This window comes from Onychomys torridus, chromosome 2, assembly GCF_903995425.1.
Source record: "Onychomys torridus chromosome 2, mOncTor1.1, whole genome shotgun sequence".
Classification (NCBI taxonomy): Eukaryota; Metazoa; Chordata; class Mammalia; order Rodentia; family Cricetidae; genus Onychomys; species Onychomys torridus.
Window position 1 is genome coordinate 159,504,271 of NC_050444.1, and position 135,280 is coordinate 159,639,550.

The 135,280-nt window shown below is 50.0% G+C and overlaps 2 protein-coding genes across 5 annotated transcripts; one reads left to right on the top strand and one right to left on the bottom strand.

Annotated features, from left to right (window-relative positions):
- Positions 1-3,118: 3,118 nt before the first annotated feature.
- On the bottom strand, positions 3,119-53,573 carry Disp3 (dispatched RND transporter family member 3). 2 transcript variants are annotated; one of them, XM_036177586.1, is made up of 21 exons: positions 53,175-53,573; positions 35,978-36,953; positions 34,762-34,981; positions 25,757-25,893; positions 24,860-24,994; positions 24,145-24,305; positions 22,933-23,072; positions 22,285-22,433; positions 21,956-22,117; positions 20,675-20,836; positions 18,997-19,110; positions 17,903-18,039; positions 16,547-16,731; positions 14,699-14,829; positions 14,435-14,607; positions 13,519-13,645; positions 12,937-13,082; positions 7,611-7,770; positions 6,886-6,999; positions 6,250-6,416; positions 3,119-5,206 (listed from the first exon to the last, which is right to left on the bottom strand). In XM_036177586.1, the coding sequence occupies exons 2-21, from the start codon at positions 36,948-36,950 to the stop codon at positions 4,844-4,846; spliced, it is 4,056 nt and encodes a 1,351-aa protein (XP_036033479.1). In that variant the 5' UTR covers positions 36,951-36,953; positions 53,175-53,573; the 3' UTR covers positions 3,119-4,843. The 2 variants fall into 2 exon arrangements, with proteins under 2 accessions (XP_036033479.1, XP_036033480.1); XM_036177587.1 differs by lacking the exon at positions 53,175-53,573 and adding an exon at positions 52,640-52,660.
- LOC118577426 lies at positions 52,595-74,057 on the top strand. Of its 3 annotated transcripts, none has more exons than XR_004944196.1 (5): positions 52,595-53,351; positions 54,096-54,213; positions 60,570-60,677; positions 71,044-71,148; positions 72,851-74,057. XR_004944196.1 is itself a non-coding variant. In XM_036177588.1 (5 exons), the coding sequence occupies exons 2-5, from the start codon at positions 54,185-54,187 to the stop codon at positions 73,255-73,257; spliced, it is 768 nt and encodes a 255-aa protein (XP_036033481.1). In that variant the 5' UTR covers positions 53,746-54,005; positions 54,096-54,184; the 3' UTR covers positions 73,258-74,057. The 3 variants fall into 3 exon arrangements, 2 of the variants coding, with proteins under 2 accessions (XP_036033481.1, XP_036033482.1); XM_036177588.1 differs by lacking the exon at positions 52,595-53,351 and adding an exon at positions 53,746-54,005 and having other exon boundaries at positions 72,732-74,057; XM_036177589.1 differs by lacking the exon at positions 52,595-53,351 and adding an exon at positions 53,746-54,005.
- Positions 74,058-135,280: the final 61,223 nt, after the last annotated feature.

Sequence of the window (135,280 nt, forward strand, 5' to 3'; positions counted from 1 at the left end):
CACAGCCAGGCTTACCGTCGGGAGGGAAAGAAAGCATATTCCACCCCAGTCAGAAGGGTGGGAAGGAATAGCTCCTGCCTTCTGAAGAGTTTTGGAATGCTGAACACATCCATCTACTCAGGGTTGGGAGAGACCCGTCTGAAAAGAGAGACAACAGGGAAGATGGCAGGATAGGTATTACTGTGGCCACGGCCTGGGCAAACATCATCTTATTAAAACACAAAGGCCACGCTCAGTGGGTATTATTCTATTTAACGGATGAGCAAGCAGGTAAAGACGGAGTGTGTGACTTGCCTAGACTCAAGGCCAGCTGAAGCGGAATGAAGGCGCTATTGTGAGAGCATGGCGCAATGAGCCGAGATCTGACCTCCTGCTTCCCAAGGCAGCCCGTTCTGAGCACTTTCACTGCTCATTCATCCACACCTGGGTGTGGGGGGCATCAGGGCCACCACTGCTTTGATCACCCCAGTCTCTCTACCTCCAACCCTGTCCTTGTTTGGTGAAGGTGGCAGGTGGGCACCTGGCATTGCCACCAGCAGCTCCTGGAAGGGCATCAGATGCCACAAATGTCAGCTCATGTTTGTTGAAGTCTGTGGTGGGACCCCTCTCCCTCCTGCTGCTGGGGTGAGCTTCTCAAGAAGCCAGTGTCAGCCACCCCTCTCTTTATAAGAAAATCATCCACATGATCGATTCCCGCAGTCAGAACACCGAGTGCACAAAGATTTATGGTCGGAGGCTCCTCCATGGCTCTCTGCCTCAGAGTAGCGTTCCCACCCCGGCACACACAGGTAACCACTGTTTCGGTTTCTCCTTGTATTGTTCTCCAGAATTATTTAATGCACATGCAAACAAAAAACAAGTACAGCTTCTCACCTGCTTGGGTATTGTTCAAACACATAAGCTAGTGTACCCACAGTTTTACAACCTCCTCTCTCATTTAATCTCCCTTGGCAATTTTCCATCCCAGCACTGAGGAAGCTCCCTCTTAATTTTCAGTTGCAGAGCACAGACCTATGGAATTCACTTCCCCTGTCACAGTGCTGATGGATGTGGTGGGCTCTGGTACTTTGATAAGCCAGACTAATCTTCAGTGCATACCTTCTGCACTCGGCAAGGGTTAAGTTCACCTGCAAGATCAATTCGCAGGGGCAGGGGTGATGAATCCAAAGAGTGGCATGGTTATAATTCTGCTACTGACAAACAGGCCTGCATGGTTGAGCAGATTACGCTCTCCAACAGGAGATCCCCGAGAACCTGCTTCCCCATAGCCTCATCACCAAACTTATATCTACCAGACAGACAGAGAGCAGGCTTCTGTTTGGAAAGACTGTCATTGTGCCCCCCCCCCCCCCATGAAACACATCATCCTCTGGCAGATGCAGATGGGGGTGGTGGGCACAGTCCTATCCATTCTCAAAGCTTTGGTCAACTAGAGAAGAGGACAGGGACACATCTCTGTCTGCAGCTTCCTTAATGGGACAAGGCAAAGGCACTTTCTTGGGGCACAGGATTCTCAAGGGACAGGGAACAACCTTTAAAAGCAGAGTAGGTACCCCTTAAAAGCAGCTGGCATTGACAACTGGTCTTGATGGATAAATGGGGCCACGGGGCCTTTGGTGGGTGAAGGGATTTCACTCCCTCAGACCCCCTCATGCCCTTGGCCCCTCCTCCACACAGAGGATTGTCACCTTGGCACACTGATGCCTGCACATCCTGGGGCCCCCCAGGCTGGTTGCTGAGCTCAAGTGAACAAAGATCTCATTAAGCTCAGCAAAGCTCATTAAGGTTGCAGCCCACATTGGCGTCAAAGGAAGGTCAAGCCTCTGTTCATGGGAACTGGTGCCTCTGGGACCTGGTGGTGCCAGCAGTCACAGAGAAGATGAAGGGGATCAAAGAGGCAGACAGCTGCGTGGCCCAAGTTCCCTAAAGCACCCACACTGTCACCACCTCCTTCTCCCATGTCTGCCCCTCCCGGGGGAGAGCCAGGTGGGAACTGGGTCTATCAGTCACTACACAGGGCCTCCAGGGAGGAAGGCAGGGAAGTATGGCTGAGAAGCTACAATTGGATGTTGAGATTGCCATCCTTGGAGGAGACAGCAAGCCTGGTCAGAAACCAGTGTGCCATAGGCACTTACCCTCTCTGATAACCAAACTGCTCATCTGTAAATCAGAGGCTGATTTACAGGAGTCCCAAGGGTCACAGAGTTGCCCTGAGGCTAGGGAGCCTGAGCCACAGTTTCCTCCATCCTTGGCCCACCTATCCAGCATCCCCACAGCCCTCTGAAAAGGTAGAGGTCCAGAGAAGAATGAGCTATTCCATTAAAGTAATGGGCCAGGCAGGGCTCTCCTCAAGTGAGCAAGCGTCATGTGGACAGAATATAAATGACTCAGCTCTACATTAAACTGGGTTATTGGGAAGATACCAGGACAAGGTCTTGGGGACATCAGTCCTTCTGGGATATGCTATCAGACTCTCTTGACATACCATTAGCACCACACTCCATGTTGTGGTCAGCTAGATGGACCCTGTATGGCTTCCACACAGCGGGCTCCAGAAGCCCTGAGTCAGAACCAGCCTGTTCTCTGAGACCTTTCTCCCAGCGACAGGCCTCCCAGGGCTCCAGCTTTACCAAGACGAGAGTGTGTTAAGCAGATCCAAGAACTTGCTTCAGGAGTTCAAGAACAGGCCCCTTGATCTGACTGTAGCCTCTAACCTCCTACTAATATAGTCTGCCTTTGTAAGAGGTTATGTGCCTTGATGGTTGATGATGCACTTTGGGGACATACTTAGGCTCATGAGCCAGGAAAACCCATCTCTCATGCATTGGCTCCCTTGAATGCATCACCTACACCTGATGATTAGAAAAAGAGCGGACTCCTGCTGGGCATGGTAGTGCATGCCTTTAGTTCCAAGCACTCAGGAGGCAGAGGAAGGTGGCCCTCTGAGTTCAAGGCCAGCCTGTTCTACAGAGTGAATTCCAGGACAGCCAGGCTACATGGTGAAACCCTGTCTTGAACTCCCCAACCCCCCCTTCCCTGCAAGAAAAAAGAAAGAAAAAAGAAAAAGACCAGACTCGTGTGTGACAGCCCTGCTCCCATGTATGCTATGGCCCTAATGTCTAGTCCTCATGGACAGGAGTTTATTAGGGGTGGGGTCTCTGAAGCCAACAAGGTTAAGATGGAGTCATCAGGGTGAGGCCAACTCCGGCATGACAGATGTCCCTCTTAGACAGGGACAAGGACATAAAATGACAGGCACATGGAGGCCAGCAGATCCCCAGCAGCCAAGGGGAGGGGTGCTGGACCAGATTCCCTCTTTGGATTCCCAGAGGGAACAGCCCGACTGTCACAGCCGAGGATCCTCTTCTGTGCAGACATCTGTGGTGCCATCATGGCCCCTCAGGAAACAAACACCAACTCCAAGAAGAGCATCTGTTGTGTTACATGCCAGCCCATACCAGTGATCATTTCATTCCTCCACTGTGGACGGTGGGTCCAAAGGTTTGATACTCCCTCAACAAACACTGGGCACCAACCCATGCCAGATGTACGCTAGACAAGCACACAGTGGTATCGGCCTTGCACCCCAGCTCTCCCTTCAGTATCTACTAGTGACCAGGTGAGCTGGTATGTAGACCACCCTGGATTCCTTTCTTCCCATCAGGGATCTGTCCCAGCTCAAGCTGTGTCCAGCTTTGTAGAACCCAAGGGCCACCATGTCTATTCCCAGGAAGGTCAGTGGCTGTCACAATGCCAGGATTTCAGAGATGCCCAACTGTGGACTGGATGGGCCCCATAAAGTCAGAGGTATCTTCTGAGCCCCACCTCCCACTGGGAGGCCCCAGCCTCCCACTGAGCCCAGAGTGCCCCATCTCTGGGCTGGACACCCTCATCCACTTGTGTCTGTCCAGGTCCGGCACCACCCCGTGCCAGGCTGTGTGTGAACACTTAGTTATTTCAATTCTAAGAACATGACGGAGGCAGCGAGGCTGAAAATGTGTGTGTTAATAGCAGCGGTCTGCAGTTTCGTCGCACTTTAATAGGGACCATCTGCTGTGAGCAGGCGGCTGGTGCAGCCAGCTCCTCCCCGTGCGTGCACGAAGCACCTCACCACACACGAGTCATCCATTCTCAGTCAGGTGAGGGAGACGAGGTTTGGGATCCATGGGGGTGGCTGAGTCAGAACTCCAGGGAGGGATTTTAAGGCTCCCTGGAGGCTGAGGCTGGGGCTAGGACATGCATGACCCCAGGAAGTGCCTCTGTCTGTGCGGGCCTGGACACAGGCCTGGCGAGGATCTCAGGGTCATCAAGCACTGGCTGCATAAAGCTGAGGGGGTGTGGTTCAGGAGTTGTGCACCCCCTGGATCCACTGTGCTCTTCCTGCAAAGGCCCAGGGAGGCCTGTGCTCTGAGGCAACTCTGGCTCTGCCCTGATCCAGCCACAGGGCAGTCTCTGCCTCCTGGTGCCTCAGTTTCCACATCTGTAGAGTGGGAGTCCTGAAATGCCCAAGCAGGTCATGACACTGAAGCAGTGTGAGAGGAGACCCTGGTAGGAAGCCACCTGCTTGGTGGTGAATAGGTATGGAAGGAGGGCCAGTGTCCTCTACTGCTAGGCAGACCTCAATGTGGGGGCTATAGCCCAGACAGTATGGGGTTGTCTGACTTCACACCCAGTGTGAGCTGTGATGAAGGTGGTAGACCCACACAGCTCTGGGTCCCAGTTCCATGAAGCCTGTGAGCGGAACTAGTTGGAACTGGGCAAGAAAACAAAGAGCCTCCGAGTCTCAGATCCTCTCATCCTCAGCTTCGGGGTGAGATGCATGAGTCAGGATGTGAACACAGGGCTATAGCATGGCCCCGCTGGGCAGGGGGATCTTGTAGCCGCTGCGCAAGAGCACAAGACAGGCACCCAGCCCTAAGGCTCCTGCCAGCAGCACGGCACCCAGGGCCTTGAGGAAGGAAGTCCTGGTCCGGGTGAAGGAGCCGGGGGCCATGATACCCAGCAGGGCGGTGCTGACGGTGAGTGTGTAGAGGATGGACACGCCTGTGTTGAGTGCCACAATCTTCCCGAACTTGGCAAATGGGGCGATAATGCAGAAAAAGAGGGGGACCGTAGCGATGACAGTGGTGAGGGCGCTGGACACGATAGCCACGCCCACATGCCGAACAGCCTCCAGTGTCCTCCACTGGCGCTGAGAGCTGGCATCCTGAGGCAGTGGAGAGAGAGTGGGGGTTGGGGGCTGAGCACCCACTGTGGGCAGCACACCTGGGGCCTGACTTTGGAACAGGGGAGCATACACTGCTGCCCCAGGTGACTCCCACCCCTGTAAGAAGGACAGTGATGGAGGGTCACAGGCACAAGCGTGCTGACAGGATTTAGGATGGGAGGCTATGCATGGTGGGTCCTTGAAAATGCGAGTTCTGACTGGAGTTATTCCATTCTTCTAACAATGAAGTGATGAAAAGTGGAGCTGACTTAATTTTGTCAGTGTCTCCACATCAAACCCAGGACAGTTAGCGTTAGTTGTCTACTTGACACAACCTAGAATCACCTGGGGGAAGAGTCTCAGTGAGGGGTCGTCTACTTCGGGTCGGGTTGTTGGGGGATGGTTAAAAGATGTGGGAAGACGCAGCCTACCGTGGGTGGAACCATTCCCCAAGCAGGGGGGCGGGGGGAGGGTGTCCTGAACTGTATAATAGTGGATAAGTCAAGGTGAGCACAAGCACGCAAGCGAGCAAGCAAGAGGGCACGTGAGCAAGAGAGCGTGTGAGCAAGAGAGCATGTGAGCAAGAGAGCACACATTCGATTTTTTCTCTGCTCTAGACTGAAGAAGTATGTAACTAGATGTCTGAAGTTTTTGCCCTGACCCATCTATAATGTTGGACCATAAAGTAGAATTTTAGGCCAAACAAACCTTTCTTCCTCTATGTTGATTTTTGTTGGGGGTATTATATCATAGCAACAGACATTTAACTAGAACCACCCCTCCCCCAGCCCCTTCCTTAGGTCCACAGCAAGCTTTGGCTGTTACTACATCATCAGAGGGCTGCAGGGAAGAGGGCTGTGCTCTCATGGCTGGAAAGACACCCCATGCACTCAGGGCTGTGGATTGAGACACTGCAGTCTTGGGAACAGCTCCTAGGACACAGCTTGCCTAGGGGTGGAGTATGGGATGTCCATCTGTCCTTCCCTCCCACTGCCCCAAGGTGGGAGCTGAGTCAGGGGTCAGGCATACACAGGACTACTTACCTCGGCCTGGTGGGGGGGTAGGTTCTCCCCAGCTAGCAGGTAACCTTCTACCAGGTGGACACAGTAATCCACAGAGGAGCCAACCAGGATGGAGAGGGAGATGGCCTCCACAGCACCCATCTCCCAGCCACTCCAGTACATGATGGTCACCACGAGGCAGACAATGCCTGTAAGACGGGGCAGCAAAGACCCACTTAGACCTTCTCCTATCTGGAGGGTCCCTGGGAAACAGGGACATCTAGAGTCAAGAGGGATGGTGGTCAATGCCAGAGAGAAGGGAAGGAGTGGGGGAGGGGATAGGTGCAGCAATGTGTCACTCACCTAAACAATGCCACAGAGAGACACCTGGCTCCACTCAGGGAACACAGACATGTTCACTATGTGTCACTGTCACTGAATGCCAAGCTGAGGGTCTTTGGGTATGGGTGAGAATGCCAACAAGGGCTTTGCTAGGACTGGGTGGCCAGAGGTTCCGAGAAACTTGCTGCCTTGAGGTCCAGAAGACCCCGCCCTGGTCCCAGTCTCTTCAGCCTGGCCCACTGTCGCACCAAGCACATGCCCGAACCTGGCCTGTTGTCTCCCGCATGTACCCTGGCGGAGCTCATCCCCAGCGCACGTCACCCTTGGCACACATACCCAGGATACTAAGGAGCACAGGCAGCAGGAGGAGGACGTGGGTGGTGAACACGGCCACCGCAGCCACACAGATGAGCAGCGAGAGGACCAGGCCGTACAGGGCACTCTGTACCCCTGCAAGGTAGGAGAGAAGGGGACTCAGGGGCTGCAGGGCGAAGAGACAGAGGTTATACCAGTGTTGTACAGCTTCACTACCCAGAGCCTCTCTAGGAGAAGCAAGGTCTGTCCACAGGTCAATTTTATTTGGAATTCAAGGAGTTAAACAGGCCCCTGAAGTGGGGTGGCCCCTAGGAAGGGCCATGACCTACTTTTAAAATTATTATTGTATGTGTGTGCACATGTGACCCAGCACACATGTCCAGATCAGAGGACTTAGTGGAGTCAGTTCTCCCCTTCCACTGTGGGATTTGGGGATTGACTCAGATCATCAGGCCTGCATAGCAAGCGCTTTTATCCACTGAGGCATCTCATTGGCCTGAATGTTAGTTTCCAGGTGGCCAAATTCAAGATCACACATGGCCAGATGCCACCAGCAGGAGACGACCCACACTCTGGCCTCTCAACAGTCAGTAGCTTGGCAGCCGCACCACACTTTCACTGGGTTCTGAGCCAGGACTCAGGACAACAGAAGAGTGGCACAGACCGCACCATGCCTTCGATGTGGGTAGTGGCCCGTGTGTGACTGCCCACCACCCAGCCTGGGGCAGGGCTGGACTCACACCCACCTATGATCTCCATGAAGATCTGCTTCCAGTGCTCACAGGTCTGGAAGCCTCGGCGCAGGGCTGAGCCCTCGGGGAAGGTCTGCAGCTGCTGCCGGAGGAAGCTCTCCCATCGCAGGTAGTCCGAGTAGGTCTGGAAGGAGGACTTGCCCTTGAATGTGGTCTGCAGGGGACATGGGCCGGTGAGACTAGTGAGTCTGCTTGCATTTCCTAGGGACAGCTACTCTGTGGTCACCAGTGGAGGGGGTCATGTGGGTGCTGAGCCACCCCCCCATGTGCTGCCACTAGCTCTGGACCAACATAATACTTAGAATCCTCCACGCTCCGTGTGCCACCCTCTGCCTCTCCAGGAAGCCCCTTCACACGACCTTAAGACTGCCTGGGGTCCATGCCCTCTGAGAAGTTTTCCTTTTGTTCATGGTGTGCTTCCTCTGGGCTCTCAAGCACTGGCCCCTCTCCCCAGGACTTCCTCACGGTTCTCAGCACATCTGGGCAGATGCTTGTTTCTTGGCCGAGGATGCAAGTTCACAAGGCCTTGGGAAGTCTGCTAGCTTACAGTGCACAGTCCTAAAAGGAATCTAGGACCTTCTTCTGTGTTGCCTCACTGACCCAGTTCTACTCTTGCTATGATTTAGTCTTAGCATGTCTATGCACAGATGTGTGTGTGTGTGTGTGTATGAGCATGCATACATGTGAGTGAGTGCTGCTGAGGGTCAGCTTGGAAGAGGATGCCCTGGTGGGTGACTGAGATGATCAAGGGCATTGCCAGTTTTAAGGTGGTTGTGGCATCAGCCTGAAAAAAAAAAAATGAAGGCAGTCCAACTACATGCTACAATGTGGATGGATCTTGAAGGACATGCTGCCCATTAAAAGGACAAATCTGTGGTTCCATTTATATGATACATTAAGTGTAGTTTAACACAGACAGAAAGCAGAGTGGAGGCTGCCAAGGTCTGGGAGGAAGGGCAGGAACTTTTTGATTAATGGGGGCAAAGTTGCGAAGATGGCTGGTATCAATGGCAGTACAACAGTGACAATGTATTTTCCTTTCTGAGACAGGGTCTCACCATGAGGCCCTAGCTGGCTAGGAATTCACTATATAGACCATGATGGCCTAGAACTCACAGAAATCTACTTGCCTCTGCCTTCTAAGTGCTGGGATTAAAGGTGGATGATACCATGCCCAGTTGCCAATGTCACAAAAAATTTTATGGCTAAAATGGTGGGATGGCAAGTCTTCATAGTCAACTTGGTAAGAATTAGAATGACTGAGGATCTGATGAAATATACCTCTGATATGTATACTGAAGGTATTTCCAGAGAGTTAGAGTAATTGAGAGGAAAAATCCACTCTGGATGTCAGTGGCACTGTCCCATGGCCTGGGGACATAAATTGAATAAAATATTAAGAAAATGCTTTGAGAATACCAACATTCTTTCTCTGCTTCCTGGCACACCATGACAGAAATACTGTTCCTCCACACTGTTTCAGCCATGATGGACTAAACTCTTCCCTACTCGGTAGTTTAGATCACAGTAATAGAATAGTAACAATATAGGAATTGGTACCAGGAGTGGGATTGTTACTGTAACTAAGCCTGACCATGTAGTTCTTATGCCCCTAGAGGTTTGTAGAAGGGATTGGAAACGTTTGGCTCTGTGGGCTAGAACTACTCTAGAATGCTCTACCCAGAGCTTACTGGGCCATTTCGGTGGGAGTTTGGAAGGCCAGAATGCAGACAGGAGTTTGGAGAGTAATGACATTGTGCTTGAGGTTCCAGATGGGAGCAAGGACTCTATTGGGAATTAGAATGGAGTCCCTTCTGTTACAGTCTGGTAAAAACACTGTCTACATATTATCTATGTCCCTGTCATGGATAATTTTAATTGTTGATTTGAAATATCTACAATGACTTGAGAAGGAACTCCCAGTGAGGAGCTATCTAGGTCAAGTGAACCTGAGGGCATGTCTGTTTGTGGTGGTATCTTGATTATATTAATTGAAAGGAGAAGACCTTCTCACTGAAGGTGGCACCATTATCTGAGTAAGGAAGCTTGGACTGCATAAGACGTAAAGCTAAGGAGCTGGAGAGATGGCTCAGTGGTTAAGAACACTGGTTGTCCTTGCAGGGGAGCTGGATTTGATTCGCAGCACCTACATACTGGTTCACATCCACCTGTTAAATCTAGTTCCAGGACATCTCATGTGTTCTTCTGGCCTCTAAAGGCACTGAATACATGTGCTATACAGACATACATGCAGGCAAAACAGCAATACACTAGTAATAATAATAACAACAACAATAATATTTTAAGCCGGGCAGTGGTGGCACACACCTTTAATCCCAGTATTTGGGAGGCAGAAGCAGGCAGATCTCTGTGAGTTCGAGGCCAGTCTGGTCTACAGAGCTTGATCCAGGACAGGTACCAAAGCTACACAGAAAAACCCTGGCTTGAAAAACAAAAACAAAAACAACAACAACAAAAAATTCTTTTTTATTTTTAAAGAGTAGAGCTGAGCTCACACATGCAAGCACATTACTTTCTGCTTCCTGACTATGACTGCAGTGAGACCAGATATCTCAAGCTCCCGTCACTGTGACTTATTGTGATGGACTGGAACCTGGAACTGTGAACTAAAATAAATCCTTCTCCTTTGAGTTGCTTTTGTCAGGGTGTTTTCTAACAGTGTGCTGAATAGTTTTGTGTCAACTGGACACAAGCTAGCGTCATCTGAGAGGGAATCCCAATTGAGAAAATGCCTCTTTAAGATTAGGCTGTAGGCAGGCCTATAGGTCATTTTTAAAATTAGTGATTGATGGGGGAGGGCCCAGCCTATTGCAGGTGGGGCCATCTCTAGGCAGGTGGTTCTGGCTCCTATAAGAAAGCAGGCTGAGGAAGCCATGGAGCAAGCCAGTAAGCAGCACCCCTTCATGGCTTCTGCATTAGCTCCTGCCTCCAGTTTCCTGTCCTGTTTGAGTCCCTGTCCTGACTTCTTTCAATGAACAATGATATGGCAGTGTACGCCAAATCAACCCTTTCCTCCCCAACTTGCTTTTGGTCATGGTGTTTCACCACAGCAATAAAAACCCTGACTAAAACAAATAGCAACTGGAAAAATATTAAGACAGTCGCCAAACATTGTGAGAGGATACATTTGAAGGGGACAGATTAATTAATTTGGCCGAGGAAGTTTCAAAACAGTGTGATGTCGAGGCTGTGGCATAGTTAATGATACCCACTTTAAGCCAGATTTATAGTAAAAAAAATAAGCATTCAAAACCGCAAATGAATAGAGGGGTTTGAAAAGCATGCAGTCTGCTCACAAAGGGAACCAGCTGGAAGCTGCAGAAGGATTGTTGCACAGATTAGCACTGTTAAGGAAAGCCCAAGCATTTCGAACTAGTGCAACAGGAAAGACCTTAAGCGCATCGCAGGAATTAGAGTCCAGTGTGTAAAAATGATAACTCATCTGAAAGATTTTTTTTTTCTTAAAGGGCTATCTAAGGAAGTGTTTTCCTGAGTTCAGCTACCTGGGCACTTATAGGCTATTGAAGCCATGGTCCAAAGGGTCCCATAGACTGTTCAAGTTGGTGTCAGACCTTGGTATCATCCATATGGTGCTGGTTTGCAGGTATGCAGGATGCAAGAGGCCACGGCGCTTTACAGGGGCTCACATCTGAGAGCTTGCCCTGAGTCTCAGAGGAGACTCTGAAGTCAAGACTTTTGAAAAATGTCAGAACTGTTAAGAATACATTTTTTCATTTTGAGATGGACACGAGCCTTAGAGGGGACCAGGGGTGGAAGATTAGTGCTTAAATGGATACATTTAGGTGTTAGGTTGACAAGGCGTGGGCTCATAACAAATTATCTTTATTGTTAATATCATGATATTCAGAAACACCTAAGAGACGGTGAGGAAAACTTGGAGGTTTCTACAGAGCATTGAGTGAGGGAGAAAAAAACTCACCTTGGATGTGGGCAGCGCCACCCACAGGCTGGGGTCCCAGGTGTAGTGAGAGAGAGGCTAGGGAGTGCCAGCAGTGGAGTGCCAGGAGTCTCATTTCCTTACCGTGTCCTGGCCTACTGAGTGTGCCCGCTATTCTCGGCTACATCTTCCTTACCACGGTGAACTGAACTCTGAAACCCTGAGCCAGAATACATCCTTTCATAAGTTTTTCTTTTCTCCTTCCTTCCTTCCTTCCTTCCTTCCTTCCTTCCTTCCTTCCTTCCTTCCTTCCTTCCTTCCTTCCTTTTGGGGGGGAGGTAGTATCAGCAACAAAAAGCCAACTAATTCAGACACTAAGTTTTACAGTATGTTTTACACACACACACACACAGAGAGAGAGAGAGAGAGAGAGAGAGAGAGAGAGAGAGAGAGAGAGAGAGAGAGAGAGAGAGAGAGAGAGACAAGAAAAAGGAAAAGGCTGTCTGGAGCTTTGATTCAGACCTTGCATCAGCCTGGGACTACGCACACCAGGTTAGGGTCACTAGTGCCCCTTGATCCATCAGTGGCTTCATGGTCTGCACCACAAGTAACAGTGACCATGGGAGAGTGCATGAGGGGCTGGAGGACAGGCACTCCCTCCCACCTGGGCTCTATTTCTGTGGGCCTGTGTCTCCATAACAGCCAGACTGGTCTTGGCAGAGGAAGGCTGGCTTTTTGTTTGTTTGTTTGTTTGTTTGTTGTTTTCTTTTTGGTTTTTCAAGACAAGGTCTCTCTGTGTAGCCCTGGCTGTCCTGGAACTTGTTCTGTAGACCAGGCTGGCCTTGAACTCACAGAGATCCACCTGCCTCTGCCTCCCGAGTGCTGGGATTAAAGGCATGCACCACCACTGCTACGTTAGGGAACGGCTTTTTAACCCTGCTTTGTAGGTGGAGAATTAGAGGACAGAGGGAACTGGGGATCTTATCCACAATGTCATTCATACCAGGACAGGTAGAGGCTGGATCTCTGGTCTCCACATGGAGGCAGCAGGACACCAAATGAAGCCTGAGAGACTGAAGTGCCAGGTCTCAGGGAGGCCAGGCCTGGTGATATGACTGTGTGCATGTGTGTGTACACATATTCCTGTACCTCCCTTGGCAGAGCCTAGGGAACATAAAGAAGACAGTGGGGAGTGTCCTAGACTCCCTTTACTCCCACAGATTTTTAGTCTATGTGGCAGAAAGGATGAAACGGTATAGTCAGATGGGGTAGTGCTTGTCACTGACAAATGCCAGCTGTGTACCTCAGGCCAAAGCCTGGGTGTCTTTCTCTGGGCTGAGGGGTAGGAGTGGAGAGGAATATGTTCAGGACAACCACACTGCTCAGTGCCCCCAGGCTCACCGACTCAAAGGCCATGGAGATCCACTGCACACGGCCTTCCTTGACACCCACCGCCCCGTGGGAGAGCTGCCCTGGCAACAGGTTGGGCTCAGGCAGCCCCTTGCACTCTGGGTGCAACATCTGCAGGAAGGAGGAGATGCTGTACCCTGTAGGAAGAAGCAAGAGGAGGTTGTGGCAGCAAGAGGAGCCAATCCCACACAGTACACCTGGGTGCACACTCGCCTGCCTCTCAAGCTTCCAATGTGTTTGTAAACATTGGGCAGTGTCATTGAGAGACCTACAGACCACACTGGCCACCTCAGTGGCAAGTCATATTTTGGATCACCTCAGCCAGGTAGCTACTCGCCTAGCTCTCAATTCTGGAAGTGCTTCCCCTTGAGGTATGCTTAAACATTACACCAGCACACCCTTGGGCGTTCCCATTCACTTAAAAGCCTGTGTGTATCTGGAAAATGTTTGTACAGAACTGTGAGCGCTGTGCAGGCACACTCCAGCACAGACATCCAAACACTAGGCATGCATTATCCAGCTGTATCATGTGAACCATGACTTCACAGCTTCCCCAGCCATGACCACACGTACCTGAGGGCAAGCACTGGGCCCCGCCTGGCTTCACCAACTCCGAGTTGCCCGCGATGGCCTTGCAGAGGTGACACAGGTGTCCGATTTCTTTGAAGAGGTCAAAGCTGCTGTCATAGATGACGCTGCCCTTTCCCAAGGAGACACACCGGCCCGGGCACTCAGTGAGTTGTGGACTCAGTCTCGGGCTCCCTTTCCCACCTTGAATTCAGACTCTTCAGCAGCTCCCTTTTACTTTGTTATCACCAGGCCACACCCTCATGTGGATACCCACAGTTCCCTTTGCTCGGCCCCTTTGGCACCTCTGTTCCAGTAATAGCTCCCGCTGCAGTGCCCTGATCTCACTTCTGTTCCCTCTCTCTCAACTGGACTTTTAATGCTTTTCTCCCTCGCTTCCAGCCAGCTCTAGCTTGCATGCCTGCCTGTCCCCTGCCCAGGCTCCCACTCCTACGCTGAATGTGGACAGAATCCATCTGGGCTGGAAAGACAGAGCTCATCTTCTTCCTTTTGTTACTGGAGAGGCTGTGCCTGCCGTGCTGTGCCCAACCCAATTATGACCTCTAGTGACATGTTAAGTACACCTGCCAGGCCTTACCATCACACACGGTCAGTGATGTCACACAGACCCCATCCCAGAGAAGAACAGGTTTCACACATGGCTCCTCTCATCTCTATCCCATCCCCTAATGGAGACAGCCAGCCAGTGTGGGTCCCCAAATGTGCCCATATTCCTGAGTAACTCTCAATCAGTTCTGCTCAGTTCCCCCAGGGGCCTGTGGAGGTCCCGTGTGGGCTGGAAGAGCCTTGTGGGTGTCAGGATTGTATGTGAAGGGCTAGGCTGGCAGACCATGCACAGGTGCCAGTTTGCAAGGTTGCTGCTGCAGCTGGGCCTTTCTACACCTGCCCAAAGTGACCGTACCGGGTCCCCGATAACGTGGTTGTCCATCTGCTGGGTGCGGTTGATGCCAATGATACCAAAGACCACGAAGACCATGGCCCCGGTATCCACCAGTGGCCGCACTGCTGGCTTCCCACAGCCTGTGTTCACACAAGGGTTGAAGCCAAAGGTGGCAGAGATGCGGGCCTTGGGCACTGCAGGAGAGAGTCAAAGCCACTACTGAGGGTGGGGCCCAGGCTTCTGAGGCCCTCCTTGGTCCCCCCAGGGATGTGCCCCCACAAGTACCTTTGTCACTAGGCACATAGAAGAAGCCTTTGGTGGGCCCATCAGGGCTGGAGCTGAGCAAGCACCCAGGTGGTGCCACACACAGGCGCCCGTGGAAGGGGGGCTTGTGAGACTGAGCAAAGTACAGCTTCCTGTGGAGGCAGGGAGGCCAGGCTGAGTCAGGAAGGCCAAGAAAACTCAAAGGATGTAAGGTAAGATGGCCTGGCCGGTCTAGGCAGTCCAGGAAAGGTCGGGAGGTGAGGCAAGGAAACCGTTTCAGGGGCCAGGGACGGTAGGGACTAAGCTGGGCTCCCCCAGCACAGGGAAAGAGGGTGCCCGGGGCTGGGGATCTGGTGGCTTGCTTTAGGCCTGCCTCTGCCAAGACCAACCTCCGATCAAAGCTCTTCCCTCTGGCTCTCGGTCTCCCACACTGGCACCAGAGTTGAGGGAGCACAGTGTCCAGTCTTAAAACTGTCCTCCAGGTTCAGGAAGGATCTAGGGCCAGCATGAGTGTCCCACCTCTGTAGACTACTGACCCATCGAAACCACAGGAGTCAAGGAGCCTTGAGTTTGTAACTGGCTTCTAGTTTCTTCTAGAAAGTTTATCCAGGGAGCTGCCAGGCTTCAGTCCACAGCTGTGCATATAAAGCAAGCCCAGCCCTGGGCTCAGGAGCGGACAGTCCACCCTGAGACAAGGAATGTTTAAGTGGAAAGGACCCAGCTAGAGCCACCTTAATACCTGCTGCCTCCTGAATTCACCTCTCTACTCCAAGAGGAGTCAGCCTGTGGGGATGGGGGTTGAAGCCTGAAGCCAGCTCCTTGTCAGACCGCAGTCCCCAGGTAGCACACTCAGTGTACGCCTGGCATTGAGATGCCCTCCTGGAACGGGGGCTGAGCTGCTCCTGAGTGTGAATCCTAGTCTGCCAGGGTCCTGCTGTCACTTGGCAGCTGCCTGTCTCCCAGAGAGGTGCTCCCTACCCCATCCTGCCCATAACATGATGACTCACAGCCCACATACAGTATCTGTAAAATTAATGGCTAGATATTTATGCCAAGACAGCTTTACCTGATAAATAAGGCTGTGTTCATAACACGAGGGTATAAAGCCTGGGACAAGACTGCCCTGGGTGCTTGGGACCCCATAAGGTGGAAAATGTAGCTCTTATTTAGCAAGAATTAGGCACCTGCTGCATGCCAGAGCGTGGAGATCGAGTGTAAAGTAGAAAGTACAACAGATACAATCTATGCCATTCCCCAGCAGCATAGGAGAGGGTGCAGGAAACCAGCTGCTTATCACAAGTGGGTGAGAGCCTTGGATAGGAAGTGTGTCACTTACTCATCCAGCCAGCAGGAACATACTGAGTGCCTATCTTATGCCAGACACCACACAAAGTACGGGATACAGCTGGAACAATCTCTCAGAGTGCCTTGAAGAACACATTCCTGGGGCTGGACAGGTCACATGCCAGACCAGTGTGACTGTAGATGGTGGCTGGGCCAGAAACAGCAGCAGGTGCTGCGTGGAGAGTCTGAGTGGGGTGATGTTGGATGGGGCGGGGGGGGGTCCCTGTACAGGGCCAGCCTCCCCCAGGGGGCGGCATTAGGCTAGGAACTTGAATCTGGAGGAGTAAAGCTCAGGACATGAGTAGAACGTTCTGGGTACAGGGGATAGCGAATGCCAAGATCCTGAGGTGGATTCAAGAGATGGCCATGGTGACCCTGCAGAGCTGACAGGAAAAGTGGGAGACTGGGTTGGGGGGGACTGTGGGCCAGAAGTCTTTGCTAACATCCTCACTCCTAGAAAGCATAAGAAGAGAGGCGAAGCAGTGGTCTGGGCAGTGTACACAGGCCCGTCTGCATGGCTCTTACCGGGTGTGCTGCTGCTCCTTGGTGGCCACGTAAAAGCTGAAGTCAAACTTCCAGCCCCGCTTGGCATCACAGGCCAAGGCCGTCACCATCCACTTGCGGGAGGGGCTCGCCGCCTGGAGCAGCCCTACTGTAGACATACAAGCGGTCAGCTTCTTGGTGAAGTCACCAAAAGGCGCTCTATACACCTAAGCAGTGGGTTGACAGAGACAAGACACGTGACTCGGGAAGGCTGCCTCGGCCTGCCCGGCCTCAAGGTCTGTCCCCTCCCTCCTTGGGCTACTCCCCACCCTGTGCTGGTCCCCAGAGCTCAGAGGCATAGGCTTGAACTTGTAAGGTGGGCAACTCCTCCTCTCTCCCTTTGCCCCCCTTCTCTCTGAACCTCATCTCTCTCTACCAAGAACTCACTGGGCTAGCCTTCATTGTTGACTTGACACAATCAAAAGTCACTTGGGAACAGGCTCTCAGTGGAGGACTGTCTACACTGGGTTGGTCAGTGGGAGACGTCTCAGTTAAGCTAACAGTCCATTGTGGGCGGCACCATCCCCTAGACAGGGAGTCCTGAACTGTTTATGAGTGGAGAGACAGAGCCGAGCATAAGCAAGCGAGCAAGCATGCATTATTTCCCTGTTCTTGACTGTAGATTTGGTGTGACTAGCTGAAGTTATTGCCTTGATTTCCCCACAATGACAGGCTGTAATTTAGAACTGTAAGCTGAGATAAACCCCGCTCTCCCCTAAGTTGCTTTGCATCAGGGTATTTTATCACAGCAAGAGAAATGAAACTGGGAGAGTAGGTGTCTTCTTGGGTAGGTTCTGTGCCTGGATCTAAGGACTGAGCCTGGGCAGGATGGGCAAGGCCCCGCCCTTGTGGAGTTGGCAGTGGGGATGGAATCAGATTCCAGCTGGGCCAGACTCAGTCAGACAGGACCATCAGGTGAGAGAAGTGGCCGGGGAGAAGGGAGGTCAGGCAGGGCTGGGGAGGGTGGGGTGGCATTTGTGGTGGGTGCCAGTGTGGACAGTTACTGCATTTCAGCTCTCAGGTGGTTACCAGCTCTTGTTTCCTGTACATCCAACAATGTCTTTTATATCCCCATTTCATAGATGAGGAAACAGAGGCTCAGAGCAACTGAGTCACCTGCCCAACAACATGCAAGTTACACATGCCAGAGCTAGGACTCAAACCCAGGTCTGCCTGGTTGTAGGCCCCATAACACATCTGACTGCTATGACCTGGCCCTCATGTCCTTGGAGCAGCTGAATCCTCAAGGGCCCTGCTCCCTACCTACATGACCAGTATTCACCAGTATGGCACCAATGGCCCCTCCTCAGTACCTATTTCATGACAGCCGAGGCTTACCTGGAAGGATGGCACCTCTCCATCTCCAGGGGACACGGCTTGCCAGGGGGCTGGTAGGCTGGCGTTGAGGGAAAGCCTGTAGACAGCCGGGCGGCCTTTGCTCTTCACTTTGGAGATGTACACAGTGCTCATGGACTCTGAGAATAAGCAAGGGATGGAAGAGGAGGGGACCGTGACCTTAACAGCTTCAGGATGTGACAGAGGCCCACCTTAGCTCTGTTGGCTGAGGAGCTGAGCAGTGATCTTGGGTTCATCCTCAAGCACTGACAAGGATCCATGGCAATGATGGCGGGAGGTGATGGTCATGGGATGAGGTGGTGGTGGTGGTAGGTGAAGGTCATGGAATGGGATAGTAGTGGTGACGGTGATGGTGGAGGTGGTGATGGGGTGGTGACAGTGATGGTGGAGGTGGTGATGGGGTGGTGACAGTGATGGTGGAGGTGGTGATGGGGTGGTGACAGTGATGGTGGAGGTGGTGATGGGGTGGTGACAGTGATGGTGGAGGTGGTGATGGGGTGGTGACAGTGATGGTGGAGGTGGTGATGGGGTGGTGACAGTGATGGTGGAGGTGGTGATGGGGTGGTGACGGTGATGGTGGCGGTGGTAGCAGTCACAGACAGTCACACCAATGACGGAGGGAGACACCGGTGATGAAGTAGGGTAGTGTTGCCATCCATGGGACCCAGAGTGAGAGCTGGGTCTGCAATGACAATGGCGTGACAACAACACCATGGTGACGGGACAAACGTAATTGTCCACTAGAGTTACTTCCCCTTGTCCCAGCACTCCTTCTGGGGACCCAAGGAGAGACTGTCAAGGCTCAGGACATGTAGACTGACACTCAGGATGACTTTGGTGAGCAGGGCAGGCTCATGGGGGCTGCGGTTGGCAGAAGAAGCCTTAAGTTCTTGAGCTCTGAGGGCTGCTGAGATGGTGGATGAGGACTCCGAATTTTCCAATATGCTGTCCCTTAAATGACCCAAGGACACAAGTTCTTGTTCCCATAGGAGCATCATCTCTAGATGTGATCTGCTCTCCACGTGGAGTCAGACAGAGGAGCACCAGGGTGCATCTACAGACCCCACCCCACTTACCCTGTGCAGTGGCCTCAGGACGGTTGGCCCAGGAAGCCGCAGAACCTCGCTTCTTCTTCTCCAGGGATGTCCTGACATTGTTCTGCAGGCTGTGGGGCTTCTCCTGAAACAGACCTGCCCTCCCCACACACACACTGAGTCAGGGACATGGGAGTCTCTCTGGCCATGCCTGGTGGGCAAGGAGGACAGATCAGGATCTGCAAAGAGCCCAGAGGCTGGAGGAAGTGGATATCAGTGGTTTGAGGGAGACTCAACAGAACCAAGGAAAACATCAAATGTTTATTATGTACCCATCTGGAGGAAGACACGCTGGTGATGCCCCCACATGCCTGCTCTGTGCCTCGCTTTGCCAGTTTTCAGGTGAGGGTAAGGCTGGGCAATGGCCCGCTTTGTCACAGTGCTAAAGTGTTTGTTTAATTGAGAGATACATCACACATTAAAATAGCAGCCCTCACAGCCACCCCAAGGTTAGGGTTATTAACCTCATTGGCAGAGGAGAGAGCCATAGTTTTGGGGATCAGGGACTGCATAGGAAGTGAGGGGAGCCCAGGGGAGGCTGCTCTTTGTAAACCTGTAGCCCTCTTTGCTGCCACACCAAGGGGGTTCAGAGTGGTTACAGGTACGGGGGTTGAGGTGGCCCTCCTTCAGATGGCTGCTCAGGTGTCTGTCCAGCTGGGAAGTGGAGGGGGTGGGGGACAGGTAGGGGGTGCCTGGGAGTGTGCACTGTGACCGTGGAGAGCAGTTCTGAGGCCTAGTGGGGACCTGGGGGCTGAGCTGGGGCTGACTGTGAGATGCAAGGCTCTGGGTACCCATCAGAGCTCCAGTCTGCTATCATGCATTCAGCTCATGCCAGGACTAAGGGGGAAAGCTGGGTTAATGGGAACAACGCCCTAATTAAGTGAAGGCAATTACAGCAGTGGCAGCCGGGCTCCTCTCCCGAGCTGCGGGCACTCAGCTCAGTTAAGCACTCTCTCATTGTGCTTCTGCCTACCCGGGCAGGGTGGTTTGACACTCGCCGACCTCTGCCCTACCCCCAACCCCCCTGCCCTAAGTAAGAGCCTAGACCAGACACGTGGAAGCCACTCCTCCCAATTGCTCACCTCGACACATCTACAGGTATCAAATCACTCCTAAAACAGTGACTCGCTAGCTCCTCCGTGTCTCCTCCAGAGACCGTGCCAGCCTCCTGCCCTCCTCCACCTGCCACCAACCCAACTCCACCCCCCATTCTGCTCCTCCTGTCCACACACGGACCAGTGTCAGCTCCTGCAGCCACCCCTCAGACTTGGCTCCTCCATTCCCCATCATCACCACTGCCCTCAGCCTAGAGCCCTTTCCTTGCCTCTGCCCACCTGGCCTGACTGGCCTTCTCCTTTGGCCTAGCCCATTCCTTCCCTCCCCAGCTCTATTAGCTTGATGGATCTCATTCTTTAAGTATCTGCTTAGACACCACCTTGGGCAGCCTTCCAGGATATTCATGCCTACAAAACACCCTCTTCTTCTTCCACAAAGGTTCCCATCTGCTATTGTAACAGCTTGTCCCTGACTTGGTAATGTGGGCCCTGAGCCCGGGATGTCTGTCCTTCCTGCTTGCTGTACCTCTGCAACATCTCATCTCTCAGGCCAACAGTGGGCTTAGGCACCACAGGAAGTGAGCTCAGCCAGCGGGGATCCTCACCTGAGCAGGTGATGCAGGATATGCCCTCGGCACTCAGGTTGTACTTGAGGTCCAACAGCACCTGGATGTTGGTGTCAGGCCGGAAGAGCAGTGGGGCCCGGCTGGCGGGGCGGAGCCGGCTGGCGAACACCAGGGACAGGATGAGGATGGAGACGAAGAGTCCTGTGAGGAAAATGCCACGCGAGATGGCGCCCCATGAAAGGTCTGAGGCTGGCACCCCACCCTGGCAGAATCACTGTCAGTGTGGAGAGCGGGGCAGGGGAGAAGGATAGTCCCACAAGAGGCAGGGATAGCCATTGTGTTTGTGCAGTGGCTGGGGCCTGGCTGTAAGCTACAAGCTGACACACCTCCACAAGGGCTAGTGTGGTAGTCTGAATGTAATTGGTCCCTATAAACTCATAGGGAGCGGCACTAATAGGAGGTGTGGCTTTGTTGGAGTAGGTGTGGTCTTGTTGGAGGAAGTGTGTCACTGTGAGGGTGGGCTTTGAGGTCTCCTATGCTCACACTACATCCAGTGCACACAGCTCACTTCCTGTCACCTGCAGATCAAGATGTCGATCTCTCAGCTCCTTCTCCAGCACCATGTCTGCCCGCGTGCTTCCATGTCCCCTGCATGCTGCCATGTCCCCTGCATGCTGCCATGTCATGCCATGATGATAATAATGGAGTAAACTTCTGAAACTCTAAGCCACCCCAATTAAATGTTTTCCTTTATAAGAGTTGCCACGGCCATGGTGTCTCTTCACAGCAATTGAAACCCTAACTAAGACAGCTAGCTAGTGTCTCAGAGCATCTGACAGTCTCCAGAGAGCTGGTTCTGCAGCAGCTCTGATGGACCATTGAAGATGGTGATGGTGCATCATTCATACACTGAGCACTGGGCATGCGTGTGCCCGGCTAAGACCTTTATAAATACATCACACTCCTTACAGCTGCCTTACTAGACCCAGGCCCAGAACATGCATTCTACCACTGAGCTACGCCCTAGACCCTAGGCACTGTTACTGCCCTCATTTCCAAAAGAACTCAAGTGTTAGACTGGCAGGGACAGCCGAGGTCACAAAGGGCAGAACCAGGGTTCAAACTCAGCCAGGTTAGTCTCTTCCAGGGCCAAGCATGAGGTTCAGGTGCAGCCTGTGCAGGATGAGGAGGAGGCAGAGATGAGGTGTTCGTTATCTCTTTTTGTTGTTGTTTGTTTGTTTGTTTTTGGTGGGGGTATGTCTACCTTCATGCCAGTGTGGCATGAAGTGAGGAGGCAGGAAGGAAGCTGCTCATACTCACCTACAATCACCCAGCGGCTCTTGACAGCTGCCCATAGGACCCAATGGTGTAACAGCTCTTGCAGCTGGCCGAGGAGCTGGCCCCTGCTGTTCCCATCGGGGGCAGGTTGCAGACCCTCACAGGGCACAGATACCAGCGACACATCTCCCAGCTCTAGAGACACTGCCAGGCAGAGTGGTAGCCAGTCAAAGTCTGGGCCTCAACCTGCTCTAGCCCACACCTGCACTGGGAAAGGCCACATGCTGGGCAGGGTCCCCACTGGCCATCTGGCCTGGCTCCCTTGGGACCAGCCTATCTTTTGAATGTCCCTGACTGGGGCTGGCTCTTACCTGGCTCATCCTCGACATTCAGCAAGGGGATGTCATCATCCAGGTAGGGTAGGGGGCCCTGGGCAGGGCCACCCCCAGCCCGCTCTGGAGCTGCAAACAGGTCCCCGGGGAAATGCAAGGAGTTCTTGCGGCCGCACTTCTGGTGACAGCTGTGGAGGGCAGTGGGCAGGCATGAGGCTAGGAGTCGAGGCCCCCAGAGAGGATGGCGCAAGGTCAGGACATCGCATGAGCCCAGGCAGCACATGGCTGCTCCTGCCTCTCAGGAAAGGTACCACTAACAAGCCAGTGCTGAATTCCTTCTGAAGTAAGCCATCTACCCTCAGCTGTCACTCTTCCTCTGGGGACACAAAGGGTCACAGCAGGTGAGAAAGCTGCCCTGATACCCTATGCCCTAGGTTAGGGTCCTCATTTGCATAAAAGGCACAGTAAGTGGACACAGGTCCTTGGGTCCTTGAGGGGAATGGTGGTTAAAGATGTACATGAGTATGCCCAGCTCCTGTTCACACGACCACGAACTGATGCTAGATGGCAGCTGCTCCTTCCCTGTCCCCACCTAGCCTAGGACTGAGCACACAGAAACCCAGAGGGTTTGGAAAGAGAGGCAGGGTGTTGTGGCTACTCAGGGTGTGAAGGGTGCAGGCCACTCACCTGCTCTGACAGGAACTTTCCAGAGGTGCCATGTAGAGGCTCCAGAGGCCCAGGGCTGCAGGCATGGTGAACAGCACAGCCAGCCAGCAGCAGGTCACAATGAGAGACATGAACAAGCCGAAGTCATGCACAGCTGGGATCTGCAGCCAGGACGAATGGAGAAGAGGACGATGGTCAGGCTTGGCTGTCTCCATAGCCAGAGGCAACCAGAAAGCTGGGTCTGTCCAGGCTGAAGTAGGAACAGTTTGGCTGCAGGATGGTAGCACTGGGCCTGGAGGATGCTAGAAACTGGGAGCTCTGCTGGACACAGCAGCAGAGGGAGAGCTTGCTTCACCTGAGGGCAGAGGCTCTGGTCTACCCGCAGCCAGCTGGGAACAGCACCTGACCCAGAGTAAGCATCTGGTAGTGGCCATTACCCAAGTTAAGACACATCCCTCAAAAACAGATTGATGAGGAGGAAGGGAAGATTGGTACCCAACAGTGGAAGCAGGAGACAGGAGTCTCAGAAACCCCACAGGGACCTGTCCAGGGCTGTGGTGATTGGAGGAAACCTTCACCAATCAGCAGGCAGATCTGAAGTTTGTGAAACCACCTTACCACCAGCTCATTTCAGCTCCAGAATAATCCACTGAGGAACTGAGGCCCCGAGAGGTTTACATGAGCTATGGGGCCAGGTCACGAAGATGTGCTCCTATGTACACATAGCCACTCAGGAATATGGGAGTGGGATGGGGATAGGAGGGGAGAGAAGAGAGAAGAGGAAAGAGAGGGAGGGAGACAGACAGACCGACTGTACAAGAGATCAAAATGGGGCATGCAGTGACAGGGAGAGAGAGCTCAGGCGGGCGAGGAGTCTGCATTGGGGTCACCATTTACCAGCTGTGTGGCCATGAGTCACTTTACCTTTCTGGGCCCTGGTTTCTGCACTAGGAAAACAGAGATGGTGACCGTACTTATTTTATCTTGTAAAGGTCAGATGGTAAAGAACTTCAGAAAATGCCAGTTTCCCCAGGGCTTCGGCGGAGTGCCTCTTCCCGGGCATCAATGACTAACTACTGTGGTAACTGTCCCACTTGTTGGTTAGGGGATGGGTTGTTAGTCACAGAAAGGGACTGCAGAGTCACAGCAAGGGCTTTGAGATAAAGGTGCTGGGGTCAGGAGTGTCTGGACGGATGGGAAGCCAGGACAGGGACTTCGGAGCAGGCTTCCCACCTGGGAGAAGACGTTGGCGGCATAGGCAGCGGCAGTGGTCAGCGAGGTGAAGAAGGTGGCCTTGCCTGCCGTCTGGATGGTGTGGATCATCCTCAGTTGGGGGTCTTCCAGGTGGGTGGCCTGGCGGTAGGTGTTGATGAACACAAAGACATCATCCACACCTGCAGGAGAGGCCCAGCCAGAGGGCAGCTCAGCTCAGGCCCCACTTGTGTGCCTGCGGTCAGATGCAGGACAGTCGGGCAGCTCAGCACTGGCCTATCTGACGGACTCCATCCTGAGGATAAGCCCCACCCACCAGACTCCTTGGCCCCACCCAATGTCTCCAAGCCCCACCCACTAAGTCTCCAAGCCCCACCCACTAAGTCTCCAAGCCCCACCCACTGAGTCTCCAAGCCCCACCCACTGAGTCTCCAAGCCCCACCCACTAAGTCTCCAAGCCCCACCCACCAAGTCTCCAAGCCCCACCCACTGAGTCTCCAAGCCCCACCCACTGAGTCTCCAAGCCCCACCCACTGTGACGGAGCATCGCCTACCGTGTTCCTTGGCCCCACTCGCTGTCTCCAAGCCCCATCCATCATGCTTCCTGGCCCCACCCACCCCTCTTCCAAAACTCGGGCATCCTCTCACCACCCTCATGGTCACCCAGAACACCTTCTTGGGGAAGGGGCAGAGTTCTCAAGTGGGAGTCCTCTGCCGTGGGTGGGAGACAACTTACCGATGCCCACAATCACAAAGGCAGCCACTCCATTGAGGATGCCCAAGTACTGGATGCCAAAGACCACATGGTAGAGGAAGAGTGCCACCAGGCAGCTGAGACCGATGCTGGCAATCCCGAAGAAGGACAGGAACACTGGGCAGGGGAGGGGCAGGAGGGTCGAGAGGGCCCCCCCAGAACACAGACCCCCTTCAGTAACCCTGACCTCAGCCCCTCATCCTGGGCCCCCTGCACCACCCTGTCTGCTCCCAGCCAGGTGCAGGGACAATGTGCAGAATTTGAAGCCCTTCATTCCCAGAGAAGCGGCTGGGCAGAAGGCCTGTGGGGCAGATGAAACCATCTGGGGTCAGGCTACCTACAGGACCTCTTCCAGACACCCTTACATACAAGGAGAGAACTGTGAGTGTTTTATATTGTGTGTCACCTGAGGAGATTAGAGGTTCCACTCTGCAGGACCTCTGTCTGGTTCACCACTGGATCCTGATGAGTCAGAACACTGGGCATATATCTAGCGCCCAACTAGTATTTGCTGCCTGGATGACTGCATGCCTTGTCTAGTTTTCTGTCTCTGCCCATTTGGGCAAGAGCACGTGCTTACTGTATACAAGTGGCAGTTAGAGGCAGCTAGTACATGTGAGGGAGGAGGTGGTGGCGGTGGGGAGGTAAGTTGTAGGCAAAAGGGCTGCTGATATGGAACACAGAGCAGGCTCTTGAATAATCAAGAACAGTCTAAAAATGTCCCAGATGCCCCTACACAAAGTTGTCATGGTGTCTGAGCACCATTTGGCCCAGCACTGACAAGCTGGATTCAAGGCTATCCTGGTACCCTTGAACAGGTTGGCGCATGCTGCAGGGAGAGAGGGCACTGGCTTACATGACCCTTCTGGGATGCCATACCTGAGCAGGAAGTGAGGATGTAGACAAGGGCAGCGATGCAGCTGCTGCTGATGAAGGCGAGGAGCATGTCATTATTGAAAGTCCTGCGCACCTCATAGTCGAAGAGGTCCGTCCCCCCATAGAGGACCTGGACTTTGCTGGGGGAGGCCGAGGAGAAAGGAGAGACAAGAAGGGGATTGAAGATGACTGTGGACACTTGAGAGCCAGAGCTGTGCCCTTCATCAGTGGCTCTTTACCTTGGCTGCTCATTAAAATTACTTGAGCTTCCAAAAGTCCTGACATCTAGGCCGGATGCCAAGCAAATTAAATCATAATTTCTTGGGTGGAGCTGAATCAAGTGTTTTTTTTCCCCCAAATCTCCCAGGTGATTCAACGTACAGCTGAGGTTGAGATCCACCATTCCACACAGATAATAATCAGTGACAATCAGCTCCTCCTATGTAACTTTCCAGTTCTCAATGGTCCACAGCAGAATCTAAAGTCAAACTGACTCCAGATAATCCCGTTTTACACTGCTGTTCAGTGTGTGCTCACTACAAGTCATTTTCCAAAAGAAAACCAGCCAGGATGATCAAACTGTTTTCTCCCGTGTGGATGTACCTGTGGTTTGTAAATGCCTGTTCACGTGTGTGTGTGTGTGTGTGTGTGTGTGTGTGTGTGTGTGTGTGTGTGCAGGTGCGGGTGTGCATCTGTGCGGGTGTGGAAACCCAATGTTGATGCAGAAACTCTTCCTTGATCGTTCTCTGCCATATTCCTCGCAGCAGAGTTTTCAACTGAACCCAGAGTTCTCTGACACCGCTCGTCTGGCTAGCCAGATTGCTCTGGGGATCCATCTCAACTTTATAAGATTTAGAATTACAGGTAGGCATTTATGTGGGTTCTGGGGACCCAAACTCTGATCCTCACACTCAAGCAACAAATACTTTAACCACTGAGCAATCTCCCCAACCCCAAACTACATTTATTTATTTATTTATTTATTCATTTATTTATTTATTTACTTACTTACTTACTTATTTATTTTTATTTTTATGAGGCAGTCTCACTATGTATCCCTGGATGGCTAGGAGGTGTTATGTATAACAAGCTAGACTTGATTTCACAGAAGTCTATCTAATCCTGCCTCGTGAATATTGGAACTAAAGGTACATCACCTTACCCAGTCATCCCCAACTATATTTTTAAGATTTATTTTTATTTTATTTGTGTGTGTATTTCTCTGTGTGTGCTATGTATGTGTGAGTACCCACAGAGGCTCAAGGAAGGCCTCAGATCCCCTGGACCTGGAATTACAGGTGATTGTGAGCAGTCTGCTGTCACCTGGAAGAGTCCTACAGGCCCTTAACCACTGAGAAATCTCTCTGGCACCCAAACCGCTTTAAAATGCAACCAAGAGTGATGTTTCCAGCATCGATGGAGCAGCAGTTGACATCTGGACTGGCCTTATCACTGCAACCACAAAAATATAAGGAAAAAGGGCTGGAGAGATGGCTGAATGGTTAAGAGCACCCACATGGTGGCTCACAACCATCCATAACCCCAGTTACAGGGGCTCCAACAAGCACTCACATGGTGCACCATCTATGCACGCAGGTAAAACATGCATGCACATAAAATAAAAACAAATCAATCTAAAAATAAACTTAAATGATGAGAAAACTCATGAAATGGGACTCTGGACACCAGACCACAGAGGACCGTGATCCTTTGAGATAAGAAAGTAGGCCCACCCAGGGGAGTCTTTGCCCTGGAGGAGATGGGAATGGGGGGTGGGCTTGGGGGAAGGTGGGGCGGGAGGGGGAGGACAGGGGAACCCATGGCTGATATGTAAAATTAAATTAAATTATAAAATTAAAAAACAAAAGAAATAAAGTAGGCACCGTGGTTTCCAGGGCTGATGCCTCAACAGCGCTGCTGTACTGAGAACAGCTTCACCGATCAGTTACTAGATTCTCAAGGAGCCAGAAACTTCCTCAGACTTGATGGAAACTGTGAACCTGTTGATCCAAGAAGCTTGAACCATGAACTCCAAAGACCAAACAACTCAATGGCCAACAATGCACGTCCCAACTGAACCGCTCGGCACTCTCGTCGGGAGGCAATGGACAAGTGGCATACCGTAGAAGAAGACGAAGAGCCATGGCAGATTTCTAGTCAGGTGAGAGTCAGAAAGCAGCCGAGCAGCATCCCCAGTCACTCAGGGGAAACCCAACCCAGAATTCTACACCCAGCAAAAATACATTTCAAAAGCAAAGGCAAAACCAAAAACCTCTGTCAGACACACAGACTGAGGTTACCTCTGGTACACCCACATTGCTAAAGGAGCTGAGGCCTCAGGCAGAGGAGGATGAGAGTGCGGGAAGGAGCATCCGCACTGAGGGGAAACTGCACTGTAAACGGAAATGTCACAAGTAAGAAATGCCGCGTTTTCGTTATCTCCACCAAAGAAAAACTGGCCGCTTAAAAATAATAGGGTTGTGTGGGGTTCACACCGCACAGAACATGGTCCACAGCGTAGGAGGCCACGGAAGAGCAGAGGGCTGTGACTATGACGTAGGACCATCTCAAGACCTACTGTGATATCTAAGGAGGCGTACTACAAATCCTAAAGCAGCCACTAAGAGTTGCTGCTGAAAAGATGAGTTAAAAATAAAAGCATACGAAATAGTTTATCCAGAAGAAACAAAAACTCCCCTCCATCTATTCAGCACTAGGTTCTGATGGTGTTAGCCAGTGCAATCAGGCAAGAAAGTGAGAAATAAAATGCATCTCTCTTAGAAAAGCAGATGTAGCTTAATCAGTATAACACCAGCTTATCTGTGTGGAAAATAAACCTAAAAAACAAGCAGCAACAACAAAACCCTAGGTTTACACACGAAAGACACTATACATTTAAAGTATAAATTAACAGCTGGAGAATACATTTTAAAATTATATTACCATAGGAGCATGAAAATAGCAGCTGCTTAGAGATAAAATGAAAAATGACACTAGACATACCATGTTCACGGGTCTTCTTCGTCTCCTGGCTCTTCATATTTGAACCCAGGGCTTCCTTCACACTTGCTAAGCATACTCTCTACCTCTGAACTATAACCCCAGATATTTCTAATTTATTTCTTTAAATCTGAGGCAGAGTCTTGCTACATTATCCAGGTTGTACTTGAACACACTCTGCCGCACAGGCTGAACCGTCATCCTCCTGTCTCAGGATCCAGCTCAGGGGTGGAGTCCTTGCCTAGCCTGTGAAACACCCTGGGCTCAACCCGTAGCACTGAGAGGAAGACAAAACAAACATAAAACCCAAACACAAACCTTGGTACGAAGCTATGCTAACCATGACTGTGTAGTTCTAAAGTGCAGATCCACGGACGAGAAGAGAAGGTTCAAAAACAGACACCAGGCCGGGCGGTGGTGGCGCACGCTTGTGATCACAGCCCTCGGGAGGCAGAGGCAGGCGGATCTCTGCGAGTTCGAGGCCAGCCTGGGCTACAAAGCAAGTTCCAGGACAGGCTCCAAAGCTACAGAGAAACGCTGTCTCGAAAAACGAAAACAAAACAAAAAACAGACACACACGTACACAGTAAGTTTTTGTCCAAGGTACAAAGGCAATTCAATAAAGAAAATGGGCTCTTCCAACAAATGACACTGAGATAACCAGATGCCCATGTAAAAATAATAAACCTCAATCTGTATCTTGTTCCATGCTCAAAAGTGAACTCAAAATGAATGTCATAATATGTTGTTGGTGTGTTGTGTTGGTGGTGGTGGTAGATATGGGAGGAGTTAGGGGAGGTGTGGGAGGAGAATGCGATCAAAACACATTATATACATGTCTGAAATTCTCAAAGAATACAAATGTTTTAAAATGGGCACAAGATCTGCATCAATAGTTCACCAAAGAAATGAGATGCCTCATGAGCCCCGGTTCAGCACAGCGAGGTGAGCAGTTTCTCCTGCTGTGTGTTTCCAGCACAAAGCTCTGACACTCCACAGGCCCAAACCAACAGGAACAAAAAAAGCCGAAGACTGAGCCGAATACATCCTTCCTCCTTCAGAAAGATAAGGACAGAAGTCCAACATCATCGCTCATTAGAAAAATGCAAACCAGGGCCATCAGGATTGCTGCCACATGCCTAAGAACAGCCTGCCCATCTTTCCTTCCTTCCTTCCTTCCTCTTTTCCTTCCTTCCTTCCTTTCTTCCTTCCTTCCTCCTATCCTTCCTTCCTTCCTCCTTTCCTTCCTTCCTTCTTTCCTTCCTTCCTTCCTTTCCCTCCTTCCTTCCTCCCTCCCTCCCTACCCTCCGTCCTTCCTTCCATTCTTTCTAAATTAAGATAGTTTTTAAATGGCACTATCTATATGTACTGGTTTATTTTTGCCAACCTGACACACCAGAGTCAAAGGAAACCTCAGCTGAGGAAATTTCTCTATCAGATTGCCCTATATGCAAGTCCGTGGGGTGTTTCCTTGACTATTGGTGTGGAAGGGTCCAGTGTGGGCAGTGTCAGCCCTGGGCAGGTGGTCTTGGAAGATACAAGAAAAGTAGCTGAATGTGAGCCTGAGAGCAACTCAGTAAGCTGTGTTCCTCCATGGCCCCTGCTTCAGTTCCTGCCTCCAGTTTCTTGGGCTCCCTCCATGGTGGATTGCCACTTGGAAGAGAAAGATCCAGCAAACCCTTTCCTCCCCATGTTGGTTAGGGGTGCTGTTTATCACAGTGACAGAGGGGCAAATGAGAACCCCACAGCAAGTGTTGGCGGGGATGTGGGAGAACTGAAATTCTCACACACCACTGGTGGAAACAAAGTGGTACAACCAATTTGGAAAACTCTGGAAGTCTCTTAAGTTAAACATATGTCCACCATTATTGCTCAGTCATTTTACTATGAGGCTTTTCTCTAAGGCAAAAAGGTTTTGTCCCTACAAAGACTTATACACTAACACTCACTGGAACTTTATCTGTAATGGTTAAACCTCGAAGCAATACAAACACCAATGAGTGAACAGACGAACAAAATATGATCTCCATACAACGGAATACTATTACATGTTCAACAATAAACTGTTCTAACATGGTAAAACATGGGTACAATTTAAATTAGCTAGAAGGAATGAATGAGTCCCATCAAAAGAGAACATAGGATACCACGTATACAAAATCCCAGAAAAAGAATGTCTATAATATGATGGTAGAAAGCAGAAAGTGGGGGCTGGAGATACGGCTCAGCAGTTAAAATCACAGCCTCCTCTACCAGAGGACCTGGGTTCAAATCCCAGCACCCACTAGACAGCTGGCTATTATCCAGTCTGATGCCCCTTTCTGACCTCTTAGAGCTCTGTATGCATGTGGTGTATTTAAATACAGGCAGGCAAATGCTCATACACATAAAATTATATAAAACAAACAAACAAAAAAAAACCATAAAGTGATTGTTAGGGTTGGGGCTAGGAAGCAGCTTGGAAGCAGGATGCAGGATGAGATGGTTTGGGGCTGGGAAGCAGCTTGGAAGCAGGATGCAGGATGAGATGGTTGTCAGTGGACATAAGGAAACTGGGAAATTCGAAATCTTGACAGTAGATGTGTTAAGACTAAAATGTAAGTATATACAGTTGGCCGTGTGCCAATTACACTTCAACAAGTTTTTTTTTTTATTTCCTTAGCCTCACACATAATAGCCAAGAAGAAAAGATCTTTGGCTTTCTTACTTTGATGAATTAGATACTTTTTCTTTGAGTAAAAAAAGCTGAAAGTTGCCGGGCGGTGGTGGCGCACGCCTGTAATCACAGCACTCGGGAGGCAGAGGCAAGTGGATCTCTGTGAGTTCGAGACCAGCCTGGTCTACAAAGAGAGTTCCAGGACAGCCTCCAAAGCTACAGAGAAACCCTGTCTCGAAAAACCAAAAAACAAAACAAAACAAAACAAAAAGCAGAAAGTTAAATCAGTCATTTACTGTATCTACACAAATTTATACAGCATTTACAGAGTGTCTTATGGGGAAGGATGCTGGAGGGATAGTTAAGAGCACTTGCTGCTCCTACAGAGGACCTGGGTTCAGTTCCTAGCACTCAGTTGGTGATACAAAACACACACAAATGCATATAGGCAACACACAATAAAGTAAAAATAAATAAGCCTTTAAAAATAAACAAATTAAAAGGAAAGGAAAAACGGTCATTTTAAGAGAGCAACAATGGACAGGCAAGATGGCTCAGTGGGTAAAGGAGCTTGCTGCCAAGCCTGACAACATGAGTTCTGGAACCCATATACTTGGAAGAAGAGAACAAATTCTTGTAAGTTGTCCTCTGGCTTCCACATGCACATGTACACATGCCCACACATGTACACATACAAAATAAATGAACAAGCATAATAAAAATTGTAATAAACTAATGGTGGAACAAGGAAGATTTACAGCTGACTTTTCTCCAGAGAACGATGGAAGCCGTGAGACAATGGAATGACATCTTTAAAATAGTGCAAAAACACAGCTGCCAGTTTGGAACACCACCCAAGTGAAGTAGATTGGAAAAATGAAAGTAAAACAAAGATATTCTCCAGACAAACAAAACAGAGGTCACCACCAGCAAACCTGCACTTGGAAAATAAGAAAAACAGTTCTTCAGACACAAGGAAAGTGGTCCCAGAGAAAGCAGGAAACCACAGAAAGTAATGAGGAGCAACAGGAAAGGTAAACATGAAGATAAACAGAAATGATCAGGTTCTGCAAGACAGAATGGGCTGTGGGGTTTAAAATGTATATACAATTAAAACACACACAACAAAGCCACAGAGACTGTTCTCAGTTGCTGGTGTCATCAATGAAGCCATAAAAGTGACGATTCCTGTAATTCTGTGTTAAGTCAAGGTGTGTTTTCCTCTTGAGTCACCAACAATACAACAAATAAAAGGATTTTGTGAATCTGAAAGAAGGCATTACAATCAAGTCCTTGGGGCCTGGCTGTCACTTCCTGTTGGGAAGTGCCAGGACAAGGACTTGAACTTAGCAGGTAAACATTTCAGCAGCGGTAACTTTTGCTATCTGAAGTGCCCTCCACAGTCAGCTCCTCTCAGCTGCCTTCCTTGAGGTACCTCATACATCTATCAATCATCCATCTATCCAACCATCCACCTATCATCCATCCATCCATCCATCCATCCATCCATCCATCCAACCATCCATTCATCATCCATCAACCATCCATCCATCCATCCACCTATCATCCATCCATCCATCCATCCACCATCCATCCATCAACCATCTATCCATCCATTCATCATCCATCATCAGCCATCCATCCATTATCCACCCACTCATTCATTCTGTAGACTAATCTTTACCAAGTGATTCCAGGGACCTTGTTGGGGCTAAGCTTACAGAAGTGAGCCAGAAACAAGCCCATCTCCAAACCAGATCTTTCTTAAACATGTGTATGTGTGGAGGGGGTGGTATATGTGCATATTATGGTGTGTACATGGATGGAGTTCAGAAGAAAACTTGTGGGAGTCAGCTCTCTCTTCTATCATACTGGTTCCAAGGACATGACTCAGTTCATCAGGCTTGGTTGCAGGCTCTAGTGAGCCATCTTGCTGGCCTCTTAAATGTGTGTGTGTGTGTGTCTGTGTGTGTGTGTGTGTGTGTCTGTGTGTCTACCTGCAAGTGCACATGTGTATGCTCTGGTGCATGTGTGTGCAGAGAACAAAGGTCAGAGATCAACCTTGAGTGTCTTCCTGGTATTTTCTACCTTTTAAAAAGATATTTTGTTTTTTCATCTATGTGCATGTGTGTGTGTGTTTGTGAGCATGATTGCAAGTAACCTCAGAGGCCAGAAAAGGGCAGTGAATCTCCTGCAGCTGCAGTTACTGTCATTGTGAGCCGCCTGATGTGAGTTCTGGAAACAGACATCCTCCGGAAGAGCAGCAAGTACTCTCTACCACCAAGCCCCGCCCCATCTTATTTTTTGAGACAGACTTTCAACCTAGAGTTCACCAATTTGTCTAGGCTGGCCAGCCAGTGAGCTCTAGGGATTCTCCCTGACTCCAGGCCTCTCCAGCACTGGGGTTACACCTGGCTTTTCTAACATGGGTCTGGGGATTGGACTCAGGTCCTTGTACTTACATGACAAGCACTTCACCAAGTGAGCCGCCTCCCCAGTCCCCACTTCCTAAAGCTTTACACTGCACACAAATCCCCCGGAAACGCCACAGGTCTGAGAGACGGCCTGCGAGCCTGCAGTTGTAACATCCTACTACTGGGATTATATACCGGGGTTTTATGTGGGTTCTAAGGTCTGAACTCCGACTTTCATGCCTGCACAGCAAAGCACTTTACTCACTGAGCCAGTCTCCCCAGGCCTAGCTCATTTCCTCTTCTTTTAAAAAATATTTATTGTATTTTATATGTATGAGTCTTGCCTGTGTGTATGTGCACGCACCATGCACATGCCATATGCCTGCAGAAGCTGGAAGAGGATGTAGGACCCCCTGAAATTGTAATTACAGATGGCTGCGAGCTACCACAGACAGAGGTGCTGAGAGCCGAGTCCAGGTCTTTGGCAATGGCAGCGGGTGCTCTTATCTACCAAACCACCTCTCCAGCCCTGCTCTCCTCTCTTCTTAATGACCACAGTAATAGGAACCGCAGCCTCATCTTACAAATAGGGATACTCAGGCCCAGAGAAAGGAAGCGATTTTGCCCACTGACTCCTTGGATATTAGAGGCAGAAAGGAACTGCTCTTCGGGCTGGTCATCCCCAAGCCCTCCAGAACAAGAGTTCTGGAATTGTCTCCCTCCCTCCAAGCTGTCATGTGTACTAACCCTTAGCACCACTCAAGAAAAGAGGTCATTCAGGGGACCAGACGAGGCACCCAACTCTGCTCAGGTTTGGGGATAAAGACTTCCTGGGGTTAAGGCTGTGAGGAAAGAGATTTGGAACACAAGAGGTACCCTGTTACCTACTACATACAGGTGCAAAGGCAGGCACACAGGTGTGGAGCTGGACTTCCTACCTAGTAGACTGCTTGGCTAGCATGGCCACATAGGTGACCACAAAGCTCTGAAACTTGGCCCTCTGTTCCTCCCAGCGATCGTCCACTGAGTAGTAATTGGGGAGCGGTGCTCCAAACAGGATCTCACTGCGCAGGAGGGAGCTCTTCAGATTATCCACCGAGAGGCCTTCATCAACGTACCAATAGAACTCAGGGTGAGTCATGGCCAGCTCTAGGGAGCCTGCAGGGGCAGGGAAATCCAAAGAGCTCAGTGCACTGCTCCCACCAGCACCCCCACCCACCCACACACACACTACAACATCTGGACAGATGCATGACTTGGAGAATCTACAGCTTCCCGAGTATGAGCCTCCTTTGCCTGAGCAGGCAGCTCCCACTAGGTTTGTGCTTTGATTCCAGTTTGAACCCCACCTAATTCCAAGGCTCAGTCTGTGATCCTGTAACTCCATCTGCTAAAGCCCTACCATACCTGTGCCCTCCCCCGCTCCAAAGCTCTATTATCTAGCACTGTCCCATACTTCCTCAAGCCCCACCCCAAGATACCTTAAATCTCATGTTCCTTTTTGTCCTGGTTAGTTTTTTAGGTTTTTTTTGTTTTTGTTTTTGTCAATTTGACACAAGCTAATGTTATCTGGGAAGAGGAACCTTAACTGAGAAAACACCTCTATCAGATTAATTGTAGGCAAACCTGTGGGAACATTTTCTTGATTGTTAATTGACAGAAGAGAACCCAGCCACTGGGGTCGGTGCTAATCTTGGGTAGGTGGTCCTAGGGTGTTTAAGGAAGAAAACTGAGCAAGCAAGCCAGTAAGCAGCGGCCTTCCATGGCCTCTGCTTCAGTTCCTGCCTCTAGGTTCCTGCCTGGAGTTCCTGCCCTGACTTCCTTCTATGATGCACTGTGATGCGGAAATGCAAGAGGAAATAAACCCTTTGCTCTCTAAGTTGCTTTTGGTCACAGTGTTTTATCACAGCAATGGAAACCTAACTAAGATATACTTCCTTCCACGCCCTCTCTAAACAACCCCACTCCCAAGTCTCTCTCCATGCTTTCTCTCTCTGGACTCAACCTAACGCCCAATGTCCCACAATCCCAGTGGGCACCCTATTCTGTCGCTTTCTCTCCCTCTCCCTCTTCATATCCAATCCCAGCTGCACATCCCATTGGCACCTCGCCCTCTGGCCATGCCCAAGCTCAGCATAATCCCTTGTTGCTCACCTCGGATATCTGCCAGGTCCTGGCCCATGCCATCATAGTAGATTTTGCCGCCCCTCTCGGTGGGAAAGAAGTAAGTCATGAGCGAGCTGGGCGGGGAGCAGTAGGAATAGGAGCCGAGAGGCAGGTCCTTGAGCACCTCATGCGGCTTCCAGCAGAACTCCCGGAAGCCCGGGTGGTCCATGATCTTTCGCTCGATCTCGTGGATCGTGACCAAGCGCTCGCTTGTGAAAATGTTGCGCTCCGCGTCTCCCCGCGCCAGGAAGATGAGCTCGATGCGCCAGTGCGCGTGCGTCTGGGTGTTGGCGCTCACGTAGGTGCGCGAGTAATCCCAACGGGAGGCGCCTCGACGGGCTCGACTCTGATTGGCTACCTGGTCCGTCAGGGGCGGGGCCTGGCGTCGAGGTCGCTCACTCGGAATGGCTGCTGATCTCTGAGTGGCAGGGGTGACCCTCGGAGCTGAGCGAGGGGTCCGGGATGCCTGTCGCGAATGATTCCCCAGGTGCAGCTGCTGCAGCTGCTCCGAGATGAGGCGCTGCAGCGTTTCCGAGGTGAAGTCCGCCAAGTCCCGCCTGTTGCGCCCCCAAGATCCAAATTGGGACTTGAGGGCCAAGGCCAGAGCGTCAAAGCGCTGTGACGCCTCGTGGTTGCGGATTTCGAAGGCATTGTAGGAGATGTCGATGTCCAAGGGCGGGTAGTAGAGAAACATGAAGGCGGACAGCACCATGGGGATGCTGCAACCGAGGAACAGCACCAGACCTGCGCAGCATGGGTTGGTGAAGGCCCAGCCCAGGGTGCTCCAGAACCCTGAGGCTGGGGGCCGGGAGGGCAGTGTCCAGCGTCGCCAGTAGCCCTGTGCTCCAGAGGGCAGCCCTGGCCCAGAGACACCTCTGCAGGCCTCGCCCAAGGTCTCCTCTTCCTGTGGTTCCTCTTCTAGCCACACATCCTGCAGCAGGGGGTCATCCTCCGAGTCCATAGCCTAGGGGAAAAGGATGGGTCAACAGCCTTGAGAAGGGAGGCTTCACCCAGCCTGGGTACCACAAGCAGACCGCCAGTTCCACCGTGGGATTGGATCATGTGCTCACTAGGCGCTAAGGCACCAAAGCACATGTGCACCTAAACCAGTAAGAACACATTATTCTTTCCCATCACTCCCAGCAAGATGATCTTGGCTTTCAAGACCAAAAAAAAAAAAAAAAAGTGTGTGGGGGAGGGAGAACAGGGGCTGGAGATACAGTTCAGTGAATAATAGCATTGGCTGCTCTTGCAGAGGACCCGGGTTCAGTTCCCAGCACTCTCATGGCATCTCACAACAGCCTGTAGCTCTAGTTGCAGCAGATCTGAATCTAAAGGGCACCAGGCACACATGTATGCACATGCATACATGCAGATGAAATAGCCATGTGCACAAAAATACAAGAAAGAGAGAGAGAGAGAGAGAGAGAGAGAGAGAGAGAGAGAGAGAGATCTGTAAGCCAATTGCAACAGAAAAGACATTTTTTTTTTCTGGTGTGAAATGGCCAGCCAAGACTTCTGGCTACATGTGATGTTTCAGTTTTTGCTGCGTTCTCTGTCCAACTTCAGAACTCAAGGCCAATGTAAGATGTGGCTCCATAGCAACTACTTGTGTATAATGAGCAACTGTAAGGCACCTTCAGAGTTTGTCAGGGTAGAAGGAGAGAAAAATGATCTCTGGAATCAGACAGGCCCTGGTTTGGGTCCTGGCAACTGGAACATTGGCAAGGCTTGGAGCCACCCTGAACATTACCACCTATAAAATGAAGGGAGCTGTTCCTGTCTCAAAAGACTGTGGGGTCAGAGGTGGAAGTACTTTGCAGTCTGTCAGGCAATCACATTCCTTTGTTCCCCTTTGGAGATTGTGACATTCCAGTCATTCCCTGGGGGACTGTGCCAAGACTAGGTGTCTGCCCCAGAGCCCTCAGTATATCCCCACCCCCTCCCAGAACGCTGCAGCTGCAGCCACTGTTTGTCAGACTTAGGCCACTTAATATGCAGCTCCAGCAAACGGCAGCCCTCTGAGCACGGGCAGGAGCTAGGCATCTCTCAGAGATGTGAGGATTCCCACGGGGTGGCCCAGAGGCCACTTCCAGTGTCACTGGGATGGAGGGAGACTCCTGATCCAGATAGACATCAGGTAGAGGGAAGAGGCAGCGGGGCTGAGCATGCCGCTTTTCCCACTGGCATTCTCTGGCGCATTCTGCTTCAATTAGCTGGTCAACCCAGGAGGAAGAGAATGCTGTCAGTCCAGAACAAGTAAGGAAGGGGGAGGAGGAGAGGACTAAAGCAACAGACACATGAGGAGAGCAAGGAAAGAGAGTGGAATAATGGGAGGTGGGTTGGAGGAGAGACGGATGCAATAGAGAGAATGACTGAGGGGACCCTTTGGGTCCAAGACTTGAAAGAAGGAAAAATCAAGAGAATGACCCCTTAATTGGGAGCAAAGAGAAAAGATGTACCCAGTTCTCTTCCTCCTTCCTTCCCCCTCTCCCGTACTGCCTTTTAAATTACATTCTATTCTCTCCCCTCCCCCACCTTGTATAGGTGTGCATATATGCATCCACAGTGTTGTGCATATGGCATTCGGAGGACAGCCTGGTGGAAGTCAGCCCTCCCTTTCCAACATGTGTGTTGCAGAGATTGAACTCAGCTCACAGGCTTGCCTTCACCTCCTAAACCATCTTGCCAACACACTTCCTGTGTGTATTTATGTCAGCATGTGTGAGCTTATGTGCATCATGTGTGTGCAAATGCCCACAGAGGTCAAATGGCATTGGAGTCTCTGGAACTCAAGTGACAGGCAGTTGTGAGATTCTGATGTGGGTGCTGGGAACTGAACCCAGATCCTCTCAAGAGCAGTAAGTGCTCTTAACCACTGAGCCATCTCTCTAGTTCTGCCTGTGTGGTTTTTGACACTGGGTCTCATGTAACTTAGGCTTGCCTCAAACTCTCTATATAGCTGTGGATGCCCTTGAACTCCTGATCTTCCTGCTTCTACCTTCAAAGTGCTGGAATGCCATTCATGAACTGCCATGCCTGTCTGGCTGATGCAACCAGTTTCAAGGCTAATCTTGCTGAGACTCAAAGTCATATCCAAAGCAAAATCCCACTTTTATAGTCAGGGGTGTGGTGGGGAAGGAATCTCATATGTTTTTTAGATATAACCCATTGAGAATGACTCTCACTGTTTGAGAAGATTATGGATGATTTTTATTTTCTCTTTTATGCTTGTCTGTTTCCAAATTTTCTGCAATGATCAAGTATAGCCTTACTTTTAGAATCAGAAATAAATGCTATTTAAAAATTGTGTGTGTGTGTGTGTGTGTGTGTGTGTGTGTGTGTGTGTTTACTCACGTGTGTATTTTACCAGCTGTCTTTACCTCTTCAAAGAGTCGTGGTAATGTGCATGGGGTGGGGTGGAGGGGGGGTGCTGGCCCTTAAGAAGCAAATCAAGGGAGCTCCAGTGGCGCAATCGGTTAGTACGTGGTACTTATAAGAAGCAAATCAAGGAGAGTGGGCACAGGATACACAGGACACAGTAAGAAAGTGCAACACTGGCTTGGGGGGAAAGGAGTATGGACACTCCCAGTCCCTTGAGACAGAAAGAGCAGTCTTGAAAGGAAAGGGAAGTAAATCACAGCACATGAAACCCTAACAAAGGGAACCGTGGTGGCTCAGTTATAGAGAGCTTGCCTAGCATTCTCAGATCCCCTGCTTCCATGCCCAGCATCCATAAACCACATACGGTGGCATATACACCTCTAATCCCAGCACTCAGGAGATGCAGGCTGGAAGATCAGGAGTTTAAAGGTCATTCTCAGCTCCACTGCAAATCTGAGACCAGCTTCGGCTGAATAAAAATCATGTCTCAAAAAAACAACAAAATATATCACATACAACACTTCCATTGCACACACGGGAAAACTGAGACCCAGTGAGCAGAGTTGCAACACCCAAGGTCATTCTAGCAGTGGTGGGGCTGGGGTTCTTGACTGGAAGTTTTCTATTTTGCTACCAGATTCTAGGGTCATTTTTCAGCAGCCCCAGGGGAAAGCAGGTCTGGAGATGATAGGCATATCCAAAACAGAGAAGCTGTGTTTAAAGTCTGCAAGACAGGGACCTGTGGTGGGAAGAGGTGTGGACTCTAGTCTGGACCCCACTTATCCTCATCTAGCACCCAGGCAGGAGGTCCAAGCCAAAGCTCTCTGTTTACAACTTCCCTCCTTCTAGCCAGGGATGACAGACCCTTTCCTCCTTCATTCCCTCATCCCAGCCAGACTATTAAAATGTAATCAAAAACTCACATTAGACATGCAGATTCTACTTAAAATACATATATGTATATATCTAATTTAACAGCAATTAGGAGGTAATCAGCTTTTTCTCCCTGACTGGGTGTGTTTTGCTTCCTTGGTTCAGCCCTGGTCCATGAACAGCTCAGAGCCCTTAGAATCCCTCACTTTTGGCTTGAGAGATTTGGGCAGAAGTTCAAACCGAGATATTTTGAGTTAAGTAGTTCCACTCCGCTGCTGTGGTAGAGGGAGGACACCGTGTCTCTCCTGCTTGTGGGTCTGCGTGTCTCACAGCCCAGCTCATGGAAAGAGAAGGAAGCAAAGAGGTTACAGACACTCCTAGGTATCCCTGTCTCCAGTCTTGGTTGTACCCTCTCGATGCTCCCACCACATGCCTGTTGCCCAGCATCCCCAGACCTTTCCAGTGAGCTGAACTCTCCATTCCAAGCTAGGAGACTGGTGACAGCTTAAACACTCCAAGGGGCAAAATCACACACATGGGGTGAAGGCAAAGCCCAGAGAGCTTAGCTGGAATCTCTGACAGTCATTAAGATAATTATAGCGTTATAATTAGTTCTGCATCCACCCTGCCACCAGGATTTTTCATCCATCTTCCATTGGCCTAGCACCAGCCTTGCAACAGAGGCATGTGAACAGCCCCATTTCACAGAAGAAAAAAATGCAGAGAGCATTGCTATCTCTATATATCCAGTGGCTCTGTTTCACTAGAGACTCTAGTACAAGGGGTCAAGGAGCAGAGAAAAGTGGGGTTGATGCAGGGAGCCCTACCATAGCAACTAGATATTTGGACAGTTCCAGAATTTTCTCCCAAGAAACCCGGTCCTAGGCTGGAGATGTAGCTCAGCAGGAGGGTGCTTGCTTAGACTGTGTAAGGCCCCAATTCAAACCCCAGTAACAGAAAAAACTTCCAGATCCTAGCTGGGGAATGCCCCCAGACCTCTAGACGAAGGCAGATGGTACTTCTCAGAGTCCTTCATCCTTTCTCCAGCAAGACCCACTTAGATCTCTCTGCTCATCCCTAGGGGCAAGCTGGCTGTGCCCAGTTGAGGTAGATGCCTAGATTTCCTGAGAGGATGTGCTCCCAGGAAGCTCCAGTCTGTTGGCTAAGAGGGATCTGGACTTACTGATTAGGAGCCACGGTGGGGTGGAAGAGGAAAGGGGAGGGGCTGCGGTAAGCGTGCCCAAGCCCCTCATTTCTCAGAGAAGGGCAGGCTGCTGAGATGGAGCAGATGAAGGACGGCTGTCCTCCCAGGCTGACAGCTGGTGAGGAAACTGGGCACTGACTCGTAAACCCAACAGCTCAATATATATCAGGCAAACAAGCTTTGCTCTGGGCAGTATATCAGCCAGGGTACTGTCCCATAATCCCCAGAGAAACTTCACAATCATGGCCTAGAAGCTGCTGTTTGTTCTGGCATTCTGTGGATTCCCTCTGGTGGGCTCAGTGGGACAGGACTGGTCCCCCTGTGTAGTGGGTAGCCATTCCAGCCTTAGCCTGGAAGTTCCAACCCCCATTGAGGCTTCGGTAAATGGTCACACCTTCAAGGCAAGGCTGAGAGGATGATGAAGACCCAGGATCCAAATGAGAAGGAGCTCTTGATTCCCGGAGCCTGGACGCTGGAGGTAGACCAAGCAGAGTTCTCCAGAGAATACCGCTGGACTGCGCCATACCTTTGCCAGACCTTACAACCTACCTATCCCTTCATTTGTAAGTTACCCCACAAAATAAACCTCCCTTTTAACTATGTGGAGTGGCCTTAATAATTTCACCAATACCCCTGGCAACAAGAGGTTATCAGAGACTTGAAAGAACCATAGCTTGATTCCAGGGGTGAAGCGTAAGCTGAGCGGCATAGACTGTGTAGATAGATCTGGGTTCAAATCCTGACACCGCCACTAGCTGGGTGTGTGGGGCAGGAATGTTTCTCCCTCAATGAAATGGTGAGAGGCTTTCAGCTGGGCCCTACTATGTGGCCAGCACACATTATGTGTTTTTTAAAAATTACATTTGTTCATTGTGTGCGTGTGTGTGTGTGTGTGTGTGTGTGTGTGTGTGTGAGGTATGTGAGGAGGTCAGGCACACCTTCTCAGAGTTAGTACCTTCTTTTCATCATGTGAGTGCTAGGGCTCAAACTCAGGTTGTCAGGCGTGGAGGCAAGTGTCTTTAGTTGCCGAGCCATCTCACTAGCCCTGCTCTTCTAATTTCTGCTGTTTCTCCTCTGCCCTCAGCTCACAAGGCAGCCAGCTGCCTGCAGGGTAGGGTTGGATTGAGTTCCTGCAGGCTGGAGGCAGAGGTCATCCTTTTAGCCACCCTGTTGGGCTGCGAAGGGACTCCACCCACTGATCTCTCCTCCTCACTCCTTTCCTCCTCTCCTCTCCTACCTGTGCAGCTCAGGCCTCTTCCCAGACCCATCAATCAGCCCAGACTCTGGAGCTCTTAAAGCAGCCTCGGAATAAGACAATGAAAGCTTAATGTAACCAGCAGCATGAATAGAAAACGGAAATTAGAACACTCTCCCAGGTATTCCTGGTGGGAGGGTCAGAAGGTTCCAGAAACCCCACTCTGTCACCCCTTCCCATCATATCCTGGCCACTGCCTGGAATGCCATGTGGGGCTCTAGAGAATGGGACCCCTGGGGCTCAGCAGTCTCTGCAGTTCCCCAGCCCCTAGAAGATTGGGTTAATAAGAAAAGAGAAAGAGCCCACAATGGAGGGTGAATAACCAGGGCTATAAAAGCCAAATTGGATTCCTTCCTGGCTGATGAGCTCAGGGCTCCTATCTCTCAAAGACCCGATTAGCAAATATGTAAAACCATTCTTGCTTCCCTGGTTCCAGGCAGCTCCTCCTGGAGCTTACTCAGGGGCCAGGGAGGTGAAGGAAACAGTGATGGGCACCTGCGGCAGCAGACTGGGCTAGGGGCTGGAGGAGGGTCCTTGCGTGCCACGGAGCTGCTGTGGGACCTAGAACGAGTCATCTACCATCTCTGGGCCCGCAGTTCCCCAGACAGCGAGAGGGAAGAGTTGCCTTAATTTAAGCGGGGGAAACAGTGGAAAGGGAACTGAGTGCTGGGGGAGGTCGGTCCCTTCTCCTGATCACAAGCTACTGTGTAATGGGGCAGGGGAGTTGGCACTCAAGGACAATGCGTTAACATCACACTGTAGCACAGACAGCGAATAGCCAGTAGCTGTGTGTTGGGTGCCATGGGCTTCCCTGAGACACAACACAGCAGGTGGTCACTTTACAGCACTAGTTCTGGGGAAGGTCTCAGATACACCCAGACCCCACCCACCAGCCCCAGCAGGCAGCAACACTCTTCTTCGGGGCCAAAGACCTCTCAGGGAGAAGAAGCTGGAGGGGATAGAGAAGCTGTAGGATAAGCAGGAGCCTAAAGCAGGCTCCAGCCTTGGGGGAGCATTGTGGCTGGTTCTGGGTGGGAAGGAGATGAGATCTCTAGGGCAGAGCCCCTCTCCTTGAGAACTTGGGGTTCCTGACTCTCAGACTTATAAAGCACAAAGGAGACCAGTGCCGGAAGAGCGAGTCGGGGGAACGGTAGAGGCCACCCAGAACCCATGTACCCGAGCCAGAGCCATTTTCTGCACATCCTTGATCTGCTCAACCTAGGGGACTCGGACACTGCTGCTCTGCAGCAACTTCTAGCTCACAGACCATTTGGTATTGTGTTTTCTACCCCGAGGAATGATTTCCAATTTGCAAAGCAGAAAACTGCATCTTTTAAAGGTCTACAGGGGCTCATTTGAGCCTGAACTTCTCACTGTTAGGTTTTACTTGAGTTTGACATATTTGAAAATGCTGGGCTCTAAAATCAGCCCTCCTGACCCTCACTGGTGTGCACATTCACATGCATACACTGTAGTCTGGCTGGTGTGCATACTCAGCGTCTACCCCTGAGTCATTCTAGAGATAGTTTAGGCCAAGCCCCAGCTGGGACAGCAGGACAGTGTGGCCCCAGGAGAGAGGTGAATGAAAATTTCAACCTTGGAGATGGACACCTTGTTTTGCATTGAGGGTGTTCAGATGAATTCTCCTTTCCGTTCCCAAGTCAGTGGCTTTCACCCACGACTACTGATTGACAGTTCTGGCATCCATGGAGGAAGTGTGGTCAATGCTGGAGGAAAGCCTAGTATTCCTCCTTTCTTGAGATTGGCTCAGAGCCCACAGCAGGCTAGGAGTCTGGCACTGCTCTGGTCCTCAGCCCACCCCATGATGATACCACGGTCTATTGAGACAGGCCGGAGTGGGTCTGAGCTGAGCAGCTAGGACCGAAGGCTCTGGGTGGAGAATGGAGCCTTGAGAGCCCACCCTCAACTCTGCAATTTTCATCATAAAAGCACTGGGGAGATTCAGGGCCCCAGGGTTAAGGTCTGGAGAGACCCACTAAGGCCACTTGGTCCCTCCTCCAGCACCCATCCCTCCTGTTCACACCGAGATATCACCAAGTCCCATTCTTGTCTCCTATTTGTACTTCTGTCAAACTGGCTGAATCCAATGAGCTTCAAAGAACCCAGTTCTGTCTTCCAGAGTCTCCAAAGGGACAGGATGTAGAAGGCAACAGAAGAGATGGAGCTAGCTGGGAAGGGGACTATTGATTCCCTGAGATCTTAGGGTCATGCCATCTCTTAGTGTTGTGCCCTCCTAGATAGATTCACAGGGGCCAGGGAAATCCCATAACTGAGGGTCCTTCAGAATGGGGTGGAGCAGGAGATAGAGTGAGAGAATGAGACTCATAGGATCAGATAATCTGTCCCTGTCCTGAGCCTGAGCCAATGGTATTGCAGGCCCCACATTACCACAGGGCAAGGAGAGCTATGAGGTGGGAGTCTAGGCATGTTTTGATGGAGGGCAGCAGAGGGAGATGCAATCCATTTGGGCTTCTGGGCAGGTGAGGGTGGCAGACAAACTGAACTGATTCTTATTCAAATGCTGCCCCTGGCTAAATTGGCAGTGGTAGGAAAACAGCTGCTCCTCACCCCACACTGGCGGGCCCTGCCACGATCCTAGACTCGGACTTAGCTTCATCTACCGTACATCCCTCCAGGAGAGGAATTTGTTAGGGTCTCTAATCCAGAGCCAAAGATCCCTCCCTGGGCTTCCCAGATTCAGAAACATTCTCCAGTAACAGGGCAACTCTTCCTGGAGCAAGGGAAGTTCTTTAAAGATGATGACAGGGACATAGGCCCTTCCAATTGTACCTGGGGCCTGGCTCTGCCAAATCAAAGTCCTATTTACCAAAGTCCATCAGTTCCATCCATCATCCATCCCTCCATCCATCCATCCATCCATCCATCCATCCATCCATCCATCCATCCATCCATCCATTTGTCTATACATCTATCCATGCAGCCACCTCTCCAGCATCCATGAATGTGTACATTCATCTATCATCTAACTACCCAGCCATGCTTGCATCTAACCACCCATTCATCCATGCATGCATGCATCTATGTAGACAGCCATCCATCCATCCATCCATTCATCCATCCATCCATCCATCCATCCATCCATCCATCCATCCATCCATTTGTCTATACATCTATCATGCAGCCACCTCTCCAGCATCCATGAATGTGTACATTTATCCATCATCTAACTACCCAGCCATGCTTTCATCTAACCACCCATTCATCCATGCATGCATGCATCTATGTAGACAGCCATCCATCCATCCATCCATTCATCCATCCATCCATCCATCCATCCACCTAACTATCCATGCATTCACCCATCCATGCATGCATAAATTCATCCATCCATCCCATGCATCCATCCATCTATCTATCCACCCATCAATATATGCATCCACCCACCCACTCATCTACCCATGCATTCATCCATCCATCCATGCATCAACCCACCCACCTACTTATCCATACAGGCATGAAACCATCCATGTACCCATTCATCCATGCATCCATACCACCTTATTGGTCCTTTCTATATAAAAGGACTGTTATTTTGTTAAATCATCCTAGTCTTGACTTTTGGATGCCTGAAATTCTTCTTCCCAAAGGATACATGAACCTTCTCACCCTAGATCCATTCTCAAGCTCACAGATGCCCACCCAAGAATATCTCTCGACTCTGACATGTGCCTGCTTATTGCAGATTCCAGCTCTGTTACTTTGGATGGTCTGCTCCAATCCTCTGTTAGACCTACTAGGGCAATCGAGCTGCCTTGCAGGTAGCATGCAGCAGCTACTACTGCAGTGCTTGCCCCAGCCAGACCAGAAGGGTTGCATCTGGTGGCTGATGCTTTTCCAAAACCTGATTTCTTTCTGGCTTAATTTCTCTCAGGTCTGGATTGCAGGCAAGAACCAAAACCAGCATTCTATTTTTGTGAAACTGCACAACGAAGTTTTCAAACCAGGAAAGGCTTTTCAGCCAGGAATCCTCAGATGCTACTATATCCAGAGGGACCTAGGACCCAACTGTATCTATGAGGGATGGAAAGTGGGAACCATCTAGATAAAAAGCCAGAGGATGTCCTTTCAGTTGGCCACATCTGGACATCTGGAAAGTGATCTTTTTGGCTGCTTGGCAATCAGGACTGAAAACGGCCAGTCCACATCCAGAGCCAGACATACAAACTACCCGGATCACTGAGGATCAATGATGTTAGCAAAGGCCAAGCTGTGGACTTCGTCCTCACATAGTGGTCTGTCATCAGCTTGCCTGGATTCAATCAAGCCCTGTCCCTGTTGTTTCCCACTTCACCTCTCTGTGCTCCCCATTTCTCACCCTTATGATGGACATAGTAAGTGCCACCTGTTGCCAGGTGAGCATGAGGACAAAATCGACAGAATGTAGCCTGAGTAGCAAACATTCAAAGTATGCTGCCTAGGACTGGAGAGATGGCTCAACAGTTAGGAGCACTTGTCCTTGCCAAGGACCAGCACCCACATGGTGGCTCACAACTATCCATAACTCCAGTTCCAGGGTATCCAACGACCTCTTCTGACCTCTCTGGGCACTAGGCACACATGTGGTTCACATATATACATGCAAACAAAATACTCATGCATAGTTGGGCAGTGGTGGTGCACGCCTTTAATCCCACCACTCAGGAGGCAGAGACAGGAAGATCTCTGTGAGCTTGAGGCCAGCCTGGTCTACAGAGCGAGTTCCAGGAATGTCAGGGTTTCACAGAGAAACCCTGCCTCAAAAAACAAACAAACAAAACATCACTCATACACATAAATACAAATTTAAAATCTCAAAGTATGCTGCCTATTTTTGGAGTCATCCTTCCCACTGGGGTGACTACTCTGCAGCTTGACCCCAGTAAGACTCATAAGAAAACCTCCATGATAGTAACAAGGTCAGGACTTGGAAAATGATGAAAACATTACTTCCCAGGACTCCAGCATTCCAATTTAGCATCATCTTATCTTTCTGTCCTTGAACTCCATGTAAGCTACCTTCCTAAGTCAGGAAAGTCACCACCTCTCCTTCAGGACAGGACTGGCTGCCCGTCACCAATCACGTTTCCTTTCTTACTGACCAGGTGACATACTTGTGCTGGATGTCAGGACTAGATATCAGCTGGGAAGAACCGGCCCTATGGTGCCTCCCACCACAGCCACCAAGGCAGAAAACTAAGTAGCATGCCTAGTTATTATAGCATCCATCCAAACTTTCTCCCTGACCTGAAGAAGACCACTTGCTTGGATCAGATCCGTAGTACCAGAAAATACCTGGTCCTCTTTCTGTTTCTGGTGGGGACACAAGAGAGCCATCTTTCCTCACCCATTACCTTTGCTCTCAAGGCAGCTGGAGTCCGGGGTGGGTTAGGGGACTCCACGGTATTACAAGGATAGAGCTAGATCTTTCCATTTCTGAATGCCCAGTGCCTGACACACCATGGGGCTGAGCAGGCAGATGCTTAGCACTGCGGGGGATTAAAAAGACCTTTTCCAGGAGGCTTAAGGCTCTGATACTGTCTCCTAGGACACCTCTCTCTGTAGGGACCCGGATGGCACAGGCTGGAATCAAAACCCATACAGATCTTTCCATTGTCCCTGCCTCCTAGTTCCCAATACACTGAGACCTGAGCCTGTCACCAGGCTCCAAACTTCCCCAGTCCCCAGGTTGGCTCCCTCAGAGAAAGACATTAAAAAGAGGAAGTGGGATGTCAGAACCCAGAGCACATGGGGCCCGACATGCCATGACTCCCCCTCTAGCTACTTGACCTGGAGTTTAAGGTAAAATGTTCCCACCCCTACACTCCAGTGATATCCTCCAGCAGCTGGTTCCAGATGCTGCTCTGGGTTTCTTCCTTCCAGGGACTGGCAGTGACACAGGAGCCACCAGTACCAGCAATCGTGACAAGGCTGGAGAGGTGTCATATAAATAGCCCGGGGCTGCCCATCGGCTCCACCTTCTCCTGGCTCTGGTCCCAAACCTTCCCTTTCCTCACCCTCGCAGTGAACTTGTTAGCAGGGGCTCTGCTGGACTCCATCTGCTCCTTAACTAGCTGTGTGACCTTGGGCAAGTGATCAACCTCTTTAGTCTCACTTGCTTCCTTCTGTTGTGAAATGGAACAAGAATGCCTGTCTTTAAGGTAGTTGTAAGGATTAGAATATAAAGGACAGTTAGCACCATGCCTGACAGTCTATGTGTCTTAGTACGGGTCACGGTAGGCCTGGTAGGACAGTGGTTCAGACTGATGTAAATGGGGACACAGAGATGGCTTGAACATTAACCACAGGAGTGTCATCTCTGCCCTCGAGGGGACACTGTTGGGCTCACTGCCACATCAGTTCAGTCCCCTTGGTCCAGCTGGACAGCTCCAGAAGAAACTTCTGTGGATGAGGAGACTCCAGTTCTGGCACCAGAATGCTGTGTGATGCTGGGGGACTCACTTGCCTTATCTGGTCACTTCCCTGTCTTCAAAGCCTCTTGGGCACTAATCTCTTCTGAATTAAGTTATTTTTCATAGCCCGAGTTTTACAGTGGTGCTCCACCTCTCGGGAAGCTACCTGGGCTTCCAAAGTTGGAGACAGTCTAAGATGCAGACCTGAGGCATTCAGACCCAACCTCAGCCTCATCATGGATCAGAAACCCTGGGTATCCAGTCCAGGGTCCCTGCTCAGGTCACTGGGAGACATGTTTGTGACAATGCTAACTTAACCACCCACACAGAGAAATTTATATTCTCTGAAAACAATTGCAGAGGTGGGTCTGGTCTTTTGTCTTATTTGTTTTTTGAGACAGGGTTCCATTACATCATCCACTAGCCTTGAATTTACTAGTCTCTCCAATATTGAGATTACAGCATGCACTACTATGTTAAGCATACGTGGTTTTCTTGACAAAACATTAAATAAACAAGAAACAGATAACTACAAAAATGCAGAATCCTGGGCAAAATGGAGACTTGTTTCATTCAAATAAAAATTTGGTCCTGCCTGGTGTGATGGTGCACCTTTATTCCCAGCACTCAGGAGACATAGGCAGGAGGAGCTCTATGAGTTCGAGGCCAGCCTGGTCTACTGAGGGTATTCCAGGACAGCCAGGGATACACAGAAAAACTCTGTCATGAAAAACAAAACAAGCAAACAAAAATTCAGTGCCAACCTGGACTCTTCGGGTTGTGTGGCTTCAGACTAGTCTCTTTACTTCTTGGAGCCCTGTTTTCCCATGAATTCCTTGAGGATAGCAACCCCCCTGCCATGAGAAGATCTCAAAGCTTAAATATGATTGCATGTGTATGTATTTAGTGCCTGGCACACAGCAGGCATCCGACTACTGGCAGCTGCTGTTACGGGTACTGCCATTGCCAGCCTCTCATTGTAAGCAGGGGACCTGAGGCCATCAGCCTTGCATGTCCCTTCCCCAAGATCAGGTGACTAGCCCACAGGAACATACTAACTGCCATTCACCTTCTGACACCTTCCAGTTAGGGCAGCCAGGAGTGTGGCCCTATGGTCTCCTAATGTGGGAGCAAGCTCTCTGGTTCTGCTGGCTCCCCTGGACTGGTACCAGCAGCATCCCTGCCTCTGGCCTTTGTTGAGCAGCTGGAGCGCATGCTGCACTGTCTGCCCGTGAAATTCGACTCGTGGAAAACATGCATATTTGTGACTGGGTGCGTGTTTCTATTTCGGGCTGACACTGCTCTCTTTATTTATTTTCCCCGGGATATTGGTGCTTTGGAATCTAGCTTTGGAGGGTGTTTTGACAGACTTTGAAGCCTCTCCCGCTCCATGGGCAGAAACAGGCTTCAGTGCTGGGGAGGGTGGGCAATGAGAGAGGGGGTTTCCAATGACAAGCCCCTCCCTCGGCTAAGACAAGGGACAGTGACTCTCACTGCCCACACCTGAGCATGCAGGAAAGGGAACATAGAGGGACACGGGTGAGGAAATAATTTCAAAGAGGGGAGAAGGGGCCCTATCACTAATCACCGAGCTTCTGATTGAGATTCTGTTCCTGTCAGTTATCCATGCCAAGACTATTACTATCAGCTTCCATGACATCGCCACGGCCATCAGTTTGGGGTGCTTATATTTACAACCCTTAGGGAGTCCACCCTGTCTCTTGGCACCACACTTTGCAGTCCCCAAATCAAGAGGCTGTGAGAAACAGCTTAGCCAAATGGTGGTGAGGCCTGCCTTCCCTCCCTGAACAGACCTGACTGCCCATGAGCAGGCTGCTTGGTTGAGTCCTAGAGGTTTGAGGCGGGCAGTCAAGATAATAGTGACTAGTGAGATATCTTGGCCAGTCCCTTCTATGAGGTCATGTGTCTGGAGACAAGGATCTTCAACCCAGCCACCCATCTGTCTTTGACTGGCCAGGTATGCTGGGTGGTCAGGGAAGTCCTTTCTACCAGAAAAAAAAAGGCTTGGACCTTCATGGCTTGATACAGTGGACACACAGACAACCATATCAGTGCCTGCCTTCATGGAGACTAGACCCGAGCAGGGAGACCTTAAGAAAATTACTTGGCATCTCTGGTCCCATTAAGAAAATCAATGGGTAGTCCTCGCTCAGGAGCAGGGTGACTTTACCAGTAGTGAGGAGCTCTGAGGAAGTGGGGAGACACCACTGAGCGTTACAACCATGATTTTCAATCCCACCCAAGCCAAGTCACTCTCTAGAGAGTCAGTGCTCTTCATAATCAAGTCCAAAAAGGGACCCTGTGGGCAGCGCTGCCCTTTTCCAGTGGAGAGCTGAGACTATGGAGGGAGACTGTCCAGGGAGCACGGTACCTGTGACAGCATGGGTATCAGAGTGCAGCCTGGATCAGACTCAAGTGAAGGAAAGTCCGAAAAGGAATGCAGGTAGCCTGGAGGGATGATGGACAGGAAAGACCAAAGGGCGTGCATTTGAAAGATAACCCTGGGACGGAGCAGAACAGTGAACAAAGACACAAGCAACGACTGCAGACCCTTGAGGGAGAAGATATGCCAGGAAGAGGCTTGAGTAGGCATGGGGGTGGAGAGTAGGAAATGGACACTGAGCTTCAGACCAAGACAGTGAGGCGCCTGCCTGGCTGGCTGGGCTGCTGCCCGGACCTTCCTTTGAGCCTAAGGCTGCTTCGCTCCTTCTGGCAGATACTCTGATTCCGGGGAGGTCTGCAGTAGAAGGAGAGAGGGGCTGTTTGAGCTTGTGTGTTTGTGTGTATGCACACCAGTGTCTGTGCCCCACAGCCTGAGCCCCTGTGTGTCCTTAAGCATCAGCGGAGTCCTGTGCGGTGGTCTCCAGAGTCTGGGGTTTTAAGCATCCTCTAGCTAGAGCATGGAGTGGGATGTATCCTGGTCCACAAACTGGGGCTTGTGGAAAGATTATGCTTGTCCACGTGGGTGTGAATCCTAGGTCTGTATGTGCGTTGTGTGTGCCTATTAGCCACAAAAGGAGTATATTTATCAGAATGGAGTGTGAATTTGCGCATGGAGTGTTTGCGAGTGATCTATGCATAGTGTGGGCGCGCGTGCTTCGTTCGTGCGTGTGGAGCATGGTGCTGTAGGGCTCCTGTGCGCTGTCCGCGGTACTGACCGAGGGTGCGGACAGACCAGGACCCGGCACCCACACTCAGGAAGCATAGCGCCTAGATGGCACCCTCCGTGGAGCAGACAAAGGTCCAGCAGAGGAAACCTCCAAGGGGACTTCTCCCCCAGGGAGTTGGGAAAAGTTCTCCCAGCGGCAGAGTTGGCTCTCGGGACTCGCTGCCACTAGCGCTGGGAATCTTCCCCTGACTCTGGGCTACACGGCTGCTCAGATGCCCACCCCATCACAGTCCTCACTGGCGTTCTGGGCCGAGCCAGGGACCCACTAGCGCTAGGCTTCCATCGCCTGCGGGAGCTCCAAAGGTTCACTCACCCAAGCGGGTTAACCGCGGCCCAGGACTCGAAGAACGTCCCGCTGAGCGCGCGAGTGCTCTCAAGTAGGGGGTGGCTGTAGAGGCCATCGATCACCTTTTCCTGTCCCCTCCCTCCTCTGAAGCACGGCGGACAGCGGGTTGGGGATGGCTTCAGGCTGACGCTCAACTTTTATGGACCCAGACAGACACCCACTGAGACAAGCAGGGGTACGGAGGTCGGGATCCAGGTTGGACGTTAAACTCGCTTGGGCAGACCGAAGCTGCTGCGGCTCCCCAGCGCCTTGATGTGAGCCTGGGATCCAGCCTCAGAAGCATGGAGACAAGCTCTGAGATCTGAACTCCGTCCTCATCAGCCGGCTTTCTTGGGACGCCGAGGCCCTCACCCGAGGTGGCCTGAGAGCGGAAGAACTTTCCGCACTCCCATCCCCTCCAGCCCCCCGCGCAGGCCCGGGCGCGTGTGGCGCGTTAGCCCCTTCCCTTCCTGGGAGCAGCGCATCCTCAGCCCCGATGGCGCCCAGCGGCCGTCCCACTCACCTCACTGGCCGAGCTAAGCTAGGCTGAAACACACTGGTGCCGCAGGGAATGGGGGCTTCGGCCACCCCGCCGCGAAGATTTGTCCCTTGTCGGGAGTCTCAGTGGGGAAGGTCCTCGGAGCTGCAGGAGCCCAGCGTCCCCCCCAGCTTCGCTCCCGGGCGTGCAGACCGCGGGCAGGTCAGTAACAACTGCGTCCCCAGAGCGCACCCAGAGCACTCGCGGCCGCCGCCGCCTTTTATCTGCCGCCCGCCTTTGTTTGGGTCCCGGTTCCTACCACGGGGTGCGGGGGTGTCCGGGGTAGGCTCTGGAGTCGCGCCGCGCCACAGCCACTGGCGCCTCCAGCCTCAGTGCCTGCGGGCTCTGCGTCACCGTCCGGCGAGGGCTTGCGCTCCGCGGCGCGCTGCTTTCCCCCGATCCCGCCGCCAGGCGCCGCCCTGGCTGCCGCTCCCCCTGCGGGAACCGCGCGGTGGTACAGCCAGACTCCCGGCGTCGGCGAGCAGGGGCTGCGCATAGCGCAGCGACCCCTGGGGGTCAGTCCCAGTCTCTGCAAACGGCCCTGGCCATGCCCCCTACCGGCCCCCGAGGTTTCTGGGCTCCCAGGTCTTTCCCAGGCGTGCGCTCCTGCTGGCGGCTCTCAGCCACATCTGCCCATATTTGGCACCTCACCAGCCTGCTGGACACTCGAGGGCATCCCCGTATGCCCTCCGGAGATGGTTGCCAAGCCCAGGCGCCTGGCATCATCCCTCCCTCCCTCCTCTATTCACCTCTCTGGCAGCAGAGTCCAGAGCCCTGCCAGCCCCGGACCAGGCACTCGTCCAGCAGCAGCACAAGGTCTGCCTGAAATCCCCTGTCTAATGGGTGGTCAAAGAGGAAGGATCCCAGAAATCAAGACTATCCCCCTCATTCATTTCTCTCTTTCAGTGCTCCAAAGACATTGGCCTTGATGTCACCCAAGGAAAGGCAAGGAGACCCTCAAGAGGACCTGGTTCCAGCCTCTCGCTGCAGGAGAGATGCCACTGCCCTCTGAGAGGCCACTCAGGTGATTATGATGCAAAATCAGAATGTGAACTTCTGGAGAACCAGGAAGATAGAGAAATATGTCAGCTGAAACCTTTGCTTTCTTTCTTTAAAAAAAAAAAAAATGTTTGTTTATTTATTATGTTTACAGAAGAGGGTGCCAGATCTCATTGCAGATGGTTGTGAGCCACCATGTGGTTGCTGGGAATTGAACTCAGGACCTTTGGAAGAGCAGTCGGTGCTCTTAACCTCTGAGCCATCTCTCCAGTCCCCAACATTTGCTTTCTTGAAGGCTCTGTTTTATATAAGAGAACACAGGAGCAAATGAAAAATATCAAAAGTCCCACACCTGGCTCTATGCTGTGTAACCCATGCCCCCGTCCGCCCATCTGTATTTTTGAAAGAGGAAAGCTAGGGGCCTAGGTGTTTGCTGCCAAACCTGACAACCTGAGTTTGATCCCCAGGGCAAACCCACTCCTTTGAGCTGTCCTCTGACCTCCACTCACGCACTGTGGTACACGTGCACATCCCCTCCAAACACTATAACTAATGAATAAATAAGTAATAAATAAATAAAATGTCAATAGAAAAGAGACAACTTAGGAGTTCTCTGAACCCCTCTGACTTTGAGGTCCTACAGTAAAGTCCTATCGTCACTCACCTGCAGCACCTGTTCAGCTTTCCTGGATGCAGTCCCCTGGGGACAGCACTCACTGGCTGGCTGCCAGGTGAATGTATGGGCATTTATGATCCTGGGTGCCCCAGGGCTCATCTGCACAGAAGCAAATGACCAGAGCCAATGTTTCCATCCTGGCATTTGCCTCCCCTCACCACGTGCTTGGAAGGATTTTTAGGGGACCCACTGGACAGCCACCAAATCTGTCAGGAGATCTGCAGTGAATTCGTGCCATCCTGAAGACATTAGGGTTAGGGACTACTCCTGGCAAGAAGGAGAGAGAGAGAGAGAGAAAGAGAGAGAGAGAGAGAGAGAGAGAGAGAGAGAGAGAGAGAGAGGAGACAGACAGACAGACAGAGGGAGACAGAGAGAGACACAGAGAGAACTAAGGCCTAAAATGAAGTATGTGTGTATATTGCCACCACAAGTGCAAAGGCCAAATGTGAAATTCTAGGCAGAAGAGCCCAGCAGTGCTTTGCAAACACCCAGCTCCCCCTAACATATCCCAGGGAGGCAGAGAAAGAGGAGCCCCCCCGGGGGGGGGGGAGAGAGAACCCAGGAAATACTTGTTTCTAAGGGAGTAATGGGAGACACAGAGTGTGTTCCCAAGCCCAGCTGAGAGCAGAGGTTTGCTTTTCTGGGTGAATGACTTAATTCTTTTCAGTTTGTTTTTAAGACTGTTTCTAAGAGCCTTCCTAAAGTTCTCCAAAGCTTCTATGCTGCTCCCTGCAGTCTGTTGCCCCCAGGGTGCTGTGCCTCTCACCAACCCATGCTTATGGATTTGGCCCTCATTCTCCCAGGAACTAGATTTGATAAGGCCCGATGACCTTCTCCCACTTTCATTAGAGCCCTTCCTCTCCCCTCTAGAGCTCCGGTTAAGAAATCTCCAGAGGGCCAGGGCTTGCTCTGCCTTTGGTAAGGGATCCTCTTCAAAGGGAATATACAGAGGCAGGGGACTTGACCATGGCACGCGTGCGTGTGCGTGTGCATGTGTGTGTGTGTGTGTGTGTGTGTGTGTGTGTGTGTGTGTGTGCACGCGTGTTGCAAGGGTGATACTCAGAAATCCTGAAAGGATATGATTTTCCCAGGCCATCAGCAGGGTTTTAAAAATGCAAATGGAACCAGGCCTTTGAAATAGGTCCGCTGTAAGGGCGCCTGTGGTGGCAGTGGAACAGGCAAGTAAGGAAAGCAGTGAGCATCTTGCTCCAGGGCTATTAGCCCTCTCTCTCTCTCCCTAGCTACCCCCTAGACTGGATCATTGTGGCACCTCCCTGAACCCCACCTCTTACCTCCAGGAGCTCCCCAGAGATGACTCCAGTGGCCCCATGACGTGCCCAGCTCTGAGGCAGCAAAGAATGCGATTCCCCATCTTCCCATAGTCTCTGAATTCCAGTGCTTTCTGCCGGAAATGCTTCCTGGGTCTGATTTAAATGCCTCTTGGTGCCCAGGAGCCGCTTCCCCATACTCTGTCTTCCCGACTAATTGAAAAGCCTTCTTTTAAAAGGGCTAGGAGTCATAAAGAGCCACTTTGTCCTCAGTTCCCATCCCTCTAATGCCCTTTCTGTCTGGTCTCCAGCTATGAAAAGCAGGGCCTCTAGCTAAGCCTTGCAGTCCAGCACTCTCAGGGGAGCTGTTCTCCTGTTCCACCCGCTACCAGCTGCTGTGTGACCTTGGGAAAGTCACTTCACCTTGCTGAGGTCCCCTCCCAGCTCCATTTATAAAATGGAGACAATGGAAGTACCTGTCTCATGGCAATGGCTATCAAGATTTGCCAGATAAGAACATCCCTATGGAAAAGCAGCATTTGACACATTTGCATGTCATGGATTAAGATTTGGGTAAATGTCAGTGTCGTCTTCACACTCCTGGTGCCCACTCACCAAGAGCCAGGACACTAGTTCCTCCTGTTTCTTTCCTCCACTGGTGAGGAAGACTGTACACCAAACCAGTTATTTCACCAGACGGCTGAGCAGCTGAAGGTTAAGCATATGGGGGGGGGGGGGTTGGAAGTGTTTATCTTTAAAAATATGGTACGTAAGACATTGTCCCAGCATAGTGGAAGGGAATAAATACTTTTTGAAATAGTTCCCCTTTTACTCTGCTAACACTCTTGACTTTGGGGGAAGCTGGAGTTGGTGTGTGTGTGTATGTGTGTGTGTGTGTGTGTGTGTGTGTGTGTGTGTGTGTTGTAGTAACTGTGTGAACTTGGGTGAGTCAGCTCACTTCACTGACTCAGTTTACTCATCTGAAAAATGGGGTTAAGGAGGACCTCCACTGCTCCTACACTTGCAGTGAGTTTTATGGCAGATGCAGACTCGTTTCTAGGCAACTGTTCAATAGTCACTTATATAGTTTAATTCAGTGTAGTCAGAAAGATAAATGATAGAATGATTGGTTGTGTTTCAGCAATTGTCAGGTTGCTTAGGAAAGGGCATGGTAAACTTGCCCAGGTTCGCTTTGAGTAAATTATCCTCTTGAGGTCACACAAGTTAGTGGGTGAACTTGGGTGGGAGTTCTGGCTCTAGGCCCCCAGCCTGCAGTTCCTCTGAAATACTTTCTCTCCTCTGCCCAGCCTCCTCTTCCCTAAAGCTCCATTTCGGAGTTTGGACTTACAGAACTCCCATAAGGAGAGAATAGATGAGCTGATCATTTAGGAGAAGAAACAGCTTTGGGGGAGGCAAAAGAGCCAGCTCCAGGCTGGGTTGCTCTGAACAGGGCTGGGGGGGTTGGCAGATGGGTAGCATTCTTCTTCCTCCTCCAGCGTTCTGCAAGCAGCCAGGCCTAGCCCTCCTTTCCCAGCCTCACTTGCCTCCTCCAAGGAAGCAGACAGCCTGCGCCAGAGTGAACACAATCCAAGTTATTAATTGCCTGCAACAATTAGCCCCGGTGCCTGGGCCTGCAGACGCCCAGGCTCTGAAAGAGGGAGCCAATTACAGCTTCATCAATATTCACGGTGCTGCATAATCTTCTCCTGACAAGAGGCCCCCAGCCCCCACCCGTGTTTCTAGGGGCCTTTGCGCTAACCCCCAACAGAGCCAATATTGCTGAAGCCTTTGAGAGTGAACATCTCTCAAGGCCAGACCCAGAGGGACATTTCACATCGTGGAGTCATGGCACCGGGGGAAAAGACAAGGACCATGCTCAAGACCTAAAGGAGTGGCTTCATCCAGGATGGTCACATCTTGGGAAAAACATTAGTTTCTAGGTTGTAGGTATAAGTAGATTCCTTGCTGCTCTTGTTGCTAGAATGGCTTGGGAAGGGGAGGTAAAAGACACCCCCTAAAAGTTCTAGGGCTTTTTGTCATGTGTGTTTATGTGTGTGTGCATGGGTTTGTGCACTTGTGCAGACCATACGTCGACGTCAGGGTCTTTATTACTCTCTATCTTATTTTCTGAGCTATTTTCTCTCACTGGATTGGAGCTCACTGATTCAGCTAGATTGCCTGGCCAGCAAGCTCCTGGGTTCCTCCTGTCTCTTCTCTAGGGCTGGAATTACAGGCATGTGCTATCACTCCTGGTTCAGTCCATGGGTATCTGAACTCAGGCCCTCAGGCTTGCATGGCAAGTACTTTGCTAACTAAACTATCTCCCCAGACCAAGTTCTAGTCTTAATTCCAGCTCTGTCACATACCTGCTTTGTGGTCTGGCAAAAGTCACTTCTCATTTCTGGGCTTATGTCCTTACCTGCTCCCTTCCACATGAGGGAAGGGCTAAGAGAGTTCACAGTGAGGGGCACACAATGAGCTAGAAATAAAGACAGTGCTTCTGTTCTGTCTATGAAAAAAAAAAAAGATCTGAAAGGAGAGACCATGACCCCCAGGAAAGAGTGGAGTGATGGGGATGAGGCTGACAGGCAGTTAGAAGAGCTGAGTGCTGGCCCTAGACTTGCTGTAACTAATTCCTTTCCCTCAGTGTCCTTTGGTACCCAGTCTCTTGTTCCTACTTGCCAAATGAGGATAACAAAATAGATGTGCTTCCAGAGGTGCCCTGGTGGAGTCTTCCAGGAAAGTGTGGGAGGCACGACCAATGTGCAATGGGTACACAGCATCAGAGGACTCGGAAAGCCCTGATTTTCAAAGGACAAGTGGCAGGGGTAGTTAAGGAAAGTGAAATGGCCCAGAGAACCTGAGACTAAGCACAGAACTCGCTCAACTTAAGGCAAGCACCCGTGTTTTCTATAACAGCAAAAGAAGCAACATACTTTAAAAATCAAGATAGAAAATAACAATTATCTCCTAGTACAGAACTCCTGAGAGAGGCTGGTGGGAATCAGACTGAGCCTAGTGCCCCTTCCTGGGGGTGGGGGTGGGGTGTGGTTCAGCACCATGGACAGTGACTGGTGCACTCAAGGGCCTGGTGAGGGTTCATGGGCTTTACAACTGCCGAGTTCAAACCTTGGAGGTGGTACAAGGCTTGGAGCGAGTGATGTCAAGCAGCGCTCAGGTTCAAATGTAAGCTTGTGTTGCTTGGCTTTTGAGTGCTCAGTTAGGCTGCCCAAACCTTGACAGGGCAGAGATCTTATTCATAATCTGTCTTTCTGCTTCTCCAGAGATACTCAAGGCTCAGCATGAAACCTCAGGCTGGTTCCCCATCCTGCCCTTTGTCTGTCTGTCTTCCTGGTACAAGTTGGCCAGCATCTTGTACTCCACCCAGCTCTACTGGCCCACTGGCACCAGGATACAGGCTAGCTTTAACCCTGGCCACCAGGACCCATCAGAGCTTTGCAGTGACAGCAAGAAAGAGCTTTCCTGGCATCTCCCCAGTCAGGAATCTGTGTGGCTCTGATGGACTGCCCCCCAGTGTCAGCTTCTATTCCTGCACATCTCATGTGGGCAGGGTGCAGAGCACTCTATTCCAAAAACACAGTGGTAGAGCACTGAGTGGAGTGGAGGGCTGGTGGACAAATCTGCATTTTATCAGGTCAGATGCCCTTTAGGCAACAAGAATGCTGCTAACCACATCTGTCCTGATCCTAACCAATGGCTGCCATAGATTGGGTGCCAGGTCCTGTATACATATGTCTTCACTCAAGACCTCTCCCTCCCAGGAAGTGAATCCTCTTGTTAATCTGTTTTCAGAGGAGGAGTAACTAGTGGCTTCAGGTCACCAAGCAGATAAATTGAGGAGTCAAAGTCAGGGAATTTAATTCTGTAGCCCAGGTTCATTTTCACATTCCCATTTTACAGGTGTGAAGACTGAGGATCAGAGATGGCACTCATAAGGACAGAGATGATAGTGCAGCAGGTTTGAACTGAGGTCTGCCACTGTCACCTCTGTCCTCCTATGGTGAGCACATGTTGGGCACCCTGTCTTTCTGCTCTGGTATGTGGACCTCACCCAAGGTCTTGAACACAGCTACTGTAATATCTCTGCACATGTGTTTTAGGAAAGTCATTGCCAAGAGAGTTGCTCTAAGACAAAGTTCATATTCTACTTTATTGAACATCAGATTGTCTGAGTTGAATATGGCCTGCCTCAGGAAACTACAGGGACCAGCCCCAAGGAGGGAGAGTCACACCTAGTCTTCCTGGGGCAGGATTAGTGGCTTCAGACACACCATAGCCCTGGCATCCTCTGGGCCAGGTCGCCAGGTCATCTAGCCTCTTCCGGCAACAGCAAGACTGAGGCACGGGCAGGGGAGCCCACGACTGTGGTTACTTCCCAGTACAGCTGTTCTTTTGACCTCTTCTGTGTCCTTCCAGCCATCTCCAGGTCCTCATTTTGCAGCTGGGCACATCAGGGGACAGCTGCTCTTGTTGGCAATCCAAGCCACATCTGGCAGATGTGTCAGCAGGATGCAGAAGGAATGTGTGAGTAGTCTTAATATGTATATGGGGGAGCAGCCTTGGGCAGAGCTGTGCCTGAGGGTCGGCTTGATGGCCTCCCCTTCTTGCCTCTCTCCCTGCCTCTCTTCCTCTTTCTCTTCTTCTTTTTTGTCTCTTCCCAAACTCCCACACTCCCTGACCTCATCCTTTACCCATACCTCTTCCTTTTATACTGGTCCCAGTAATTCACCACCATCTTCCTTCCCATGACCGAGGGGCATAGTTATTTCCCTTCTATAGACAGGAAAAATGTAGAAGTCAAGATTTGTAAGGCCCAGTGAGTTCAAGCCCAGCCCCTGGGCCTCTGCTCTCCCAAGCGTTGAGGGAACACAGCATCTCAGCCCTGTGGGACAGGAAGGGCAGAGCTGGCGAGCCATGCTCTTGCTCTCAGGTGGGTTGCTGAGAGGATGTGTCTCCCTTGAAGCTGAGCTGGTCTCATCACCCAGCCTAGACTGTGAGTCTCTGAGCCCCAGCTTAAATCTTCTCCCTGCCCAGGGTCAATGAAGTTTATCAGATTCAAAACCAGAGAAACAGAAGTAGAGTCAGACCAGGCCGTTCCAGAGGGACCCAGGCACAGAGGACTTCTATCCCTGGAGATTCTGCGACTGTTGTTTCTACACTGGGATGTAGTGCTTGGTGCTAGGTGGACTTGAGTGCTTTGTACTGCTTGCTGGAGTATGTTGTCTATATCTCATCTCTGAACTCACCTTCCAGCTACCTAATGAAGTGACTGTAGCTGGGCTTCACAGCCATGACTGTGATGCCAGCACTCAGGAGGCTGAGGCAGGAAGATCTTAAGTTCTAGGCCAGCTTGGACTATGTATTAAGATAATGTATTTTAAAATAACAAACATGCCAGGCAGTGGTGCACACCTTTAATTCCAGCACAGAGGAAGCAGAGGGAGACGGATGTCTGTGAGTTCCAGGCCAGCTTGGTCTACAGAGTGAATTCCAGGACAGCCAGGGCTACACAGATAGACCCTGTCTCGAAAACACCAAAACAAACAAACAAACAAATAAATAAATACAACAAACACACTAGTGATTGCTAAAGTCAAGTGAGACGACCTGTTCTGTATGTTCGGTGCATGGCAGACCCCAGGCAATGTCATTCTTGTCTCACGGGTGCTGGGATACCTCCTCAGTGCCTGTTCCACAGACAGCTGCTTATTCTCAGTGTTTGTTTGTTTAGTGGGGTTTAGATAACAAGGCCACAGCAGGCAGATTGTGATACATAAGCTGCCACATCATCTCATAGAGGGTGTGCAAGTTCAGCACACAAGCCCTGGAGTCAGATGATTTGGGTTCAAATCTCAGTCCGTCCAGTGGCTGACAAGTCACTGTGTGACTTTGGGAAAGTCACTAGACCACTCTATGCATTGATTATCCCATCTGTAAAGGGGGCTTATAGTGGTGCCTGATGACTGAGGCTGTGCAGAGGAAGCAAGGGATGTGGGAGATAGAAACAAGGTGAGTAAATGTTGGCTAGCATTATATTTAATTTTAGCAACCCCAGAAGGTTTTATAGAAGAGGTAACAGAGCCAGACATGGGACCTGTGAATCACAGGACTCGGGTAATAGAGGTGGGAAGATCAGAGGTTCAAGATCATCCATGGCTACATAGCAAGTTTTTGGCCAGTCTGGGCTACATTCGACCTTGTCTCAAAAGATAAACTACCATTACCATCATCAACAAAGCAAAAAGAGTTAATGATGAGCCTGAGTCATCAGTCCAAGGTCACACAGTAAATAAATGGCTTAACTATTGGAATGCAGGATTTGAATCCAGGTCTGATTGGTTCCCAGGCCCATGCCTTTTACACAACAACCACATACCCAGAAGTTGAGCAGGATGGGGTCCATGTGCTCCTCTAGGGGTGAGCCAGCTCCTTGCTTTCAGTGACTCAGAGGAGCTCTCCTTCACACCTGCCTGCCTGCTCTCCCAGTCACCCTTTATACTGGCAGCTCGACCTTCCCACTGTGTCGTTCATTTACACTACACTCCTTCCCACTTAACTGCACCAGCTCCCTAGGGTCCTCCCACCTGCCAAGACTGCTTACCTTGCAGGTCCCAGGGGACCTACAGAACCCCGAGCCCAAGGCTTGTTCTGGATCTGGGCCTGATAAGAGGAGCTGGGAGAGCTAGGTGAACTCCCTTCCCCTTGCCCCCTAATGGTGAGAGGGACCTCCAGGACTCTCTCTTCCTCCATGACCTCCCTCTAGCCCTACAACCTGCCATTGACTTGGCTTCTGAAGCTCCTGCTGGGCCTCTGTCCTAACATAGGCTGATCAGGCTCCTGTGTGCCCCAGCCAGGCTCATATTCCTGCCCCAACCTGAAATGCCCTTCTCCTCCCTCATCCATCCCAGGGCCAGCTCATCTTGTCATCAGAGGAGCCACCCCCATCCTCCCCACCCCTTTTTTCTCGAGTGCCACCCCGCCCCCTCCAGTTCCCAGAACAAATTCACACATCTATTTCTGCACTTATCCCAGCCTGACTTGTGTGTTCTATATGGAGGTTGTTGACTAAGTGTGAGGGCTCCTGAATCTCTGCAGGGGGCCACTTCCCAGGCGAGATCTCCAGCATGGTTCAGGGGGACCCACTTCCCAGACAAGGGCTCCAGCATGGTTCAGGGGGACCCACTTCCCCGACAAGGGCTCCAGCATGGTTCAGGGGGACCCACTTCCCCGACAAGGGCTCCAGCATGGTTCAGGGGGACCCACTTCCCCAACAAGGGCTCCAGCATGGTTCAGGGGGACCCACTTCCCAGACAAGGGCTCCAGCATGGTTCAAGGGGACAAACTTCCCAGACAAGGGCTCTAGCAAGATTGAGGAGGACCTTGGTAGCAAATCCTGGAGCTATGGGTCTATCAGGCTCCCGCAGTCAGGTTAGACACAGACTCTGCTGTCCTCATTTCAGAGATGAGACAATGGACATTTTTTTTGATGATATGACTGTCCTGTGATCACATGAACTTATGGGGTACTGCAGACCTGGACCTCTGCTGCCTCATCCTACAAGGCCCCTAAACCCTGGTGCAGTGCTGGGCTGGGTCACATCAGGGGCTCCAGTTCTTGCTGAGAGTGAGCACAGCAGCAATGCTATGTTTGAATTACTCCAGTCATCGAAAAAGAGGTTTCTATTTGGCTCACAGATCAAAGACTGGTCAGGAGCTCTGCTGTGGGCCATGAGTGAAGCCACCTCTGCTCTGGAGGTCCTGGAAGGGTTCAAGGCTACTCTGACTGTTCCTCGTCTTGCTAAGCTAGGGGAAAACAACAGGCTAATTGTGACCCATAAATATGTCCCAGTCTAGGGGCTAGAGAGATGGTTCAGAGGTTAAGAGCACCTGCTGCAGTTGCCAAAGACTAAAGTTAAGCTCCCGGTGCCCATACCTAGCAGCTCACAACCACTTGTAACTGCCCGAGGTAGGGTAGACTCCAGCTGTGGCCTTGATAAGGGTGTAAGTGTAAAATATCAGTTCAGGAGACCCAAGAATGGAGATCAGGAATGTAATCTTTTATGCTATATTTGTGCCTCTCTTCCCATTTGTAGATGGAACTGATAACTAGATGTTCCTCCAAAGCCTCTAGATGAGTTCCCCATTTTTCCCCTTGGAGCTACTACCTACAGAGTCTTGGCTCATTCTCACTTTCTCCAATGGAAGCTAACCCGAGCTGGCTGCAGATCAGCAGAAAAGAGCCCGGGAAAGAGGATGCCCTATCCTGAGCGGTGTGGCCTTGAGGGAGGGCACAGGGGGCCTGGCTTGCTCAGCTCTGCAAAGGCAGAGAGCTGGGACCATGTGCCTCTACCACATTGTCTTCTGGCACCATCTGCTGTCCAAATTTGGGGAGTTTTGAGGACCTTTCAAAGGTCCTTTGAGTTGGGCTGATAAGATGACTTAGCAGGTAAAGGCACTTGCTGCCAAGCTCAAAGATGTGAGTTCTATTTCTGGGACCCAAGTGGTGAAAGAAAGAACTGAGCCTCACAAGTTGTCCTATGACCTCCTCATGTGCAATGTGTGTGCACGTGCACTCACGTGTGTACACACACACACACACACACACACACATGAAATCTGACCATTAAAAAAAGCTTTGCATGAGGTTTTCATAGTATCATTGCTCAGCACAGCCTGAGAAACTGTGTGGGGATTTTATTTTTACCTTCCTATATCTGTTCACCCTCTGTTTAAAAAACATTTATTTTTATTTTTAATTATGTGTTTGTGTATGTTTCTGTGTGGGTTTGTGTACACGAATCCAGGTGCCCAGAAAAGGCAGAGAAGTTGAATCTCCTGGAACTTGAATTGTAGGTAGCTGTGACCCTTCTGATACAGGTTCTGGGAACCGAACTTAGGGATCCTCTGGAAGAATAGCAAGTACTCTTAACCACGGAGCCATCTCGCCAACCTCATGTCCATCCACTTTTGATAGCAAATGACTGCCACCCCTTTCGCAGGATTTCTAATCACCTTTTCCTTTCCAGCCTTTTGACTTGGATGGAGACAAGACTTGGGAGTCAGGTTAAGCCAATCAGAGTAGTCCGTTATCCCCTTGGCCTCTGTGTTTGGTTTGTGGCCATGATGGCCTGGTAGCGGATCCAGTTCAGTAATCAATCTTAATGTTTTTGTCACGTTGCTTGGCAGGAGACCCTCATGTGACAGGGCACACAGATTGTTCGTCACTAGCAACTATCTTACCATAGTATGTGTTCTAGGAATAAAGGTACCATGACCTGGGGGGCGGGTCACAGAGAGATGCAGTTTGAGGTGCTGGATCAAGCAATGCCTGGAGTCTTGGCTCTCTTTTGAGCTTTTCTCTGGCCAAGCAGAGCAGGGTTTTTGTCACTTAGAATTGAAAGAGTCTGATTAAATAGACCTGAAATCCCGTTTCTTGTGTCAACTTACCTTGGGGAGACATGAGCAAATGTCAGTTCACTCCAGAGGGAGCACCAATGACAGCAGACCAGAGAGATGACTCCATCCAAGTCTGGGCTAGTGAACCAGTGAGCTTATTGGGCTGACTTATAGAAGCTCAGGTGAGAAGTTACTTATAAAATTGTGGCCGATTCCAAACCAGCCTCATCTCCAAAAAGTCTTACCCAGCATGGATGACAATTTCCCCATAGCTGCCCAGATGGAGCGCTTCCATCTTGAGGGTTTCCCACAGGGAGTGTCTGCCATCCCTGGAGGACACAACAGCATGGTGGTATCATCATAAAATTTTCAACACCCAGAACTGAGAAAGAGTGCTTAGAATCATAAGTTTGGTATGGCAGAGATGAAGCCCATAGTGATTAAACCTGTCTGGGGGAACATGGGAAGAGCTTTAGCTGTGGGTGTAGAGAACCAGTCTCTCCATACTGCAGCTGTTGCTGGGGCAGATTATCATCCACTTGCACACAGTTGGTGCTCAGTAAGTGCATGGATTGACTGACATACCCGTTAGGCAACTTGAGCAGGAGGAATCTTAGGCAGAGTGACGGCGGATTTGGGGAAGCAGCAGGAGAAAGTGGGATGCCAATTTCCAGCCTGGAGACTGGCTTTACAAGCAACAAATTGAAAGAGCAGACTGGAGATGAAGGCAGTGAGCAGTGGCGGCTGTGCTGGGTTCCTGCTGCAGAGGCATCTGGGGCCCTTGGGGACTGTGCTTGGGGGTGTGCTCCAGAGGGCTCCCTGCATTCCCTGCTCAGGGTTCATGGGGAGAATGTGCCAGGGACTCTGGAAGTTCCACCTGGCTTGCAAACACTGACATTGGCAGGGAACTCTACGTGCAGTATCTTAAAATATGCCAGCCTGGTGTTACGTGGCAGCCTCTTTCTCTCCTCCGGACCTTGTTTCTCAAAGTGCAGTCCATGAAGCAGAAGCACCAGCAACTTGGAGGCATTTGTTAAAAATGTGAGGGCTGGGGAGATGGCTCAGTTGGTAAAGTACTTGCCACTCAAGCATGAGGATGTGAGTCCCATTCCTGGCACCTTTGTAAAAAGTGTGGTGGTGCTCGCTTGTAATTCAAGGATGGGGGAAGCGGAGACAGGTGGATTCCTAAAGCTTGTTGGCCAGTCAGCCTAGCCTGATTGATGAGCCCCAGGTCCAATAAGAGACCCTGTCTCCAAAAAGAAGGTGGACAGCTCCTAGGAACACATCCAAGGTAGTCCTCTAGCATCCCTGCATAATCGAGTGTATGTTATAACGTTCTCTCTCTCTCTCTCTCTCTCTCTCTCTCTCTCTCTCTCTCTCTCCCTCCCTCCCCCTCTCCCTCTCCCTCTCCCTCTCCCTCCCCCTCTCCCTCTCCCTCTCCCTCTCCCTCTCCCTCTCCCCCATGCACACACACAAGAACACTGAAGACTCCTGACCCCACACCATGCCAGCTGATTGCAACTACATTTTAAACTAGATTCTTCCATTGTCTTTCAAGCTGGTTAGAATAATCCAATCATATTTAGAAAACATTGCTGGCTGGATTCCCCTATCCTCAAGGTTCTGACTCAGTTGCTATGGGGTGCAACCTGGGCATTGGAACCTCTAAAAGTCTCACAGGTGCATGTGCAACTTAGGTTGAAGGCCAAAGCTTGAACTTTATGGGATATGCTCCCAAACATGGGTGTAAGGGAGGAGTAGCTCAGCACCCCCTTGCTGCAGCCCTGACAGCCCAGGAGGGTGTGACTAGCTCCAGAAAAATAAACTCAGGTTTTCTATGGGTGAGTGTAGAGTACCAGGTCCCAAAGTGAAGTCCCCGTGCCAGCAGTAAAGCTACCATGGGGCTTACTAGAGGTGAATCCCGTAACTTGGGGCCAGGGGCCGGCCAGCATTTGTGCTTTAACAGGCCTCACAGATAGTTCTGGTGCAGTAAGAAAAGTCCTAGGTTAGTAGAGAAGGTCAGGCTCGAACAGCCCACTCTGAGTCTGAGAGAATTACCCTCTTTTGAAGAAATAAGATGTGTGTGTGTGTGTGTGTGTGTGTGTGTGTGTGTGTGTGTGTGTGTGTATGAGAGAGAGAGAGAGAGAGAGAGAGAGAGAGAGAGAGAGAGAGAGAGAGAATCTATGTGGTCCACATGTGTGCAGATGCAATGGAAACCATTGATGTCAGATCCTCTGGAACTGGAGTCACAGGTGAGTCACTCAGTGCAAGTGCTGGGAACAGAACCCAGGTCCTCTAGAAGAGCAACAATTTTCCTTAACCACTGAGCCATCTCTCCAGCACCTACTGATCCTCTGTGGGCTTCTGTTTCCATGTGTGTAACATAAGGGAAGGGTGGAGACCACCTCAGAGCTGCCTTGCTCCTTGCTGTTCTCATGGCAGACATGGCTAGTCCATCATAGAACCCTGGATTTCTCCCAAGAACTTTCTCAGCACTCTCCGTCCCTGTAGATGCAGACATCTGGAGTAGTTAGGTTGGTACTGGAGTGGATGCTTCAGGCTGTGGTTGACCTCTGAGATCAGGTGCAGTCTTTGGAACCTATGCTCTGTCCCCACCCTCCTCTTCCTTTTACCCTAAGGAATGAAGAAGCTGGTGCATCTGTGTGGGAAAGGTTGTGACATGCCCTTCCACACACCTCATATCTGCTCTTCACTTTGGCAGAGGCTGATCCCTGCCTACTGGGCTTTTCTTCATCTCCTCCTCTAGAGTGATCTGCAGCCTTCAAGGCCTAGCTCAAAGGCGAGTTCTGGTTGGGGATTTAGCTCAGTGGTAGAGAGCTTGCCTAGTAAGCGCAAGGCCCCGGGTTCGATCCTCAGTTAAAAAAATAAGTATTTCCATCAAAGGCAAGTTCCATAGGGAACTGTCCTGATGCCTGTGACAGGGACCACCCAGCAGCTTCCTGCCTGCCTGGTGCACAGTGCACTGTGGCCCGGGGAGCATCACACCCTGAGCAAGGACTGAGGCCAATGCTTAAGACAGGCAGAATGATTTGAATGACTGGATGGAGGGGGTGGTAGTGGAAGGTAGAGGAAGGTTTCCTCTGGTCATGGCATCTCCCACACTTCACTTGATTGATGGTTGGCGAATTCCTACCTATCAATCCTCACTGGAGTCTGGAGGCCACCAGGATGCTCTGCACAGCCTGGTGGGCTTGCTCCTTCTCAAGGAGATGATACTGAGGAGAGTGAGGCAGGAAGCTGCAGCAGGTCCACGGCCATCGACAGGAAGCTAACAAGCAGGTGAGTGAGGCATTAACTTTAGTCAGACAACAAACCCTGAAGGCGGGGTAGTCAGACCAGGACTGTAATCATGCTTCACATCAGGCTAAGTTCAAGGACAGAAAGAGGCTGCCTCTCTTCTCCCCTTCATACCCTCACCCCCTGTGCTCAGTCCAGCTGGAGAAGAGGGTGGGAGAATTCCTGCCACATTTACTGTGCCCCTACTGTGTGTTCAACCACCAGATGCCTTGGGGTCCTAAAGAGGTGCAGATCCTGTTCCCAAGGGAATGGACAGGGGAAAAGACACATCTGTGTGGAAACCAAGAACACACCCAGTCCTGTGTGAGGCAACCAAACACTTAGCACTTACCATGTGACCATTGAGTGACAGGAGTGTATGTCAAGCACCTACTATGTGCAGGTCCCCAGAAAATATGTATGGGGCACCTACTGTGTGCAGGCCCCTAGGGTCCCATACTGGGCCCCAAGAATGGAGAATGAGGATGGAGGTACAGTGTACACTGAGCCCTAGGTGAGACGTTCATATCATGGAAAACATCCACAGGCCTTTCAGAAGCATGGCTATTCCTTGGCCTCCCTCCACTCCAGGAACCCACTTCCTCTTCTGCCAAGACCCAGTTCCTAGGGTGTGCTGTCTCCACACAGAGCCTGGCTTCTGCCTGGGCTTGCCCTCTGCTTTCCCACAGCAGAACGTTCAGGCAGCTCTGATGCTTCTGTGGATATACCTCTCATTGCAGAGATGGTGCTGCCCAGCGGGAGCTTTCTCTTTCCTAACACTGTAGAGAGGGCTGCCACTCATTTTATAGTTCAGGAAACTAAGGTTCTAAGCGGCCTATGGGTCCCACCTGAAGTCATATAGCCAGCCAGTTCAGAGAGCTGGAGTATGGCCAGAAGCTCAGCTGTCCCAAGGGACACTGAGTGAGTGACCTTGATTAACTGCTGGTTCCTGATCATGCCAGTACACAGAGATGACCTGATGGCCATTCTGCCAACCATAGCTGAGTCTTGTTCCCAAGTGGGCTCTCATCTCCCCATTATCCCCCAGATGTCTGCCCAGGAGCTCAGAAGGCCTGGAGGTGTTTCATTCCCAAGTGGTGACACATGAAGACATTTCTGAGTGAGAGACTGGCAGTCTTGAGGGGTGGGGCTTCCCCCTCCCTCTGGGATTTTGCAGGCTGCATTTACCCACCAGGTTCTCCCGCCCACTAATAGCTACTGAACAGCTTGCCTGGGAAGGAGAATTCCTGGATTATGGAGCCATGATTCTAAATGGCTTTTTATCTGTGTTTTCTTTCATTTCTTAGGCAAAATTGTTAAAATTTAAGTGAGTGAGTTAAATGCAGAGGAGATAAAAGCTGTGCACATCACAGTATGGGGGATGTATTGGACACCTTGGGAGGAGGAGACAGGAGAGAGACATAATGGCCACCACTGCCTGCTGGCTTTCTGGTCTTGTTCCCTATTTGCCCAGCACAGCCTCCTTCTCTTCTTCCCCATCATACACACAGGAAGAAGAGGGCCCAAAGAGTTCAAGTTACTGGATCAAGTTTGCACAGCCAATACGGAGCCTTGTTACAATCAAAGCCAGGTGTTCTGTCTCCAAGGTCAGGTTCCTAACTCCTGGCCATGACAGGTTGGATCACTGCCCACTGTGAGCTTCACTGAGAGGCTGACCCAGAATGATGCCCTCATCACATGGTTGGTGGGCCACAGAACCAGGGTTAGAACCCAGGCTCCACCCGATGTGGGCATGGCTCTGACAGAATCCCACAGGGAGAGGCAGGGAATTTATCCTTATCCACCACATACTTCAGTCCCTGGCAGCCACAGTATGGACACTCTAGCACAGTGGTTCTCAACCTTCTTAATGCTGCGACCCTTTAATACGATTCCTCATGTTGTGGTGACCCCCAACCATAAAATTACTTCATTGATACTTCACAACTATAATTTTGCTATGTTATGAATTGCAATGTAAATATCTGCTGTGCTGGATAGCTGATATGCAACCCACAAAGTGGTCACAACCCACTGGGTGAGAACCACTGCTAGAGTCTATCAGCTCCTTGGACCCTGGGTACCACCAGGTCCTGGAGGCTAGGAAGGTACTGTCCCTTGCTGTTCAACAATGCTTTAAGGGATTATTCACACTGCCTGATTTGAGTCTCAGCCTCTCCTGCTTGTCCATCATCAGATCTGCAGCCCAAGTTCACTTCCAGATCTGGATGAACACCAGCACCTGCCATATAGGTTTATTGGAGATGTATGAGGCTCAGAACAATGCCTGCCAGCACACAGGGTAAGTGCTCAGTAAAAACTTCCTTCATTCAGCCATGTTCTCATTGAGTGCTTATGTGTCCATACTGGAGATGCAGACACAGATTCCAATCACTCCAGCTTAAGCTCACAGCCTGGCAGGAGTGGGAAGGGGTCAAACTGAGGGGTGGTTGGTGAGTGGCAACTTAGGTAAGCACAGGGTACTCAGCAAGCTTAGACAGAAGTCAGTGAAGACCATGGCAAAGAGACAATTGCGCTTCATTCTGATGGTGGGGGAGTCTTTCACCTCCTGGACAGTCACGTAGGACAAGTGAACAGGGAGCCACAGGCCAGGCATCTGGAGGAAGGAACGGCCCAAGAAGGAAGACTGCCCCATAGAGGCCTGTGAATTCCCAGGGTGGCCAGACATGAGCTATAACTTGGGGGGTCAGCAGAGATTATAGGTTGGGCTGTCAGGAGTCTTGGAAAGTGTTGGAGGCTAAGATATGAACCCCAAGTCACCATGATGAGGTAAGTTGGTAGGGCTGTAATCCTAGTGTTGGGAGATGGAGACTGGCGGATCCCTGGGGCTTATTGGCCAGCCAGTAACTTGATAAGTGAGCTCTAGGTTCAGTGAAAGACCCTGTCTCAAAACTAAGGTATATAAGCCAGGGTGGTGGTGCACACCTTTAAACCCAGCACTCGGGAGGTGGAAGCAGGCGGATCTCTGTCAGTTTAAGGCCAGTCTGGTCTACAGGACAGCCAGGCTACACAGAGAAACCCTGCCTTGAAAAAAAAAAAAAAAAAGGTATACAGTGATTAAGAAAGACCTCTCACCTCCCCCACTCCCCCCCCCCACATACACACATGTGCCCTCGTGTGTGCCCCGCCCCAGAGAGAGAGAGAGAGAGAGAGAGAGAGAGAGAGAGAGAGAAGAGATCCTAGAGCCTAGTGCCTATGAATGGGACATTATTTGGAATAGAATTGTCACAGATGTAATTGGTGAAAAGGAGGTCACGATGCCATAGAGTGGCCCTTAGCCTAATGGGATCAGTGTTCTTAGAAGAAGAGAGAGAGCCAGGAGGGTCAGACTTGGTGAAGACCAAGACACACAGGGGTAAAGGCCATTCAAGGGCCAAGGCAGAGGCCAGGAGAAGCACCAGGAGTGTCTGCCCCTCAACCAGAAGCTAGAAGGGCCCAGAAAGGTTTCAGACTGCAAGACCCTGTGACAGCTGGGGCTTGGACTTCAGTCACCACGAGAGGGAAGCGACTCCTTGTGTTTGAAGCACTCATTTGCCCCCCTGCTCTGACAAGCCTGCCTAGGCACTGAGCTGTCACCAGTGTTCTTCGAGGGGTAACCTAGAAGGCTCTCCCCATAGCTTCTTCTCTGAGGTTCCCATGATACCTAGCACTCAGTGGCACCTCATGGACATGGCACCAGGCCACCTGCCTGGGCTGACCAAATCCCTTCTACCTGTGTACCATTTCCTGAGGGGCCCAGATTCCTGGGTCCACCTCAGGGACATAACTTTTGCAGTGACCCGGGTTCACTGCTGAGAAATACAGCTGGCCTTGGGCAGTGGCAGGGCCAGCCGGGTTGGCATGAATCATGTTTATTGAAAACAGGAAACAAAGGGAAGAAGAGAAGAAAGCCCAGGAAGGGGAGGCGGCAGGCAGAGGCGGAGCGTGCGTGTGGTGGGGGCAGCCTGAGAAAAGACCCATTCATTTCCTGATATTTGCTCCAGGACACCGCAGACCAGCACGCTGGCAAGGTTATCTGCTGGCTTCAGCTGTGGAGTTCACTGTGTGCCAGCAGCTTGGATGCTTCAGAGACTTACCAGCCCAGGAGGGGTCGAGGAGGCCCCCCAGAGCAGCTTCCGGTCCATCTTTCGGCCAGCGGAGGCCTGGCTTTCAGCGCTGTCCAAGGGTGAAATTGTGTTACATTCTGCCTGGTAATGAGGTGTTGCAGGTCTTGGCCCCCAGCCAGCAGAAGCAGCTTTGGCCAACAGCCCTGGCCCAGCCACCATCCAGCCAAGGACCGGACTGGCTAGAAGAGCTAGGGAGGAGGGTGAGTGGAGTATTTGAGACAGGGACAGGGAAGTTCAGGGGCAGAGGGTCAACACCAGGAAATGAAGCGAGGGGATCTTTCTGAGAACCACAGAGTGCTGAACACCTCATACCCAGCACCTTGTACCCAGTACTTTGTCCTCAGTACCTCATATCCAGCATCTTGTACCCAGAACTTTGTACTCAGTACTTCATATCCAGCACCTTGTACCCAGCCCTTCACAGCTGGTACCTGGCAACTTGCTCAGTCGTGCCACCTTCTTCACACAACAGGTCTCTGGTACCCCAGGGCTGCTACAGTAAATGGGCAGGAGCAGGAGACACTGTCACCTTCTGTGGTGCTGGTCCTAAGCCTGGGTGTTGACAGGTCACACCGTTTTGAGCCCCTGGGGTGGGTCTATTCCACACTTCTTCTCCTTCAGTGCCCCAGCTGGTACAGTCCCCGGGCTGCCACTCCAATTTCTGTCTCCATCTCCATACAGTGCTCTCTACATGTCTGTGTTTGAGACCAAATTTCCCTCCTCCTAGGGCGCTAGATTAAGACCACACTAATCCTGTATGACATCATCTTAACCCCATTTTCACATCTAGTCCCATTCCCAGTATTAGAGATTTAGGACACTTAAAATTCAACCCACAACCAAGAACTGTTTAATACTGACTGACAGGACACTGCTGTCCACCCTACACTCTGCTAGGAGCTTCTGTGACAGGTAGTGTTACATACCCATCTTATTGATGAGAAAATTGAGGCTCAGAGCACACACACACACACACACACACACACACACACACACACACACACTATGGCTACAGCTGGGAGTAAGGAGCAGAGCAGTGGTGGAGCCGGGCGGTGGTGGGGCATGCCTTTAATCCCAGCACTCGGGAGGCTGAGCCAGGTGGATCTCTATGAGTTCAAGGCCAGCCTGGGCTACACAGTGAGTTCCAGGAAAGGCTCAAAGCTACACAGAGAAACCCTGACTCGAAAACAAACAAACAAACAAACAAAAAAGGTCAGTGGTAGATCTCTTGTCTACTCTGCACAAGCTGCCTATTCTATTCACAGTTATACAAACAGAATAGAGACCTGTGGCTAATATGTGATGAGTTTAGCCATTGATTCAATAAGGTAAGATACAGTCGCGTGGTGGGTGGAACATTTTAGCAAGATGTGGGAATGTGGAGGTAGTGAGAGCATTCGGGGTAGGAGTGGGGACCAAAGAGGCTTCCTGGAGGAGCGATACAATCAAAGAAGGGCGGCCAGGCTCGGGGCCGGTGGTCAGAGTCAGGTGTGGCAGGCTGAGGTGTGGCCTTGCTGGAGGAAGTATGTCACTGGGGGTGGGTTTTGAAGTTTCAAAGCCATGCACCATTCCTGGTGTGCTCTCTCTGCATTGTGCTTGCTGTTGGCAATGTGAGCTCTCAGCTTCCCACTCCAGCCACCATGCTGCTACTCTGCCATCATGGCCTCTGACCCTCTGGAGGCCTGACCCCACTTCTGTGAGCTGCCTTGGTCACATTGTTTTATCCCAGCAACAGAAAAGCAGCTAATACCCAGGTCTTTGATGTCTCTGCTTCTGCCTCTCCTTCCCCGTGAAGGGCTCATGATCTGAGCCCTCAGATCTGATCCCTGGCCATCTTGGCCACTCTTTCAAAAGACCCTAGAAGGACACTATGGCAGGGACAGCAACCAACTATGACATTTCTCAGCTATGTATCTTTGAGCGCATTTTCAACTCTCTGGGCCACCAACTGCAACAACAACTAAAGAAGACCAAATAATGTGACCTCAGCGAAGGTGACTTGAAGACTAAAGGCTCTGGGGACCTGTCATCACTCCTTTGTAACAGGTGACACCTGATGAAAAGCAGGTTCTTCTCTCCACTCTGCAGTACGCCCCACTGTACCACCCACCTGACATCCTTTGAACACACTCCTTCACACCTCTCAACCTTTGCAGAGGCCTCACCCCACCCCTGGAGCACCCACCCCATCACTGTGCAAGCTCTGTGATCCAGCATGCCAGGCTGTGTTGGTGTTGTGAATTTCATCTCCAGACCTCAGTTTCTGTAACACGGAAAATGCACACAGCCTCTCCGCGGGGCTGCTGTGAGAATTAAAAAGAGAAGATGCCTAAAGCATTGAGCATGGTAGCTGATTCATTTATCACAGGAGATGGAAGGGTTACTGCTTGGGTGTCTGGGAGGGCACTGGTGGCCCCCCAGCCCCACAGACAGGCACCAGGGAGTGGAGAAGGAAGGGACAGGCATGGGAGGAGAGGTGAGATATAGGAGTTAATTACAGAGGCTAGAGCTTAGAATATGAGGCTCCTTGATTCCTGAGAGTCCCTGCTACCTGGAGTCTCTGCCTCCTGAGGGTCCCTGCCTCCCAAGGACACCATCCATTTAGTTTCCCAACCCCAGTCCCACACTGTTTCAATCTTAGCTGCCCCAGTTCATCTGGCCATTTCCAGGGACCCTATTTAAGTTGTCCTGGGGACTCATCTTGGTCATGCCCTTTTCTATGGGGACTATTTGGACCCCATGTGATTCCTTCCTCTTCTTACCTACTTCTTAAACCTGTACTCCTGTGAGGCAGCCCTGAACTCACCTCTGACCTTGGGGCACAGCAAAGGTTTGTCTACTTCTCCAAGAATCAGTGGACAACTGCGTGGGAGATGCAAGGGGTTACCAGTCCCGCCAGCCCTATCCCTGGTGCCCTCCCCTTGCCAGCTGCCCCTGCCTCTGCCTTCCGCCCCATGGACACCAGTCTTTCTCTGTGCAGAGGAAGGAACCCTGACTGCATTGTTATCACCTGCAGTAAAGACTGTCCCCGAATGTCCCCGGCACTCTGCCACCTTCACCTCCTCTTCCTGCATTCCCAGTGAGTTTGCCACTGGGGAGGAGACACGGACAGTCAGAGAGAGTGGTAGTTAAGCTCTCAGGCCTGGGGAAGGGGTGCAGCTTTCCCACCCTGGCCCTGCCCCGGACACACATGTGTCCTCTCCTGCTGGGCAAGCCACTCCATCTTCCACAGCTCCCCCCACCCCATATTAAAGGAAATTAAGGTCAGGTCTGGCTGCTAAATATTTGTCTAAGCAGAACAGAAAATGGTGCCAAAGAAGGCCTTCAATTTTATGAGCAAATAAATCGTCTGAAGGAGATGAGCTGGGGAGAGAGAGGCAGGCAGGGCCTCAATTATTTAGAGCAGAAAGTGCCTCCTGAAGTCTAGGGGAGCTGTCCAAGTCTCCCTTTTTGAAAGCACACTCTTTCTCTTTCGCTTTGCTGTGTGGGTTGAGGTTGGGGAAGGTCATTTACAGGCTCTTGCCTTCCTCCATTGGATCCCCAGCAAGGAGTTCCAGGTTCCCCTTCCTGGATGGATGCATCTTGTCCCCAGGGCAACTGAGCAGAGGAGCTTGGCCTCTGTGTTCCACTGGACCTGCACCTGCCTCCCAGTGGCAACCGCCCAAGCTCAGCTTCCCCACCTGTATGGTGGATGGTGCAGCTTCTTGGAGTTGCTGTGGGCATAAAGCAGGGAATTCTTGCCAGTGTGGGACCCACAGTGAGGTCCCCGAAAAATATCCACATCCTAAGCCCCCAAACGTGTGGATATTGTGCTGTATGTCACAGGGTGAGAGGTGGTACGGGGGAATCAAGGCTGCAAATGGGATTAAGGTTGCCGATCAATTAGCCTTTGGATAACTGGGTGGGTGGATATCTGGGAGGAGGAGGAGGAGCAGAGTTTGTACTGGATATTAGACTTCACCAGCCTTGCTGACTCTGAACTTGGAAGGGACCATGAGCCAAGGAATAAAAGTGGCCTCTAGAAGCTGGAACAGGCACAGAAAAGGATCCCTCCTTAGAGTCCCCAGGAGCTCAGGTTTACCCACACTTTGGTGTCAGCTCAACAAGACCTGTTTGGGACTACTGACCCCCAGAGCTGCCAGACAATGCTTTGTGCTGTTGATTCATTTTATTTTGGAGGGAATGCTTGTGCATGCATGCATATGTGTGTGCATTCAGGAGTTGGTGCTCGCCTTGTGCCTTATTGTGCTGCACACCCCCAGGCTAGCTGGCATGGAGCCCCCAGGCTACTGTCCTGTATCTGCCCCCCATCTCAGCAAGAGTGCTGGAACTGCAGACGCTACTGTATCTGGCTTTTTTGAGGGTTCTCTGGCTCTGATGTCTTCAGTCTTCCACGCTCTTGTCTCCTGCTCCGTCTTCTTGGCATAGGGCATTAGTTTTTTTAGACAAGGCCTTCTGTATCTCAGCTGGTGTCAAACTTGCTATGTAGCTGAGGCTAGCCCCAAACTCCTGTTCCTCCTGCTCTTTCATGAGTGCGGGGATGACGGTGGTGTGCTACCGTGCCAAGCTTCACCTGTGCTGCTTTGAAACCACTCTGCTTATAGTAGTTGGTTACAACAGCCAGCAGAACCTAGTCCAGTACCCAGTGAACAGGAAGTGCCAGTCCGGTCCCTGTGGGGCTGCGCAATGCAGCCAGCTCCCCCACCGCTCTCTAAACATCACGTCTTCTTTATAAACAGAAGAGCATAGATTATGAAATGAAAGTTTTCTTGTTGTAATTGTCCCCCTAAAAGATCATTGCAGCCCATCCAGCCCCCTCCACGCCCCTTCTTCCCCCTGCAATCTGTTCCCGGCTCCCAGCAGGGTCTGGGCTGGGACCTGTGGTGCCTGCAGCCCCTGGAGGAGACAGTTAATAAAAGCGGGAGGAGGAGAATCAATGTGTGCTGACATCCCTATGACAGATCAGCAAGGGAGACAGATTTAATATCCTGCCGTTTCCCTTCCTCAGCCCGGGGGCCGGAATTGATTAAATAAATTAAAGCTATGTAGTTGCAATGTCTGGGTAAGGTCGTCTGGTCCCCCTGCTGTCACTGTCCAGCCACATGGCTTACCCTGTTCCTGGGGTCCCAAGCAGCCCTCTGAGGATGGAGTCCTCTAAGTGAGGACATCCTCCCTTTGTCTGGACCTCCTCCCTACATGCAGAAGACCCCGGGAAGATGAGGAATGTGGCGGGGATGGCGAGAGAGGGTAGGATGGAGAATTCGGAGCAAAGGTAGCTGGGACGCTGCTGAGTTCCATACAAGGGACTGCAGCAGTAAGCTAGCCTGGCAGGTGCCCACTACATGCCCAGGTTTGGGCTCCAGAGGAAGGTAGTAGAAGGAGCCCTCAGTGGAGGCTCGGGATAGCAGAGTCCAGTCCTTCAGACTGGAGCTTGATCCCACATCCTCTCTCCCCACCTAATAATCCCCATCCCTTGCATATCAGGTGGGTTTGAGCTTATGAGCAGATCTTCCGCCCTGTACCCTGCTCCATGACCAGTTCAGGGAGGGCAGGCACTGAGCCTGCAGGATGTAGGGTAACTCTGGCCAGAGTTACTTGGGAGGCGGAGGCAGAGTGCCTGGAAGGCTGAGATTGCCTAGGAGAAACTGTCAACAACAGCAACAGTGGCCAGGAGAATGACAGTAAAAGCATCTTCAGCCTCAGCAAAAGTAACTGGACATCTGAAGACCTGTTTGTGCACTCCCCTCCCCAAGCACAGGTTCTCCTGCAGTCAAGGCCTTTACCGAGGGTCCCACTCCTGCCCATTGCCGATGCATAGCCACGGCTTTGAGCCTCTCAGACCTTCACAACTGCTAGACCCCATGAGCCTCTGGCGATTTTCCTTCCAAAGCACTCAACATTATTATCCTAGCTGAGCTGAGGACACAATCCCCATTTTACAGATAAGGGAAGTGAGGTCAGAGAAAGGTCGCCCAAGTTCACAGCTGCAACAGAGCCAACAATGCCTGATGTGCCCCACACCAAAGTTTGTTCCATTTCACAGGAAACACCAGAGCTTCCAGGGTCTGGACAAGGCAGGAGCGATGTGTCAGCAAGGCTGGATTTGGTCAGGCTGAGGACACAGTGATGAGTGTGGGCTCTGGACTCAGGGGCAGAGTTAGAGCACAGGGACACAGGGATGCTCGTCACCTTCGGCCTCTTTCTGCAGCTTCCTCCACCCTGGGTCGACAGGGCCATGGTTGACCAATCGACCAGCCTCTAGGGTTGGAATAAGTCCCAGCCCTCAAGCAAGCCACCAGCTTCTCACAGCCCTTCAGTTTCCCTGTCCGTAAAATGTTAACGATGAGGTCATCAACTCCACACAAAATGGACCCTCCAGGGTTTTACAACAGGTGACACAGCCAAGATGTGAACTGTGACTTATGCATAGTACGAGCTGGCAATGCAACCAGTGTTCCAGGAGAGGCATCTCTGTCCAGGCATGCACAGGCAGCAAGGAGAGTTAGAGACTTCCATATGGAGACTGCTTCCTCTCCTCTGATTTCTGAAGTCAGGAATTCATGAGACACCATTTGCCACTTTAGTGGACCTTAAATTTCTATCCTCAAAGCTTCCATGAAGATTTTGGTCAGCAGTATCCCACATGTCATCTGTGACTACTGAAATTGCCAAGTCTCGCAGAGATGGCCGGAGGAAGCCGGAGTTCCTGGCTCCGGCGTCCTTCCTCCCCTTCAGCACACCAAGCACGCTGCTTTTGCTTAGGGGCTTGTGCCAGCTGCGAGCCAAGTCTGTCATTAGACCTCGATTTTCTCTTGCAATTGAAGCGGGATGCTAGGAGGGGAAGACAGCCAGGCGCTTGGTGATTCTAAGCACAACAGCCACATTTAGCCATCAGCCTGTCTGCCAGATCCCAATGCAGCTCCTAACCACAGCACACAGGGCGGTCCCTCTCCCCTGCAATTAATTCTAGCTTCAGTTTAAATCCTTCCCAGGGAATGTTGTGCAGCTGTCCTGGGAAGGGGTGAATCCTCAGACAGAGGACAAGTCAGGACAGGCAGAAAATAGGACAGGAGGTGATAGCAGGCCTGGGGGTGGAGAGACCATGACCAGTGGTGGCACCCAAGAAGGATAGGGGTTCTCAGAACCCATTTTCAGATTGTGCCCCTGAGTCCAGAGTCAAATTCACTACTGTTCTCTCAGCTGCCCCCTCCCCCATCACACCACCATCCTAGCTGGATTCCAGGTCCTACCAGCTCTTCTTTATTACACTTCTTTATCTCCAAACCCACCGCCAAAAAACAAAAACAAACAAACAAACAAACAAACAAAACGGCTTCCAGTGGCAACCCAGCAGCAATAATCTTAGCTCCCAGCCGTGCTCTCCAGGGAGGAGCACATGGTGCCCAGGCTCAACTCATCACTCATTTTAACTTCACAGCCTCTAAGCAAAAGGCGTTAGTCTGTAGCTAGGTTATAGAGAGGAAACTGAGGCAGTGGGCAGCAATGACTGCGGCAGAGCTGAGGATTTGCACACAGGTGTATCTAGCCCCAGAGCTGGCTCCTTAACATTGAAGTATGTACTTCTCCCATACCTCCAACCCTGGCCCTTTTCTCCAAATGGGCAATGGGTCTCCCATTTTTCTTTCCCAGCTTCAGTCTTCTGCCTCTCAGGAGACATGCTGAAGTTCTGTCCTGGTCCCCTGGCCTCCATGAGCCTGCCCATCACTTCTCAAAGGGTCTTATCCTGGTAGAACAGCCATCACCCTGACCTTGGGTGCAGAGCCCAGGCTCTGTTCAGCATCCTTGCTATGTAGCTGGGTCACCTAGGACAAATGGCTTCCTTCTTGGAGCTCCAGTCACCCTGTCTGGACAAAGGAGGAGACACACCCCCAACAGCATCAGGTCTGTGGAAAGGACACCTGCTTTGGCCTGGCTGGCCCCAGGGAGCTGCCAGGCAACTAAAATGACAGTTTTCACTTGAGGTGGGATTTGCTTCCAGCACAGTGTCTACTGTGGAAGGCGGGGATAGAAGACATGACCTGGCAGGAGCTGGAGGACTTAAAGCAGCCAGCTCCAAAGAGGAAGGCCAGCAGCGACTGTCACAGATCACTTACGACTTTTCAGCAGAGCTGTCCCTAGGGCTGCTGCCCACTCCGGACAGAGGGCAGGCTACGTGGCCCCCAAGGATGCTCTACCCTGTCAAACTGCTGCCTGTTGGTCCTCTTCCTGCTCAGCTGTGCCCTGGTGGCCATTAACCATGGGTGCAGAGTCAATGGCTGCAGCCAGCGAGGACAGAGTGAGCTACGACCTCCTCTTTGCATACATGGGACTTCAAATCCCCAAGAGGGAAGACCAGAGACTCCTCAGCTCGCCCCCAGCTCACACAGCAAACATCATGAGAGCTAAGAACATGTATCATGTGCCAAACCACCAGAACTCTGGCTTTTCTGAACTCTCTATGACCCCAGCCCAGGGCAGGATGTGCCATGTGGCCAATGAAGGTAGAGAAAGGGTCTCCATAGTGCAACAGCTAAAAATAATAATTGCTGTGGATATCGCTCTGTGTAAATAAAGTTCTGATTAGCCAGTGGCCAGGCAAGAAGTATAGGTGGGACAAGAGAGAAGAGAATTCTGGGAGGTGGAAGGCTGGGTGGAGAAAGACACCGCCAGCCACCACCATGACAAGATGTAAGGTACTGGTAAGCCACGAGCCATGTGGCAAATTATAGATGAATAGAAATGGGTTAATTCAAGATAGAAGAAATAGATAACAAGAAGCCTGCCACGGCCATACAGTTTCTAAACAATGTAAGTTTCTGTGTGTTTACTTGGTTGGTTCTGAGCGTCTATGGGCCTGGCAGGTGAGAGAGATTTGTCCTGACTATGGGCCAGGCAGGAAAACTCCAACTACAAATGGCACCCAACGTGTTGGCAAGAGTTTCCACCTAAAACCTGAGAAAAAAAGATTCTAAGATGGAGCTAAAAAAAAAGCTTCCTAGTTGTCTCTCTCAAGTTAGCGGCAGCCTGCCGGTTTGAGCTACTATGGCAGGTTCCTGGCGTGTGCATCTGACCTGCACTGTGGTGGGAATGAGGAGTCTACAAGCGACACTTTACTCTGCTGCATGGTAGATTTCACCTTTGCTAGTTAAAAGAAAAAAAAAAAAAAAAAAAAAAAAGGTTTCTGGGCTATGCGCTGCTTTGATAGAACTGCTTCTGATAGTTGATGGTACACATGGCTCCAGACACAGAGCTGGCGGTAAACTGTACCACCGCCATGTTGGGAAGCTGAGGTGGGTGGAGCCAGCAGCCACAGCAGCATTTCAGTCTTATAAAGATGGATATTACACAGAGAATCTGGTTTATGTTGTCTTTGGGATTTTTAACTGCAGAAAAAGATTTGATCATAAAAGCTGTTGAGTTAAACAAATATGTAAATTGTAAAGGTACCTTGACTCCAAAATTTGGATATAAGGATATGTTGCTTTGGAAAGGAGTCTCTGCTTTTGTTTCCACAGAAAGCCAGAGGCTGTGGATTTGTTCCAGATTAAGATACATCAGGTTTGATCAGCCAAGGTCTCCAATGACACCATGGCCCAGATGATCTAACATCCAGAATGGTTTCAAGGCAGCTGGCTCAGAGGTTCACCCTAATGGACTACTCCATAATCCTAAAATTTTCTTTGTGTCCCCATAAGATACAGCGCCCCCCTCCAGCAGGAAGTAGTAAGAGAAACTACACCCATATTCCCAAAATTATCAAACTGGCTTTGGAGATGGAATTGGCTCACTCCTTCTCTAAACCCAGACATATTGCTAAAAGAGAAGGTTAAGAGATTCTTGTGTCCCAAATCAGAAGAGCCCTCTGGTGTGGGACAGAGAAAAAACAATATTTTTCTTTAAAGCACTTTGATTATAAATGAGATCTCTTTCTAAAGAAGAAAAGGGGATATGATACAGATATAATAGGATAAAAGGGTAGATTAAGGAACTTACTTCTAAAGAGCAACAACTTGTTTAAAATGTTTTACATTGGTATAGACTTTAGTCTATTGATACAAACTTAAAGTTAATTTTGTTATACTGTGTGCATATTTCTACTCATGTTTAAGGTATTATGTTTGTATAGCTCATTTTAAATTGTAATGGATAATTAAAAATAGATTAATAATTAGTCATCTATGATAATCATACTCGTAGCCATATTGCTTAAGTCTTCTACATATACATAGAGATATTTCAGATAGATAGGTAATCTTCAAATACTTCAAAGACCTACAGAATATGGCATTTAAAATATTTTTAAAATTTATACTTTTTGGACAGTGAGACATGTCTGCTCCTGGCAGCACCGTTTTACTTCAGAGAGGAGGATGGGCATTGAAGACACTTCATATGGAGTTTATCTTCACCTCGGCAAAAATAGCCATTTGGACAAGAAACTGTTCTTGCCTGGGCTGCTTGATCAACTGGACATGCAGGACCCATAGAAAGGTGACCACTAAACTTTGCTTGACAAAATGGTCCTTCAGGTTCCTGCTTTGCAGAGGAAACTGCCAGACATTCTACAGGACACTGAGAGAAGTGACCAAGAGACTCTAGCCCTGTGGGCTGAAGACAAATGCCCCAACATTACAAAGGAACATTAGGTGACTGTTCAGGCTGCCAGCTGTCTCTGTCTACTCTTGCAAGACTCCTGAAAAATGCTTACACCTTCTCCCAGTTCTCAGGTAATATTATATGCTTCTGAGGTCTTTGATGTGGTTGAAGACTAGATGGTTATAATTTCCTCAGTTATGATAAAAGATAAGTTAGATATAAAACCTTAGACTCACAAATATAAGATAGATAGGATATCTTCTTAATATTGTAACTGTAATTCTTGCTTGATAATTGTTTTGTTATATGTAATTGTACTATGTAAAAGTTAAAACCTTCCTTTAAAAAAAAAGAAAAGGGGAAGTGCTGTGGATATCGCTCTGTGTAAATAAAGTTCTGATTGGCCAGTGGCCAGGCAGGAAGTATAGGCGGAACAAGAGAGAAGAGAATTCTGGGAAGTAGAAGGCTGATAAAAGACACCGCCAGCCGCCGCCATGACAAGATGTAAGGTACTGGTAAGCCACGAGCCATGTGGCAAAGTATAGATGAATAGAAATGGGTTAATTTAAGATAGAAGAAGTAGATAACAAGAAGCTTGCCACGGCCATACAGTTTCTAAACAATGTAAATTTCTGTGTGTTTACTTGGTTGGTTCTGAGCGTCTATGGGCCTGGCGGGTGAGAGAGATTTGTCCTGACTGTGGGCCAGGCAGGAAAACTCCAACTACAAATAATTTTGTAATACATGTATGTGAGTTCTAAATTGAAACACTACAAAAGGGTATAGGCAGAGATGAAACACTTCTGCTGAGCCTTCGCAGTGTCAGAGACAGGTGAGCTGGCCCACAAGCTTGTGGGGATTCTCTCACCTCCACTTTCCTTCCCAACAAAGTGCTGGGATTACAGATGCATGCTACCACATGTTGGGGTTCTGGGGTTCTGAACTCAGGTCCTCATGCTTGCATGGCAAGGCTTTAGCCCATCCAACCATCATCCCAGCCCTGTTTTCACCATTCTTAAGAGAGACTGTGGACTGAGGACATCCCCGTGGTGGCTCGGCTGTCGCCATCGTCCTTCTCCCACCCTCTCATCTCCTCAAGCTGGATCTGTCCCACTGGTTCAGCACTACTTTCTCCTCCCTCCCTCCCTCCTTCCCTTCTTCCCTCGCCCTTGCAAACTCTTTCCTACTGTGAGCTGTTACGTCAGAGGGCTCTGGAGGTCTGTCCTGCAACCCTGTGTGGTCACAGCTGGCTTCCAACATTCCGAGCTCAGCCCAGCTGCAAAGATACTCCCCAGCCCTGCCTCCCTGAGCAGAGGGCCCTGGTCACAATTCCCACAGCACTCAGTGCCATCTCCCTCCACCTCTATTTTTGTTCCAATGTGTGGCTGAACAACAAGTCCACCATACAGGCATCTGTATTAGTTACCATTCTTCTGCTGCTGTGATTAAAAAAATACCATGACTGAGGCAAATTATAGAAGGAAGAGTCCATTGGACTGTATGGTACCAGAGGGATGTGTCCATCCTGGCAGAGAAGCACAGCATCGGGTAGCAGGTATGGTGGTAGGACAAGGACATCTCAACCATGAGCATGAGAGAGAGAGAGAGAGAGAGAGAGAGAGAGAGAGAGAGAGAGAGAGAACAAACTGGATGTGGCAGGAGGCTTTTCATCTCAAAGCCAACCTCCAGCGAGGTTACACTCCCTAGACAGTACCACCAACAGGGACCAAGTGTTGAAATGCCCAAGACAATGGGCGATACTTCTCATTCAAAGCATCACAACATCACACAGTCTCCAGTCTCTTGGCTGTGGTAAATGAGGCTCACTGTGTGCCTCTGGAGTAGAATTGCAATGTCCATCTGGGAGCTACATATAGTCACCCTCACATGTGGTAGAGCAGCAGGAGACACCAAGAGGAGAGAGGACAGAAGGCCCAGAAGATTGAATCAGATCTGGCCTCTCCCAGTTCCACTTCCCTTTCTGACTTGGCTTCTCCCCATCACCCCCAGAGACATGGCTGCCCTTCTAGACTCTGGTTCCTACACTAGAGGACAAGCCCCATGGGCAGCCCTTGTGCTCCTCAGGTTCCCCACTGCAGGCTTGCAGCCCAGAGCTCCTGTGACTGCAAGGGAGGCCCTAGCTGAATTATGGCTTGCACAGTCCTCTGGCGGATTCATCCAAGGGTATTTATCTCGGGGCCTTTCTTTCCTTGAGATAAATGGGGAAAATTTACAGCCTGCAGCTCTCCAGGGTAAGCTGGGAGTGAGAGGCATTACCGGCCTGGGAGGCCATCAGGTCATCGTGAGTAGGCAACTCGGGCCAGGCCTAGGGAGGGGCCAGGCAGCCTGTGAACCACAGAGGCCAGCAGGGGAAAGACCCCAGCCCATTTGCTCTGCTTCCAATGAAGTGTGCTCTGCAAGGGTAAGGTGCCTCAGGAGCAGCAGGGGACGGAAAAATAAGAACAGTAAATATTACTCACTGAGCCTTCCCTGATATCAATCCCTAAATTTGTATTTCCTCACTTAATTCTCCTTCAAACTCTATACACCAGAAATGACCCCCTTTTACAGAGCAAGAAATGAAGTCTGCCAAGGCCTGTCCATCACAGCCACAGAGCAGGTGAGCAGACAGAACTTGATCTAACCCAGGGCCCCAGGCTCCACACCTCAGCCCTCAGCCCCATCCTATGTGAGAGTAAATAAGAAGCTTCCAGAATAGAAAATAGAATTCCACCTGTTGGTTATTTCCTTCTCCTAGACATCTCACCCGGACCCTGCCCTTCTCAGGGCCGTTCTTCCACACTGCAGATGGACATGGAAGCTTCCTGGATGTTTCTTCACAGTTCTCCTTACTCACCACAGCCGTGCAGCCGTGAGCTGAGTGGGGAATGGCCATCAGCTGGCGAACAAGGCAGAAACTTCACCAGCAGCACACGACCCACCAAACCCAGCAGAAGCCGGGAGCCAGGTGAGCTTTTGGAATCCAGTGTGGGAAGAGGCAGTTGGCTTCCATTGCCTGGCACACCCTGACCCTGCCCTCTGCCTCACAAACCAATTCTATTTTCCAGACAAGCATGAGAAACACAAAATGCCAATTTCCCCTGCCAGGGTTAAGGGTGCTCCCCCTGGGGCCTGAGCCAAAGGGTCAAAGGTTAGCAGCTGATAGGACAGTACCTCAGTCCTCAGTCTGGGAAGCATCAGAGGCAAAATTCCTGACGATGGCAGGTCAGGGTATGTAGCTGAGTCGTCCCTCAGGCCTCTTTAATGACTCATTTACCTAGTGGCATTTAGTCTTGACCTTAGGCGTCTTGAGTCTCAGCCCCAAAGGTCACCTGCCTCAGGCCTCTGCCTGAATCCTGGCCTCACCTAACCCTGCAGTCTTCTTGGATTCACTCCTGACAATAATTAAGTCTCACAGGATGAAACGCCAATGAGTCGGAAGCCTTCAGGGATGGTATTAGCACACTAACTCTGTTTGTGGCTTAAATATTAATGTCAGAATGTAATTACTACCCCTGTGTCGAAGGCAGTGAGGTGGAAATCATCTCAGCCCAGCAAATGGGATCCATCCATCCTGAATGGTAACACACAGAGAGAAAGACCTCATGTTCTGGAGAGTTCTGGAGCTTTTAGAACTCTAGAAGAAGGGTCACACACTGACAATCTGGGGGCCCAATCCGTCCATATACCTATTTGTAAATTCTAGCCTTTGGCATGTTTCCCCACAAAGTATGGACTTTAGAAAAACAGACAAACCAGATCTGGACCTGTGGCTCAGTAGTTGAGTGCTTGCTTCATGTGCAAGCTACCCTAGATTCAATTGCAAGTACTACGGGGGTGGGGGGGACTCATAAGAAACCCAAATCTACTTCTACTTTATTTTATGTGTATTTTTGCTGGCATGTATATCTGTGCACTGCATGTGTGCCTGGTACCCATAGATGCCAGAAGAGGGTGTCGTATCTCCTGGAACTGGAGTTTTGGATGGTGATTGTGAGCCATCATGTACCTTTAATGGATGAGCAACCTCTCTAGCTCCCTTTTACCTCTCTTGAACAATGAGGAAATATGGCCATGCCAGGCCACCATCCCACAGCGTGACCATGGACAGAGGAGTGGCTGTGCCCTGGAACTGTCCACCTCTAGGTCGCTCCAGCCCTCCTTGCTCCGTTCTCTCCATCCAGCCCATATTTCTTCTCGCTCTGCCCTCCTGGGCCATGTGGGCTTTTGAGTTTGCAGCTGTTGGTTTAAAACTTGGAGAGTTCGGCAACAAAAAGGTTGGGACCACAGAGCTAAAAGCCAGGTGTTAAGAACCCCCAAAGGGAATAAGCCCTTGATATCAGGGAAGGGGCACACCTGGATAAAGGGTAACTCTTTCCCTTGTCATCTCCCCCCACCCATTTGGGACAGGTCCTGTGGCCCTCTGGCCTCTTGACATTTTTTGTGAGCTAGGCTCTCACCTCCAGGCCAGGCTGTCTTAGAACACATTGTATAGTCTGGGATGGCCTGGCACTCGTGGGCGTTCCTACCACTCAGTTCAGATAACACACACTATCACACCCTGCATGAATCTCTGTCCGTCTGACATCACACCTGCTTGACTCAGTTTCTCCATTTCATTAGGGAGTTGGTGGCTTCCGAGAGGACCCTTATTTAGATATGGCATCTCACTCCTTCAAGGGGGATCCTGTGGCACTCAGTGGACTGTAGAACTTGATCCTATAAGCAAAACTGCCCCTGTCTTGTTGAGATCATCTGTACCTACTTACAAGAGTCCACCAGGAGTGGCCTGTGGCCTGGCCACATTCCTTTGCAGAAGGAGAGATGGGCAGGTTATTAGACCCTCCTGTGAGAGTCCACCCACTCCTCCCATAGTTACAACGTCTAACGGTCACAGTCTCCGGAGGTGCTGGAGCATATGCGGGGGAGAGTTAGCTGAAGAGTGCTCCTCTATCTCTGCAGCTATGGGGAAGCCATCATCCATGTTGGGAAGGGCTTAGTGCTACAACGGCTTTGGAGTCACCCACAGTCCTGCAAGCAGCCCCTCACCAGAGCTCTGCAAGTAAGTACAAATAAAAACATGGGTTCCGCAGGTTGAGCTTTGGTGGAATTGTGATTGTTGGAACCTTATAAGGAAGGGGTAGACATTGTTTACACCTCCCTGGGGGAGGGATTCTCACAAAGGGACAGCAGAGGGACCACTAAGTGAGAACACAGAGTGATCCCTGCCATCCTTCCCAGCTGGATGGACTTGGGCAAGTCTTGCATCCACTCTGCTCTCCTAGTCTGTAATGAGGAGACATTACCCATGGCAGGGGACTGAGGGGCTAGTTAACCGAACCTTAGGCCCAGCACTCAGCATGACCAGTGCTCAGAGATCCTGGACACTGGATGGGACCTGCCTGACGGAAGTCAGAAGAATGAAGATGCTCCCCCGGGAGCCTAGGACTGAGGCTGAGGAAGGATGGGTGAGGGGGAGCAGGAAGACAGCATAGGGTCCCTGCAGCAGGGATTGGCCACATCCCCCATCTAAACTCAAGAGAATCAGGGTCATGATAAGACATTGATGTTGGGACCACAATCCCATTTATGTTTACCTGAACGAAGGGGATTATTAGACAGTTTTAAAGGTTCCTTGTGGGGTCAAGAAGGGGGAAACAGGGCTGATGGTAAGTGATTGGATTGGAGGGCAGCTTCATCACACCGTCTTCCTGTCTTGCATATGGACCTCCTCCTTCTCCCCTCCTACCTGCTTTCCTCACCCCCTTCACTGTCTCTCTGCTGGTCTGTCTCTGTCTTTATCTCTCTGTGGCTATTTCTCTGTCTCTGTCTCCCTCCCTACCTCCTTCATCTCATATTCAAACCATGGCAGGAGGTAAATGCAGGGTAGAGTTTTTCTGAGATGGGTCCCCATTGGGTGGCCTAGCCAGACCTGGAACTCTTAGATTGCAGTGATCCTCCTACCTCAGCCTCTGAAGTGGCTGGAGCTGTAGGCATGAGCCACTATGCCAGGCTGGCAGTCACATATTTTAATGGAGCCGAGTGGAAAAGCATTGAAGCAGAGCCCACGGGGCCTGAGTGAGGGCTGTGGCAGAGGGTGGGGGATAAGGGGTCTCGGGACTCCCGAGGAGGCTGCTGACAAGCCAAGGAGAGAGAGCAAGAGGGAAGGAATGCCGTGATTCATCTCACTTCATCTCTGTTCATTGTGGACAAATAGAGCAGAAACTGCAGACCAAGGAGGGAGGAAACAGGGCATGAAATTGAACTGTGCCTTGTAATAGCTCCGCCAGCCGGGCGGTCGGGGCTAATAACCCACCAGCTTGGGGCCCCACCCCACCCTGCACTGTAGAGTAGGCACTCCAACACCCAAATGATGACAGAGGACACATAGCTGCCTGGCTCCTGTCCTGGAATCTTTTCTCATGTTCAGCCACCATAACCTGAGCAATTCCAGGGCCCAGAAGCTGGGCAGCCTCAGGCAAGGATGCTCCAGGGAACCCAGAGAGGGAGCTCTACTAAGCACTGGAGAAAAGGCTTGGGAGTTCAAGGGATTTGGCCAATCCATATAGCCCAGACCCAGATGGTCAGAAACATGTCTTGAGGTAGGGGCATGGAAGCCACTGGAGATTCCTGGCAGGATAAGGCTATAGAAAACCTCTCCATCTGTAGCTTTGGTAGGATTGTGTGGGAGGAGACCAGGCAATTGGGGGTCTCTAAAGAAAGGGGTGTGGGCTTGCTCCCCACTGCCCAGCCTTAGATATCTCTCTGGGGTTATGCCCATCATTAAGGATGGGGTATGAGTGAGAAGACACATATCAGGTGTGAACTGAAGCCTCGGCTCCCCAAGTGGGTCCTTCCTTTGTGACTGGAGGGTGTGATAACATAAAGACAGAGATCATCCATCTTCTCCCTTCCATATCTGCAGTGAGGACAATGGCCGCCTAGGTCCCCAGTCCAGGACTCTGCTCACTTTGGTACTACTCACATCTCCCTGCAGGCTAACTCTCCTTCACCCAGTTCCAACTCAAATGCTCCTCTGCATAATGGAACCCACTAGCTTTGGGTTGTATGACCCTAGATAGCAAGTGTCCCCATGCTTTCTCTATCCTAGACAAGGTGTCAGAAATGACACAGGATAGCTTTTGATGCTGTAAGAACCTTAACTCACTCCAGAGAAACATACCTCATCCCAGAGACAAAAGCTCTGAGTCAGAGATGTGGAGATGTTGGGAATGTTGTGGAGTCAGGAATGGAGCCAGGCTACCCACTCCAGAGTGGATGCTCCAAGCAGGGCTATGAGCTGAGTGGTAGGAGGAAAAGATGATCTGGATTAGGGAGGTGGGCAGTAGGCGGAGCAGTGGTAGATAGGTTACAAAATGAGCTGATGGTTTCAGGGTTGGGGTCATGGGTGAATGGGATTAGTGGGTTTGGGGGCCTGGGGTGAGTGGAAAATTCTAGTGGCTGGCAGTGAGCTGGTGTGTGGGATGGGTGACTGGATGAGTAGGTTAGGATGAGATGGTTGGATAGTGAAATAAGGATGGACAGACAGATATGGGCTCCCTGGTCCTAGTGCGCAGCAAGTCTCTTTTGGCCTCCAAAGTTTACTGTCTGTTGCAAGCTCTCTTCCCTCTGTCCTCCCCTTCCAATTATGACTCCCTCAAGGGCCCATGCAGATTCTGTTCCCCACCTTCCCGTTATGACTCCCTCAGGCTCGGGGCAGATTCCTTCCCACCATCTCCTGCCTCCACAGCAAATGGCAAATTCTCCTCTGTAGCAGCCTGAGTCATTCCTGTTGGTGCTGCTCACCTTACACCTCATCGCCTGCTGGCCACTTCTGCTTCCTAAGGGAGCCTGGGACTCCAGAGGACAGGCGCTGTGTGTTCATCTCTGTGTGTGTACTAGCACCTGCTCTGTGCCAGGGGTGGCGGAGGGGATAAAATTCTGGTCAAAGGGAGGGACAACTGGGGGCTCCTTTCCAGAAACTCTGTCATCTACCCTGCAGCCTTCGGGGTCAATGGCTAAGATGCGGGAGGGATAAGACGCCAGCCAGGCATCACAAGCTATGAGGTCCTGAGCTCCAGTTTTTGACACTGGGTGGGCCCTAGGCTGCAAAGGACACTCAGAGAAACACATGCAGGGACCCTTAGCAGCCACTGAGACCAGCACGGAAATCAGAGCCGCAACTGAGGTTACCTTCCTCTAGGCCACCAGTCCCCAGCTCCTGTGCTGCTGAACCCCCACAGTCCTCTGCTGGTGCCTGTCAAGAACTGTCCCCTCCTATCTGTTTACCTTCCTGTGGCGACAGCAGGGGTGTGTTGGGAGGAGAGTCTGCCGCCCCCCCCCCCCTCAAGGCAGCTACTCTCCTGCTAATTGGTATTTGCACGGCAAATCCCGGTAAAGATGGGATCATTTGCATGTTCTAGGGGTAATGATATTTGATGTTGTCAACTTATTACAACCTTAATCACCACTCAATTTCCTGCTTTCCAAGCTCCCAATCATGCTACCACCCAAAATAACCACCTCTTTGACTCTTGCTCAGAAGCTCCTTGGGGAGAGGGACACATGGAGATCCTCAGCGGAGGGGGCTGAATTGCCCTATGGTGGTGCTCCCTTTCTGTGCCCCTCCCTGCTTCCCCCTTCTCCTCCCCCTCCCCTTGCCATCCTCCTCTTTTGCCCGCCCCTCCTCCTTCTCCACCTTGTGTTTATTTCCTCCCCCTCTTTCCTCCCCCCATCTCCCCTTCCTGCTGTCCAGGGGCTGCTCCTGCAGCGAGCCCTCACTTTGCTAAACGCACTTATTCTCAGGGGGAAGCAGGACCAAAGAGCCCGTCTCCATGGCAAAAACAGGAAAAGGAACTCCTGTAGCAGGGGCAAGCATCTAATTGGGCAATGTTTGTTTCTGGGAACGAGAAGGGGCCCTTCTTCCAGACTACAGAAAAAATCTTAAAGGAATAATAAACGTGTAACAGACACTGCCAGGCACAGCCCTGTGCTCGGAGGAAAGCCAAGCTGTTCAGGAAAACCAGAGGACCCCCTCCACACACACCCCACTGCCAGTCTTCATGTCCGAGGGATGCTGGCTCTCAGGCTCAGCCATGTGGACCTCAGACATCTCCCCACCACCCACCATCCACCACCCACCATCCACCACCCACTTCCTACCCCAGCCCCTCTCACTTAATCCCTGAGGTCCAGGCTGCTCCAGCTTCAACACTCACGCGACCCCAGCCCGCTGCCAGCCTTGGGGCCTTCCTAACCTGTTTCCTTCCTCTCGTCCTTTAACACAGCAAGTCCTCATCTTGTTCAGTATGTATATCCTTATCTCCGGCATGAGACCATGGCTGGGATCAGTCTATCTGGGTGACCTGTGGGTAACAAGCCTAGGCTTGAGGCCAATCTTCCTTACCCCAGCCAGCTCTGTGCTCTAGTGCAGTGGGCTTCAGCAGCTGAGGCCTTGCCCTGTCTAGCTGGAGTGATCTCACCACTCCAGATATCCATGATTGTCCCTGTTGGCCTGGAGTCAGATAGATTCATCATGAAATACCTGCCACCCAATCCTGAATGAGTCCGAGCAGTTCCAACATCTCAGCCTGCCTCAGTTTACTCATCCAGGAAATGGCACCTTCTCCCATGAGAGATGGGGGAGGACTCAGGGAGCCATTTTCTTTGCCAAGCCAACTTTGGACATCACCTACAGAGGCCACGTGGACACTGACTTTCTCAGCACCTTCCCTAAGGAATCTGACATCACTGTAGTGTTTTGAGTGCTGTAGGTGACCACTGAGATCTTTGTGGGGTGGAATCACCAGTCGGTGGGATGGTCAACTACTGAGAAGGGTCAACTATCAACTTGACAGACTCAAGATTCGCTTGGGAGATGGGCCTCTGGGCATGCCTGTGGGGGATTATCTTGATCAGTTAATTCATATAGGAAAACTGCCCACTGTGGGCGTCACCATTTCCTGCCTGGGATTCAGGGACTGTATAAAGTGTGCTAAGCTGCAGCAGCAGCATACATTGCTTTCTTCTTCTGACTGCTAATGTAATGTGACCAAGTTGTTGCAGGCTCCCACAGCCTTGACTTTGTCACGATGGACTAAACCCTGAACTGTGAGCTAAAACAGACACTTCCTTCCTTAGGTTGCTTTGCTCAGGCTGTTTTGGGGCGTGGGCATTGAGACAGGGTTTCTCTGTGTAGTTTTGGTGCCTGTCCTGGATCTCACTCTGTATACCAGGCTGGCCTCAAACTCACAGAGATTCGCCTGGCTCTGCCTCCCGAGCACTGGGATTAAAAGTGTGTGCCACCACCGCCTGGCTTGCTCAGGCTGTTTCATCCCAGCAACAGGAAAAGAAATGGAAATAGGGACAACTGAGTCACGTGGCAGAGCCATGGAGACAGCTCAGCCAGGGGGCAAGCCCCTGCTCCATTCCCAGGAGGTCAGCTCCTCATGACCCCAAGGTTCCCACAATACACAAGATTTGCTTCTGGTTCATGTCACAGTGTGTACACTTCAGACTGGATGTGGATCTGGAACACATCTGTGGAACGGACAGTGTGAGGGATCACTGTAAAGAAGGCAGGGATGGGGCACAGGCTCCTTCTTCCTGTGCACAGCAGAGCTGGCTAGGAAAAGGGAAGGGAGTCTCCCAGCCTGACCCAGCCTCTAAACTCAACTTGGGTCCCTCAAAAGCACAGGGCGTTGGAGTAGAGACCAGGTTCCAGTAAAGGCATACACATTCAGACAAGCCCATCCTTGGAGACCATCCATGGGAGAGCATCCAAGGGAAACACCTCTCCAGGGTTCCATGAGACCTCCAATGACAGCCTTTCTCTTCTTACAGCCATAAAGAGGACAGGCTTCCTCTTGGATCCTTCGTAGAATCCTGTGGAGTCAAACCCTGTGTGTGCACGTGCACCTCAGGAATCCTAAGCCTCTAATCAGCATCATTAGCTAATCAATGCCCTCATTTTTTGCCTCAAAGCGGCCGGCTGGGGAAGATGGTCATTAAACACTCTTGTAGTAATTCAACAAATCACCGCCTTTTACAGCGTCCGAGGGAGGCAACTCAAGGGGTGCACCCAGCCGCTCATTCCTTACAGATGTCTCCAGCTGCCTAGCATCACCACAGCCACCGGGAGGGGGGCACAGGGCACAGGCGCGATGCCGCAGTTCCAGAAGCACGGCAGCAGACCTCGTGCCAGGAGGTTTCCCGGGAAAGCACTTTGAAGGAAGGAGGTGTTGGGGGGAGCTGGGGGAGGACCAGCTTGGAACTGATGAATTAAACATTCACCGAGCTTTCTAAGCAGCTGCTACCAGAGAGGGGGATGTTTAATTAATAAAACACACTCAGAGAGAGGGAGCTGTTTCCCCACGTGGAGCCCTTGGGCTCCCAGAGCAATGATAACCAGGCAAGACAGGCAGTGCCCGCCCCTACAGGGTCTGGGTGACATGGCTGCCCACATGAGATTCCAAGAAGTGGGAGCCAAAGGGAGATGCCCTTTCTTGGCCTTGAAGTTCAGGTCAGGGCTAAGGCCATCTGCCTCATAGAGACTCCAGACCTATAGCAGAAGGTGCAGTGAGTTGGGGGCCTGTGGCTGGTGTTGTCTTCATCTCTAGTTACCATGTGACCTTAGAGAAGTCATTTCCCATTTCTGAACCTTGGGTTCCTCGTCTATGGTTCCTAGATTGGGTTCTGGGGAGTTATTGTATTCCTTGGAGGCATCTTGGGGGAGCCTTTGGTAAAGGATGTGTAGGCGTTTGAGGCTTTGAGCCCTAAACCCAGCTTGGGTCAGAACAACCTTGCTTTGCTTTCATCTGCAAATATACCATGTTTCAAGTAAGATGTCCTTTGAAGAAAGAACACTGAGGATTTTTATGAAAAAGTGAAAACTAATGGCTTAGATGTTCTCTTCTGTCTCTTCAGGAGTCTGGGCCTCAAAGTGGAGCCATTCCAACTGGCTGGTTAGCCAACATCAAGCATGGACATACAGATGGCCTATGCAGTTGCCAGGGCTCTGCAAAGAAAACCAGCCCTAACTTATTTCCAGGAGGTACCACTATGATGTGGCAGACATATAGCACATGTACCATTACTTCTGTGTCCACAGCAGACATCACTAATCAATCATAGCCCTGTCTCCTCCATACCCACTCTCAGTCTAGTGTTGTAACTAATCAGCTGTTTCTAAGATGCCCCTCCCCTGTCAGTCATCTACATCTCCTCCAGCAAATAGACGTTTCCCAAGGTGCTATGGGCTGCCTCAGACAGGAGGGAGAATCTCGTGAGGTGGGGGGAGAAGTCTACAGAATGGAGCGAAAGCAGCAGGCAGGGACTGAATGACCCTTGAGAAGCAGAGGCAGGAGGGTTTGGGGTTTGTGTTCTGTTTTGAATCCGGAACAGTAGAAAGCACTTGGAGGGGAGCCACGGGTCATGACTGATTTTAGGTTGACCCTTCCACTGGGGCCACTCTAGATAGGATTTTCTTCTTTAGGAGGAGGTTGAGTCTGGTGAGCCTCCCATGGAGACTATGTCTTCTTGGCCCTAGTCAAACACTGAAGACAACTGAATACCTACATCTTCCCACCTCCTCCAGCCAGTTCTACTGGGAGTCCCTTCCTTCCTGCCCTTCCAAAGTTTCTCTTCACACCTCTACTGTGGCCCTGTCTCCTTCTCTCATCCATCAGGCTTCCCTTGCCTGTGTCCTGCCTCCTCCATCCAGGAAGCTCATCCATGCTGACCTATACATGAGAAGTTTGCAAGGAAATGGCTGAGGGGTTTCCTGTCCAGGTCACGCCTAGGGTGGACTGTAGTGGCCAGGGAGAGGGTAAGAGTCACTCAAAGACATAACAGCCAGAAGAGAAGATAAACAACCTCTGCTGGCAGCAAATCCCAATGTAGCATACAGACACACTGTGAGCTATATACAGACACACTGTGAGCTGTATATGGACACACTATGAGCTGTATACGGACACACTGTGGGCTGTATACAGACACACTGTGGGATGTATATGGACACACTGTGGGTTTCATACGGACACACTGTGGGCTGTATGCAGACACACTGTGAGCTGTATACAGACACACTGTGGGCTGTATACGGACACACTGTGGGCTTCATACGGACACACTGTGGGCTGTATATGGACACACTGTGGGCTGTATACGGACACACTGTGGGCTGCATACGGACACACTGTGGGCTATATACGGACACACTGTGGGCTATATATGGATACACTGTGGGCTATATACGGACACACTATGGACTATAAACGGACACACTGTGGGCTGGAGTCACCCCTCCCAGACCCCAGCAGACAACACTGGCCATTCTTGTCACCTCCTTCTGACTCATGCTGGCCACAGACCCCAAGAGGCCATAACTTGATGACAAGGGTTCCACACACCCACGCACCACGATGACTTGTAAATTAGATAAATTAAGTATCTAGTCATCAACATAAGACTGTGTTTGTTTGTTTTTGAAGATAGAATGACACTCGTGTTTCATAAAGGGGGAGCTTATGGATGTGTGTCTGCTAGACCCACAGTCTGCTGTCATCTGGAATGTTCTCAGGAGAGCACACACTGGACCCCACGGACCAGCTGGGTGGGCATGGGAGGGGCTTCTCAGAATGGCATTCACAATACAGTCTGTCACTGGGAAGAGCAGCTCACAGAGAAGTGGATACAAAGGAGCCCATGTTGGCAGGCAAGGAGAAAGGAGTGGAGGCCACAGTGTGAGGGCAAAGAAAGGATCTGCAGGCTCTGACTGCAATTCTTTGTGCTGATCCCTTTTCTTAACATTTGTCCCTAAGATTTATCCCTTAACCCACAAGGAGCTCTTAGGGGTCCAGAACAGAATCCTGCAAATCTTTGTGCCCCATGAGGGGGTGGCCAAACAGTTCCTTGGACCTGCCTAGCATGGAGTGGGTGGTGGGAGTGGAGGGGTGAGGAGTGGGGGGAGATAGGAAGGGGCACAGTCAGGGCATTGGGGTTAGGAAGCCCTGGGCTGTAGGAAAACTTTGAGGGTGTCTCCAGAGACAGTCCGAGGCGGGGGGGGGGGGGGGGGGGGGGGGAGAAGACTTCAGCTCTGTCAGCCTGTCCCTCACACTGTACTGCTCTTCTCAGGCAAAAAGGCTTTGGCTCAGATGACAAGAAACCCCCTGCGTTCCAGGTCCAGACAGGAATGAACGAATGTCTACAGAAAGCTCCTGTGGGTAGCTCACGTTCACCCTGCCTTCCAGGTTATTTATTTCACTGCACTAGGAAATTTCTCCCAATGATTATTGCTCTGGATGAGTCTTCCTGGTTTCAGTGGGTCAGCAGGTAGCTGGCCCTTCACACCCACCTGTGGGACACACAGAGCCTGGCCTCCCTCAGGCACAGGACAGATGGGAGGTAATGGTGGGCAGCTGTATGCAAAGTCCAGGCCAGCAGACAGAACCTCCTTCCAGGAGACAGGCTCCAAGAAGAGGGACTTGCCTGGGAACCCCTGGCCCAGTCTCTGCAGGAGCTGACATCTAGTCTAGGGGGCTTGGCCTCAGTCCCAGGTGTCTCTGATAAATGGCTCTGTCTAGGTCTCCCTGGGCATTGATGTTAGATGCAAGCCTATGAGATGATATAGGACATGCCCCTCATGAGCAGCCTGGGGAACACATGGCTGTGCCATGGCTCTCTTTTCTCTTCTCCTGGCGGGCCGGGGGTGGGGGGAGACTAGAGAGGATGAAAGCACTTCCCATTTTCATAGCTCAGCCCAGCCTTTTTATTTATTCATCTATTTATTTAGCAAAAAATTTTTTGAGTACCTGCTATGTGTTAGGCTTGATTTTAGGTAATGGAGTCAGATTAATGAACAAAACAGACAAAGTCCCTGTCCTGGTCAAGGTTCATTCTCCCAGCCAGCAGGAAGTAGTCAGCAAGTAAAACCATCTCTATAACAAGCAATGAGTGAGCTGGAGAAAAAATGAAGCAAGAATGGGGAAGAGTGGGATGATGGTGGCTTTGTCAACTTAGCACAACCTAGATACACCTGGGAAGAGGGCCTCAATGAAGGATTATCTATATTGGGCTATCCTTCAAGGGAATTGCTTTGCGTTAACTGGGAAGACCCAGCCCACTGTGGGTGGCACCATTCCCTAGGCAGGGGTCCTGAGCTGTATGAGAATGGAGAAGTCAAGCTGAGCATACGCAAGCAAGCATGTATTTGTTTCTGTCTGCTCCTGACTGTGTGCGTGACATGACTGGCTGTTCGAAGTTTCTTTGACTTCCCCACAAGGGTGGACTGCAACCTGGAATTACAAACAGAAATAAAACCCTTCCTCCCCTGAGCTGGTTTTCGCCCAGGCATCCAGTCACGGCAATAGAAAGAAAACCAGTACAGATGGCAATGGGGCTTTAGGGCAGTGGTCAGGGACATCATTGCTGAATGAGGCTCTGGGGGAGGTTTATCTGAAGAAAAGTAGGGAAGGATATTATTTAAGAAATGGTGTGGAGACACTCTCAATGGTGTTCTCCCAAAGGCATCTGTAGCAGGAATCTTAACAGGTCTTATTAATAAAATCAAACCTAAAGCCAGGTATTGGGGTGAATGCTGGAAGATCAGAGAAGCAGAACAAACCACAGCCACCTCACCTTGCCAATTCCTCAGCTGATCCTGTTTCCTCAGACTGGAAGCCTCTGAATTCTTATCCAAATGGATCTCAGCTGAACTACTTCTTAAAAGCCTGAAGGCTTAACCAGGCTCTACTTCTGATCATTGTGCCTTATATACCTTTCTGCTTCCTGCTATCACTTTCTGAGATTAAAGGTGTGAGTCACCGTGCCTGGCTGTTTCCAGTGTGGCCTTGAACTCACAGAGAGCCGGTGGATCTCTGCCTTCTGAGTGCTAGGATTAAAGGTGTGTGTGCCACCATTTTCTGGCCTCTGTATCTAGTGGCTGTTCTGTTCTCTGACCCCAGATAAGTTTATTAGGGTACAAGATATATTGGGGAACACAATATCACCACATACATCCTTACATCCTAACCTTGAAGTTAAGAAGCCAAGTGTTCTTCTGAGAGAGAGGTGGGAGAGGAGGAGTCAAGATTGGCCAGGGAAGGCAAATACATGGAGAGAGGCACCCACAAGCCAAGGAATGTAGCCACTCCTAGCTGGAAGCTACAGGAAGGACTGTCCTCTGCACAGAGTGTGGCTCTAGGGCTAAGGAGATAGCTTAGGGGATAACAGGGCTTACTCTGTAAGCATGATGACCTAGTTCAAATCTGCAGCACCCATGTAAAAAGCAGGGTATGGCTGCATGTGCCTATCACCAAGGAGCAAGAGTAGAGACAGGCAGAGCCTCCAGGAGCTGGCCATTGTGGCTGAAACATAAACTTTGGATTCAGTGAGACAGCCCTTATCTCAAGGCAATTAGGCAGAGGGTGGCAGAGGATGACCTGTTCATGCACAAGCATGCAACACACACACACACACACACACACACACACACACACACACACACACACACACACACACACACTTGGTCCTGAATTCAGACCTCTGGCTTCCAGAATTGGGAAAGAACCATTTTCCATTGTTTGGACTGAAATGTCACAGCAGCCATCCTAGGAAACTCCTGTAGGTGACATGTGCATTCTCACAGCCATCCACATCTACTCTGAGATGGATGAGAAGCAGCAAAAGTCTGGGCAGGGAGTGGGGGTAGTATGATCTTTGCCCCAGTGGCCACCACAGTGAGTACAGCAAGAGGTGGGTTAGAGGCAAGAAAAGGGTGGGACCTTCTGTTATGCTCAGACACTGGGCAAGCAGGTATTGATGTTAAGGTTTAGCAGGAGGCTGGCTCTCCAGACCTCACTGCCCAGGACAGAGTATAGAGAAGGGACGCCAGGAGACCAGGCTATGAGTTTGTGGGGAAGGAAGACTGCTACTCATACATAACAACCACGACTGCCTGCACCCTGCCAACTGCTCTCCCCGTGATTCATTTCATCCTCGGAAGAGCTACAGGAAAAGGTGGGGCAGATTCTGCAGACAGGAAACTGCGGCTCACTTTAAAGCATAGAGTGAGTGAGGACGGAGCTCAGCTGAGAAGCAGCACCGTCTGGAGTCAAGCCTGAGACTCTCTTCTTCTCAAGGTGGGGACGAAGGAAAGAGCTTGGCCAAGGTCACCCAGCCAACCAAAAGCTAAGACTAGGACTTGAATCCAAGACTTGCATAGTTCACAGAGCAGATTCATGGTATGCATGAAGCCCTGAAGTCACGCTTCTGAAGCAGGTTGAGATTCAGCCTTTGGGAACCACTGGGGCACAGGCATATGGACTCAGTAGGAGCAGAGCAGGCTAGTCACAGACAGTGTACTTGGACCAGCCCTACCCAGCTAACCAATCACCAGCATCCTAGGAGGCTGATCCAAAACACTTCTGCCTCCACCAGGCCTAGCAGCAAGCCAAGGAGCCAGGGCCATTGTTCTGGTGCCATAGAGGCATTCACCTAGAAAAAGGGCCAGGACTCAAATGAAGTCCTGTTTCTGAGAAAGAGCCACCTGGGCCCTGATGTCTCCTGCCTGGTCTTGCTCTTTGGGGGATTAACCTCATCAGTGAGGCTTCAGCAAAATGAGCCACGTGCCAGCCACTTGGTTTTAATTGTCTCTGAATCTGCAGCCTAATCATTCTGTGGTTCTAAATCGGAAGTGATGGCAGGAGCATAGGGTTGGTTTCAGTGACACAGGAATGAGGGGTTACACATTCTTAGCAGCTGCCTGGGGACCCCAACCCCACCGTCTCGCCAGGTATTTTGTCTCTTCTTGTAGCTGTTCCTAATAACTACATCAGGCCAGAGAGTAGAGTGGGAAGCTGACACCTTCCATAAAACAACTGTGGAGAGCGGGCCCTGGGGAGGGCCGGCTGATGGGCAGGAAAGAAATGAAACATGGCATGGTAGCTGGCAGTGAGGACAGCCTGTGGTGTGTGGAACACGTGCATTTGCCCAGCTGGTCTTGCAATGCCACCAGGCTGGAGGGGACAGCAGAAGAGCAAGGAGGGACATGGGTTAAGATTAGGAAGATATGCTGTGAGCAGGCGCAAGCCCCACCCCTCCATCCAGCTCACACGCCTGCACAAGCACACGCCTGCACACCCCTTGACTAAGCTCGCCTCTGATATAACTGGCCACCTAATTTATGTCAGTCACAAGCCTGAGACTTCATTTGGGAGAGCTTAGACTGTTCTGAGAATCTGATAAAAACTGTTCTCTCTCCATGAAAAATGTGTACATGCAAGCCTTGGGAGTTCATGCCCCAGGGTGCCTCTCTAGGTCCCCAGATAAGCTTTGCTTGGGGATAGGATGAATCACTAAGAGCATAGAGATATAAGGGGCTTTTCAGCTTGTCATTTTTAGCCCCATGATCTACTGATGGAAAGATATTAGAGCAAGGTCTGGGGCTACTCCAGGGAGGGGTGCAGGGTGACATCGGTTCATTTCTAGTAGTGATGTGGACAGGAGAGGCATGCTTTGTTAGAGCCCCTCTCCTGAGGGTAGAGGTCCCAAAAGGGGGCTGTGAAAAGAATTCCGTGAAATGCACTGTGTGGGAAAACCCACATTTCTACATGACTACACCTTACTTTAGATCCGTACCTTCTAATAGATACACATAATTAAACTAATAAATTTGGTATTATAAGTAAATATGTAACTCCTTTTCCCAATGGCCTAGCAAAATACACATTCAAGTTCTCTTTAGGGAGATAGAAAATCCCTTTGTATTCCAGGCTTCATTTGTCAATTTAGCCTGTGGTCTGCTGGATCTCCCACTTTGGGCCTGTGGTAAGATAAAGATATCATGGTGGCCTCTGTGGTAGAGGACGCTGCTCTTCTCACAGTGGCCAGGAAGAGGCTGGGAAAAAGGTAGCTCTTTCCAGGATCCAGCCTAAGTGACCCATTTTCTCTAAGCAAACCCCACCTCCTCTCTTTCCCCAACTCCCAGTTGTGTGTCTCATAAGAGATTGGTTGATTGATGAGGGCAGAGCTGTCAGGAACCAATCATCTTCTTCAGTCATTGGACTCTCTAGATGAGAATGAGCCTTCAACACATGAGCCTTTTACGGGATGTATCATGTAGTTGAACTTTCTTCGGACCATCAGCCCCCAATTAATGACACAGAAACTAGTTATTAATCATTAACTCCTGGTGTATAGCTTAGGCTTGTTCCCAACTAACTCTTGTAACTTAAATTAACCCATTTATATTAATCTACATTTTGCCACATGGCTCTTTACCTTGCCTCCATTCTGTACGTCTGACTCCCTCCATGTCTGGCTAGCTTAATCCCATGTGCCTCAGATTCTTCCCAAGTTCCTCTCTGCTGCGGGATATTGTTCTGTATTCTGTGAATATGTGTTGCTCTGATTGGTTGATAATAAAACGCTGATAGGCCAGTAGCCAGGCAGGAAGTATAGGCGGGGCTAGCAGATGAGGAGAATTCTGGGAAGAGGAAGGGCTGAGTCAGGAGTCGCCAGCCAGACACAGAGGAAGCAAGATGTCAAGGCAGAACTGAGAAAAGGTACCAAGCCACGTGGCTAAACATAGATAAGAATTATGGGTTAATTTAAGTGTAAGAGCTAGTCAGTAATAAGACTGAGCTAATGGCCAAGCAGTTATAATTAATATAAGCTTCTGAGTGATTATTTTATAAGCAGGCCACGGAACTGTGGGGGTTTGGCAGGACAGAGAAACCTTCCTACTTGTACCTCTCTCTTCCCAGAAGTCCCGCCTATCCTCTCCTGCCTAGCTATTGGCCATTAAGCTCTTTATTAAACCAATCAGAAGGTACCTTAGGCAGAGACACATTTTCACAGTATACAAAAAGATTACCCCACAACAGTATTAGTTGCTGTGTTGTTGCTCTGACAAATTATCTGGCCAAAGCAACTTGAAGAAAGAGGGGTTTACTTGGGTTCACAGTTGGAGGGGAAAGTCCAGGATAATGGGAATTCATAGCAGCTGGTCACATGGCATCTACAGTCAGGAAGGGGGGATGCTAGTGCTCAGCTCACTCTTTCCTCTTCTTCTTCTTTTTTTTTTTTTTTATAATTAAATCCAGAATCCCAGCCAGTGGGATGCTGCCACTCATAGTCAAGGTGGGTTTTACTTGCCTCCTAGGTAAGTATAGTTTCCATTGAGTTTACAATGGACACTGACCATCACAGGGAGGCACATCACATCCAAATAATATCTTTAGTGGCCTTGGTGAGCCCTTACACCATCCATCTGTTGACAGCACGGAAGTTATAAATGACTGGCACTATTCAGCCTGGACCACAAAGGAGGATATTTTTTTAATGTTTTTGAGCACTGTGTGCCAGGGACTCTGGATCCAGCTAGAGGGAGCATAAACATCTCCACCCTTGGGAGCTGACACTTCCATGAGAGACTCAGATGATCAATTCAGAAATAAATAAAATGTATGTTACTGAGAGATAAAAGAACACAGAAGAATGGGAGACACAGGGATAGAGAGGGTGACATTTTAGGAAGACAGGAATGGTTTGGCCAAGAAAGGAGGATGAGTAAAGATCTGGGAAGGACTGGAAAGATGCCTCAGTAGCTAAGAGCACTGGCTGCTCTTCCAGATGGCCTAGATTCAGTTCCCAGCACCCACATCAGGTGGTTCACAACCACCTATAACTCCACCTCCAGGGAATCTGATGCCTTCTTCTGGCCTCCATGAGTACCTGCATACATGTGTGCACACACATACACACATAAATGAAAATAAAATAAACCTTTTAAAATAAATAAATATAAATAAATAGAAGCAGAACTGAAATCTAGCTGTGTCATATTTCATATTAAAATCCAAGAATGGGGGAAGGACAAGAAGCAAGGAGCTGGAGACAAGATGCTCTGCCCTTTTGCATAAGAAGGCAGAAAAGCAGAATCCCATCTCCTAGTGAGTTCCTGAACTGCAAGTGATGAACATTAAACCCAAGTGTGTCACTGCTTTCTGTAACTATGACACAGTGCCTGAGGTAAATTATATGAAAAGGGGAAAGATTTTTGGCCTTTGGCTCCAGAGGGTTCAGTCCACAGTTGGTTGGTTCTATTGCTTTAAGGCCTGTGGCAAATCAGAACATCATGGTGGGCGGATGCAGTGGATCAAAGCTTCTCACCTAGTGGCAGCCTAGAAGTAAAAGAAAGGAATAGGCCTGCACACCATTATCGCCTTCAAGAGCACTACCCTAATGACCTACCTTCCTCCCACTAGTCCCCATGCTTCCCAGTGGTACGTGAGGCTGGAGACCAAGCCCTTCAACACTTGGGCCTTTGGGGAACATTGAAAATCCAAACTATGAATCTGTGTCTTCCAGGCTCTCTTGCAGCTAGGTTTCTGGGTTCAAAACTGGTCCTGCCAGTCTACTTAGTTTTTAATGATGAGCACTGAGACTTTGTGATCCAATGACAACCTATAAGTCTCTCCAAAAGGCCAGCCTAGCAGACTCAACTGCCAGGAGAGCCACACCTATCTGCCAAAGGCAAACAACACCGTTGGAAAGACTTTTCAGGCTGGGAGGTCTTACAGTGCGGGGAAATCAGGGAATACATGAAGCCAGAAAAGGGACAGATGACAAAAGTAGCACAGCCCAGTGACAGTTACAAACCTGTGCTGCACATAAGCCTAGTCTTTAATCTGCCTTCCATTGGCTGTGTGACCTTGAGCAAGTTATTGACTTCTCTGGGCCTCCATATCCTTATCTATTTAGAAATAACAGAACCTGATTCCTGTCCTTATACAGCTGGGGTGAAATAATGAAGGCAAAGCAGTTAGAACAAAGTCCAGTGCATGGCAACACTTGGCAATAGAAGACATCACCAGCTCGTTAGAGGGAACATTCATAATCTCCATCATCAAATGAGAGTCCTGGGAACAGAACATGCCACCCTCAAAGCCTCTCTGTGAGGCAGGTCGGTGTCATTTCCATTGTAAAAGAAGCTGTGATGGGGTGAGCCTGGTCAGTTGTGGGTGCTGGAGAGGAACACTCTGATCCCATGTTTGCCTCTCAGTGAGGTTCACAAGGGTCTTGATGAACCTTGATAGGGGAGCGTGGGGGGGGGGGACCTAAGACTCTGCCTTTCCCCAACCCAACCAACTACCAAGGGAGTCCTGACTGCACTGTTTCCTAGCCTGCAGGTTCCCAGCATGGAGCCAGGACACCCCATCACCAGAAAGGGTATTTCACTTGCCCTGGCTTCTGTCTAGCCTCCTTCTTCAGCACTGTGAGCCCTGCTGTCTGGGGCAGGGAACTGTCTCCTCTGAGAGGGGAGCCAGAGTGCAGCAATACTCCATCTACCAGCCCCAGTAAACCCAACTGAGCGTCACATGGAGTCATGATAACAGCCAGTAGGCTAAGGTCCTGCCAGGCAGGACCACAGTCAGGTGCCCCACAGCCAGAGGCAGGGTTCACACCTGGCCTGTTGGAGTTTAGGGAGACAGAAGCAGACTCCTCATTGAGCTATGACTTAGACCTGAGCTTATCTGGGACCTGTCCCTTTCAGAGGACCCCCTAGTGGAGATAGCAGGCAGTCTCATGTGTATATGCATCAGCCGGTCATTGGCAGAAGGCTGGACTCTGCAGAGAGGTGTAGGACAGAGGGGGCGACCTTAAGTCTTCAGTTCTGAAGACAAGGCCCTGGGAGGAGGAGGGCCAATTGATCTGTCAGCTGTCAGCAGCTCTTGAGCCTGGCACTGGGTTGAGTGTAGGTTCTTGTAGTTAGAGTTTTCCTGCCTGGCCCAGTCAGGACAAATCTCTCTTACCCGCCAGTCCCACAGTTGCTCAGACCCAACCAAGAAAGCACACAGAAACTTACATTGTTTACAAACTGTATGGCTGTGGCAGGCTTCTTGTTATCACCTTCTTCTATCTTAAATTAACCCATTTCTGTTAGTCTATACTTTGCCACATGGCTTGTGGCTTACCAGTGTCTTTACATGTTGCTTCTCATGGAGGCGGCTGGTGGTGTCTCCCCAGCCTTCTACTTCCCAGAATCCTCTTCTCTCTTGTCCCGCCTATACTTCCTGCCTAGCCACTGGCCAAACAGCATTTTATTTGTACAGAGCAATATCCACAGCACTTCCCCTTTTCTTTTTTTTTTTAAAGGAAGGTTTTAACTTTAACATAGTACAATTACATATAACAAAACAATTATCTAGCAAGAATTATAGTTACAATATTAAAGAAGATATCCTATCTATCTTATATTTGTGAGTCTAAGGTTTTATATCTAACTTATCTTGTATCATAACTGAGGAAATTATAACTATCTAGTCTTTAACCATATCAAAGACATCAGAAGGATATAATATTACCTGAGAACCAGGAGAAGGATGCAAGCATTTTTCAGGAGTCTTGCAAGAGTAGACAGAGACAGCTGGCAGCCTGGACCTTTGTAAAGTTGGGGCATTTGTCTTCAGCCCACAGGGCTAGAGTCTCTTGGTCACTTCTCTCAGTGTCCTGTAGAATGTCTGGCAGTTTCCTCTGCAAAGCAGGAACCTGAAGGACCATTTTGTCAAGCAAAGTTTAGTGGTCACCTTTCTATGGGTCCTGCATGTCCAGTTGATCAAGCAGTCCAGGCAAGAACAGTTTCTTGTCCAAATGGCTATTTTTGCTGAGGTGAAGATAAACTCCATATGAAGTGTCTTCAATGCCCATCCTCCTCTCTGAAGTAAATCGGTGCTGCCAGGAGCAGACATGTCTCACTGTCCAGAAAGTCTAAATTTTAAAAATATTTTAAATGCCATATTCTGAAGGTCTTTGAAGTATTTGAAGATTACCTATCTATCTGAAATATCTCTATGTATACCTAGAAGACTTAACTAACATGGCTATGAGTATGATCATCACAGATGATTAATTATTAATCTATTTTTAATTATCCATTTCAATTTTAAATGAGCTATATAAACACAATACCTTAAACAGGAGTAGAAATATATACATAGTATAACAAAATTAACTTTAAGTTTGTATCAATAGACTAAAATCTAAACCAATGTAAAACATTTTAAACAAGTTGTTGCTCTTTAGAAGTAAGTTCCTTCCTTAATCTACCCTTTCATCCTATTGTATCTATATTGTATCCCCTTTTCTTCTTTAGAAAGAGATCACATTTATAATCAACCTGCTTTAAAGAAAAATATTGGTTTTTCTCTGTCCCACACCAGAGGGCTCTTCTGATTTGGGACACAAGAATCTCTTAACCTTCTCTTTTAGCAATATGTCTGGGTTTAGAGAAGGAGTGAGCCAATTCCATCTCCAAAGCCAGCTTGATAATTTTGGGAATATGGGCGTAGTTTCTCTTACTACTTCCTGCTGGAGGGGGGCGCTGTATCTTATGGGGATACAAAGAAAATTTTAGGATTATAGAGTAGTCCATTAGGGTGAACCTCTGAGCCAGTTGCCTTGAAACCATTCTGGATGTTGGATCATCTGAGCCATGGTGTCATTAGAGACCTTTTAGGTGGTCTTGGCTGATCAAACCTGATGTATCTTAATCTGGAACAAATCCATAGCCTCTGTCTTTCTGTGGAAACAAAAGCAGAGACTCTTTTCCAAAGCAATATATCCTTATATCCAAATTTTGAAGTCAAGTTACCTTTAAAATTTACATATTTGTTTAACTCAACAGCTTTTACGATCAAATCTTTTTCTGTAGTTAAAAATCCCAAAGACAACATAAACCAGATTTTCTGTGTAATATCCATCTTTGTAAGACTGAAGCGCTGCTGTGGCTGCTGGCTCCGCCCACCTCAGTTTCCCAACATGGCGGTGGCACTGTTTACCGCCAGCTCTGTGTGTGGAGCCATGTGTACCATCAGCTATCAGAAGCAGTTCTATCAAAGCAGTGCATAGCCCAGAAACTTTTTTTTTTTTTAAACTACCAAAGGCTAAATATACCACGCAGCAGAGTAAAGTGCAGCTTGTAGACTCCTCATTCCCGCCACACTGCAGGTCAGATGCACACGCCAGAAACCCGCCATAGTAGCTCAAACCAACAGGCTGCTGCTAACTTGAGAGAGACAATTAGGAAGCTGTTTTTAGCTCTGTCTTAGAATCTTTTTTCTCAGGTTTTAGGTGGAAACTCTTGCCCCACGTTGGGCGCCATTTGTAGTTAGAGTTTTCCTACCTGGCCCAGTCAGGACAAATCTCTCTTACCCGCCAGTCCCACAGTTGCTCAGACCCAACCAAGAAAGCACACAGAAACTTACATTGTTTACAAACTGTATGGCTGTGGCAGGCTTCTTGTTATCACCTTCTTCTATCTTAAATTAACCCATTTCTGTTAGTCTATACTTTGCCACATGGCTTGTGGCTTACCAGTGTCTTTACATGTTGCTTCTCATGGCGGCGGTTGGTGGTGTCTCCCCAGCCTTCTACTTCCCAGAATCCTCTTCTCTCTTGTCCCGCCTATACTTCCTGCCTAGCCACTGGCCAAACAGCATTTTATTTGTACAGAGCGATATCCACAGCAGGTTCTAAAGGAGGTGAGCTGGAGGGCAGGTGCAGTACCCAGCATACCCTGTGTGGTCTCAGAGAAGCCCCTCTCCTCTCTGGCTCTGGGTTGCCCATCTGGAAGCCTGGCATAAGGTGTGTAGTGGGAGCCCCAAAAGATACTGGGTCCTCACTCCCAGAATCTATGGCTTGGTGCCGGGTATGGGAAAGGTATTTTTGCAGGTGCATGGGTATATGAGTGCCTTGAAATAGAAGGCCACCCAAGCTAATGATATGGGTTGTTGTGGGCCAGGGCCCTTCTTAACTGTGGGGCATAGAGAACTGGGGAGGGGACCTTGCTGGCTTTGAGGACAAAGGGAGGCCAAGGAATGCAGACATCTTTAGAAGTTGGAAAAGCAAGGAATCATATTCTGACTGGGACTCCAGAAAAGGTGCCCAGCTCAGCTGACACCTCATCATCAGTCCAGTGAATTCCATTCTGAGTGCTGTAGCTATAAACACTCAGATCTGTATCACATTAAGCCTGCATCTGGGCCTGTCTCAGTTAGCTTAATCGCCAACCTGACACAACCAGAGTCATCTGAGAGGAAAAGCTTGCTGGGGGATTGCCTAGATCAGATTGGCCCGTGGGCAAGTCTGTGGGGGACTATCTAAATTGTTAATTGATGTAGGAGGGTCCAGCCACCTTGGGCAGCACCATCCATAGGCAGGTCATCTTGGGCTATAGAAGAAAGCTAGCTGAGCATGAGCCCATGAGTGAGGCAGAGAGCAAACTAACAGACAGTATTTCTCCATGGATTTGCCTCCGGGTCCCTGCTTTGAGTTCCCTCAATGATGGAGTGTAGCCTGGAGTTGAAAGCTGAAGTAAACTCTTTCCACCCCAAGTTGTTTTGGATCAGAGTGTTTTGCCACAGCAACAGAAAGGGATGTAGGACAGGACAATTTATTCTAACGGCCACAGGAAATAATCCCTGACTGCTCAAAGATGCTCAGCACTGTCTGGAAACAGCTGGTGAGACTGGATTGGTGCCAGAAGGCACAGAGACCCCAGGCCTGTAGATTTTCTTCAGTGATGGAAGGTTTGCACTGTTACCTGCTGCCCAGATATGGCTGTTGAGCACCTGAAAGGTGGGGCGACTGTTTATTTCTCTTTGATTTTGATTTAAATTGAAATATCTACTCAGGGGGAACAACTCCTATGTGAGCAGAAAGTTTAATTAGAGAGCACCGAATGGGGCTCAGAGCCAGAGTCCAGGAAAGAAACTGAACCAGCCAAGGGGTCAAGGGGTCACAGGGTTCTTGTCCCTTGCTGAGTCCAGGTGTCAACATAGCTGGGCTAGTTATATGGTAACCTCTTTGTGTCCTCACACCCTGAGGTCCCAGAAGAAGGTCTGCTCCTCTCTGTGGTGTGAACTTGGGCACTTTGCCACTTTCAAGAGCCAAGAGGCAGGTCTTGGCTGTCAGGAGGCTGTGCAGGCCAGAGGGCTCTGGCAATGACACCCTGGACCTCTGCCCTCTGCCTGTCTAGGGCACCATTGCTCTTGCAGCCAGGCTTCAGTTGAACAGTGCCCACTTGCTTTATAGTGCTGGGTATTGAACCCAGGGCCAAAATCACTCCAGGAAAATGCTGCACCACTGAAGTACATCCCCCCCTCCCCCGCGCATTGCTCTCTCTCTCTCTCTCTCTCTCTCTCTCTCTCTCTCTCTCTCTCTGTGTGTGTGTGTGTGTACAGATGCACTCACAAAAGCAGGTGTGGAGACCAGAGGTTGATATTGGCATGCTTTCCTTGACCCTTCTCACCTTATTTTCTAGACAGGGTCTATTCTTGAACCTGGAACTTACCATTTTGACTAGGCAGCCCTGGGACTCCACTTGTGTCTACTCACTCCACCAACACTGGGGTTACAGACGCACAATACCATGCCCAGCTGTTTATGTGCATGCTGGAGATTTGAACTCAGGCACTCATGTTTGTACAGCAAGCACATTACCCACAGAGTCGTCTCCCTGGCTGCCCCACCTTCCTTTTATTTCCTTTAAGGCCGGGTCTCACCAGCTGCCTGAGATCTGTAGCACAGGCAGACCTTAGGCTGTGGTGTTGCTTCTGCCCCTCACCTAGCGGGAGACACAGGCCAGCATCGAGCATCACCACTCTAGCCCCTTGATTCCTGGAGATAAAGGAACGTTGTGAGTTACTCAGAATTTGTCTCTGTGGAGTTACCTGGGCTCCTAGGAGGCCAGATGCCTGTAGAGGCTCTCAGGATGTAGCCATCTGAGCATCCAAGGTTTGGGGTACATTAGCTAGAGTGTTGATAGCCTTCACTAGATTTGCAGAGGGATATGCGACCCCGAAAAGGTCAGGGAAGGGTCAGTGAAATGGCTCAGCAAGCAAAGGCACTTGCTGCCAAGCCTGATGACTGGGTTCAATGCCTGGAACCTACATGATAGAAGAAGAAAATTCTTTGAAGTTGTCCACATTCAGGCATGCACATACACACATATGCAAATAAATTACATAATTTAAATATAAAAAATACAAGGGTCAGAAAACATCTTTCTCATGGCCTGGCCTGGCAGAGACTGGTTTCTGCCCCACCCCAGGTACTCAACAACACTGGACCCATAGCCTTTTGCCCCAGCCCATCCCCACTTCCTATCTCCCACTCCCCACCCACCCCAGCCAGGCTCACCAATGGGAAGGAGAAAGCCACACCAGGTGTACTTCTGGAAAGACAAAGAGAGATACAAACGGGAGTGCGTGTACAAACAGGCCGATCTCTAGAAGAGAGGAATTACGAGAATTACAATTGATTTTCCACCATTAATGAAGCATGAGCCCATGTGATTGCATCTTGAAGAGATTTATAATTATTCATCGAATCTGGGAAGATAATTAAACTTCATTAAACACAGACATGACAAGCCTTCAGAGCAAGCTGAGACCTCTGCTTGAGGTTCAAGATGGGAACAGGAGATGGGAGTTGAGCTATTAGGTGGGAGGTGGGAGCTGAAGAGGCTGTGGGAGCTGGAAGGGAGCTGCTTTCTGAGGGTGTAGTCACTCCTGGGTCTAGCCATCTGTCTTTATGTTCTGTGCCCCACCACACACACACACACACACACACACACACACACACACACACACAACCTCCGCCCAGTCCCTACCCCACTCCCCTCTCTCCTTATTAAAGGGTCAGAGGACCAGGCCTGCTCAGAACCCTGGGAGGGGCTTAAAGGGAGAACAGGAATTCTTCTAGATATGTGGAACCCAGAGCAAAAGGGAGGGATGGAGGAACCCAAAGGCTCCCTCAGGTGGGGAGATGTGTGAGTATGCTCACACACACTGAGGAAGGCCATCTGCTGAGGTGGCGCATGCACACTGGGCTGTCGGGTTGCCTGCTCCTCACCTGCTCTGAAAGCATGTGGCTCAGGAGAAGCAGGGCAATGGGACATCATGGACCTGTTGGCAGAGGCTTCCTCTGTTGAGGTGGGGGGATTGAGAAGGGGTGGGATAGGGGAGAAATCTCACCTCAGCTCCACAATGCATGGCTTTTAGTGTGGAATTGCAGAACAAGCCCACACTGAGACACAACATGACACTGAAAAGTGGTTAGCTGTGTATAACTGGGATCAGCTATGTGCAATGGAAAGCAAGGCTCTGAGCTAAAATGTTAGTGACAGAGATAACACGTTTCCTGTTGGATATGCACACATATGTTCTAACACATTCTCATGTGTATATGTCTGTGTACTGGTCTGTCTGGTTGTAATAAACATACTTCACCTGTCTCTATAGGTCCAGTAGAGTCAGCCCCAGCTTGGAGATGGCTTGGTTCTGCCTTCCTAGGCAGGTAGTCCCACATACCCCACCCCACCTCCCATTAGCCATTTTGAGCCATTGCTCCCATTTTTTGGGTCCACTTCTGAGCACTCCTCCCATCCCCTCACCCTCCCTGACCCCAGTGCCAGGCTTACACCTCCCCTCAGAAGTGATGCCACAAGCCGCTCCTGCCACATACACAGCCCCTTCCCAGTGCCTCGCTGCTCCCTGCCAAGGTAACAGGAGGAGAATATTAATAAGGTTGCCCTCATTGCCATGCCCCCTCACAGGGCTGCTTCTGGCAGGAAAGAGTCTTGCTCAGAACTGGCTGTGAGGGAGGTGGCCCCATCAAGGCAGAGCTCGAGGTCACTGATGGGCCAGGTGGTGACGGGAAAGTAAAGAATGGATGGAGGAGGAGGAGGGGATGGTTGGGACACTATCCCTTAGCACAAAGGCTAAGATTCCATTCCTGGACCCCATGGGCTGCTTTCCTATTGTTCTTCAGTTCTACTGTTGTATGACCTAGGGCAGGTCGCTTAACCTCTCTGATCCTGTTTCCTCACTTGTGTGCTGGAACACTATTGTGGTCATGGAGTTGATGAGAGAAGCCAACCCACACAGAGTACCTGGCATGGCATTGGAGCTCAGTGAAAGACACAAGTCTATATCTGCATCATTTGAATTCCTTCTGTAAATGCCATTCACTCACATATTTCTTGATGAGCTCTCAAAGGTGGAGGTGTGTCACATGACACCTTATTAACACCAAGGAAGGGTTTGTTGTATGGCTAAGTGGACTAAGGATGAATAATACAGGGCCACAAGACTGGCTTCTGGAAATCCCCTCCCAATGCAGGACACCCTAAATTGGTGGGAGAATTGCTTTAAAAGATCTTTTAATGCATCACCATGTTGTAGGGAAGTGAAGAAAACCTTTAGAGATCTGATAGAACAAGAAAATGAAACCAGGTTTCGAGAAAGCAACAAGCTGGAAGCCATTCCCTGGGGACAACTGGTCAACCCACCAGTAGCTTCTTAAAGAAGGAGAGAAGGGCTGAGCCTGGGCCAAGACCATGTAAAAATCCCCTGATAATGCTCTTAGAAGAGCCCATCAAGGCTCTGGTGGTAAGGGCAGAAACAAAAGGGAAACATACATTGCCCTCCATGGAAATCATGCCCTCTCCCTCATGTGGGTTAGGGGCCAGAATTCAGTTTTTCATGTGTGTCTTGAAAAGTTATATAAGCAGTAAATTGGCCCACATGGGTAGAGGCACCTGGCAGAAACATATGTGGTCTCTAGAGATGTATCCTCCCAGCTGGGGCCATAGAGCATCCCTGTAAATATAGGCACTGTGACCCTTTAGAAAGAAGGAACTAGGAAGCCTCCATTGCAGGGTGGGCAGGATGGGCAGGGTGTGAGGAGCCATTATACAATGCATCGTATCAGATCACTACACGCTATTCTATTCATGGGCACCTTTCTCCATTTTTAAACATGTTATTTTTATTTATAGGCATGCTCATGTGTGTGTTTGTGTATGTGCACATCTTTAAGGGTGCCCTAGGAGGCTAGAAAAGGGTGTCAGATCCCATGGAGCTAGAGTTACAGATGACTGTGAGACATTTGATGTGGATGCTGATGTTTAGAAGCTTCTTAGGGGCTAGGGATGTAGCTCAGTTGGTAGCCTGCTTGCCTGGCATACACAAAGTATCAGGTTAAATTCCTAGCACATATACATGGGTGGTGTGTACCTTTAATCTCTGGAGATGGAGGCAGGAGGATCAGAAGTTCAAGATCATTCTTAGCTACACAGAGAGTTTAGCACCAACCTGTGCTACATAAGTCCCTGCCTAAAAATATAATTTAAAAAATAATCCATGCGGGGTGGTGGTGGCGCATGTCTTTAATCTCAGCACTCGGGAGGCAGAGGCAGGTGGATGTTTGTGAGTTCGAGGCTAGCCTGGTCTCCAAAGCGAGTTCCAGGAAAGGCGCAAAGCTACACAGAGAAACCCTATCTCGGAAAAACCAAAAAAAAAAAAAAAAAAATCATACAGGAAATAAATTACAAAAACATGAATGTACAATTTAGACCAGTCATGGTGGGACACACTTATAATTTCAGCACTTACAGGTTTGAGAATAACCTGGACTCTGAGAAAAAAAAAAGTCAAAGCACACAGGACACAAACTTTGAGCAGTTAGCAGAAAGCACACACACAGACTGACCTAGCAAATACTGACTTTCCACATGGGATAGAAAACATGTGTGTGATATTTTTATATGTAAAAGTGGGTATCAAAAGTATGGCAGGGACAGCAAGATGGATCAGTGAATAAAAGCATTTGCTGTGTAAACCTGATAACCTGAGTTCAATTCGTGAACTCACAGTGGAAGAAGAGACCTGACCTCCAAAAGTTGTCTTCTGACCACACATGCATGGAGGTCATATGTGCACACACAAATAATCATGATAGTCATAATGATGATAATCAACTTTAAAAGAGGGCCAGTGATAAGGCAGAGTGGGTAAAGGTGCTTGCTGCCAAGACTGACAACCCTAATTACTTCCCCAGGACCCACATGGTGGGAGGGACCACCTCACTGGCTGAAATGGCGATTTTATAAAGAAGCGATGGGAATAAGCTATGTCATAACTGAAATCCAAAGTGTAATGTTAACTAGCTAGGATCAGCCAGAAGGTGGGTTGCAGCCGAAAAGAGAATCCATGGACCCACACTTCTCAGAGAAAGAGAAAGAAACAGAAAATACAAGAGAGACTGGAGGAAATCAGGGAGGTCCAGCAGAAGGAGGTGTGAGGACAGCAGAGACTCAAGTCCAAGGACAGAATAGTTTAGACTTTTCCAGAACAGTCGAAAACCCTCCAACTCTCAACAAATCCCAAACAGGATAAATAAAGACATTTCTATCTAAGCATGCCTCAGTCTAACCACAGTATAACACAGACAAAGTGGAAATCTTAAAAGCAACGGGAGATAAAAGGCTGACGAGAGGAGATGTCGAGTTGACAGATGGCAAGATTCTTGCTAGAAGACTCTGGGAACCAGGACAGGAGGACAGCACCTTCAAAACGCTGACGGAAGACAACTGTCATCTGAGCATTCAAAAGCCTCTGAAATGGTTTTCCAAGAACGAGAGCAGAATAAAGGCATTTCCTGACACACGGAAACAGCCAGAGTTTGCAACCAAGCACCTCACTCAGTCCTGAAAAACAAACCTTTGGAGGAATGGTTGGTGTAAGCCGAAGTAGGGTAACCGAGACGGTAAATGCAGAAACATGACCGTGTGCATGTGAGCAAATGCATTTGAGATGGAAGTGGGGACAGGGTGAACGTGTACTCAAGGTCCTGGAACTGCACAGGAGGAGGGTGCAGAAATTGTAGGTAACAATTATAATCTAAATATGCATGTCAAATTTTTCTATGGTAATTATAGGAGATCAGAAATAGCATTATTATAACTTCTACATTAATAGGGAAAAAATAGAATAATGTAGGGGGTGAACTTCAGTCAACAATGGGAAAGATACGGAAGGGAAGGAAGGGGAGGGAAGGAGGGAGGAGAAATCAGGGACCAGGCAGCAAGGGGTTCAAGGTCAACACAGCACATTTTAGAGGTCAAGTAAAGACTAAACTCCAGATCTCCCATGCCCCAAATCCAGTGCGTTTTCCAAAAAAAAGCACATTCCCCTCCATCACAGCAAAGTCAAAAAAGATGCTGAATCCCCCAACTATAAATGAAGCATATTGTTTTAGATTGCTTTCAGTTGATGCGATAAACACCATGACCAAAAGCAACTTGAGGGTAGGAAGGATTTGTTTGGCTTACATGTCCTGATCACAGTCGGTCATCAAGGGAAGTCAGGGCAGGAACTCAAGGCAGGAATCTGAAGACAGGAACTGAAGCAGAGACCATGGAAGGCAGATGCTTACTGGCTTGTACATTGCTGATGCTCAGCCTGCTTTTTTATTTAGCTGAATTCCACCTGCCTAGGGATAGCACCACCCATAGTGGGCTAGGCTCTCTTACATCAATTAGAAAATACCTCACAGAAATGGCCCCAAGCCAATCCGATTAAGACAATTCTTCAGTTGGAGGTTCCCTCTTCCATGTGACTCTAGATTTGTGTCAAGTTAACAGCTGTGATACATACATTGCTCAGAAAAGTATACTGACTGGTCTATAACAAAAAGCATTTTGGGAGCTGGAAAGATTGCTGTGTATGCATGAGGAGCTGAGTTCAAATCCCCAGCATCCACATAAAAAGCTAGTTATGGCCACATGGTTTTCTGTAACATTAGCACTCTGGGGATCAGAGACAGGAGAATGGCTGGGGCTTTGCTGGTTACTAGTCTAATTTGAAGTTCAGTGAGAGAGCCTGTCTCAAATACTAAGACGAGAGTGACTCAGCATCCTCCTCAGGCCTCATTACTCCCACACCTAGGCACACACGTGGACATGGATGCTCTCTCTCTCTCTCTCTCTCTCTCTCTCTCTCTCTCTCTCTCTCACACACACACACACACACACACACACACACACACACACACACACACTTTAATCAGCAGACACTGAGCACAATAATTGTCTTTCTGACCAAAGTCACTAACTTCTACACAGCCACCTACAGTATGAGCACCTGTGTGCAGTAAGCCACTGGATGCTCACAGCAACACCATGAGGTATATGACAGCAGCTCACCTTTCTCATGGACTTGGTACCCAAGGCAAAAGAAAGAGAAACAGCATCCCCAAGTCACACAGCCGAGAAGTGGCAGTGCAAGAACCCTAACCCAGGCAGCCAGGCACCCTCCACTCTGCCCTGCCTCTCACAGGCTCACGGGAGGAGGTGGAGTCCTAGATGATACTACTTAGAGCTGGAGTCTGGAACAATGCATAAAACAGCTGTAAAAGCTGATTTGGAGTGCTTGGTAGAAATCTGAATGTGGAGTCATTATTAGATGATATTATCACTACCACATTTTGTGTCTTGAATTGTGATCACCGTGTTATGGTTATGTAAGAGGGTGTCCATAGAGGACAGACACAGACACTGGAGTCTTTAGAGCAGAAATACCAGGTAGCTTTCAAGTGTTTCAGTGGAAAAGAGCAGTAAGCCACATCTTGCCAAGCAGGACTCCTAGACAAGTGAATGCTTAATGTGTCAACAGCAGACCATGCCTACTCTTACACTGACCATGTCCTGTTGTTTCGTGCCAGCTCAGCCAGGGAATTCTGCCAACCAGAGCAGGGCTGTCTTGTGGGTGTGTCCCACTAAGTGGCTGAAGCCTGGGTGGTCTCAAGTAATCAGAGCTTATGCAACTCAGCTGGACTCCAAGGCTCTACCTGCCCTCACAGGTTGCAAGCATCCTCAGGGGTACAAGGAAGGGATAGGGAAAAGACCCTGAGGTCATAGATGCTGTGTGCCTCAAGTGTGGCACTGCTGTCCTGCTGGTCAAAGTGAGTCCATGCCCAGACTGAGAGTGGAAGTCGGATGTGAAAAGCAAGGGTCGCTGATGCCATCAAAATGTGCTACAGTTGTGTGTGTGGGTGTGGGTGTGTGTGTGGGGGGGTGTATATGCACATTCAGTCAACAGAAACCATCCACTCTTTTTTATTTGTTTTTTTTGTTTCAATTTTAAAGGTTTATTTATTCTATTGTATATGCATGAGCGTTTTGCCTGCATGTATGTGTACCACATGTGTGCCTGGTGGCCATGGGGATCAGAAGAGGGTATCAGATTCCCTGGAACTGAATTATGAATGGTTGTCAGTCACCATGTGGGTGCTGGGAACTGAAACCAGGTCTTCTGCAGGAGTAGTAAGTGCTTAACAACAGAGCTACCTCTCCAGAATCCCAATTCCGCCCCACCCCACCCCCACCCCCAACACACGCACACTTTTTTTTTTAACAAGGTCTCTCACTGAACCTGGAGCTCATCAGTTAGGTTAAACTTGCTGGCCAGCTAGCCCAGAGACCTTCTTGTCTCAGTCTGTCTAATATACCCCAAGTGTGTGCCACCATTCTTGGCTTTTTCATTTTGTGTGTGTGTGTGTGTGTGTGTGTGTGTGTGTGTGTGTGTGTGTGTGTGGTGTTTGGTAAGAAGCAGGTACTCCAGGCCTCGCATCAGAAGCCTTGAGATCTAGTCCTGCTTCTTTCCTCCCCTTGTTGGTGCCTGGGTGATGGCTCAGTGGATAAAGGTACTTGTCACTGTCTTTCCTGGGTGACTTTGTAGCAGGCCACAGGTTCTCCAAGGATGCTAATGTTTGTGCAAGTCACATGGCAAAAACAGAAAGAAAGAGCTCATGGCAAGTGTTCTTCTGTCAGGAGGGAGCACCAGAAGGAGGGAGCACCAGGAGGTGGGAGTACCAGGAGGAGGGAGTACCAGGAGGGAGCATTAGAAGGTGGGAGTACCAGGAGGAGGGAGCACCAAGAAGAGGGAGCACCAGCAAGCAGGAGCACTAGAAGTGGCTCAGGACAAAGGCTGGCCTTTGTGGAAATAGTGCTTCTGCTGCCATCTGCCCCAGAGTCTCTCAGGTCTCCAGGCTAGCTACCGGGCCAATGAGGGGAGTCATGGTCAGGAGCATCCATTGGATCCTAGAAAGACTTGTGTTCACCCGCTTGCTTCTCACTGGCTGCAAGGCCGACCTTCACACCAGCCTTTGTCTTCCCCACCCATACCATGGAGCAAAAACTATGCAACCAAGCAGGAGACAGGCATGCATTCAGGAGCCTGGAAAACCATCTGCGTTCCTTAGGGGAATGACACCTTTTCAGTTTGAGATGAGGCTCATATACCACAGACTAGACTCAAACTCAATTTGTAGCTAAGTATTTTAGCCTGAGCTTCATTTTTCGTTTGTTTGTTTGTTTTGTTTTGTTTTTGAGACAGGGTTTCTCTGGTGTTTTGGTGCCTTTCCTGGATCTCGCTTTGTAGACCAGGCTGGCCTCGAACTCACAGAGATCCACCTGGCTCTGCCTCCTGAGTGCTGGGATTAAAGGCATGTGCTACCACTGCCCGGCGAGCTTCATTTTTATAAATTAAAAAATATATTGTGTGTATGTGTGCATGATGTGTGTGTTGGGGGGTGTGCCAAGGTGCACATGTGGAGATCAGAAGACAATTTTGTGGAGTCAACACTCTCCTCAGACATTTACGTGTATTGCAATGTTTAAACTCAGCTCACCACTGAACCGCCTTACCAGGCTGACCTTGAACTGATCCTCCTGTCTCCAATTCCTGAGTTTTGGGCTTTTATGCAGGTACCACACCACTTGGGGATCGAACCCAAGGACTGATGCCATGCTTAAGAAAGCATTCAATGTCCAGGAAAGATGCCTTTGAATAGGGTGTGGCGGCTGGAAGCTAGGCCGTTTTCTTCAGGACCTGGAGCCACAGCCCATGCTTCCTCCATGGTCCCTGACATTGCACAGGTGGAGCTGAGGACAGGTCACCAGCGGGGGTGGTAAAGCAGGACTGTTTATTCTCTGGATTCCTGCTTGGAACAGTGTGGTCTCCTGGCTGGACCATCTATCTTGGTGGAAACCTTTTCTGAGATTTATCGTCCTGTTCCTGCTGGCTTCGGACTGTGGGAAGGTAAAAAATGTCCTGTTTGAGGCAATAAAATATAAAATGGAACCCAATTTCTCTCCAGGGTAAGAATCATTATGTTTGACAATGGCTGTAAAGTGTGTAACGGTGAGGGGTGGATCTGCTGCAGCAGCCAGAGCCGAGAAGGGGGAGGGGACACCTGCAGAAAGGCAAGGGCAAACTCTATCCAGGGACCAAGGATGCCATCCGGTTGGTGTCTGGGTACCCTCAGGGACTGGTCCCATCAGGTTCCCATAAAGAACAAGCATCTGCATCAGCCTTGGAGAAATAGGGTCATATTGTTTGCTGTTTCTGGCATGATGAGGAGAGAAGGAACGTGCTCAATTAAATGAAACTAAATTAAATTGACTGTTCAGAGATTCGGATCTTGTTTGAGAGTCACTGAGAAACCAGTCAAGTTTTAAGAGTTTGTGTGTACGTGCGTTTGTGTTCTTTTGAGATATCTCTTATAAAGCACATATCTTAGGGTACAATTGATTTTTTTCCACCAGCACACATTCACATAACCATCACCCATCTGATACACAAGACATCTGTAACAGTCCACCATTTCTTGTGCCCTTCCTGATAAACACTGCCCAAGGTAAAGGCCACGGATTCATTTTCTCTCTAACCCTGAACCTCAGATGATTGCATCATACCATAAACACACTTTTGATTTTCCCCTTCCCGCCCCTACTTGTGTGTGTGTGTGTGTGTGTGTGTGTGTGTGTGTGTGTGTATTCGTGCACACATAGGAGGTCAGAGGACAGCTTGCAGGAATCAGTTTTCTTTTGCCGTGTGGTTCTGAGGACTGAGCGCAGGTCCTCAGGCTTGGTGGCAAGCCCCCTGCATGCTGAGCCATCTCGCTGGCCCTGGCTCTGATTTTCCCTCCCTTTCCTGGTCATCATCATCAGATTCACTCATGCTGGTCTATGTAGAAGCTCATTCTTTTTACCTGTGTGTATTATTGTTCTAGTTCACAGTGAGCTCATTCTTTCTGGCTGCTGGTGACAGGTTTGGGGCTTTCGCTGGGTAAGCCACTGTGAATGTTCTCACGAGGACAAATTTTTAAGCAAAGGATTGATAGATTGGCTTCTTTTTGACTTTTGCCCCTTTAACTTTCTTTTTAAGAACTTGTCTCAGATACGTAGAAAAGTTAGGAGAAGCCGGAGAAGCTTGCCCTATTCTGATCCCTGAATGCACAGAGACTGCCCCATCCTCAAACCTTCCATTCAAGTGACACGTGTCACATGGGTAAACCCGAAGCCAAGTTTACTCTAGGGGTCTCTCAGTGGTGTGCACGCTGTAAGTGGCAGGCTGGCAGACACCTATGTGCATATGGTGCACATACATACATAGATATGTGCATGTGTATGTGTGTGTGTTTGCACAGGCACACGTGTATGTGGAAGCCAGGGGTTGATGATGTCTGGTGTCTTTTTTTTTTTTTTTTGAGATATGGTCTCTCACCGACCTGCAGCTCACTGACTCAGCTTGACTAATGCACGCCTCCAGAGCTCTACCTGTCTCTGCTCCCCTGTGCTGCCATTACAGGGACTCACCACCATGCTGCCTGTTCTGTGGGTGGCAGGGATGAACCAGGTGTGTGCAGCAAGAACTGGGAGTCATCTCCAGCCCCACTGACAGCTGATCTACTCTTTTTTTTTTTTTTTTTTGGTTTTTCGAGACAGGGTTTCTCTGTGTAGCTTTGCGCCTTTCCTGGAACTCACTCTGTAGCCCAGGCTGGCCTCAAACTCACAGAGATCCACCTGGCTCTGCCTCCCGAGTGCTGGGATTAAAGGTGTGCATCATCACCGCCCAGCTTGATCTATTCTTATTGTTGAATTCTGTTCTACTGTCTGTATGTCCCACTGTCTGTCCATCATTCATCTGCAGGACATCTTGGCTGCTCCTAAGTTTTGACAATAATGAACAAGGCTTGTGGTATACATTTGTGTGCAGGTTCTTGTGTGGCCCGCATTTCCAATTACCTTGTGATTCCCAAGGAGTGTGATGCTGCATCTGCACTCAGAGCGTGTGACAAGCTGGGCTTCCAAATGGCTGACTGAACCTCTTCACTGTCCTATGAGCAGTGACCGGAGCTTCCGCTGTCTTGTTCTTAGCAGCGATGGTTGTGCCAGAGTCTGGAATTTGGCCAGTCCAGCAGTATGTGTGGCTTCTTATTTTTCTTATTGCTGCTTCATGTCTTTAACTATTTATTTTATTGGAAGCTTTCAAAATATTAAAAAACTAAAATCATAATGTAACTGTACAGGTATAGGGGAATTATGTAAACATAGATGTTTAAAAAAAAAAAAAAAAAGGCTAGGGGTCAGGGGATGGGTCAGTAGGTAAAAGTGCTTGCCACCAATCCTGATGACCTGAGTTTGATCCTCATGACCAACTCCTGAAAGTTGTCCTCTGACCTCCACGTACATGTTTGCCCCTCACATAAATAAATAAATGTAATAAAACACGAGGGCTGGATAGACAGCTCAGCAATGCTTAAGAGCACTTGTAACTCTTTTGTGAGGACCAGAGTTCAGATTCCAACACCCACGTCAGGCAGCTAGCTCCTGATGTTTATAGCTCCTGATGTTTATAGCTCCAGCTCCAAGGGATCTGGTGACTTCTTCTGGCCTCCTGGGGTACCTGGCCACAGTCACAGACACATAGACACACAGACACACAGACACAGACACACACACAGACACACACACAGACACACACACACACACAATCTTCCAAACATTAGCTATCATTTTTCTGTAAGATTATTTTATGTGTGTGTGTATTTGCCTCCATGAGGACAAAAGATCCTCTGGAACTGGAGCTACAGAGGTTTCTGAAATGTTATGTGGCTGCTGGGAACTGAACTTAGGTCCTCTACATATACCACAAGCACTCTAGCCACTGACCCATTGCCTCTCCATCCTGTTCTTTGTTTGTTATCTTTTTTAAAAAAAAATTTTGTTGTTGTCGCTGGGTCTTTTTGAGATATGCTCTAACTGTGTCATTCAAGCTGGCTTCAAACTTACAATCCTCCTGCCTCTGCCTCCAAGGGCTGGGGTTACTGAAGTGTACCACTATGTCCATCAACTATAATTCCCTCCTAATGCAGTTGATAACATGGGGTTTAATCATTACTTATTTAATAACAAGACCACAGAGTTCTAAAACCTACCATTTGTGAAAGAAACTAGCCCCATAGCCCCATATATTGCATGATTTCCATATATATGAAATACCCAGAACAGGAAAACTCAAGGAGACAAGAAATACATTAGCAGTTGCTGGGGCTGGGACGGGCTGTTGTGAGGGATGGGAATGGCTCCTGTGGGGGAAGAAACCATCCAGAAGCCCATGATGGTGATAGCTACATGGTGCTGAGTCCACTGAAATCCACTGAACCATGCACTTGAGCTGCCCGCCTTTATGGTATGTAAATGGAATTCAATAAAGCTGTTTTTAAATAAAATCATTAGTCTTCCTCGGTCTGTATGCTCACTATGAGCTGGTGGTTGTGAGAGCTACTCAGATATTGGAAGGGTGCATGGTGACACCCCACCCTGATGTCTAGTGCAAGCACCCTCCTTTGGGTACATTTGTTATAAAGTGTACCCCTCAAAGGGCTCAGGTGTTAAAGGCGCCATCCACAGCTGATGGCGCCACTGGACCTTGAGTGAGCTGACCTCATCCTTCCATTGGTCACTGGGGACATGTCTTTGAAGGGGTCACTGGGAGCATGTCTTAAAAGGGGGGCTCTTGCTCTCTTCCTCCTTCCCTTCCTCCCTCCCTCTCTCCCTTCTCCTCTCCTTCCAGCCACAAGATGAGCAGCCTCCTCCTCCATTACCTGAGTTTGACTAATTTACATTGAAATAGCCACCTGAGAGCTGGGAGGCCTGATGGCACAAACCTGTTACAAGTTCAAGACCTGCTTGGGTGACAGGAGCGAGTTTAAGACCGACTTGAGCAAGTCAATGAGATTCTGTCTCAAAATAAAAAGTAATTAAGAAGAGGGACAAGAAGAAATAAATAAGATGAAGACGTGCATTGGTTTTATCCTTGCTGCATCCAGCCGCCAGGATTATATGGCGTGTTAGACAGGCCACAGTGCATGTTATGCTGGTCTGCAAGGCAGACAGAACTTTTGGGTCCCAGGAACTCATACAGCCCAGGCAGGGCAGGACCTCCCCAGAGTCATCCTTAGCATATCTGGGAGGAAAGGAGCAGATCAATTCACAGAGCTCTAGGGTTCTCAGCCATGTTCTGAGGTCTGATTCTGCGATCTCCAGAGGCCATACTGCCCCTAGCACAGGAAACCTTGTCCTGTATTACCCTTAGCATGTGCCCAGACGGCAAGCAGGCAGTGAGGGTGTAGGACACACCTGTAAGCAGGTTCCTCTGTCCCCACTGAGGCAGGACAGTAAGTCAATTTTAAAAAATGGCTCAGAGTCCCTGAGCAGGAGGCTGGGCCCTGGATTCTGTCTCTACTGATGTTTCCACCCCCAGCACATGCCCAGCTGCAGCCAAGGCCTTCGAGTGGGTGCCAGGCAGGGAGATAGAACTGGTGGGGGCCTAGGGCATTGGGCTGTGTCCTTGGGGAGTTGGGAACAAAGGCTCATCACTGTGACAACCAAGTCCTTCTGGTGGGGGAGTCTGTGAGGATCCCTCACCATGCTGCGGCTGATTTCCCAGCCTGGGGCCCAGGGCTGCAGGGGGAGGAGAAGCAAATTAGCATCTCGTGGGAGGATTCAGTGGGTAAACTCACAATCTGAGTTTGGCCTTGGGACCCTCAAGGTAGAAGGAGAGAATTAACTCCTACAAGTTGTCTTCTGGCTCACACACATGCTGTGGCCTGTGCATACACATACAAAATAAATAAATGTTTAAAAAAATGTTAAAGAGGGACGGCAGTCACCTGCCGCGGGGCTACCCTGTGAGGCAGAGAGGCACATGAAAAGTAAACATGGTAGAATGTGGCTGGTCCAGCTGGTCACAGAGAAGCTGCCCATGGCACACCCCGAAGCCCTAAAAGAAAGTCTCACTGCCTTCTTAGAGGGTTAACTTGAAGCAGTAATGAACAGGGAGAGGCTGACTGCCTCACACCAGGCCATGGCTGGAGCCAGGAAGAGCAGAGAACTGAGCTGGAGTGAAACCATGGCTGCCAGGGAGTTGACATGTGGCTCCTAAGTCTTCCTGTGGCCAGATGGGCAAGGAGGATCCTCAGAGGCGGTTTAGGACGAGCAAGGACTGGAGATAAGTTAGGGCTAGAAATCTAAGATGGCTCAGAAGGGCTTTGTGGGTTTACTCATATGCTTGCCCCCACCCCCAGCCCACCTCCACGGCTCCCACCCCCTCCACCGGGCCTCAAGGATCACATGATAAAGAGCATTTTCCTTATCCAGCCTCTCAGGGTCCCAACAAGGGGAAAACTGAAGCAGAAAGACACCATGAGTACCTCAGTTTGCCTCTCTCTCCCTCTGTGGTTTCCTGGGCCTGATTATACCCCCTTGTGGTATAGCCACACTCAGCCAGCTGTCAGACATACACCCCAGTTCTGGTTTCTAATCTCCCAAACGCCCTTTTCCCTCCCCAGTATCTTCCCCCTCTACATATCCACTAATAGACCCCACTCACCCTGCAGCCCAAACATCCCTTCAAGTTGGACACTTTTCAAGGTTCCCTTGTCCTCTACGCAGAATGGCTATCCCTCCCAGGTTCCTGAGGTCTCTGACTTCTCAGATGGATTTATGTCCTGATGACCTGCTCACCCAGATCCTGCAGAAGATGATTCCATTTCTCATTTATTTCTTTGTCCCCAGAGCCTGTGAGAGCACTTAGAACATGGAGCCCTCAATACATGTTGGCTCAGTGAATAGATGGTTTGGGATGGATGGATAGTTTTGGTGGTTTGGGGTGGATGGGTAGATAGATGGATGGATGGATGGACAGTTTCAAATGGATGGGCAGTTGGGCAGATAGGTGGGTGGGTAGGTGGATAGATGGGTGGATGAAGAGGTGGGTGGATGGATAGATGAGGGGATGAGTGGGTAGATGAACGGATGGGTGGATGGGTTGGTGGGTAGGTGGATGGATGGATGGAAACATACACAGTCTTGAAATTTTTAGAAGAATGTTTTCTTGATGTACTAATTAATATACTAATCGTTTGATGCATTGCATACAAATAGCTATTCCTGTAGGCATCAGAACCCTGGAACCTGAGCACACAAGGGTTTCTGTCGTGTACAAAAGTCCAGATGCAGACAGTCCTGGGCTAGGAAGGGCTCCCATCAAGCTGTTGTGACTCCAGGTCTGTTTCTGCTCTACCATCTTCAAGGACACTCCTCATTCCGTATGGCTGATGATACTCTGACTGTCACAACTACATGCTAGGTAGCAGGAAGAAGGAGGGGAGAGTCTTCCTAGGTCCAATGCTTCGCTTCCTTACCTTTCAGATAGATACACCCACCTCTGGGAACTTTGCCTGGTGTAAATTCCCTTGAGAGCATTGGTGAACTGAGAACAGGGAACCTCTGGTGGCATACCCTGGTGTGGGAGGGGCCTGGCCTTGGCCATCTGTGAGCCTTCTCTTTGCCCAGATGACCCAAGCTGCCCATCTTTGCTGTTCATGATCATAGCTCCACTGAGTGTCTGTTACAGCTTCACCCTTTGCCAGCCATGTGGCCCCCCACAAGGCCCTGAGAAAAGTCCCATGAGCCTCGGTACCTGTTCCCATACGGTGGCATAGTGACCTCCTGTGTCTCACTTACGGCGCAAGACATGACCATATCCATACATAGAAGGTCTAGACCGAGTGTGTAGTAGGTCAAGGACCTGAAGGGGTCCAATGCTTGAGTTGATTCACAGAAAAGATGTGGGCTCCACTGCCACCCGGATGTGGCTACTAGCTGTGCTAGTGCTCAGATCCATTCTACAGTAAATAGGAGGTCCCTGGGGTCCCCTGCAGCACAATGAGAGAAACTGTTGCCAAAAGCTATTTTCTCCAAGATATCTACCAGCCAGCTGGGGCTCCTCCTCCCTAAGCTGTTCAGTGTTGGTCTGGTGGAGCCCAATCCCCACCTCCTGTCTCTGGTCCAGAATCCCCAACCCTATCGCCATCAGCTGGTCTAGAGAGAAGCAGACTGCAGAAGGAGGTTGCCCATTGCCATGGAAACCAAGGCCAGAGCCCAGCACCCTGCAGCTTCCGGGCACATAGCAGATGTGCTACTTCTGAGTCTCAAGTCTATACATCTTCCTACCCAGCAGGTGCACACAAACACACACACACACACACACACACACACACACACACACACACACACACAGTCAGCTGGATCACCTAAAGGAGTAGCAGCCATCACACTGGGCTGTCCACAGAGACCAAGATTCTACAGCTGGTGGAAAACTAGCTCTCTGGGCAGAGAAGCCAGTTTCTGTGGTCAAGAAAAAAAGAAAATGTTGATCTCGAGAGTCTGAGACAAGGGACCAAGGATAATCTTTGGCTGTCACACTTATAAAGCAACCCACCTGGACCTCTGTGTGGCCTTGCATATAAATCATATGCCAGCAGAAGTGCTGGTCCTTTAAGAGACAGATGAGTTTCCCAGCTCCCAACCAGGTGAGCAATCAGTGGGTACAGGAGAATATTCATAGGCCTCTCCATATCACCAAGATTACACATCCGTTACAAATGGGAAGTGATGACTTCCCCAAAGGAACAATCTGGCCTCCATCACCTTCACCACTGATCCAATGTAGGTCACCAAAAATAGACAAACGGGACATTACATGCCCCGTTGGGTAATGCTGTAATAAGGACATGACATCCCCTATTTAGTATTCATAGCCGAAAGCATTTGAACTGAACCAAATCAAGAGGAAACAATCAGACCCATTCAGGTTGCTGGCATTTTACAAGACATCAGATATGGAATCTTCAAAGTGCCAATTAAAAGAAGGATGAGAAACCTAGATTACAGCAGACCAAAGGGACAGATGGTCAAATGCAATGTGTGGTCCTTACGTGGATCTCGACAGCTAGCACGGATGCTTGGCTAACAACAGCCATCTAAATACAAACAGCTCAGACAATAATGTCGTTGGATCTGGGTTAAAATACATCCATAGCGTTCTGCTCCTGGGCAAAGGGTCCTTGATCCTAGGAGACTGGTGCCAATTGTGGGGGGGAGGGGACGAGACTCAGACAGCTGTACTTTTTCCAAATGATCAGAAGGAGCAAAGGGACAGGGAAGAGTGGGCAGTGTTGACCCTGGTGCATTACTGTGAGGGACAGAGGGGCAGTGAAGGGGGCTGTGCCTCCTCCAAGCATCCCTGAAGGACCCTGTAAGGAGGAGTCAGAGCACTCTATATCCTTCTCTGTTTCCTTCCTGGTCACCTGACTAGCAAGTTCCCTCAACCCTTCAGTCCAGAGTTTAAGTTCCTATTGCCACTTTTCGTGACTTTCCAGCATGCAAGGAACCTTGTGACTTAAAAGAGGAGGGGGAGGGGATTCCTCCGCACCCCGTTCCTGGCTTCAGAAATGCCTGGAGACAAAATAAGGAATCATTAACTTTTTAAATAATCTCCTCAAAATGTTTGAGGTTTTGAACCTGTCAAACCTGTGCCCCTTGTCCAAGGTCACGGGACTACTCGGGTCAATGGATCTTGGACTTGAGGACGCTCACCCAAGACCAGACTCTTGTCCTCAGACCACCCTGGTGGGCACATCCCTTCTTGCAGAGGCTGATGAGAAGGACAAGGAGAAAAGGCTGCAGTTGTCCCTGACCTCCCCAGGCCAGCAAGACGGCACTGATAGGTGACTGCTGGGTACAAGCTGTGACCACAAGCTGTGACAAGCAGAGCCGCAGGGCTGGCCCTGTGTAGCATGCATAGGGCATGCAGGTAATGCGGTCAAAAGGCTAGTAAGACTGGGGATGGGGTGGGCAGGAGCTGAGAAGGGAATCAGGAAGTGGGGTGCATCCACCCCAAGCCCTTCTCCAGCACTTGGATACTGATATTGACAGCATCAGGTGCCTCTCCCAAGCCACAAATGGCCATCGTCCCCCACCACTCCCATCATCTGGCTTTCTAGCCTGCCCCCAAAGTTCAGCCACCTCCATATTCTCCTTGGCCCATGCCAGCCAGGAGATCCAGGAGAAATAAACCAGAAAAGAGATTGAAAATTTAATCTAAAGTAGCAACAACAAACTGTGTGCGGATATCAGGAAGCAATTGAGTTGCAGAACAAGATGAAGATCGCTGCCGACTGAGGCCCTTGAGATCCTAAGAGAGCCAGAGAGGGGAGAGCCAGAGAGGGGAGAGGCCAAGGAGAAGGGGCTGGCTTCCCCCAATCACCAGAAGGGAGGACAGGGTATGGCAGAAAGTCCCCAGACACTCACTTGAGGAACCCAGAAGATATTTGATCTAGACTGGAGTCTGGCATTTCTTATGAAATGTAAATGAAGGCTTCCTCAGTCTGGGACGTGGGAGGAGGCCATGAGAAGAAAGAGTAAGCATCAGGAAGGGGTGGGACCCTCTCAGGAGGACACACTCTTCTTGCATATCCTCTGTTCTACACAGTGTTCTCCAGTGGAAGATGTTATACCCATTTTACAGGCAAGAAGACTGAGCTCGGGAGGTTGGTATTTGCCTGAAATTACACACAGTCAAGAATCATTGATTCCAAACCCTCAGACTGGGCTGCCCTGAGTATCCATTGGAGTATACCATCACAGTGGGGTCCCCTCAAGCTCTTGGTACTGAGACAAGGTTGAGGACACTGGAGATAGACACTGCCTAGGCTACTTAGTGAGACCAACAGGCATGGATGAGCAAGTGAGAGTGGGGAGACAAGCAGGCAGGCACAGAACAGGAGGCAGAAGAGAGACATGGGATCAGGCCCTGGCCTAGAGATCTCCATGACATCATCAGCCCGGTGAGCCCTCTGCAGGGACAGCACCTTCTGAGAAGACAACATCCCATGACTGACTAGTGGAGGGCTGGAGGCTTGGCTCAGCAGTTCAGACCACTGCCTGCCCATTCTTCCAGAGGAGCCACATTTGAGTCCCAGAAACCAGACGGCAGCTCATAACCTTCTCTAACTCCAGTTCCAGGGGATCTCATGCCTGAAGCATAAGGCACACACACGGCAGACGTATGTGCAGGCAAAAAACACCCATCTACATATTTTTTACAAGACAACCTACCAGTAAAATGGAACGAGTTGTCTCTCACCCTTTGTGGGATCTCGAGGCCACCAGGATTCCCGAGTCACTCCAGGGCCATCTTTGGTTACAGCAGACTTGAGTTGACACCTAATCTACTACTGTCTGTAACTGGAGACAACTGAGTAACAGCCTGAGCCTCAGTTTCCCTTTGTGTAAATGTGCCTTTTTTGTCCAGTTATGTTGTCAAAGCAGCAAGTAACACAGGGTGTAGCCGTAGGGAAACACGCCCCTCCCAGAAAGAGATGCTGTGGAGGGGCTGGGCCCTGAGCAGCCTTGTCCTTCCACATCTGTGTGCTCACCACGGCATCGACCATGGCCATCCTTGGCACTATTGATATCTACCCGCTTCAGACAGCAGGTGGGTTCTGGAACTCTCCTTGGTGTCTTCCACTCAGAAAAAACTTGCTAAGAAAACACACCCCAGGCATTCTTCTCTTTTTATTTTTGTTTATTTATTTTGTGGGGAGGGGGTGAGCGTGCAGTGTCCTGGCACAGGTGGAGCAGGAGAATATGAGGATGGACTCTGTCCTTCCACCATTGGGTCCTTGACTGACCTGAGGGAGTCAGGCGTGGTGGCATGCCCCTTACACGCTGAGCCACCTCTGACACAGACACACACTTTCTCTGCTTCCTGATCACCATGGCGTCAGCAGCTCTGCTCTACCAGAAACCTTCACACCAGGGTGGAGCAAAACCTCTAAAACCATGGACAAAAGAAAGCCCCCAAAAAGAAGTGGGAGGGAGAAGGGGGGAGAGCAAGGGAGGAGGGGGAGAGAGGAGGGGGAAGGAAGTTGCAGCCCCCAGTGTTGAAGGTCAGTTTCCGGTAACTGCAGCTCTTCTCAAGGCTGATTCTGTTGACTCTCTGGACTCCCTCCACTGTCCCATGGGACCCAGGGATTTCTCTAGAGACCTCACCTTGTGGGGCCCCAGGTCACCATGTTCTCAGTTTGTGGTACTGAATTAGTCATCTATAGCGAAAGATGGCAAAGTACAGGCAGGAACAGTTGCACATGCCTGTGGCCCCAGCACTTGGAATGCCAAAAGAGAGGATTTCTAGTTTGAAGCTAGTCTGAGCTAGATAGCAAGATGCTCAGGAAAAAAAGTAGAGGGCAGCTAAAGAGATGGTTCAACAGTTAGGAGCCCTTGTTGCTCTTGCAGAGGACCTGGGTTCGGTTCCCAGCACCCACATGATGGCTCGCAACAATCCCTAATTCCAGTTCCTAGTGACATCTTCTCTGACCTCAGCAGGCAGCAGACACGCATAGTACACACAAATACATGCAGACAAATACCCATACACATAAAATAAAATAAAATAAAATAAAATAAGTCAGGAGTCTAGGGCCTACTGGACACCAAGTGACAACCCCCCACCCCATCTCCCTGCCCACAGTATGTGGCAGCCATCCTACCTTCTCCTGCCAGTTGACCAAGACAATGACTCCGGTAATGTGGTGACTTTTTCTGAGCCGGCCTTTTGGCCAGGTGGCAGGTATAGGTTAAGTTTTGTTGTTGTAGTTGTTTTTACCATTCTTTATTTTTTTTTATTTATTTATTTATTTTCTGAGACAAGGTTTCTCTGTCTAACAGTCCTAGCTGTCCTGGAACTTACTTTGTAGACTAGGCTGACCTTGAACTCACAGAGATCCATCTGCCTCTGCCTCCTGAGTGTTGGGATTAAAGGCATGTGCCATCACCACCCGGCTAGTTTAAAGTTTAAGGACAGCATCACTCTGTATCCTGGTGAAAGCATCCCTGTCTGGCAACCAGAGGAGACTTCTAGACACACAGAGCTTAACCTGTGACTAAGATGTTAAGAACAAAGCTGGGCATGGTGGTGCACACCTCAATCCCAGCACTCGGGAAGTAGAGGCAGCCAGATCTCTGAGTTCAAGGCCAGCCTGGTCTACAGTGCAAGTTCCAGACAGCCAAGGCTACACAGAGGAACCCTGTCTCAAAAAACCACAAAACAAAAAGAACAATATTCCCCAGAGCCAGCAAAATGGCTCAGCAGAAAAAGCCACTATCTGTACAAGCCAGGAGTCCCGAGTTCAAAGCCCAGAATCCATGGAAAGATAAAAAGAGAAACTCCTCACAAAGTTGTCCTATGACCTCCACACATGCACACATGCACGGTGGAGTGTGCATCCCACATACACATCATGTGAGCATACACACACAAGAAGGAGGATGAGGAGGGGGACTGAGTGAGTCACCGAGTGAGGCTGTTAGCTGCTCTCTCTTCACTCCCAGTCCCCACATGCATCTATCTATGCTATCTATGTGCCTCCTGGAGACCCAGCGCCATGTGACAACCATTCATTTGCATGTGGATATGTATGTGCTAGAGATCGGCCCTCTGTGCTCATGAAGTGTCCTCAAAGCTGTCTCTATCAAGCTGAACCTGGCTCCACAGCTCCCAAGCCCCGTGTGAAAGCTATTTTTCAAACACTGCATAATTTTCCACTCCAGATGGCAGGGCCTTGTTCCAGAACCCTGGGGATCTGTGTTGCCACTCTCCTATTGGGGCTCGCCATAAATTCATAGTGTCTTTCCCCACCACAGATCCATCTGTCACCCAAATCTGCTGCGCTGCTTGTCCTCAGTCTGTTGCAGAGTCCTCTCTGTCTTAGGCTATCTCAAAGATGCCAGCCCTCCATGTCATTTGGTAAAATGGCTGGAGTGAGTAGCATTTGTCAGGTGTATGGTATCTGTCTCATGGAAGCCCCAGAGATCTGTCTGATGCCGAGTTTCCCTCTGATATGTGAGAGGTGGGAGGTAGAGTAGATTTGGAACCACTTAGGAGACACACCTCTGCGCACGACTGTGGGGTTGTTTCCAGAGAAGTTTAACTGGGTCAGGAAGCCCTTACCATATGTTGGCAGCACCATCCTCTGGGCTGGAGTACTAACTAAAAAGCAAAGGGAGAAAGAGAACTGAGCTGTAACGTTCAGCTCTCTCTGCTTCCTGACTGCAGACAGTGTGACCAGCTGCCTCATAGTCCTGCTGAGGAAGGAAAGGAAGGAAGGGAGGGAGGGAGGGAGGAGGAAAGGGAGAGAGGAGGGAGGGAGGGATGAAGGAAGGAAGGAAGGGGTTAGTTATTTTGGGCTCACAGTTCAAGGGGATACAGCACACCATGGTGGGGACTGGAAGCCATGAAGCTGTGCAGATCCTCATGTGTCAGCACCACCTTGGACCCTGTATCCAACAGTCTCAGAAAGGTCTTCTTCCTTTCACGAGGTACAGTGACTCCAGTAAGTGACTATGATCTCTTTGGAAATAAAAACTGGAGTGCTGGGCCATACAGTCAAGTGTTGCAGCAACTTTGGAGACGGGCAGCCTCCCTTTTGAAGAGTGCGCCTGACTGTGCACTCTAGCTCAGGAAATAATCATGGCCTTTTCCTGTCTTCAGCCTCTGATTGTCCATTGAATCCCTCTGGCTGTGTAAATTACACAGTACCGTTGTTGCATGCTCCTCTCTCTTGTCCTGGTGAAAGATTCCCTGGGGGGATCTTCCTTCAGGAGAGACCCCAAACCCAAGGAACACACCGAAACCATCCATCAGATGCAATCAGCAAGAGGGTTTATTTGAATACACAGGTACCTGGGGCGACAAGTCTCTTGGAGGACTTGCGCGCCTTCCTAGGGAAAGGGGGACTTTTTTATAGGATCCCAGGAGCAGAAGCACAGTTACAGAAGCAAGAAGCATAGTTACAGGGTTCCCATTGGTTGATTCAAATAAGGCCAGGGTGAACTTGGGGACATATGCTTAATTCTCGGAATTTGGATGTGTGTGACTGACTTGGCCTTGTCTAGGGCATAGTGAGTGTTTTCCTAGCCCAACTGTCTATTCCCCAAGGCCAGGTGGCCCATCATAGATATCCTGCTTTGACTCAACAGTTTCTCTCCCAAGGCCGGGTAGCTGACTATAGTTATGAACTCCTGTTTGGCCTTCTTCCCCTGAACTGCAGATATCCTGTTCTTTATGTTTAAGCCTTGCAAAATGGCATTACAGCAGTCAAGCTAAAGCTATTGTAGGGGATCTTTCACTGGGAACACCAGGTAACCATTTGCAGACTCCTCTGCAGACTTCCATCTGCCACTCTGATCTTATTCAGAACAGTAATTTTTCCCACCTTGCTCACGATTTTAAGTTCCACCAAGGAGCGTCATTATGGCAGACTCCCCTCTTCCCTGTTGATACCAGGGAAGCCAGTCTGAGCACAGCAACTGTTATTGCCAGCCTTGGCTTCTAGAGGTCAGCCACCACAGAGCTTCTGGACCACACTCTTGTGTCTCTCACCAGCACATGAGAAATACACCATCCCCAGGTCTTCCCTGGAGCTCATCTAGCAGCTGAAGTTCTGACATTTCTTGTTCACTGAGATTAGGCCTACCTGGATTTTTCTAAGCTTCCAAGTGTCATCTCAGCAATGGGTGAGCATTCTTCCTGGTGTCATTGTCAGGATGTGAAATCCTGTATCCTTGGAGGATGCTCACTCCTGGTGGAGCAAATCTCCTCCTCTAACTTCATG

Coding starts and splice junctions, on each gene's coding strand:
- Disp3 (XM_036177586.1), bottom strand. CDS start 36,950: ATGGACTCGGAGGATGACCCCCTGCTGCAGGATGTGTGGCTAGAAGAG. Junction 24,306..24,859: donor CTTTGTGATTGTGGGCATCG/GTAAGTTGTCTC, acceptor CCTCTCCTGCAG/GTGTGGATGATGTCTTTGTG. Junction 20,837..21,955: donor GAGCCGCTGGGTGATTGTAG/GTGAGTATGAGC, acceptor TTTTCCTCACAG/GACTCTTCGTCTCCATCCTC.
- LOC118577426 (XM_036177588.1), top strand. CDS start 54,185: ATGCCACTGCCCTCTGAGAGGCCACTCAG. Junction 60,678..71,043: donor GCAGGATGCAGAAGGAATGT/GTGAGTAGTCTT, acceptor GTCCATCATCAG/ATCTGCAGCCCAAGTTCACT. Junction 71,149..72,731: donor AATGCCTGCCAGCACACAGG/GTAAGTGCTCAG, acceptor TATTGAAAACAG/GAAACAAAGGGAAGAAGAGA.